The 120092-nt window shown below is 39.1% G+C and overlaps 3 protein-coding genes across 11 annotated transcripts; 1 reads left to right on the forward strand and 2 right to left on the reverse strand.

Annotated features, from left to right (window-relative positions):
- Positions 1-5726: 5726 nt before the first annotated feature.
- hsd17b8 (hydroxysteroid (17-beta) dehydrogenase 8) lies at positions 5727-10215 on the forward strand. Its single transcript, XM_084739257.1, has 9 exons — positions 5727-5874; positions 6809-7011; positions 7163-7279; positions 7596-7691; positions 7960-8045; positions 8144-8228; positions 9579-9621; positions 9841-9915; positions 10074-10215. Exons 1-9 carry the CDS (start codon positions 5787-5789, stop codon positions 10091-10093), a joined length of 813 nt encoding a protein of 270 aa, XP_084595383.1. The 5' UTR covers positions 5727-5786; the 3' UTR covers positions 10094-10215.
- A 1735-nt stretch (positions 10216-11950) lies between these two features.
- On the reverse strand, positions 11951-65942 carry col11a2 (collagen, type XI, alpha 2). Of its 2 annotated transcripts, none has more exons than XM_084739261.1 (65): positions 65223-65942; positions 51339-51500; positions 49225-49435; positions 48895-49057; positions 47819-47941; positions 45534-45647; positions 40117-40236; positions 38305-38520; positions 37130-37183; positions 36418-36459; positions 36049-36111; positions 35797-35871; positions 35511-35597; positions 35240-35296; positions 34945-34998; positions 34707-34760; positions 34499-34552; positions 34005-34058; positions 33750-33803; positions 33572-33616; positions 33102-33155; positions 31974-32018; positions 31725-31778; positions 31478-31522; positions 30250-30303; positions 30072-30116; positions 29844-29897; positions 29641-29685; positions 28699-28752; positions 28427-28534; positions 27933-27986; positions 27751-27804; positions 27614-27658; positions 27277-27330; positions 26170-26214; positions 25966-26019; positions 25721-25774; positions 24158-24211; positions 23763-23960; positions 23521-23574; positions 23140-23247; positions 22930-23037; positions 22785-22838; positions 22597-22650; positions 22347-22454; positions 21233-21286; positions 21077-21130; positions 20760-20813; positions 20572-20625; positions 20354-20461; positions 20179-20232; positions 19958-20011; positions 19808-19861; positions 18324-18377; positions 17908-18015; positions 17703-17756; positions 17267-17428; positions 17093-17146; positions 16917-16952; positions 16766-16819; positions 16387-16672; positions 16040-16152; positions 15552-15620; positions 15160-15396; positions 11951-14711 (listed from the first exon to the last, which is right to left on the reverse strand). In XM_084739261.1, exons 1-65 carry the CDS (start codon positions 65338-65340, stop codon positions 14565-14567), a joined length of 5436 nt encoding a protein of 1811 aa, XP_084595387.1. In that variant the 5' UTR covers positions 65341-65942; the 3' UTR covers positions 11951-14564. The 2 variants fall into 2 exon arrangements, with proteins under 2 accessions (XP_084595387.1, XP_084595386.1); XM_084739260.1 differs by lacking the exon at positions 45534-45647 and adding an exon at positions 41618-42844 and having other exon boundaries at positions 65223-65482.
- A 20102-nt stretch (positions 65943-86044) lies between these two features.
- On the reverse strand, positions 86045-114491 carry rxrba (retinoid x receptor, beta a). Of its 8 annotated transcripts, XM_084739230.1 has the most exons (14): positions 114353-114491; positions 113399-113547; positions 111150-111385; positions 109575-109728; positions 109252-109431; positions 105431-105451; positions 102098-102258; positions 101734-101863; positions 100759-100891; positions 97535-97570; positions 95941-96032; positions 95655-95760; positions 93887-93943; positions 86045-92555 (listed from the first exon to the last, which is right to left on the reverse strand). In XM_084739230.1, the coding sequence occupies exons 2-14, from the start codon at positions 113412-113414 to the stop codon at positions 92408-92410; spliced, it is 1470 nt and encodes a 489-aa protein (XP_084595356.1). In that variant the 5' UTR covers positions 113415-113547; positions 114353-114491; the 3' UTR covers positions 86045-92407. The 8 variants fall into 8 exon arrangements, with proteins under 8 accessions (XP_084595356.1, XP_084595357.1, XP_084595358.1 ...); XM_084739231.1 differs by lacking the exon at positions 105431-105451; XM_084739232.1 differs by lacking the exon at positions 97535-97570.
- Between the last annotated feature and the right edge of the window lie 5601 nt (positions 114492-120092).

Here is a 120092-nt window from a genome sequence, read left to right on the forward strand (position 1 = left end):
TGGCATCATAATGTGTACCATAGAGGGATATGACCATGCATACATACATACATACATACATACATACATATGAGCATAAATACATACATACATACATACATATGAGCATACATACATACATACATACGTACATACATATGAGCATACATTCATACATATGACCATACATACAAACATACATACATATGACCATACATACATACATACATACATACTTATGACCATACATACATACATACATACATACATACATACATACATACATACATACATATGACCATACATACATATGACCATGCATACATTCATATGACCATACATACATATACACATACATACATACATACATACATACATATGAGCATACATGCATACATACATACATACATACATACATACATATGAGCATACATGCATACATACATACATACATACATACATATGACCATGCATACATACATACATGTGACCATACATACATACATATGAGCATACATACATATGAGCATATATACATACATACATATGACCATACATACATACATACATACATACATACATACATACATACATATGAGAATACATACATACATATGACCATGCATACATACATATGAGCATACATACATACATATGACCATACATACATACATACATACATACATACATATATATGACCATACATACATACATATGTATATAAATTCTTTTTATAATTCTTTTTAATTTAAAATTTAAAATGAATTGTGACTTCTTGATGTTACTGAATATTTTTGCATATGTTTATGAAATAAACAATGTTCAAATTGGAAAAGGAACATTCTTTTTCACTTATGCACCATTATGGTACAATGTTGCCTACAGGCAACGAACCCCAAAAACTTCCAAAAATAAAAACAGATTATGTTTATTTAGTCTATTTTGAGACATAAAAACACATTTCCCTCACTGGCATCATAATGTGTACCATAGAGGGATATGACCATACATACATACATACATACATACATACATACATACATACATATGACCATACATACATACACATACATACATACATACATACATACATACATATGACCGTACATACATACATACACATACATACATACATACATACATACATACATACATATGACCATACATACATACATACATACATACATACATATGACCATACATACATATGACCATGCATACATACATACATATGACCATACATACATACATACATACATATGACCATACATGCATACATATGACCATACATACATACATACATACATACATACATACATACATATGGTCATACATATGACCATGCATACATACATGCATACATACATACATATGAGCATACATGCATACATACATACATACATATGACCATGCATACGTAGATACATGTGACCATACATACATACATACATACATATGAGCATACATACATACATACATATGAGCATACATACATACATACATATGAGCATACATACATACATACATATGAGCATACATACATATGAGCATACATACATACATACGTACATACATATGAGCATACATACATATGAGCATACATTCATACATATGGCCAAACATATGACCATGCATACAAACATACATACATATGACCATACATACATACATACATACATATGACCATATATACATATGACCATGCATACATACATACATATGACAATACATACATACATACATACATACATACATACATACATACTTATGACCATACATGCATACATATGACCATACATACATACATACATACATACATACATACATATGACCATACATACATATGACCATGCATACATTCATATGACCATACATACATACACACATACATACATATATACATACATACATACATACATACATACATACATACATACATACATACATATGACCATACATACATACACATACATACATACATACATACATACATATGAGCATACATACATACATACATACATACATACTTATGACCATACATACATACATACACACATACATACTTACATATATACATATGGTCATACATATGACCATACATACATACATACATACATACATACATACATATGACCATGCATACATACATACATGTGACCATACATACATACATACATACATACATACATACATACATACATATGAGCATACATACATGTGAGCATATATACATACATACATATGACCATACATACATACATACATACATACATACATACATATGAGAATACATACATACATATGACCATGCATACATACATATGAGCATACATACATACATATGACCATGCATACATACATATGACCATACATACATACATACATACATATGACCATACATACATACATACATACATACATATATACATATATATGACCATACATACATACATACATACATATATATATAAATTTTTTATAATTCTTTTTAATTTAAAATTTAAAATGAATTGTGACTTCCTGATGTTATTGAATATTTTTGCATATGTTTATGAAATAAACATTGTTCAAATTGGAAAAGGAACATTCTTTTTCACTTATGCACCATTATGGTACAATGTTGCCTACAGGCAACGAACCCTAAAAATTTCCAAAAATAAAAATAAAAATAAAATTTCTTCAGATTATGTTTATTTAGTCTATTTTGAGACATAAAAACACTCCAAACATTTTTTCCCTCACTGGCATCATAATGTGTACCATAGAGGGTTAAGGATACTTGTATCTCACTCTTATGTTTGTAATTTTTCTCTGAAAGAGAGGGAGGTTTGACTTTACTTTTCATACTGTTAATTTCTGTAGAGAGAAGAGAAAATATTTCCTCTGTTGTTTGTAATTTAGAATGAAAAACACACCTGATCCTTCCTGTAATCCTACACCGCTCGTCCTAACCTTCCCCCTCCTCATTTGCTACCTGTCTGCCGTCACATACCTGCATGACAGGTGGGAGATCACACAAGATGAGGCAGATGACTACTGGAACAACAGAAGAAAAAAAACAACAACCTGCCAGCAGCTTATTTTTAGTCTGTTGCCACATTAAATGTTGACATCATGTATTATTTTAAACCTGAAGGTATGATACTGGTATTTTTAATTTGGACAAAATCTCTCTTACTCATTTAAACTTTTTTAAAATTGATTTAGTAATATTCCTGACATATGAATATATGACTGGATGCTGTATTGCACTTGTTAATATAAATTAAGAGCTCTGAGTGCATGTACATGTAAATATACTGTATTTACATACTTATTTTATATGCATTATACTATTAAAGTTTTCGTGGAAGGTGAAAGCATGTTCATCATATTTTCACTTCAAGTCAGAAGTCTATCTGTCATTAATGCAAGTGCTCACTTTCCATAAAATCATCTTGCATGATAAAACTGTGACAATCAGATGAGGCAAATTCAGAAGTTACTAAGCAACAGGATCAGTTCTTGGCAATGACAATAGAGCTCAGTTGAAACACTGAGTTCTCTCCTGTGCTGCAGAAAAACACAGCACAATCCAGCCACTGGGGTTTTAGTGACAGCTACACTGCTGACAAATTTCTGCTCCATTTATGTTGTAAATAAATGGACTGAGTTTTTTTTCCCACTCTTTTGCTTTTAAATTGTAGACTTACATATGAGAGGTACAAATGACAAACCTTTAAGTTAATTATGGTCATGAAGGAGTAGAAAAGGAATAAATCTCCAAACCTGTGAGCAAGAATTAACATTAGATTTGCATTTGCAAGATTAGATTTGCAATTGATTTGTTGTTGTTGTTGTTGTTTTAATTATAACAACCTAAGGAAACAACAAGAAAAACTCGCATTACTAAGATATTTAATAATTTAATGAACAACATATATAATACATGCATTTAGATGTAGATAGATCATGTATATATTAGAGGTAATACAAAATCTGTTAATTATTGTTCTTGAAGCTTTTGTACTCAGACTGTTTTCCCATTTAGATCAACTAATTAAATCAACAACACAATAACAAACATGCAATTAACGTAGTAAAATCAGCAATTTCGGTAAAGTACTTTTAATTGCTCGAAATGAATTACTGATCTCATTTACTCCGTGTCCAGCACAGATACATCTACCATTCTCAGGATGTAGGAGGAGAACCGAAACTGAACAGTCACCCTCTGGCTGGACAGATAAGCGTCAGTATATAACTTTAAATTTGTTCTATAAGAAGGTTTATAAGTTCACTACACATCCGTCCTTTAAAATAACACACTATAACATTATTAGCAGATAAAACAAAACGTTTGTTGATGATTTTGATAATTATTTATACTGTAATCGCAGCTTTAATGCCCTCTAGTGGTCAGAAACTGTAACTACTACTCTGCTCCACTAGCGTCAATGCGAACACAATTACATAGCATTATTTCCGGTGTGCACTTTCACAATAAAACGTTTACATCCGAGTGTGGCTGTGTTGTGCACTTACAAGTAGGTGCACATTATGTCATATTGAAATTTGTTCATGTTATCATTACATTTTACTCGTGAGAGAGCAAACCTACAAGTCAGCTAATTAGTCTCGAAGATGAAGACAGAGTTTTTCAGCTTTTCTGTATTTATCTACTTGGCTATACTGTGGTATGTTACTTGATAAAACATTAACATAACAGCTGTGGAAATATTAAATCGCGGCCACGAAGAGCAAACTCGTTAGTCTCCTGTCAGTTTTATTTTGAAAATGCTCACTGGAAGTACTACCGTGTAATGTGTCCGTCTCCTTTCCTGTGGCGGACTCACAGTTTGTTACCTCCAATGCTATCATAAGAGTCTCGAAAGAGTAGAAAAAATACTCTCAACATGAGGAAGAAATCAATATTAAGTTTTTATATGTTACTTAGCTAAAGTGACCGACTGCAAAAGTAAAATAGTGTATTGAGTAAAAAAGAAAGAACAAAAAGGAAAAAAACACAATGAAAACAAAATATATATCTATTTGTATACTAAATCATTACTTAAGGGCACAAAGCGTAATCTAATGTCTGTTTACAGTAAAAGTTTTATTTTGAAAATGTTAAAAAGTACTAATACTGTGTAATTCTTTCTACCTTGACAAACGCAGTTGTAGTTACTACATGTGACCACTAGAGGGCAGCGAAGTCGTGACTGTATTGCAAACAATGTTGACTTTGTCAAAACTGTGAACATGGTAGGTTATTTAACAAACACTATAGTGTTTTCTCTTTCCTGTGGAGACTTTTTATAGCTTCTAACTTACAGCAGCGGCTTTGCTGTGCGTTTTTTGTTGTCATATGCTTATTGTTTGGTTTTGATTTACTCTCTTGTACCTCTCATGCGAGTTAAGTTTGACATTGAGAGGCAATAAACTGACGCTAAATTTCCGCAGCCTAAACCCAGAATTTACGGATATTGACACAATCTAGATTAATAGAGTTACAAAGTTAATCATTTTCCAGCTTCTGTCGTTTTGCTTGGATGCATCTATATAAAAGAAAATGACAAAATTCAGGGTGAAATTAATTAATCGAACAACTGCTAAGTCCAGCAACTGCTACTTCCGGTGAATACTTCAAAATAAAAGTTAACAGCCATAGTCAGACATGAGATAACATTCTTTACGTTTACTAACACCCATAAATTAACGACTAAGTCTTCATTAAACCACTAGAATTGTAAAATTAGTCTTCTGCTTTTTTTTTCCTCGGGTGCATCCATGGAAACACACCGTCTGTGGTCTCTTGGCGCCATCTAATGGACAAACCCAAAACTACATCAACACGGGAGAGAAAAAACATGGCGGCTGCCACAAGGCTCATATCAAGGTTGACACTGGTCACTGGTAATTTATGTTTTACCATGTATCATTTATTGTGTTTAGGTAGATAAACACGTTTAAAGCGTCATGCAGTTCTTTGCATGTTGTTATTAACGCTGTAAGGTTTGTCGTCAATTTCTGTCAGTTTTCCTATTTAAAGTAACTGATGTTAGCAAAGTGCAACTGATTTGTAAATGTTAACTAACTCTTCAGAAACTTTGTGGAAGTTTGGTAAAATAAGTTACGTTAGGTGGGTTATGTTTTTTTCTCTTTGGCTCTGAATCATACATAATATTAATTTGAGCTGCAATGATGAATTCTGTTACGATGTAGCTGTCAGTTCTGAATATTGTGTGGATTAATCGTTGTGTCTATTTCTACTAAAAATTGTGATAAATGTGTATATACATAGTTGGTGATTAATATTCTTTCAACTGACTAATACATTGTCTATAATCAAATCAGCTCTAATAGATAAAGTTGAATTTTCCTCTGAAGTTATCATCACCAGCCAGAGAAAGCTAACGAGCTTTAGAAGATAGAAAAGGTTCATTCACTTGAATTGTTGTTACAGGAAGTTCAGTTTGCAGTGAATGTTTACACATTAACAATGCAGATATATTATACTGAACTATAGGTAAGTAAATGGTGGATAATCAGTGGATATGCAAGACTGTAACAAAGAAATGTGATTTGAGTGCATATTATTTTTTAGTGGAAAATGATGTTAATGGTACATGGAGGTCTGAAAGTGTCAAACTCAAATGGGAAAAAATATTTCAGGTTCATCACCTGTCCTGATTATTAGCTTGTCTGACCTTCTTCCTGTCAGATATATCTAAAGAGGAACTCTTCCCTCTGAAACCATGAACACATCATAAATTCATGAGACAAGCTGCAGTGTTTTGTTTTGCTCCGGTGTCAGTCTGACTTCATGCTGCTGCTTCATGTCACCCAGGAGGAGGCAGTGGGATTGGACGGGCGGTGTGTCAGCGCTTCGCCTCTGAGGGCGCCTCCGTGGTGGTCGCTGACATAAGCGAGGAGTCGGCCAACGAGACTCTGGGGAGCCTTTCGAGTGACCTCAAAGGACAGGGTCACATGGCGGCTGTGGTGGACGTGTCGTCAAAAGAGAGCGTGAAGAAACTGGTCACAAGTGTACAGGTGTGTGTGCAGGCAGAGAAACACCTCAGCACACTCTGTCTGTACATTTTGCTCCCATGACTGTGTGTTAGAACGCTGCAGGGAGCTGGTGTGTTTTCTTTTTCCCTCTTTCCTCTACTAACAGGTGATATCCTCCTCTCTTTCACTGCAGACTCGATACTTTCAGCCTCCCTCAGTGTGTGTGAACGCAGCAGGCATCACCCAGGACGACTTTTTGCTCAACATGGAGGAGGATCACTTTGACAGAGTCATCCAGGTCAACCTGAAGGTACGCTGCCGTGATACGAGGTTATGTTTAGGCTCAGCTCTGGTTTTCCAATATCACAAAGCAGGTTTTCTTTTAACTGGGGTAGATCGCTATGGTAACTGATGCTGCAGCAGTCTGCAGCAGTCAGCAACTGTCTGACATTACTTTAACTTAAAAAAAAGTTTGTTCATCATTAGACAAAAACATCTCACTCACTCTAAACTAAAGACACGTATAAAGTGCCACATACAGCATGAGCCTTACTTTTTTTAATATTTGGAACTTATTTTATCATCATATTAGCATGTAGTCATCTTTCTCTCTGCGTCTCTTCCAGGGTTCGTTCTTGATCACTCAGGCTGTCGCTCAGGCTCTGGTGGCCTGCGGAGCTCCCAAAGGATCCATCGTCACTGTGGGCAGTATCGTGGGAAAGGTGAGATACCAGCAGACGCGGCAGGCATTGTGTAGTTTTTATATTTAGCTGAAGCTTTAAATATAAGATACCAGAATAAACTTGCAGAAATCCATCAAGAACTTAATTTTATTCTAAAACACAATATAAATGCCATGAAAGCCAAAAATTTCAGGACCTGTTAAATGACTTGTTCAGTCCTCTGTGAAAGTATTTGCTGGGTTTGAACATACAGTGACACAGCACCTAATGCACCGCATCCGTGTGTCTCCGTGGTTAATGTTTGCAGGTGGGAAACATCGGACAGGCAAATTACGCCTCCTCTAAAGCTGGAGTGGAGGGTTTGACCAGGACCGCAGCCAAAGAGCTCAGCAGGTGAGAGGAGCCTGATGCACCAGTAACACACCGTGACACACAGAGCGGATTCAACTTTAGGTGTTTTGGAAAAAAGAATTCCTTTCCGTCTCCTCCAGGTTTGGGATCCGGTGTAATTGTGTGCTGCCAGGTTTCATATCGACTCCGATGACGGATAAAGTTCCAGAGAAGGTTATTAGCAAGGTACAGCACACACACACAAGTACAGACAGATTTATACATACAGGCTGGATATGATTTGTGGTTTTATATTCAACATGTTATTAATGATGCATCATGTTTCAGACATTGTAGATGTCCATCCTGTCTGTCCTCACAATCACAATCAGCACCTGTCGATTATCTCTGCACAGTGTGTTTGTTTTAGTCCAAATGCACCCTGCCCAGTGCGTCTGGAACGTGCCAAATGCACTTTGGGTCATTTTGTGGCTACGTTCCCTTTGCACACCTGTGGTGCACTTTGGCACAAGGTCGGATTAGAAAGAATAGATTACAAGAAATTATATGAAGGTGTGTTAGAGGCTGTGACACATATTGACAGTCACATGCATGACTTTCACCCTCTATAAACCCATCGCTCTCTGTCATGACGCTCTGAGAGCTTGAATCTTTTTCAAAGAAAACATATTGTCTGTTACTTGCAGATGTTCAGATATGAAAACAGCAGCTCAACTGCCAAGAGCAGATGATGTCTCGTTTTAGTTTTATTAATTTTTCTGGACATGTTGAAGACCCTGTGGTTTATAAGCACAATAGTGTGTGTTTTTATTTGTCATCACAGAGATCTATATAATAACCATCATGAAAGTAAAATATAAACATGATCTTGTTTTATTTCATGTTGGATTTTTTTCTTAATTTATTTTTTAATGTTTAATTAATTTTGCCAAAGTTATTACTCATAATGTGGGAATGAAACTGTTGCCTTTGAAATTTTCATATTGCGACATAAATATGATCCTGGTAATGATCCAGAAATTAAAAATAACAACACTGTTTTGTTCCTGGGAAGAACGCTAAACATTTAACCTGAACTATCACATCATTGGTAGGACGGGTAAAAATCCACAGTACAGTAAAGGCAGAAAGTCATGTCAAGATACTTAAGCAGAAAAAAAACATATGTTGATGCTTCAAACTTAACATATTTTTCATGCCACAATAAAATAATTCATCCAAAAACACTTGAATAGAAATTGTTGTTATAAAATCAAAACATGTTGATCTACATTTCACTGACATTTCTGGAAACACAAGATGCTCACGAATTTTTAAAATCTTCGTGTTTTAAGGAAACTCTGAGAAGCACAGATGAAACTACGTTGTTTTGGAGCAGCTGCAGATTTATGCACAGAAAAAAAACTAAATATTACCAGATGTTAGTGGATAAATGTTTTTTTGGGGGGTGGGTGGGTTGAACTGACCCTTTTAATATAAACTCCAACTGACTCTCTGCTCTCCTCCAAGGAAACAGCATGATACCAGCGCAGTCTTCATTCATTCTGGTCTGTGTTGTGTTTTTTTGTATTTCAGATGAAGTCCTTGGTGCCTTTGGGAAGAATGGGAGAACCTGCAGGTCAGAGAAGTTAAAAGTTATAAAAAATATTCCTTCCTCTCTTCATTACTTCTCCACACATTTGATCCTTGTCATCTCCCTTCACTTTTTGTCCTGTACAGTAAAATTAAAGGGGATGGATGTGTATCGTACCCAGTCCACATGTATGTTTTGAACCCTCAGGTTCCAAGACTTCCTCACACTTGTCCTTCTTTTTGTCCTCTCGCTCTCGTCCTCCAGAGGTTGCTGATGTCTGTGCCTTTCTAGCCTCAGATGACTCTCGATACATCACAGGAGCCAGCATCGAAGTGACAGGTATTCAGTTCTCTTACAGCTTCTCTTATAAAACAGTTTTCATTTTATGTATTTTCTTCTGTTGCTTTTAAAAGTAACAGGTTCCCCAGCTAAACTTTTATTAACCAATATACAAATATTCTATAAGGGTCAAACTTCAGTGTCTCTGTTTTTGTCAGGGGGACTTTTCATTGGTTAAATCGACCGTCCATCACACTGAAGACCAATGGGAGGCCAGTTCCTTCATAGTTCATTTAATTGTTAAAATGATTCTGCTTTTATCAGCTCTGCAGTCATGATCATGTTTCATAAATCTGATTGTTAACAATGTAAAGCCAATTTTTGTCAATAAACAACTGTTTATATTTCTGTACAGAATGTTGTATTTTATAAAATGAAAACTATTTAACTTGTCCATAAAGCTCCACATGATAAGACCACTTTCTTTCCCATCTCATCCTGATCTTGTTAGGAGGACAGGTGGTATTTGAACCAGGTTCTCCAGCTTTGTAGACAGTTTAGAGGTTCATGTTGACAACGCTGTCACGCCACCCGAGCCTCTTTACATCAGCTGCACTCCCTGAGAGCCTTTATGCAACTCCTCTAAAAGTTGTCTTTTAAAACTCTTGTGGAAGTTAAAGGGTTGAACCGGGTTTGAACCACTGACCTCCTGCTCTGTACTACAGGAGCTTAACCCACTGAACCACTGAGCTCATCTGACTGCTGATATGTTTGAAAAACCTTTCACATTTTAAACTTAATTTGTTGGCTTTTAAAATCAGCAAGTCACCAACAACTCTTTCTGTCTTCATGCAGACTCTGCTGAAGTTTCCTGCTCTCACTGCTGCTCAGTGCTTTTTCAAAAAAACGAATCAGATTTCAAAGTCATAACCACAGACATTTCTGTTTTCACAATGAGCTGTAGGTTTGTGGATGCTGGTTCTTACAACACAGCTTAACATGCAAATCAGGTTTTGGAAAATGGAGCCCACAATCCCAAAGATTATACAACAGTACATGAGCCATGAAGTGAAACAACAGTTTAGTTTGTTGTAATATTTATATATAGGTTTAGTTTAAAAAGACCCTGCAGAGATGAAGGAGAGCAGATCCATCACTCCCACAATCTGTATTTTTTTTTTTTTCTTTGAATAATGAATGAAAATAGATTTGGAGGTATTTTGATAAGATAATTACCTGCAGTGCACAAAGTTTAAAACTGCAAATTTTAAGTCACAGTCTGAATGATTTACCAAACTTTATGTCCACGCTGGTTGTACATCTTAATGATTTACAGCCTGGTGTTTTAAATATATTCTATATTTCTCATTATATACATGAATTAATGATGAATTACTCATTTCAACATCACCATCAATGAGAACTCCACAAAGGAGGTGACATACTGTACTTAATCTATGAGAAGGAGCTTCAAATGGCCACAAGATGTCGCTGTTTTGCCGTGTGGTAACAACAATAACAGGGTTTATGAGCCAATTAAAAAATATAATTTTATAATCTTATCTTTTATAATATAATCACGTTTAATTGCAAAACGGTAATACTACTACTACTACTACTACTACTACTAATAATAATAATAATAATAATAAGAAGAAGAATGGTAAGTCCTTTTAAATAAATTAGCCTGTCACGCGCACAAATTGGAGTAAACAGCAGAAACGGACAAAACCCGAGTTACACCTCCGTGTTTCAGTCCAAAATCGATGCACAACTGCATTAAAACCCTTATCAAAATATCAAACTGAAATGCCTGTAGGGCTCCGTAGATTTAAAACGGGCTTTAAATCTGGTAAAAGCTGTATTTTCAAATAAAACAGAAGCATGATTCACAAAGGAAACCACATAGTTTACATATATAATAAAATTGAAAGAAAAATACAAAACACCTAAAAAAAGGTCACAACTGTTTGTCTGTCTCTTACCAAGGTGACACAAAACTCTGCCTACAAAACAGCGATGTCCTGTGGCCATTAGCAGGCAAGAAGAACTACTGATGACAAGAGGTTTGGAAGAAAAACAAGAGTCAAGCAGCTCTTTTTAAAAAGATTATATATTACAGAAACAAGAATTTAAAAAAATTACTTACACACATTATAAAATAATACTTTTTTCTCTTTTCAGCACCATATTTTTTTTAAAAGTTGAAATGTTTTTCTTCAACACAATAAAAACAAACAAATATTTGAGGTCATTCTCTCTTATGGAGAATTTTACGGTCAGATTTTTAAAGTTTTTAAAGTTTTGGCCATCCCCATTTTCCTGCTATATTTAAAAAAATGCAAATAAAAAAAAACAAACAAAACAAGAACCCTAGTATGATATCACCCCACAGCCACCCATGGCAGATGACTGAGCTGTCCCCTCCCTCTCACAACCTTTCTCCTGCCCGCTGCAGACTCAGACAGAAATTTAAAAGATCAGCAGATTGTGTGTCAATCTTTGACTCAGTAAACTGAATTTCTGTGATGCATTTCAAAGCCCAGTGAAGCCTGAAACCAATATGATGCGCCAACTCAAACAGTAGCAACGACAAGGAAATGTGACAGAACTGGAGAGTCACCATTTAATCATTACAGTGGAAGCAAAATTTAACAGCACAGTACAGTTGATGAAAACACTAAAAAGGGATATTACAATAAAATATGGCCACAGATTCTTTGGTTCTACAAAAGGAGTTTGGACAGGGCGTGAACAGAAGCACCATAACTCAGGCTGGCAGTGAGTTTAACATGTAAGTCACTCGCTTCACTTGACCTTCAAGTGTCAGCTACAGGAAATAAATACAAATGAAATATACCACATTTGACTGGAATATTTGGTGGTCCTTGTTTTTTTTAAATCTTAAAGCACCCTGTTTGTTTTAAATAAATACAATAGAATATCACTATTTCTGTACAAATGGAATGTAATGCACATTTTCCCCAGTAAAAGCCTTACGAAATTGTAAAAAGAGACTAAAGAAAATGAAGGACTCAAAGTGAATACTAAAACTTTTATGCTTTGGTATAATTAGCACCTTGCCACACAGTTTCTTTAAGTAAAGCATGCATTTTATTCACTGCTGTAGGAAAAAAGAAGAAGGGAACTTTGAATCTCATATACATATTTAAACCCTGATGATGTCCTGTGCTCAGATGCAAAATCAGAAAATGCGTTCTGGATGGAAAATAATAATCAAAGTACCCAGAAGGTGACTCAGCAAATACTGGACTGGTGTGTGGTAGTGACCCTGGTAGCCTGATCCATGATTTTAAGAAGCAGAATCAGCCCTTAACATGCAAATATAATAGCATCAAGTTTAGTTTATAAAAACAATGGCTTTTAAATTCACTGTCACTGTTGTCCAACGTGAACAAATGAACAATTCAAAGAGAGTTTGTGCTGCTCTCAGGGCTGAGGAAAGATCGTCAGGTTTAAAAAAAGAATCAATCTTACGTCACACTGGCCTCCGTGAACCTCACTGCATAACACCAGAAAGATTTTTCAATCATCACTTTGAGCTGTGAATCACATTTTAAGATTGTTTTAATAAAACTACAGGGTGTCATGAAGAGAATATTACAAAGAGTAGAAAATTCACTTGGTGGCAGCTTAAACACAACAACAACAAAAAAAGATCGATCTAACAGACAAGACCCAGCTGGTATCATTTTGGTCAGTTCCCTCTTTTTTATTCTGGGTGGAAACTGGTGGCTTTAATTCTTTGGTTCCTTTTGATAAAATAACATAAGAGCTGAGAGTTTTCAATGTGAGCAACATGACTGACGAGTCTCTTGGACGTTCATTCATTTTTTTTGCAAAACTAGACAAACATTTGCAAACACTGGCCGTCATTTTCTGGTGTCTGCCGTTTCGATTTTGGCTCATGAGGAGTTCTGGCTGGCAAGTGCAAAACAGATAAAAAGTTGACTTTAATTCTCTGTTTTATCTGAATCACTAAATGAATAAATGCCCAACAAATACCAAAGCTGTGATTCTTGCACCTGTTGTCAGTCATAAGAGTGACCGTCAACCACGTTGCTCACAGTGTAAACGCTGGATTAAAAAAATGGAAATAATGTCCGAGTGTGACCCTTTTTTTTAGGAGTAGGAGGTGGAGGAGGGGGGAGGTAGAGCAGGTGAGATAAGTGGAAAAAAAAAAAAGAGAGACAGCGGGGAGGAGAGAAGAGTTAGAGGGGGATCGGAGACGGGGGGCTCCAGGCCTCAAGTCGCTGGCTTGCTCTCTTTCTCAGGCCGGCCCCTTTCGCTGCTGGTAAAGAAAACACTGTTTTATCCCGAAGAACACTCTCTCCTGGTTTTTTCTTCTTTTCTCGCGGTCGTGCGCCCAAACGATGGTCTCCTCTCCGCGAGTTTTTTTATTTTAAATTTCTCTCCTCTTTACTTGTTTAGACGTCCATTAATAGTTGGGAGGATGTTGCTTTCCCGAGGCACGTACTTGAGTGTGAGTGCGTGTTCGTCTCACAACAGCATCAGCATGTGTGTGTGTGTCTGTGGGTATGCGTGTGTGTTTCATATCATTTACAAGTTAATTTACAAATTACTGGGCATGTATGTTTGTTATATTTAAGTGTGTCTCTAAGTGCATGTGTGTGTGTGTGAGTATTTGCATGTGTTGTTCTCTGCATGATGCGTGTGAGTGTGTGTTTTTAGCCTTGGAAACAGACAGGTCCCACTTCAAAGCCAAACTGCTGGTTGCTCTCCCCAAAGTCTGACACCTTGATATCCAGCAGAGGAAGATGCTCCACCTGTGGCGTGTTGATCTCCAGGACTGTCCTGTCAAAGCCCTTACGATACTGCAGGGACAAACAGAGAGACGCCCGTCAGAAAGTGGCATGATTGTGAACAAAGATTGTTTGTCTATGGTTGTGTGACAATAAGCCTGAATAACTTTAATCATGTTCATATTTCTAAACTCTATATCATAACTTGATAAATTATAAACACAATGGAAAGAGAGTTATAATTCTTCAGATAAAGAGTTATTCTTTAGATAAAGATACACGGTGCTTGAAGATCACAACTAATTATCATAAATAATTCCCATTAAATTTAAATTATTTATCTCCTTTTGAAAAACCATTATATCATTGCAGCACAACAAGATGATAAAGCAAAGCACTTTGAATTTCCCTGTATCTGAACAGTACTATATAAATAAACTTGCCTTGCCTTCACTGGTTAGATGTTTGATGGGTTTATTATTTTATTATTATTTCTATAAGGGTCAATATTCAAACTCACAGAGCAGCCATCGACCAAGGCTTTGATGTAAGGGTTGGTCTCGTAGCTCAGCTCCTCGTCGTTGGCACCCTTGAATTGCAGTGCCCTGTTGTAGCTGTTCTTGGCGCTTCGGTCGGCCCAGGCCACCGAGCGGTGGCAGTGGTAGGTGAGGTTCTGGCGGGCCTGGACGCTCAGGAGACGCAGGAAGCCCAGCTGGACCACGCCGACGGGCTCGCCGTTAGAGTCCACATAGGAGAACTGGGAGGACGAGGAGTGTGAAGAGGAGATAACAGAGAGAGAGGATGCATACAAAGAGGAAGGGATGACAACAGAATGGAGGGTAATTAAGTTAAGAACTAAACTATTAACTAAAGACAAAACAACCAGCCTTCATGTCACAGAGGGTTACTAACCTTACTACCAGTGGCGAACCGACTGTACCAGGATCCTGGAGTCTCTTTGTCCCAGGAGCTCATCTCCACCTGCCACCAGAATTGTCCACATCATTATATTAGAGTCAGAACCGTTTAATTTGATTTAGTTCGACGTTAAGTTTTGCACAAATAAATAAATACAGCTTGTGTAAGAAAGTTAGACCATTTTACACCAATCTGAACTAAGTATTTCTGAACCATTACCACACTGAGATCTTACTAGTATTATTTATTATTAAATGTGAGAAAACAGCCTCTTAATTATTGCATAGACAAAATTGGGGTATTAGTTTCTCAAAAGTAGGCAATCAAAGACTGCAATCCTTCACCAATATGGATTAGTCCTCCCACCTTTTCTTCACACCTAAATGCATCATTCGTATCTCTTACAAGGAGTTAGTGTGGAGAGATTTTATTTCACCGAACTCTAAAGAGGTTTTACAGTATTGCTGATTTGGTGGACTGACCGTGTTGATGCTCTTGCTGGGGTACAGGCACGTCTCTGCTCCGTTAGTGAAGTTACAGAAGACCTTGAAGGAGTCTCTGGAGCAGCCCTGGTTGGGGTCAATCCAGTACTCTCCTGCAGACGGCAACAGAAAGACAAAGAAAAGTGGAAAAAACATCTTTAGTTCTTAGTTGTTATATTTAAATGTGATGTGTGCAGTTTGTCATACATTAATTATTCAATGAAAAAAATATTGTTCATCATCCTCACATTGAAATGTCAATGATCACTCCATCAAGACCAAATCCTGATGGATGGTTATTTACTCTGATCGGGTGGCAGGTTATTTTTTTTGGTTAATTTTCTTACCGTCTTTGAGGTCTGGCTGGCTGAGGTGAAGGTCTTGGCAGGTGCGGGCGGGGCTGTCCTGGGTGCCCAGAGGGAAACGCATGGTCTCGATCTCCTGTCGGAGTGAGTTGAGAGAGCCGAAGATCTCCTCCATGCCTTCACTGCCCATCAGGAACTCAGTGCCAGTGGCGTCAGATGCAGGCATGTCGGCGTCGGTCTCGGGGAGCAGCTGGCTGGCGTCGATGGAACGCTTGGACTTGGGACTCCTCTGGATGGGTAGGGGCTGAATAACCTCGCCTGGTGGGCCCTGGGAAGAAAGATTACATTTTCATCAACTAACTGACAAACAGTGAGATGCAACAAGCGAGCAGAGAATAATGACGAAAGATGAAGTACTTACAGGAGGTCCAGGAGGTCCTTGAACACCCTTTTCTCCCTTTGGACCAGCTCCTCCCTACACACAACAGAGATTTAAGAAGAATTACTACATCAGATTCAGGTCAATGTACTTTAAGATGAACAATTTTTTGTGGTACGAACAGTATACTCACAGCAGAACCCTTAGCTCCTTTGATACCTTGAGGACCCTGTAAAAGATATGAGGCTTGAGTTTAATGATGGTGATCATCCTTCAGATTTACTGCTGTCACTAATTTCTATGGTACTTAATAACATGTGGGGAACTGATGCAAGAGGAAGAAGATATAAATGACAAAGCAGCACTCACAGGCAGCCCAGGAGGACCAGCAGGGCCGATGGGTCCGGTGCCTCCAGGCATTCCCTGTAATAAAACACGAGATATGTCTAACATGAGACTAGTTTTCATACATTATTATCATGACTGTGAATAATGGCGGCTGAGCTGCTCCTCTCTGACGCATGTGAAAGATTTCAGACTTACATTCTCTCCTTTTGGTCCAGAGGATCCCTGAGGTCCGGGCAGACCTCTGTCTCCTTTCTCTCCCTGCTCTCCTGGGGGTCCAATGAGACCAATAAGACCTGGGTGTCCCTTCTCTCCCTTGGCACCGGGGTCTCCACGCAGACCAGGCAAACCAGGAGGTCCCTGCAGGGGGAGAAGAAGTGATAAAAGAGCAGAGGAGAAAGACCATGAGGAGACGATGGAGGAGATAACAAACAAGAAAAACAGTTGATAAAGAGAGAAAATGTGAGAGATAGAGGACAGGGAGAGGAATGTTGGAGAAATGAATGACAAGAGTTGGAGTAGTAGGAGAAAAAGATTTCTGTTTGATCAAAACTAACAAAGTATTTGACTGAATGTACTGCGTGTCAATGTGCAGAGCAGGTGTATACAGGAAAATAAAAAGATATTATCTTACAAGAGGTCCGGGTGGTCCTTTCTGTCCAGCAGGTCCTGGAGATCCTTGCTCACCCTGAAACACAGTTAGAAACAGATTCAGCAGGTGATGGTAATCCAACACACCTTACATCAAACAACATACACACAACTTGTTACACATGAAATAATGTATTGTCCAGTGGTCGCATTAACAAATACAAAAATAAATCAAAATCTTTACTAACCACTGATCCTGGGAGTCCCCTGAGACCTTCTGTTCCTGGTTTTCCGGGTGTGCCCTGGGGGCCCACGGGGCCAGTTTTTCCTGGGGGGCCGACGGCACCTGGGTCTCCCTGTAAATGATGATGACAAGAATCACGATTAACAATGTTAAAGTCATGTAACAGCATAAACTATGTATTAAATTGGTCTAACAAAAGAAAGTGACATGAGAGGAGATTTGCAAATATTTTTCAGAATAAAAGCAGCACTAGTGATTTAACCTGGGATCACTGATGGACATTATCACCACCAGGAAGTGAGAGAGAGCAGCCTGAGGTCAACTTTGGTATTATCATAAATTTTTGTATTGTTGAGTTACAGCTAAACATTATCTATGCAGAACCAAAAGTCGTTAATAAAATCTACCAAAAAGACTCACCTTAGTTCCCTTTTCTCCCTGACGTCCCTCCGGTCCTCTTGTTCCAGCAGGACCCTGGCAAATAAAACATATAACAGTGTTTTAACAAATAAAAAACAAAATATATTCTGTAATTTCAAAGTCCATAATTTCATCAAATCTATAGTAAGAAACAGGGGTGATGTGATACACTGGTGCTGACAAAAATGAAATACTGACATCATGTTAATAATACACATATGATAATGTATAAATAATTCAGTGCCTCTTAAATATATTGTATGCTCTTAAGTCATTTTCATTTCCTTTTGTTCTTTCTTCATCTTTCCACCCTCATATTTTGAGTCCAATTAAATTTCCAACAAAGAGACAAACCAAACAATAAACAACATTAAAGCTTAGGTCAAGAAAAGTAGAACTTTGATTAGTAGCATTATTATTATTTTTTTTTTTTTTCACATTTTCTGTAGATATGATAAAGTTTGATATCGTGGCAGCCCTGGTAATAAATATAATCACTAGATTATGTCTTTGACCTCTATATCAAACAAAGGCCATTTACTCTGATGCACAACCAAGTACTTGTTAGTAAACTCTTTCTTCTCCTTTAACCTCTCAAAGAACACAACAAAGGTTGACTTGGTGACACCGGAAGAAAGACACAGAATGGATGCATGATGGAGGAATGTGTTCATGTTTATCGATGTACTCTTCTCATGCAAACACTGTCTGGAAGGACCAGTGCCCAGTTGCATAAAACCATTTAGGCCAGAGAGTCCTTAGCAACCATTTTCCTCAGATCCATAACAGTCCTTAAAAACTGAAATCATTTTTGTAACATAAGACTTGACTTGGTACATGTGGCACATGCTCTACCAACAGCAGTGTCGCTTGTGTGTATTTGTCATGTTTGGGATAAATTTACTTTGGATTATGTGCTTGTACATCTTTGATTCTATGAGGAGAACAACATTCTGATCTTCTGCCCAGTTTGGCTTTCATTTTCCTCTTTGTATTATCTTTGTTGTCCATTTTGGAAAAGCTAACTAACACTTGATGCAGTCTTGTAACATTAAAGAACATTATGAGTGGGGCGCCCCTGTAACTCAGCTGGTAGAGTATATACTGAGGCTGTTAGTCCTCTGCAGCTGGTTAAGCTCCCGCCTGCGGACCATTTACTGCATGCCATCCCTTCTCCCTCTACCCCTTTCATGTCATATCTTCAGCCGGCCCTATCAAATAATAAAGGCAAAAAGCACCCCCCAAAAATAACAATAATAATGACAATAATAAAAAAGAATGATATGAGTAAGTGTAACCATGGTAACTGAGGTGCACATGTACTGTATCACAACAGTAACTGCCTTCGTCTAAACACTTACGAGCATTACATAAAAATGGAAATAGGGAAATATTTACTTAAGGGACAAACTTAAGTTAGACACTTTGAACTTCAAGGTGGTTTATGCAACTGGGCGGAGCCTGTCCGATGACCATGACCTTACCCTCTTTCCTGGGGGGCCGGGAGGTCCATTCTCACCAGGGGGTCCAGGGGAACCCTGCAACAGGATGCCGAGAGAGCAGATTGAGAACACTAAGATACTTTTTTATAACATTTCACTCACATATCTGCATCATGGCGTCTTTTGACTTACAGATTCTCCTGCTTCGCCATCTTCTCCTCTCTCTCCCTTGGCACCATCTTGACCCTGAAGTAAAGCAGATCAGGGTTAGGGATTTTCTCCTTGACAACATCAGTGAACTGAACTGTTGGCAGCTGTGTGGCCACATACAATATAGCTTTGAAATCTGACAGAATATTGATATGGTGTTTAAATAAGATGCTGACATGTATTTTTCAGAAAAGGATACTCACTCTGGGTCCAACCTCACCAGGGGGACCAGGATCACCAGGGAAACCAACAGGACCCTGAAGTTAGAGACAACAAGAGAATGGCATCTGAATTTATGCCAATATATCTTGGTGAAAGAAGAATTTTGAGTCATTGTGTGAGCGTTTGTTTGGGTGCATTGCACTGAGGGTGGCATACAGGGTTTCCTTTGGGTCCATCGTCTCCAGGTCGTCCCCGTCCTCCAGGAGGTCCACCAGTTCCAGGTTGTCCAGCCTCTCCCTTCTCTCCACGTTCTCCACGAGGACCCTGCCAGCAGCAGGAGCACATAACTCTTTGTTAACTCCTGGATACGATTAACCAGTCAGTTAATAGTAGTGACAGTTTCCTGATAAGGTCTTCAGAACTCATCGACTCACCTTCTTTCCTGGCTCGCCTCCGATTCCAGGTGGTCCAGCCTCACCAGGCTCTCCCTGAGGAGCAAAACAGTATTACATATAGTTTTCTGGACACGTTGAAATTAATTTGTTTTTTTTCATTTCTTTGGACACCATTAAGTCATGCAGAATTATTGCTTCAATGTTAGCAACAGTTCTTTTCTCTGCACCTTCTCTCCAAGAGGTCCAGGGTTACCCAAACCACCAGGAGGACCTTGAGGACCCTGAAAAAACACACAAAAACAATTCAGACAGACGGATTGAATAATTCACATGAAATCATCAGCAAAAAAGTAAGATCTAACAACCTAACAATAACTTGTTAAATCAACCTTTACCTTATTAAAAGGTAAAGGCTCATTTAACATGTTGCACCTGGCTGTCAATGTTGTGACAGCACAGTAACAACTCTACAGCAGCTCTTTGGAGTGTAACTCACATGAGTTATAACTTGTTGTCATTTTCTAAATAAGAGCTGTAAACTCACGTCAGCACCGTTGGGTCCAGCAGGGCCACGAGGTCCTGGAGGGCCTGGAGGACCCTAGAAACACAAAGAAGCTCATATTGTTATCATCATTTATGATTGTATTACAATAAAATGATGCAGTCAGGACAATTGATGTTGTGTATTTCCTAAACTCACCAGAGGTCCAACATCTCCTGTCTCTCCCTTCTCACCTGGTGGTCCAGGCAATCCCTGCAGGACAGAGGTGAAAGTTATACACAAATTCAGGAAAGTACCAGAAGAAAACAAGCTGCCATTGCTGTGATGGTGTCTTTCTCCTGTAAACGCTCGCTTGAATGTGAGCTATCATAAGAAATGTGCAATTTTCTACTTTTACTTGTACTTTTTATGTAATGTTACTTTTGACAATAATGTGTAGGAAGTTGGGAAGAACCAGTGCAGTTTTTGGCTTTTCCAGTAGTAATGTCAAATGTCAACTTTGGGAAAAAACATCAGGAAATCTGTCTGAGATATACATGTATATATACATACATGATGAACATTAATATTTCCATCCAAAAAGATACCTTCAACAGTTACCGAGGGCCACTGTCTAATGTTGTCAAGTCAATTATCCATGCTGTCACTGTCAGCAGACACAGTGTCTAGAAGTGAACACCAGACCCACAGAAGATCTCTCAAGAGTGATCATTTTAACCGAAACTAAGAGAAAATCTTGCAAGTTGCAAATGTTAAGTTCCTTTCTAGACATGACCAGAAGACACAGACAGTGACAGACACTAAGACATGCCACCACAGTAATGGCAGTGCCACTAGATGGTAGAACACACAAAGTGGTCGCTGGATTCGTCAATACAATTCATTCAGCTTAACAACTTAGCACTGTACCTCAAAACTTAATTTAAGTATTTACATAAAAGTCTAAAATAAAGATATAAAGGTCCAGTGTGTGAGATTTGTGGGGATCTTTTGGCAGAAATGTAATATAATTTCCATACATATGTGTTCATCAGTGTATAATCATCTGAAAATAAGAATCTTTGTTTTCGTTACCTTAGTATGAGCCATTTATATCTACAGTAGCCCAGATCAGAAAAACCTAACACTGGCTCTAGATATGGCCTTTTGATTTTTTTTGTGAGCCTTGTGGCCACCGTACTTGAAAAGGGAATGTGAGGCAAGGTGTCTGCAATTTGCAAGCTCACCACTAGATGTTATCAAACCTCCACACTGGTCCTTTAATAACTAAGTCAATCTACTTCTGAACTGAATATCACAGGTTTTATTTTACCTGCAGTCCGATGGGTCCTGGGGCTCCTGGGAATCCTCTGGATCCTTCGTCACCTTTAGCTCCAAAAGGCCCCTGCTGGCCCCTTGGTCCAAGCTCTCCATCAGCACCCTGCACCACAGAAGAAGAGAAACAGAAATAACATAAGAGATAAGAATGTCATCATCTACTCATGGCAGTAACTAAATGTTAATTGTAACTTCACTTCAAACTGTTTGATTTGATCTTAAAAGAGTTTTAGGTTTGTACTTACAGCAGGACCAGGCTGACCGACAGGACCCATTGGCCCAGGTGGACCAGGAGGACCCTACCAACAAACAAACAAAAAAAGCACACAAACAATGAGAAAAACAACAAATCAACAGTGATATGATGAACAGAGAAACAGCATCGTTACACAGTTCTGTTTCGCAAAGTTTCATACAGGTCAGTTCCACTCACATGCTCTCCTTTGGCTCCCTTGGCGCCTTTCTGTCCATGTTCTCCAACCTCACCCTGCAGTGACAAACATCATGATTAGTAAGGGAACTAAGATGGTTTTTAAAATGTTGTGTTGGTGTGAAGACCGTTATCTAAAGTTACTGGCCTTGTCTCCGTCCTCTCCAGGTACTCCAGGTGGTCCAGCAGGGCCAGGCAGACCCACTGGTCCCTGCACTCCATCACGACCTGCCGGGCCAATAGGGCCTTTCTCGCCCTAAAAGGAACAAAGAGGAGAATCAATAGTCTTTCTTTTGGCTGCACGGATAATGTTTTTGGGCTTGTTTGTACTTTGGATGAAATTCTGCAGAATACTCACAGGAACTCCCTTCTCTCCAGCAGGTCCAGGAGGCCCCTGAGGGCCTGGTCTGCCAGGAGGTCCAACAGGTCCAGCAGTACCAGATTGTCCCCTCTCACCAGGAGAACCCTAGGAAGGTACAATATTATAAAGATGGTATTGATTACAGCAGGTATTCATTAAGAGAATACTAAATTCTTGAGTTAGATGGACTGAAATATACGACTGATACCAAATGAAACAATTTCATGACCACATCCAGTCATCAAATATTCAAATATGTGAAACATTAACACCGCAAAAATGAATTATAGTCAGAAACAAATACAAATTATCTACTGATCCAACTAAAATCAGTTAGGATGTTACAGAAATGAACTCTTCATATGGTTTAAAACATACAGCAGGTCCAGGAGGTCCAGCAGGTCCTTCACTTCCCTTCAGTCCTCCACCTCCCTGGAAGAAAAGACAAGAATGTACTAATCAGTAATATTTCACTTCACCTCTGCTAGACCACTGTCATCCCAACGTTAACTCCTACTATCTAAGTGATCAATATAAGTTTTAAAACAGCAGGCAGCTAACAGTTTAGCTAAAAGTATCTGCCCAGCAATCTTCACAAAACTTCTCTAGACCATACTCACAGGGGTTCCAGGCAGTCCTCTCTCTCCAGGGAAGCCTCTCAGTCCAGGGGGTCCATCTTTACCAGGGCCTCCGGGGGGTCCAGGGTCTCCCTTGGTGCCCTCCTTCCCTGAGGGACCAGAAAGTCCCTGCTCTCCAGGTGGACCTGGGGGTCCAGGGTGGCCACGCTCGCCCATGGGGCCGGTCTCTCCTGATGGACCCTAGGAGGATGGAGATGAAGAAGGTGGAGAGGGATGGTGGTGGGATAGAAAAGAGGAAATAAAGTGCAGGTGCAAAGAAGGTGAGATTGGACAGAAGAAGGAGAAGGACAACAGATGAAAGGCAAAGGACAATCTGAGTGTGATTCACATGTGTATCAGTGACTACAAAACTCTGCACCAAGATCCTGAAAACTCACCTGAGGTCCAACGACTCCAGGAGGCCCAGGTGGACCCATTTTACCTTGGAAACCCTGGAGAAGAGAAATTAATTAACAGAAAATCTAGAAAACGTTGAACCTTGTTCTCACTGTTGAGACACACCATAACATGTGTAATCCATATCTGAATAACCAGAACAGCTCAGCTCTTCTCAAACCATTCATCACAATCTGAGCTCCATGATTAAAGTGGAGGTGAATGAAAATGAAACAACTGTTGTGTAAAGAGTGTTTTGCTGCCAGTGATTCATCCACTCAGCAGAAAACAGAAAATAAACATCTACATGCATCAACTTTGCAAACTACTTTATTGTTTACTTCAATACCATTTAATTTATTTAGTCATAAACAGTAAGTGATTTAATCATTTTTAATAGGTTGGGTGGCCCAAGGAGAACTTTAGTAATAAGATGACCAGTTTGTTTAAGTAACCTGGTTTGTTTTGTTCACCTGTCACTAGTGAACTGACTCATGAATGACTCATACCCATAGCTCTGCAATTTAGAGAATATTATAGATTGAAGAAACTAACAGAAGGGGGAACTGAGAGAATCTCTCTGCCACTTCAGCACCATGGACAGCACCATGGACTTACCAATACACAGCACAGTTTGGATACTGATATTTCAGAGTCCTGATTGGGGGCATAGACTGTAACTTGCAGAAACCTCAGTCAGACAAACAATTGATAAGTCAGGCAGAGGAGACCAAATATTCAACTAAACAACCCCTCTGCCCCTGCGCTCTCTCTGCTACCAGGGGATGGACAAGGGGGGTGGCAGGTTAACAAGGGAGATGCATTTCACCTTCTGATCATAAATAAATGAAAACTTTTCAGAGACAATGTGTATAGTGGCTCCTTCATGTGCACTGATAACATGACCAGTAATAGGCACACATTTTTATTCATCTTTGTAGATGCCTGGATTACATATCTAAAGAAAGCTTGATGCCTCTTTGAATGCAACTCAGCTCCACTGGGTGTCACCAAAAATGTCTGATTTCTTTTTCTGATGTAAAACACATGAACATAAATATATATAATATATATTTATCCACAGGCTGTAACAGTTGGCAGAGTTTATGTATTTAATAAGGATGGAAAGAACTGCAGCCACATTAAGGCACCTTGATTGGGTTCTAGGCAGACTTTCCACTGGCAGAAGTGTTGTCATTATTTTAAGTTTATTCGGCTCCTTAAGAGAGAATATGTGGTGATGGAATCTAACTCTCGGAGAGTATTACTTTTTAAATGAGTAACCAGTAAAAAGTAACTTATTAAACTTTGTGAGTAACTTGCCCAGCACTGCTTATCACTGAAAATTAACAAATAAGCAAGCTGTATGTTTATGCATGGATGCAATTACACACAAATTTTATGTCATAGATTTGATCTGTTCAATCTTTGTTAGGTATATTTTTTTTTGACATTTTCATAAAAGAAAGCCATAAATGGAATCAGGCTAAAAGTATTAAAATCATCAGTTCAAACAATCTGAACACTGAACCAACTTTAAGAGTAATTAAAAATATATAACTTACAACTTCTCCTCTCTGCCCAGGGTGTCCAGGCAGTCCGTCCTTTCCTGGTGGTCCCTGTAAGGAAACATTACCTTAAGAGAGCTTTCCTTACAAGCAGGAGGGGACACCAAACTCAAACCCAAACCCTAGACCATGCTGGAACAATGTACTACAATTCTCTTATGAACAGCCAGGTGATATCACCTTGAATATATACAGCATCAATAATCAAAGTTTAAGAAACTGGTAAGAAGAAATTTTCTTACAGGAGGTCCCTTTGGTCCGGGGAAACCATTGGCTCCCTGAGGCCCGGGCAATCCCTGATGAGACAACAACATGAGATATAATAAGAACATAGAAGGATACACAAAACAGCCATCTAGTGAATTGAGGCCCAGATCTGAATGTAAGCTCTGACAAAGAGCAACCCAGCAAGATATGCTTTTCTGATATGAAAATTAAGCACTCACCCTCTCTCCAGGAGGACCAGGAGGGCCATCACTTCCTGAAGTTCCCTAAAAAAAACAAAACAAAACAATAACATAATAAATACACAATGAAGTTTTCAATCACAAGTTGTTGTTCTTTAATATCTTTTGCTCCTTGAGAGGCTTCTCTCCAATTTTGAGCAAAGTTATTTTGAGGCAAAGAACTAAAAAAAATAAGTGTATCAAAGAAAACAGATGGTACCAAGTGTTGTAAGAACAGGGATTGATCACTGACGATAAGCATTTTGCCTGAAATATTAAAATTCTGTGTTGTGTCTGTATTTAAAGTGCATGGTGTTAAATTAAAATAGATTGAGACTGTTAGAGTTATTAAATAAAAAAAAAATCTAATATCCAGCCTTGAAGTTTCGGTTCCACCAATATGAATTTAAAATGATATTGTTGTAGACCCGTGGTTTCCAACCTTTTTCCTTAAGGGACCCCTTTTATATCACTGAGTACAATGACAACTCCTGACTAAATGACATGTTTGATGGATATTTAATATTATATTCAGGGTGTAACAATAACAACACAGAACAATTGATTAACTGTATAATCGACCAAAAGAGAGAATGCAATAACTGCAGGAAGTTTGGCTGAATTCTGAGCAGATTATTTCCTGGGAATGTTGCATCAGAGATGAGCTTTCCTGATATTTATAGAAGTTTTTTTGTACAATTCACTGACTGTATTATGTTTTTTTTTTCCTAATTTTTAACAATCATACATACTAAATAGGCTTCATTTTTCAAAAATTTAGCATCAAATAAGAAGAAAATTCAGTGGTTTCTTCTCCCTGATGCTTGACTATTGTTCTGTCAGCTCTTTGGTTGTTTATCTGCATACTTCTGTAATGACGCTGTTTAACAGAGTGAAGGTTCTGTGAATATAGCGTGTGTTCAGGGCTTCACTGTGCCCTTATCTCGTGATATTTTTTTAACTTCACAACTTTCATAATAATCTAAACTTTAAAAATACAATGACAAAACATGATTATCAACAATCACCATCAAAATCCTCATAATGGGACTCATAAACACTTATGTGGAAACAGTTTCGTAGTTCATTGTGGATAAATTCACGAACCTTTGCTCCTGGTTTTCCAGTTGCGCCCCTTGGTCCTCTCTGCCCTCTGGGTCCCTGATGACACAAACAGTAATCATAATTAGTGAAAAGTCTTCATCAGTCAAAAACAGTGAAGCTACATTTGATTGCCTTGATGGTGATCGGTATGTAACAATAACTTAACACCCCATGAATCTATTTTTAAATACCATAAGAATACAAAAAGTAAGCTAGTAAAAATGTTGTCTATCTGTGCTCAACAGCTTGACATGAAAAAGGGACAAAGATCCTCATTTTCTGAGCAAATTAGCTTTTATAAACTGACTTAATGAATGAATGAATAAATGTGAAATGTTACCGTTGGTCCTCTTTGTCCTCTTGGTCCTGATTTTCCACTAAGACCCTGAAAAGACAAACACACACTCAATCTCACTTGATCATTGCTTTGAGCTTTAATCATTTTAAGTTAAATCTTCCACAGAGCCACTGACTTACCCTTGTTCCCTTCTCGCCGTTTGAGCCAGGGAATCCTGGGAATCCAAGAGATCCCTAAAAAACAAATCAACATCGAAACTGTTTCACAAAATACAAAGGCCTGGTGACCACTAGTGTGAAAGTTATCCTGGATGAATAAATGCGTCAGTGAGGATAATATATGTTGTATGTGTTTCTCTTACCTTTGGTCCTTGTCTTCCAGGATATCCAGGAAGTCCAGGTACACCAAGTTTACCCTGAAATCACATAATGTCATCATTAATCATTATTCTTAACTTGAATAGGTCACAGCATCTGTAATTATGTTGAAATATTACCAACCTGTTACACAACAAATCGTATTACAAAACCTTAAATTCAGAAATATATGCCAAAATATGAAGGGTAAATGAAATTTTGTGCACAGGTGTGCTAAAGTCATATACATGTTCAGCCACAAGAGGGCAGCACATATATTTCCCTGCTTGGTGTATAAGAGGAGACCTAATCCTAAATATCTCAATAAATTTGGGTGCTATATCTGCATTTGCAAAGCAAAAACCTGAGATCCAGTTTCAAAAGACTATCATGTCAAAGAAATAATACAAAAAACAGGAAGTGATGCTAAGAATATCAGTAACCTAGCTCTCATTACTAAGCCAATCATGTAATTTCATCCTGATTGAACAGGCTGTACCTTCTCTCCAACGAGTCCAAGTGGTCCAATCTCACCAGGTGGTCCAACACGACCCTTTGGCCCCTCTGGACCATCCTCTCCTCTGGGCCCTGGTACTCCAATCTCACCCTATGAGCAGGACACAAAGCAAAGTCATCAGAATAAATTAGCACAATATAAACGGAGTAACATTAGAAAATGTGGCAAAGATATAACATAACAATAAATCAATTAATAAATCATTCCACCCCTTCATTCACTCATTAATGATTCTTCCAGTGAACTGATCTTACCCTCTCTCCCTTGGAACCAAAATCTCCCTTAATTCCAGGGAAACCATCTTCTCCCTGGAAACACAAGCAAACAAAAACATAAAGCACATACTCATAACTCACAATCCCTTAAGATGAAGACCTGTCCTGTTTTTCTAACATTTTGCTTCTCTGAGTCAACCAAAAAATTACATATTAGCATTCTCTCATTATGCAATTGTAATTCAGGATGAGGTATTTCTTGAGGGAGCAGAGCTTTTCTGAATAGTTCAATGCTTTGAAGCTTCATAATATTGACATTTAATTCTAAATCAACATTCGAATGCTGTGCAGCTTTTGCATGTTTATTCATTCTGTTTTAACACAGTTACAGATAAAGATTAGGCTTCGATATTAGCATTATACTATTTGCAGAATTAAGATTGCTTCCAACTTGTGTGATCCAAACATTTCCAAAAACTCAAGAGCATTGTAAAGTCCACAAATTAAAATTACTGAAAAAAGATAGATTTAACAATTTCCAAAATTCACAACATGTTCTTAATCTAAGACAATATACTGAATACATTTTAACTGTGGGTAAAAAAAATTGCTTGCTCTCTTGCCTGCCACAGACAAACAGAATCATGTTCCTGTATTAACAGGGCGATCTCGCAGCAATCTGACAGCGCCAAGAATTGCAGTTATATAACCACAATAACAAAAAATCTATTAAGGCTCTAATAGAAAAAAATAACTAATTTAATCCAATGCTTCACGTTATTGACACTGTGGCTTCAGATCGACAATTTTAAGATGGATTTTAGGGTTATGATGTCATAAAATATGAAAACAAACATTCAAAGCTTAATTGGAAAATATCAGGACAAGTTTCAAATGTAAAAAAGAAAAAAAGACATTTGGTACAGTCTTCTGAGTGGGTGAAGAATATGTGGAAGAATTAAGTTGTAATGATTCACTTACCTTCTCTCCCTTGTGGCCCTTCAATCCACGGATTCCTTGACTACCCTGAAATTAAAGCATTACATATTTATTGATATGCTAAGGAATATTTAAAGTTTGTATTGGTTCATTTTATATGCACGAGTGCTAAATCCCCCCAAAAGTAAAATGACCTCATAATTAAAAAAAACAAAAAACATGTTGATTTCATTAATCGTACTAACCTTGATGCCACGAGGGCCAGGATAGCCGATAGCTCCCTGGGGACCATTGGGACCCTGGAGAAGGTCAAAGAAAGAAGGATGAGTTTAACACAATACATACACGTCACGTCATCAATCACTTTCACATGCAATATGTTTCTCCTGTTAAGAGTCATATTAAATTGGTGACTTGAATTTATTAGACAGAAAAGATGTGGTGTGATGAAGTTATTTAAGATTGACACCCACCTGGTTTCCTTTGGTGCCAGGAGGTCCCTCCTTTCCTGGGTGACCCTGAGAAGGGAAGACAGAGAGTTCAAGCCTCAGGAAGGACAGCCAGTGTTGGTTGGTTAATGGTTAATTCAGCTTTAAATGATATAAACAAAGAAAAAAAAAAACCCAAAAAACCCCAAAAAGACAAACGTACAGGAGGGCCATCAGCTCCAGGCATTCCTGGCAGACCTGGTTTTCCTGTGGGACCCTAGTGGAGAAGACAAGTTATGAGTGAGAGTCCAGAAGCAGGTGGTATTGCACCTAAAATATGATAAGAATAGAATAACTATTTCTAAAAACTGTGCAGCTACCAAGCTGACAAGTATTCATCCACTAACACCAACACATGGATGAATAGCTAGAATTGAATGAATTCAAATTAAATTAAAGTTTTGAGTAAAACTGCATTTATTCACGTTCCAGATAGCTAAAATAAAATAATCACCATATAATACACCTATTTGTCAATTATTGCCAAAAATACTTGAAAATACTGTTACTTTTACTTTCTGGATTATTGTCCACACATTATGTGGCTCTCTCCGGTACCAGGAACTGTAGATAAATATCACAACCAATAAAACTAAATATGGCCCCTTTGTGTCTCCAATCACATTAAAATTAAAGTCTCTCCTAAAATGATATCTTACTTTTGTAACATCCTATATTGCATTAAGTGCCACTCCAATATCTGTTTTCATACAAATACAATTTATACAATTTGAGGAGAATGCTCCCCAAGCACCGTTTCTTTGTGATGATGGATTTTCAAAACACCTGAAAGGACTAAATCTACCCTAAAAGATTTACTGGACATCCTGCCTTTCCTCATTTGCATCCCTCCTTCATGAATGATGAGGGTTTAAAGGACCAGCATGTAGGATTTAGTGACATCTAGCGGTGTACTTGCAGAATGCAAACACCTTGTCTTGCTCTCCCATTCCAAGAATGTTTGAAACCCGATGGTGGCCAAGAAACTTGTGCAAAACATGAAAGGCCGTATCTAGAGCCTTCACTTCTGAGCTACTGTAGAAACATGGTGGTGCAACTTGGCAGCTTCCATGGAAGAGGACTTGCATCCTCTGTAGATATAAAGGGCTCATTCTAAGGTAACGAAAACATTATGATTCTTACTTTCAGGTGATTATACACCAATGAACACATACTTAATGTTATATTATATTCCATTTCTGCCATATTTAACAAATAAATCCCTGTAAGTCTTACACTCTGGACGTTTCATGAGTAAAATCAATAGGTTCATTTAGGTCAGTCTATTGTATAACTGTTGCCTGTGTGATATATTTCCCTGAACAAGTTAACTTCTTGTATGTTGCATTACTTTTAATTCAGAGTAACTTTCTATATATTTGATGTCTTACTTTCTCTCCTGGGGGTCCGAGAGGTCCCTGAGGTCCTGGCATTCCCTGTAAAAAAACAAAAACAGAAAAGCAACAACAAGCACATGAGACATATGTTCAGTGTATGGAAGGAATAGATGCTCTCAACATTACTGTTTCATTTTATTTTTGTGTGCATGTGTTTGCATGCCCATCCTCTTCAGAACACAATTACTTAGTGAAAGAAGACGTTAATATCACGTGATACTGGTGATCTGTCCTGTCTCACCTGAGTTCCTGGGGTTCCCTGCTGACCTGGAGGTCCTGGCTCTCCTTGGGGACCCTGAGAGACAGAAACAGAAGAAGATAAAATGAGGACAAATGCAACGCAAACAGCAGGACAGATGAATGAAGGACAGATGAGGAAAAGCTCATATCTAGTTTTGTGTTACCTAAAGGGTAGCCTACTGATACTAATTATCTGCCAACACTGAAAGATTACATGATAACATGATAGAGAAGTTATAATGACACTGACCAAGTTTCCCTTGGGACCATGGGGCCCATCATTTCCTCGTACACCCTGAAAAGAAGAGAGGATGAACAGAGAAAAATCAGAATTGAATTCTGAACAACATTGATGTCAAACATTCACAGAATAGATACCATCTCAAAACAATTCAAACATAGTTGTACAAACTAATAACAAACTCCCTAGGGTGAAGGCTTGTGTTTTTAACTGCAGTGAGAATTGAAACCATTCTTGTTTGTGCCTTGCTTAATGCCACTATGGCAAAGTGTAGATTTATTAGATAAATAATAAAAAATAGATATAGATAAATTTGTGGGAATCAGCAGGTATTTAAACACTGCCGATTACAAGACAACTTCACAGATAAAAATGTCTGGTGTAACACCTGCATGTCTTGGGGAAAAAGTTTCATAAAGCCTTTTGTAGCACCAAACGGGGCTGCATGAAGTCTCATAAATTGCTGTAAGTGAGGCGGCATTAGATGGAGCTGTGGATTAAAAATCTGAAAATGAAATAAATACGTGGGTGTGGCGTTAGAAAGATGTGAGCTGACCAGATATCTGAAGACCACTCTTCATTTCTGCTTGAGGCTAGCAGCTCCAGGCTAAACTGACTGCTACAAGTGTAACTCAGCAGAATCTCTAAACAAACTCTTAGCTGTCAAATTGAATTATGGGTAATGTAGGTGCCAGGTTTTGGCAAGAAAGAAGAATGTCTGGAGTGAAAAGGATGGTATCTCTGGTGTATTGTGCAGGATTGATTTTAAACTTTTCAAAGAAAAAAAAAAATCCTGTCCATTGTGAGTTGCACAATATTATAAGAAAGCAAAGCTAAATCAGTGGAGCTCAACCACTTTAGCCAAACAACTCTATTACATCTAAATATATGAGTGTCAAATGGATACATGGGACTTGGCAGCCTGAATCCTGGGTGATACTGGGTGTCTTGGTATTGTTTTGAGGTGACTGTGGGAACATTTCATGCTCATATTTAGATTACTGGATATCCCCGACTTTATATCAGATCACAGGGTGTTGTTTCAAGCTGCTCTGTGGGTGTTCAGTGGTCAGAGAGATAAAACAATGCAGCTAAAACAAAAGCAGCACTATGTGGTTTGACATTGTTTTTACTCACAGGAGGTCCAGGGATTCCAGGAGGACCTTTAGGTCCGAGCAAACCGCGAGGTCCCTAAACACACACACACACACACACACACACACACACACACACACACACAAGCCAAGATCAGTCAGTAAGCAAAATCTAAATAACATAACAATTGATTTATTATGGAGATGTTATTAATAAAGCTGACAAGTGTGTACATCTAGACATCCATTTCTCATAAGCTATTACTTTTCAGGGTTGGTATTTTTTTTGTACACCTGTGACCCTGATAGCACTTGGCTGCATCTTTTATCTCTCCATCACTTGCCCATTATGTAATTGCAGTAAAGAAACCTCAACTATTTCATATTTAAGTACCATGGAGAGAAACAACAGGTGTATCATTTGTGCTACACAGAGATTAATTCTGGGATACTGTTTATAACAGATATAAGGGAAGCATTTAAAATCAGCTCTGCTGTTATGGAAACACTCACTGGTTCACCTGGGAGACCCCTGGGTCCAACGTCTCCGTCATCTCCCTGTAAACACACACAGAAACAACATGCCAAGGACACAAAGACGCAGATTATTAAGAGTTATGGAGTGACACAATGACAGATGTTTTGAGTAGCGCCTGGAATCAAATCAAATTATTTTCTCATATCATCATACCCTCTCTCCGTCCTCTCCTGAAGGTCCTGGGGGTCCCATTACTCCTGTGTCACCCTGGGGGAGATGAAAAAGTCGAGGAGTGAGGAATCAGAAATTTTTTTTTTTTCTACAAACTGATATTCAAGTATCAAAGGTCTTACACATATTCAAGAAAAAATGTTATTTTTTATAACTGCCACAACTCAGACGATACCAACAGTAAAAATACTGTATGAAATGTATGTGACATTTGATTGTGGCTTGCTTTTGACTCACCCTGTGTCCTTTGTCACCGGGCAAACCAGGAAGGCCATCAAAACCACGGTCACCCTAAAAAAGACACACAGATATGTAAGGTATTATTACTGTTTTGCAGAAGAGCAAGATCAAGTAAAAGCTCGTTTACAGTATCGTTTCACAAGTTTCCTAATAACAAAAAATGCAATTACTGGTACAAGCATCTAAAGACTCAGGGGGGATATACGTTTAAAGGAGCAATATGTAGCAATCACGCATCCAAAAATAAGTACTGCAGTCCAAAGCAAGTTGGAGCCATGGACGGTAGTTTAAATATGTTTCAATCTTATTTAATACACAGTCTATGAGTGAAGCGAGTTGTCCATTGTTTATTCACATTGGGGGATCTGTTCCAGGACTTTTAGAATGACAGCCATGTGACAAGGTCAGCTACAAACAAATAACAAAAATCACAAGCCGGTGGAGTTAATTTTGACAATGTCCATAAATAAATGAAACCAGAGAAAGGTTACCTTAGTTCCAGGCTCTCCTGGCATTCCCCTGGCGCCATCGGCTCCAGCACGGCCCTGTTAAGAGACAAGCAACAAAAGAACATATTTTAAAGGACTACTATATATGAGACAACAGCTAAGTCCTGCTTGTGTAATTTGGATATAACAAACAATAAACAGCTTAATGAAAAAGCAGTCAGGAGGTAAGCCGGCCATTTTTTACACTCACTCTTCTGCCTGCTTTGCCTGGAGGTCCCATCATACCCTGGGGTCCCCTGGTGCCCTGAAATATTAATTAGATGTCTGTGATGAGTTTTTGTCATAGATCTGAGTTAGTTCAATAATAGCATACAAAGAACTGTACAGCAAAAGGAAGGGTAATTATATCATTTCACATAGAAATTATTTAAATGGTCTTATTTTAGTGTGAGGTCAGAGTTCAGGATTGGCTCAGTAAGTGTTTTTACCTGAGGACCGGGGTCTCCACTCTCTCCCTTCAGACCAGGACTTCCTGGATTTCCCTGAAACAGACACAAAGATTATCAACGTCATTATCAAAACTATTTATCCTTTAACATACATACATACATACAATGCTGTTTTTGCAATTATTAAAACAAAAACAAACTATTAGTCTTATTATGACATCAAAATTCTTGTACAGGTCAACATTTTTGAAATGCGTAGAATCAGCTAGATTCAGGTAGCAAAAACAAACAACTTGATATGAAGGGGTAAAGGTCCAAATGACAGATAACATACCAATGGTCCAGGGCGTCCAGTGTATCCCATTGGTCCAGGAGGTCCTTTCAGAGCCATCTAGACACAACAACATCTCAAAATCAATGATGATGGACGCACATGGCTGCTTGCAAAATTGGTGATATAATAGGAAAAAGAAAATCATCTTCTTTTATGAAAACAGTCATTGTCTTCTTTGTGCATTATATTTTGCTGTGCGCTCTTGTACTAACTTCAGTAAGAGAAGGGACTTTTTTAAAACTTTTTTAGAGAAGTAAAAGTGATGACTGACCCTGGCCTGAGACAAGATGGCTGCTGCCTGAGCTTCCTGTGCAGAAACGACTGGGCCTTTATCTCCTCCACTCTGACCAAATCGGAACTGCAAAAAGAGAAGAAAGAAGCATTTAGATCGTGTAACTTGGATACCTACAGCATATTAGTCCTTGAGTGGCCATATTAAATATTTAAAGTACGGTTAGCATCAGTCCATTACAAATCTCAAAGTTAAATCTCAAATGGCATTTATGGCCATTCAGTATTCTTTTCAGTTAAAGCATCAAAAGTTAATGGTGACTCACAGGCAGCATGACTGAGGTTCCAGGAGGTCCAGGGACGCCATCAGCTCCAGGCAGACCAGCCTTTCCAGGAGGGCCCTGCAGGATGGAGAGAAGAAGAGTGAGCAGGCAGGTTCAAGGCAAGTGGAAGTGAAATAAGCTTCTTAGGCAAAACGCTTCTGAAACGACCAATAATGTCCTAAAACTGTCTGCACACAGACTTAGCACTACTGTCTCTATAAGTCTGCATTTCTTCAGATAAAGTCAAAAACTCACCCTCTCGCCAGGGTCACCAACAGAGCCAGGAGGTCCAGAAGGGCCGGCGGGGCCAGTAGGTCCCTGAAAGACGTGAGTGAAGAGTATTTAAGTGTTCTGATTACAGACTCAATGGTCAATGGTCAAGAGAAAATTAATTAGTAATTAATTAATTGTTACAACCTTGCAATAGAGAAGTATGCTGGCTAAAGCTCTAATTAATATTTGCAAATGGCAAACTACACTAACAAAAATAATTCCCAGCTCAGATAATAAAAGTACTACTCCAGAGGGACAAGCTACAGCATGCAAGGGTTATCAATGTAATATTTAGACATAAGTAAAATGTTGGTTGAACAGAAAACAAGGGGATAACCATCATTTACTTACAGCAGGTCCCTCAGGGCCTGGAGGTCCTTCAATCAGCATACCCTGAAAAAGTCAAAAAAAATTTATGCAAGAGAACAAAAACCTAACAAAAATTTAAATCAGTGGTGTACACTGCGAAAATACAAGTCACTATACATTTTGTTTGTCTGTAATGTACCTTAACTAGCACATTTTCTGAACCAAAACACATTTGAATCATACCAGAGAGATCTGTCCCTTTTCAATGGTTGCATTTAGGGTCAAATAACTTATTTTAGCATTTTGGGAACTGAAATATGAATATGAATATTTCTAACTGGAAATTTACAAATAGTGAACAGGCCACAGAAATGTATAATGACTTATTGGCGTCAGTTTAAACAAATATGGAACAACATAGGTAACTAACTGTCCTGTGATTTTGCAAGATATATATAAGATATGGTTCTAACACCAAAGCACTATTCTAAAAAGTGAATGTGTCTTACATTTTCAACACACCTTTATCACACCTTGTGTCAAATCTGTGTTGGATTACTTTGGATACACTATTTAAATGATGAGCAATTTCCCTAAAACTAGAAAAGTCAGATTGTGACTGAAGGTTGTTCGCGTAAATCCCTGAAGCTTCTGGGAAATGTGACTGGAGGAAGTTGTCCCTTTCTGCCACAGGGTGAGCCAGTTGAAATACACCTGCTCAAGTAAAGCTGCCTAGACACAATTATTAACTCACAGGCTCCAAGACAGCAGGCTCTCCTTTCTCTCCTTTTTGGCCTCTGACGGCAGCCTGAGGAAAACACACATGTAGCCAACAACACAGCGTAGTCAGTATAGAAGTACATTGAAAATTAGAAACACAAACACATTCATAAAATGCATACGACAGAAAATAGTGACACTCACATAAAGACACCCACATTACTTTTTTACAAACACTATTACGGCAGTGTAGAAAATAGAATGATAAAATGAAAACCTGTTTTGCTTGTGATAAAGGCATAAGCTTTCGTCCAAGTACCAATGATTTACAGGTTCTCCAAACTACTGGTCCATTACTTGTAGAATTTTTTGCATAGATACAGAGAACCATCTGGGCTTAGCAGCTCTAAATGAAGCCATACACTGAGATAAATGGCATTCAAGACAAAAGATGCAGCAATCAGTGACTGCTGCACTTCAGATGCCTCTTTATGCAGTGTATGTGATTGTTTAAATCATTGTTTACATTCATGAGGATCCCCAATAGCTTCTACCATGGTAATAGCTATTCTTCTTGGGGTCCTGAGTTGCTCACTATACACTATAGAATAAAACCCATTTCAACCACTGATGTGACGACTAGGTCTTGGTCCTTCAAGTATTTGAAATGAATTCAAATACAGGTTTCTCTATGATTGATTGAGTTTGCTTGGCATAAAACTGAATCTGTGAATTAGACCTTACTTGCGTGGCGGCCTTTTTGAATTGACTTGCATCACACTTAGGTTTAGATACTAAAACATGTGTTAACATCCAACACATAAAATCTTAGGGTAAGTTTCATTTTTAAGGTCAAGTCTAAATAGGTACGTATAGTCAAAGTTGTAGCTGGCCCTCCTGAGATTCCTAAGCTGATAATATAACTTATAGGTCTGTCTGAAGTTCACATGTTAAAGTGAAGGTAATTATGGCTACGGTCTCATTGCAGTCCTCCAGGTAGAGTTCTACAGGACCATGTGTGTTCAAACTAGCCACCATGTGTAAGAAGGTCACACAGAAATAAACTGTCCCCAGATAATGAGCAACAGCAAACTCAAACAAGTCATTTGAGAGGACACTGAATACAATTTGACAAAGACTAGAATTCAGAGTTGGTTGAAACTGATTTTGTTTTTTTGTTTTTTTTGCCTGTGAAGCAAAACGACTTACGCCTCCCTCGTCCGTCACAGCGGACAGGGCGGGGCCCATGTTGGCATCACCCCCTCCGGTCTCCGGTAATGGCTCATTGTAGTCCCTGTAGGTATAGTCGTATTCCTTAAGGCCCACGTCCCCAGTCACATACTCCTCAGTGAAGGCCTCCTCGCCCACACCGCCTGCCTTGGTGGCATCTACCTCCTCTCCCCCCAACACTGGCTCCACCTGGGGCTGCGTTGGGTTTATCAGAGCCACAACAGGATAGATAGAGGGGCACGAGAGGGTGAATCAAGCAAAGGAAAATAAAGGTGCAAGAAGAAGGAACAGTGAGAGGAGGATGGAGAGGTGTGATGAGGAAATGTTAGTAAAGGAAAGAGATGAATGAAATGAAACAACAGGGAGCAGAAGAGGGGGGCATATATAGAAACAAATGAGTCTTACCTCTTGCAAGTAAACAGTGACATAGGGGTAGAAAACAAAAAGACATCTGGCAGACTGTGGGGACTCTATTAGTCCTTCATGCTGCAACTTCAGTCTGATTTTTTTCAGGTGAATTATGGATTAGCAGGTTTATCCTGCAACCTTATATCTTCTGTTAATCATCTATTGTTGATGTTTATGTTTCCACCAAAGCATATCCTCATCAGCTTGTGTGTGATGACCTGTAACCAAATGATTTCTCCAAATTTGCCTAAATATAATATCTGACATTGTATGTTTGGTTTAACACAGGGGAAAAACAGAGAAAAAGACACTTATAATGTTAAGGTCATGTATACATAGTCCCTAAACACACAGAACTGATATGAATCACTTTGTGAAAACAAATATGCAAAGCAAAAACTATGTTATTTTCTATTTTACTTACCATGGTTGTTTCAAAAAAACAAGTCCAGTGGAATTATGCTGAACTGTGATCGCATATAAAAAGACAATAATTGAAAAAAATGACTATATCTTTAGCACTATCACAACACATTTGTCTATATTTGCTCCACACACATTTCTCATCAAAACAGTTGCAACCATATCCTAAGCATCAAAATCTGAATACAAAACAAAGTCATCAAAGGTAGCTAATAGAGATAAAATGGCAGTGATGACAATATGGATTATTGCCACAAAAGTGAACTGTGAGAATCAGATCAGAACTGTGAGAAACTCAAATTCTGATTAGTTTTGGGCTGTAAAGTAAGCCACAGCAACTACTGTATTCTTTAGTTCAGTTAGATTTTTGTCAAACAAGAATGCCTGATATTCATCTCCCTTTGGTTAAAAGTGCATATCAAATATTCCTATGTGGATCCTTTTTTTCACAAGATTTTTGTTCTTATGTCAAGATGAAAACCTGAACAACAAAGGATCTTGAGATGAGAACAAAACAGGAATCTTGTTGTTAGGAAAAAGGGGAGCCACATAAAAATGTTTGATGATACAAGCAGATGAATGTGGTGCATTCTCCTTTGAAAAACTTTTTTTTTTATGTCTTGTCACATGGCATCGGTGCCAACAAAACATTGATGTGTGGTTAGAAAAGTGCGAAGATAGACAACTATTTGGTTAAACTACAAAGACTGGGCTCACCACCATACAGGTATTACACTGTCTTCTTCCTTTGGTGATGGAGGTTTCTTGTGTTAAGGTGATCGTTTATTATTTTTTGTGTTCTGACTTCGGAGTTTTATATCTTCCAGTACAAATTAAGCAAATCTATCTGAGTTTAATTTACCTCTATGTTCTTTATAAAGTTTCTTATTCTGTCGGTCTTCTTGGACTATTTCATCTTCTTGATCTGTGTCATCGATCAGTGTGTAATTTTCTTTTTACCTGTACGGGGACCTCTTCTTGTCCAATCACCTCACCGTCTGGCAGTGGGACCGTCTCTTCATAGTAATAATCAGTCTCTGTAGGGGTGTGGCCAGCCTCGGAATATTCAGTGTCTACATCCTGATTGGTCAAGTTGACAGGAATTGGGGAGCAGGGAGGAGGTAAGCAGATTTGATTGGAAGAGCGTGGTTAGTTCAAAGTCTGCTTGTAAGTGACGATGAGTTAAGAGAAGAAAATGGAACACATCATAAAACTGTGGTTGCCAGAGGCAAAGAATTTTTACAGGCAACTCACATTTTTAAAGTTGTAAAGATCCATTTTAAAAAAGAAATTTCAGATGGTGACAGAATCTCAATAACTATAAATGTTGCCATACGCAAGATTTAGGGAGTCATTGAGACTACTTTGCTGAGATTTCTTTTTATTGTATTCTCAATTTGTTTAAAATATTAATATTATTATTATTTTTGCTTTTTAAAGCTCACAAAGCCAAGATTGATGGACAGGTGAAGTCTGCTCTTGTTGGAAATAGGACTGAGAGCCTCTATCCATCCCTTAAGATGAAAACATCATACCTTGATGCTTTGGGATGTCTAGTTTCACCCAGGACCAGAAAACAGAGAGACAACCCCAATCAACAGCCTCACAGAACACAATTCTGTTACTTCAATGTAATGGTCAATGCTATGGTCAGCATGCTATGAATTTTCTAGAACTTATTAATGACAATAAACACCACAATTTACCTTGAAGCATGTTAGCATCTTATTAGCCTGTACACTCAATTCAATTTGTGTAATGAAAGTTTGAGTTTCTGTGAAGCTGCTTTATTCATATTTAATACAAAATATATCCAGAGACAGAGAAACAGGTGAGAGAAAACACAGGTACTTGAAAAACAAAACAAAACAAAACAAAGAGAGAGAAAGACAGGGTGAGGGGAGGGTTGTTGTGTTGCTCGTGTATAGAATGTGATAGTATTTGTGTTTTCTCAGGTTTAGTTTTTGTGCCATAGCAATCCATGCTCATTCATTTGACCGATACGTTAATGGATTCCCCCGAAAAGTTTCTGATATCCAGTTTCAGCAGCTTGAAGGTAGGAATATGAAGTGAAGTAAAGAACAATGAAACTGTACAGTTAGCCATGCTTCAATGTGCACCGCTGTATCATATCATATGGAGAAGTTGAGGTGACCATGAAGATCATATGATATATAAACAGAGGAGAAGGCACCCAGATTGGTATGAACCAGCTTCCATTCTGAAGACCAGACTGTCCACCATCAAGGATGTACTTCAAAACTTGCACTGCCAGTCATCTATTGAAAGGTTAAACTATTCATAGGAGATTCCAAAAGATGGTAAAAAAAAATTCAAAACATTAAGTTTCAAAATATTTTGTTGCAGACCCTAGATATTGGAAAAGCCTGGCAACCAGGTGGGATAGGTGGGACATACCACTCTGACCATTACGACCCAAACATGGGCCCTCCTGTTGTACCTGTTGATAACCGTTGGTAATTTTCTTCGCTGGGACAGAGGTTCCACTCAGCGCAGTCTTGCCAAAGGGTGGGAAAGGTTTGTGCTGGGATTTGACATTATTGTCCACCACAATCTTGGATTTCGTGGGTCTGGGTGGAGTGGGCTGGACAGGGGCAGGCGTTGGAGCTACTTTCTTCGTGATGGAAACCTTTTCGACCACATTCTTCACTACTTTGCTGACCGTTGATTTGACCACTGGGACTTTGGTGACCACAGTTTTAGTTTGGACGACCTCTTTGACTTCTGCTTTCACTTGAGTTTTTGCTGCTGGAGCTTTGGTGGCCACAACCTTTGCCGTTTTTGTAGGTTCAACCTTTGCCACTTTTGTAGGTTCAGGTTTTGTTACTTTTGAGGGTTTAGGTGCCGTAGTAGCTTCTACTTTGGCAGCTGTTTTAGCTGCACTGACCACAGTCTTTTCTACTTTAACAACTTTCTCAGTCTTTGCTTTTGTAGTGGTTTCAATTTTTGCCTGATTTGCAGCACCATTACTAACAACTTTTTTTTCTACCACAGTAATCACTTTGCTATTGCCATTAGCCTTAGCCTCACCATTGACTTTATTCTCAGCTTTGCCATTAACTTTGACTTTGACCTCTTTAACCTCAATGGTAGTTTTGCCATTTCCATTGGCTTTCTTCTCTGCCGTAGCTTTGCCATTGCCGTTTCCATTAGTCTTAGAGACAACAGTGACTTTTCCATTCCCATTGGCTTTCTTTTCTGCTGAGGTTTTTCCATTTCCATTACCATTACCATTGACTTTCTTCTCAGCTACCACCTTGCCATTGCCATTTCCATTCACTTTGGCCTGAACTGTAGGCTTGGCATCAACTGTAGCTTTTCCATTGCCGTTCGTTTTTGCTACGGCTGCTTTTCCATTGCCATTGCCGTTGGCTTTAGCATCATTTGCTTTCTTCTCTGCAGCTGGTTTACCATTGCCATTCTTGGCTGGGGCAGCTGTGGGTTTAGATTTAGCTGCTGCTGTTGGTTTGATCTTAGACAAGAGGATCTCTACTGCAGTGGGCTTGGCTTTGGATGGCTTAGCTGCAGAGGACTTGGGAGCTTTGGTGGGCATAGGCGGCTTGACAACAAGTTTGGATGGTCCAGTTTTGGCTGGCTTAGGTGGAGCAGGTTTCACTTTGACAAGGGTGGATTTAGTGGGGGCTGCTTTTCCATTGACTGCCTTCTTCTAATAGCCGTGATTATTGTTTGGTTGAGATGTTGTTAAGTATGTAAAAGTGCATATTGACAGGGAGAGAAGAAAACGATACATGGACGGGTTGGGAGGGGGATGAAAAGCACAAACAAGGGATGGACAGAAGGAGAGAGAAAGACAAGAGTGGATGTTTTGAGAAACAATGACATAAAGATGGCCAAGGCTTGGATGTTTTACTGAGACTGTACAGGCATTACTGGATACAGCAGAGGATGAATACAAGTTCTATAACATTTCAAGCAAAAATATAGCTGAATAAACTACCAGTACTTAGACAAATTAAAGTTAAAATCCAGATTTCAAATAATGTCAAGTTATTTTAAGTTTTTGTTTTGCTGATCTCTCCAGTAATGCCATTCCCAATACTAAATGTAAAAGCAGCATCTTTGTGCTAATCTGGAGCCTGTGGTTTGGCAGAGGCACTGAGGGTGTGACTGGTCAGGTAAAGCTGGTGCTGATCACACACACTGTACAGACACATTCAAACACACATGTGCACACTCACTTAGACACACACCACATACACATCACTAATGCAATGACCTGCAAGAAAGAGAGGGTTACTGCTGTATAACCATGCAAAAGAAGGAGCATGGATGCCAGGCTTGCGTGCAGATGCATGTTAGTCACATAGATCCACAAATGAAAGCAACAGTATATGATTAATTCTTACTACTCATGCTGCTATGATGAAAATGCATGCAAATTAACACTGTGAACAAAAAAATCACCCCAATAATAAAGTGTGAAGGAAAAACAGGCCATCAACAGGAATATAAACTCCTCAAATATGCAAAACACAACACAAACAGACTTAAAGGAGACAGAATATGGCATACATGTATTTCATGTATGCCAGACAAAGGTCTGATGTACAACCATGAATGCATATACCAAGACAAAAACATGTGCATTGATATTCTCATGTTAACTGGAAAATTGGTATGAAAACTGGTGACACAGAAGTACAGTAGGTGCATGCGGTGACATCCTTAAAAACAATTAAGAAATCATGCAAGTAAAAAGACAATACAGACACATGCCCTGGTCAAATGGTGTTGTAAATCTGTGTGTGTGTGTGTGTGTTTTTCTTTTAATCAACTGTGAAGTTGAATGGGTGGGATTTATCATAAAAGACTGCGCAATGGGTGCTAAGAAAATGAAAACAATAACTGCAAAGACTTTAAGTCAATTAAATAAAGTTATTCTGTGATTATCAACTAGACTCATCATGTGACACACTCCATCTTTTGCACCACTGGTTCCCAACCTGCAGGGTCCTAAACACTAGGGGTCGCCAAAACATCATGCAGGGTTGTGAGGCCTTCTTGATTTTAAGGGGTCCCTGACCACAAGAGGTAGTAATTCCTCTGCCGTAACCACAAAATATAACTTCAAAAGTAAAAATGATCTCAAGAAACGATTTTTCATAAATGTAAAATGTAAAAATGATCTCAAGAAAAGATTTTTCTTGAGATCATTTTTATTTTTGAAGTTCTATTCTGTGTTTACGGCAGAGGAATTACTACCTCTTGTGGTCAGGGACCCCTTAAAATCAAGAAGGCCTCACAACCCTGCATGATGTTTTGGCGACCCCTAGTGTTTGGGACCCTGCAGGTTGGGAACCAGTGTTGTACAAAACATAAATTAAAAAAAAAAATATTTACAAATACTATTTGACCAAGATCAGTTTAAGAAAAGGCTACTCTGACACATTCTTAAGTGTTTCCTACACTAACTTGTGTTTGCATATACTCAGTTCAGTTCCATCAAAGACAAAAGACCCAGTGATCATGTAATGCATTAGGCTGATATGATAACATTAGCAGGCCCACAAACTAAAATCTTAATCTTAATGCTATTAATCAGTCTACCTTAACAGTCTCAAAAAATTCAAATTATATGCTTAACAAATTTACCATATCAGGCTATTTTCTTTCTCTGGCATGACTTCATCACTTCAGAGAGACAGTGTCAGAGGTTGTTTGCTTTGGTTGTTTGTTTTAAAGCTTTCATCTTTTTTCTCGAACATGTGCTGAGAACATTTTGTGACACCCATTTCTAAACATGATTTTGCTCCTTTTCAATTCTCAAAAGGTTTGCACTCTATTTGGGAGAAGTTATTTTGGTTTGGTGTAGGGTGGTACAGGATGTGTGCAGAGGGGTGAAGATTGGAGAACTGAGTGAAGAAGAATGTGAGAAAAAGTGTGTATGTGTATAACAACACAGCTGCACCTACACCAACCCAGTGCCCCCACTTGGCCACATCTGACACATATATACACACATACATATATGACAACATGTAAATGACATGAGGACAAAAAAAAACATAAGGAACAATAGTAATCCTGCGCGACGTAGACGGTGGAAACGGATGTGTAAGGGGTCAATGTGGATTAAAGAAAAGGTGAGAAGTGAATAAAACAAAGGAGGTATGGAGCGATGAGGGATGAGAGAGGTATATGGAAAGCTAAAAGTGAACATTTTCAATCAATTATTTTAGGAAATGTAAACTTAGTTGACACTCAAATATTTATATTTAGCAAGCTAAACCTATAATTAGAATTAAACCATTATTGCTTGAATACCTCTCTCTCTCATTCTCCTTCCCTTCCTCAAACCCTGCTTGTGTTTTCCCTTTCTCTTGCTCCCTCTTTACCTGTTGACTGGGGGCCCCAGGTTGGGGAGAGGGGGACGCAGAGGAGGAGGGAACGCCTGTTGTTTCCTCATAATAATAGGGGTATTCATGGTCATCCTGCTCCTCATCAAAGTACTGAGAGAGATGGGGGATGGACAGATTGAAAGATGGAGAGGACAGAGGGAGGGATGGGTTGGCAGAGGGGAGGAAGGTACATGAAAGCAAGGGGAATGGAAGGAGAGGAATGCATGAAGAGGGGGAGTTGATTTCCAAGAGGAGGTGAAGAGAGGTTGCAGAGGACACAGGTAAAGAAGAAAATCAGTGAATGTGGGGTGAAGCAGCAAGAGAGAAAAAAATAAAACATGTTGACAGGCAGCGACAGACAGCAGAGGATATAATAACAGTGTGCAAAGCTTTTATTTTTCTGTTCATCAGACAGAGTCTGTGCTGCTAGTTAAAAGGTGTTGATATTAAAAACGTCCAAACACAGACAACCTTGATGAATCAAAAAAAATAAAGCAGTAGGTGAAGCCAATGAATAAAACCACACTGATTTATATTCATTCAGAAAGCAGTCATTTCAACAGCATCAACATAACAGGGTTTGGGACGCAAAGTGTTGGCGCTCTGTACAGTGACTGATAGAATTTGTGTTGACTGATCCAGCATGCAGGCTTATAAAACAAAAATCATGTACTTTGGATGGATGAGTGCAGATGAAAATCACTTTTTGACGCAGCTGGTGCCAGAGAGCTGTCAGCTCCCAAATATCAGTTTGTTTTTAAGAGAAAAAGAATGAGGAGAGCTTGCAAAGCTTATAATGTAGATAATGTGCACAACCAGTCTCAGTAAGCAAAGAGGCTCCACCTTAAGCCACCTTCATGCCAAATCCTTATATGTCTCAATTTAAACAGACAACCAATCAGAATTTAACTTTGCATTTAACTTTAAACATTTGCATGTTAATGTTTTGAACAAGTTCTCTTTCTTTCAATCCATGGGAAAAATGGGGAAAGACACTGATGTTGGCTTGTATCATCCTCTTTCCCCGACCATTCTGTGTTCCATTGCAGTAGAGCAGAAAAAGTGACAACTAATTCACTGCTGTAACAGTTCAAGCTTATAATTCTCAATGCACAGCACATGAAATGATGAAAATTTGCTCATTCTTAGAGGTGTAGTGATGGAAAAGTATGATATGATAATGCACACAGACTGAAGAGGTGAGGAGGGAAGTGGATGGATACAAACTGTTGCTGATGACGGGGATGCGTGAGGAAGACAGAAAGGGAGAGCAGCACTTTGATGACATTATAAGATGACCCAAACTGAACCTGAGGACTTTCCTTTCATTTTCAGAGGACTTATGAATGTAGTACAGTCTTTATTTTACTATTAGACAATTTTCTGTAGCTTTCCAAACACAGATAAGACTGTTTTCTTTAGTCTTTGGAAAGTCTGTTGATTTTATAACCTCCCTGTAAGAGAAACCCATGTACATTGGGAGGAACCTGAAGCAAACATGGGAAGAACATGCAAGAATTAACGTGAAGGACATTTTTCCTGAAAGGCAACGGTGCTAACCACCGTTCCACAAGATGAGGGAGTATTTTTCAATCAAGAAGATTCCTAACTGAGTTAACTGACCCAGAGGTATCTATTAAGTAACAGCCACAATCTGGGTGCAATCTTACATATGAAAATTGGTCCTTCATTCAATTTTCAATCTCCTTTACAGTAGTATACATATCATTAAAAACAGGAATAATCTGGTCCAGGAATGTGGCATTTTCATTTTCTTTAGCACTCTGATTGCCTTTTTCTTAATTTTCCTTTATATCTTTCCTCGATTTAGTCCAACAAAAAACAACTGCCAGAAAAGAAAAATAAACATTTTAACAGATTCTTAGAAAAATCCAGTGACTGTTTTAATAGATTTCTTTCTTAAAATAAATCATCTTTTTAAAAATGCTACAAAAAAGGAAGACTAAGTCCACAGATTCTCTTTGGGCCTCCTTTATCGGAGATACAGATGAGCCTAAACTTTTATGAATGAACTGTGTTTAGCATGCTAACAGTCTGAGGTTATGCCACCCAGTAGTCTCATAAGAGCTATGGGATTTGTGAGTGTGCTCACTTTGTGTGAACAACTGAGACCTCATACCGCAGTAACCTTGAGAAGAGCTGTGAGTGAAATCTAAAGACTGGTTACTGTACCCTTATTAATAGTCTGATAAAACGTTTTTTTGTGTGGTGGAGACTTCATATGTCTCTGTATGAACTTGTGTTAAAGTGCTGTTACTCACGTATGTGTTGGGGTCCTGAGCCTGGGTCTTGGGCAGTGGGGAGTCACAGTCAGGGCTGTAGTGTTCACAGAAGTCATAAGCAGCCTGGGGGTTGGAGGCGATCAGCAGTTGCTGGATGTCTCCCTGTGTAGAGGAGAAAAAACAGGTCAACAAAACCCAGTACACTGGCTCATCTTTAATGGGGCTCAATAGAAACGTCTTAAGTATTTAAAATATTAATGTTTTTTTATTATTTCAGTTGATTTTACCTTGTCTGACTAATTTGATATGGTGTTAAAAGCCATACCAAGTATAAGTAGTAGTAGCAAAAAAATAGGCAACTTCAAATTATTCTACTCAGCCCTGAGTATTGTTTAAAAAACAATACCCAGTATTGGTACAATACCAGTACCAATACCAATAACCTGTGGTGGAAAATCTGAAAATATAGTAGTAATAGTAGGCTGATAATGAGTCAAGAATGCACATTCATTTTATTGGCAAAGAGAAAAAGGGGGCTGAGTCAGGATGTGTGTAGGTGTACTGAGTGCAACCAAAAGTTGTCCACCTGTTGAGGGAGGCCAGAACTCATCAGTCCCACACAGGAAAAGCTGCTCTGTGGTTATTCCTTATCAAATAATCCTCGGATAAGAAACAATCCTGTACAAATACCTCTCTCACCCAGGCTATGCTAGGTCAGTTCATACTAAACACAAAGTTCAACGTATAATTTTCCCGCTACAACCCTTAAAGTCATACCAGGTTCTTTTTTTATCAAGAATACTTGCAGTGATCGGCTGCAAGCAAAACCATATAAATAGTCATTATTTCTAGATGTGGCACCATTCAATAATTGAATGCAGGTATTGTTTAAATGGAGAAGTTTCAATGCTACTTGGTACAGGGTTATTTTAATCGATACCTTAAAGGTATTGAGTACCAATACCCAGCCACAAGTCCCTGGTATATATTCTATCTTGTAAGGGGTGCTTGGCCGAGGAAAAAAAAAGAGAACCTTTGACTTAGACAGTAATCAGCTATACAACCAATAACAGCATAGTGTGTCCCTTCTCAGTTATGCTTATTAAGGTCCTCACCTGGAAAACCTCCTCATCAAGCAGACGGGCTCCAAACACCGTGATGCCATTGGTGTCAACCTCTGCATTGTTGCCACGTGGCAGGGGACGGGTCATCTTCTTCTTGCAGTCCAGCAGCAGTGTCACGTTTTTCTTTGAAACAGAGATAGCAATGCGATGCCACCTAGAGACAAGGAGGAGGAACCAAAGGCGAATAAATGTTTAATGCGACTACAGGCCTGATCAAACTAACCCTCTTATCATATATACACTCCCAACAACACTCACACCCACACAACCCCAATCATATCATCTCAACCAGTCACAAACTGGTTGTTGCTGGTTACTGACTTGCCATCAGCCAGGTTGACGCCTCTGAACAGTGGATAGTCCTCAGGGGCTGGCTTGCCGTTCTGGTCCTCGTACAGGAACACAGGTGAGCGTCCCATTTCAATGCCAAGCTGTTGGATGCCCTGCTCACTGTAGATGGAGAGGAGGAAGGCCTGGAGACCAGCCTGGGCCTTAACCAGAGCCATGATGGAGAAGTTCTCTGGGAATCGACCTATTGATGAGGGAGGGGAGGAGAGAGACAATGACAGAGGGGTTAGACCATGAGCACAAGTCAATGCTCGACTGATTTCTAGGTATTTTAGGAGAAGAAAAATGAGGAGAAAGAGACAGTAAAAGGAGAAAGGAGACAAAAAGCTCCAGCTGACTGACCTGGACTTTGTACCAGAGCATTTATTTATCATGGAAACAGGAGAGGACAGTGAAGGTGAAGAAAGAGAAGGAAACAGGAACAGGGTAGAGAACAAGTGGTGGCTGGGGTAAAATAGACAAGAATAGAGAGGTAGGGCAGGATGAGAGCTGGAGAAGAAATTGTGAAACACTAGTTATGAACTTTAAGTGATTACAGTAAGAGATCAGTGTCAGGATTAAAAGATCATGGAATATCATAATGCAGTCCCATGTGAAACTGGCATAGATGATGAGGACACATAATAACAGGTGGGCAGAGCTGAAGAGGGAAGGCTGAACCTCAGAAAATGACTTGAAAATCAACTCTGACTTTTGAAGATTTCTTTACAACCACATAAGTGCTACTTTCTCTTTTCTCTCCTTACTCGAGGGTGTCTGACAGTATACTAAAGTTAATTTGTTATGGCTCTCCCACACAGTTTAACTGAGCTTCTGTACTGCAACACATAATTATACCTTATGTCCATGAGCAATCTAGCATACGACAGAATAGCTTCATTTAACTCCAGAAAGCTCAGTTTAAAATACATGCAAACATATAGCAACCTGTAACTCTGATTACAGGTTTCTGTACTTTGGAATTTATAGTATATATGTTAAGTGTTACACCCATCCATCGAGTGTACTGTGGCACTGGTATATAACACATGAACACAAGGTAATTTCTTCAGATTTGTTTCCTCTCTCCTGAGCAAGCTGTCTTTTTAAAATAAAGTAGATACAAAAACTTGAGATGATGTATGCACTTTGTAGTATATTGTATCAATGCATTTGGGTAAATTATTCCTAAGAGTTATGCTACCTGGCGATTCTCAGTAAGTTAGCCCATAGTATTATGCTAAATATGTTAACTAGCTAAATAGCGACGGTTTGCTAAGTTAGTTATTAACATTAGCGTACACAGAACAAATAATATTCACTATTTCGCTGTATCAGGACATACTTGAGTGTACTGCTGGGTTTACAGCCACTTACCACAGGGGTGCAAGCTGTGTTTAATTCCTCAATTACTTTTAAAAGTTTGTTTTAAGTTTAACCCATGGCTCAGTCCGTTTTATTATCAGTTTTACTAACAGTTAGCGTAGCAATTAGCCAGTAACCAGTGCTGTTGCTATGGATACCACTGCGCAACGATTTACAGGCAGTTAAAACTGTCAACAGGAACTGTATGCTGGTTTTGACCAACAAACACACGCAAGATTATTTGAGTATTTTCCATTGGTTAATTCTAAAAAAAACCAAAACAAATTAGACGATTTAGTACATATCAAAATTTGACTTGAAATATTAGAGAGTAAACAAAAATATGAAACAACCAATTAAAACAGCTAGCTATTCAAACATTTGCTTCAATCTATAATAATTTTGTGAACCAAATTTATTATGACACTGATTAAATTTAAGTAAAATGAATTAATTAAGGATAGATCAGTTTACTCATCTTGAGGAGTGCTACTCAGCCTGTGAATAGTTGTATAATGTTGTCTGTGTCTGCTTAGAGTTTCTGCAAGTGTCTGAGAAAATAACCCTGATTATCTTTAAAAATCTGTCTCTTGCAAGTCATCTAGCATTATGAAAGTGCAATAACAAATCATTAAATGGTGATACCTCTTTCAGTAAAACAAACATGAAACTTAAATTTAAATTTTGGGTGTCTATAGTAACAGTGATCAAACAATGTGACGTCCAGTCCAGTTGAGGCCTACCTGAGAAGAGCTGCTTGGTGGGGGCAGAGATCTGGGCCTTCTTGGTGATGCGGTAAGCATGGTCGGGACTACCGGAGCGACGGGATGTGCAGAAGCCGGGGACTTTCTTCACGCCCTCGGGGAGAGAGGGAACCTGCAGAGCCCGCAACACATCCACTGGGTCTGAGGAGGAGAAGCGAAAAAAGAAATGTTTCATTACGTCTTTTAATAACAAACAACTCATTGGAATAGTTGCCCTGTGTGTTACATGGCAGCTTAATTTAATAAGTAAGGAAGGAAAATGTTAAAGCTGAAACTTTAATCCCCAGAAACCAGTAAATTCCACTCATTCATTACTAATCCAGCTGATCTGTGATGCTTACAAACAATGAAAACAAAAGATACAATATCTAACTCTGAGTCCTGCTTTCTGTGGACAGAGCACTTCACTCTGGTTTTCTTGTGTCACTTTCTGTGGATGTGGACGTGTACAGACAGAAAATCTGTGATGCCTGCATTGATGCAAATAAATTCCTGTTGCAGCTCTACTTTGAGTTATACAGATACTGGTGTTTTTTGCATATACATAGAACAGACACAGAAGACTATCTAGCTAACAATTTTTCATAGGGCCTATCAAACTGTTACTGCTGAACAAGAATTCACTGTAAAGGTCAAGATATTTTAAAGCTTACTGCTATACTTCTGCAATGTTGCTAAATCCAAAATTACAAGAAATTTTCATCTTTCACTGCAGCAATTTTTTGCAGCTGCAAAAGCCTGTCTTTTCAAAGAGGATCAAAGAAGTTAATCTTGAAAGTAATCTTAAATGTGCTTGCAGCACTAATGGGACAGGAGCAGGTAAGAGCACATCCACAATGGTTACCACTGTACGTTTAGGGATAATGTAAGAAAGGAAGCACTGTGTCGGAGTGAATGGGCCACAGTCCAAGCCACATATATGAACCACTGCAGGTACAGTAAAGCTCAGTTTAGATCAGAGTGCCGTCTATTCTGCTCACATTTATCAAGCAGCTGAAACAAGTGGCTGTTGATGTTACAGTGCTGAGTCAAATTAATATTTCTTTGAGGACACACAGGCATTTCAGTTTCAGCTGACACGCACTAACACAAAAAAATCCAGGTACACACACACACTCAAGATATACAGAATGCACCCTAACAACACACAAACACCGTACTGACCAATCTCGCATCATGTCTCCACTTTAACACACTGAGGTCAACCAGTCTGTTTCTCCACCTTCAGTCTGCACTGTGGTTTACCTTCCTGGTGTCAGGCTGTGCATTTCAGTTTGAAAAGAAAGGCTCTAACTTCTGGAATTCTGAGTTTGATTTCCTTTATGGCCTCCCATGCTACAATAAATATCATACTATAACACAGTAAAGTAACCACGTTTCTCATGTTATAATTAATTTTCCTACATGAGCGGCTAAACAGCAGATGTAAATCAAAAGTAGCAATCTTACAGGCAGAAGGAAAATCTAAGTCAGTCACGTTATATGCATATATCTATTTAACTGCCACCTGAAGTTCATTGCTCAGTGTCTCTCTGTTTTTGAAACAAACTTCTTGAAAGAATGGATAATTTGAAACATAATTTACAGTTAGTTTGACATTCATGCCAGCACTTATTTCACCACCGTAAGCACTAAATCTTAAAAAAGGGCAGATGCCTGATTACTACTAATTAGTTGACTTGTACTGTCTTGTAAAAGTATTCTGGTAAATGCAGTGGTTAAGGTAATAGATGCCTGTTAAAACTGCAGCATGCCATTGATTCCTATAACAGCATTATAGGCTCAGTCTTACTGTATGTTGTTTCACACATGTCCAAATCATGCTTGTTGTGAAAATTTGCTATTCAAAAATGTGTTGTTCAATGTGTTTCTAGTGAATGCTAACTTCTGTTTGTTCAGGCACATCAGCATGCTACAAATTTGAACTTTTTTTAATGCAACTCGTCCCAAGATGCCGAGCTGCTCTGTGCCCTGCTGTCTAATTCAAGATGGAATGACAAACATGCTCAACACTAATTCTGCCAAGGTCTCAAAACAGAAAGCTTGCATGCACTTTTGCAGGCTGAGAACCCAAATCAAATGTAATTATAAAGTCTACTATGGACAATTACAAGATCTTGATGAGTCCCCGTGAGAGAGGCAGATTCAAAGTTAAAGTTTTCAACATTTCCTTGAACATATTTATCCTCCCCCTTCCTGTGTTTGGGGTGCACCAGAGAGCTAACTTTGCTCTTACCAGCCAGTTAAATTCATTTATAGCCAGTACTGCTGTGGCATTTCTAATAAGTTTTAACTTTTCATTTAACAGCCACGTCAATAATCTGTCATTTCCAGGTTTAAAAGCATCATACTTAAGCAGAATCATGCACACCTCAGTATACTTGAAAAGTACAGCAGAGCTTATAACAGCATGGTGCTAATTCTAACAAAACAAGGAGCTCATCACCATATGGGCCACTATTCCTAAATATGTGGCCTGCTGTTGCAGTAAAGAGCTGGAAAGAGCAAAGCTATCAAAGGATGCAGTTTATGCACCTCTTTCATGCAGCACCAGTTTGTCAGCCACACACCAGTCAACACTTTGAGTATTGTTGATGTTAAAGAATCTCTTTCAAAATGTTTTCTTGCAATTTTTTGAAAAATCAAAAATGATATTCACTCCTGTCCTGAGGCACAGCTGCCCATCAGACATGAATGAAAAGAGGCACACATACACACATATAGAGCCACACTCAAAGACTCATATCACCTGATAATAGAAAGAGAAACTGACATGCATGAATTACTGACTGCATGAATGTATTATGAATCTGACAACACTGTAACATTGCATCATAAAGCCATCTTAATGTGCAGCCACTTGTGATGCTTTATATTGACCTCTAATGTGAAGTTTCCGTGTGTTCATCCTAAAATCACACTGATCCCATCAGTGGTGCTCGTGTTTAGGTAACACCCAGTGTCTCAGAGTTAACAGTTAGTCAAACAGACCCACAGATGGTAATATTTATTCAGACAGAGCAAATGGTGCGTTAATATTGCCTCAGGGTGTCTAGACCACAGGCCATAAACGTCACTCTACACCAGGGAGAGAAAGAGGAAGAGGAGGGGGAGCAAGAGGAAGAGATGGATTGAGGAAGGAGGGGAGAAACAAAAGGATGTATAAGCAACATGTTAGACTGAGAGCTATTTGATGCTACATTAACCATCTAAAACAGAAACTTCCCTAAAAACAGCTGCTTGAAGGCGGAAATGAGCAGAATGGAGATTCGTTAGTCAAAGAGGAAAAGACAGGTCAAAGCAGAAATGGACACACAAATGGAGTGATGAACATTGAGAGAGAAAAAGAAATGTATGATTCATTGTTTAAAGTTCTGTACACCTGACTGTTTTGTTTTTTTTCATAACAAACTTGGTCCATAAAATAGAGTGTTACAAATTAAATGGGGCCTTCTGACCTTGTGTACAATTTCCAAACTTTTCAAACTTTCTAAGACCTGAGAGGCATTGATTTTTTTCCCCAAGACTTTTTCAGATCTGCAAAGGAATGCTGGGAATGAGAAAGCGGTAGAGGGAGGAAAGGAAGGAGGGAAATGAAAGGATGAAGGAGGGAAAGAGGTTCAGGCAAAGGTGGAGTGAGTGTGTGTGTGTGTGTGTGTGTGTGTGTGTGTGTGTGTGTGTGTGTGTGTGTTTTGGGGGGGGTCAGTCAGTGACAGTAGACAGCGTGGTTCTGTGATGGCAGGATACTGGATCAGATTGCAGCCCGAGCTCCCCCAGTACACCCAGTACAATGTGCCGCTCTGTTCCCCGCTGCCTGCCTACCTCACATCTGCAGCCGGGGCCCTTCCTGGCCCTTCCTGCCTGGAGGACCACAATCACGACAAAAACACACCCACAAAAATAACACACAGAGTCACAGAGGTACACACTCTCAAAGCCCAGGCAGGGAAAACTGCACCAATACACCTCATGAGACAAGGAGTGGCAAATATGAAACTAGACAAGGTAGAAAAACAGAGAGCCAGGGGGCACAAACTCTCTCTCTTTACTTTCTTTCTTTACCCTCTTCACGCTCCATCAGTCTTCCTTACCATAAGCGCTCACAGATGGCTGCAGCCCTTTGATGAAAACGCAGGCCAATTACACTGGTGTCATTAAGACAGGAAACAGGGCTCCCAGGCACGTGAGGGCAGTTACAACTGACGCTGTAGGTAAAAATTACAGTAGCCTGTACAGTTATCCCTACTGACAGCTGGCTAGTTCAAATGAAAAGGCCAGTTTTAGTACAACTGACACTGATCATAGCATTAATACAGTGCCTTTATGACTAAAACTCATTTCCCTGATGTTGCTGATTAGACTTAATTTAAATTGTTCGAATATTGGAGAGATTTTTGTATAATCCCCCTTGTCTTGTCTTTTCTGACCTGTCTTTTAATTTTTATTTTATCAGCTTAACTGGACTTGTTACCATTGTGAGGTTAAATTTGCAGACATTGCAGTGATTAAGAGTGATCAGTGAGGTTGAATGATGTTACAATATATTTCTGACGCTAAAAATGTTTTTATTGTGATTCTAATTTCTTCCATCAAGGTAACATGCAAAACCATGAAACTAGTGTAAAAATAATCTGAAAAAATGACATGCTGTTGGTTTATAATGGAGCACTGTATGATAGGGTGGAAGTGTTTTTTTTCAACAGGTGCCCCAGGACTGAAACAATCCTATCACTGTTATATTCCGACACACTCAGCCCCATAGACCCACAACTGACCAAACATGCAGACCACCAGCTTATTACACCCTGATAGAAAACATATGTGATACTCAGGTTTGCAGTCACACTGTAAAACGAGGTGTGCTGCTAAAACTGAAGTGTTTTCCAGTAGTATTTGTATTACTGTAGTTCCCCAAAGCTGCCACAAGATGGAGCTACAACAGACTTAATGAACTTTCTGACAGGCACCTCAGTTAACAGAGCACAGTCAAAGTCTGTTGAAGGGCTGGAACCACTTGATGTTGGACACACACTGTAGGTGTTTACATGTACACACACTATGCAAACAGACACGTTCACAGCAGTGAGAGATAAACAATACTAATGCTCACTTAATGAGTAACTATTAAGCAGAGTGTCTGTACATTGTGTCAGCTAACAGGGTAAACAGCTTGACTAACAGAACACACACACACACACACACACACACACACACACACACACACACACACACACACACACACACACCTCTTCTGTCTGAACACAAACCAGCTGGACTCACAGATTCAACGTACAACACATCGGAATTGCTGGTCAACACAGTTTGCCCAGTAAAGGAATCAAGCTTGTTGGAAAGCCAACATGAGACTTTTTAAATTAAATAATACGAATAAGGGACTCCTATGAGGAGCAGCATGAAATGATAATTTTCCATATTATATTCCATCCATTTTCTAAACCTGCTTGTTCAGTCAAACACAATCCTGGATGATGTTTTTAAATATCATGCATACACTCCTGTGTTGAAACAAGAGTGTATGCACACACACACAAAGACACACAGCCATCCAGCCACCCCTCTGAGTCCTGGGTCATACTATCACTGCAGACTTGTGTGAGGTGACAACTGTGTGATCCTCAGTTCACTTCAGAGGAAGAGAAGCTCCTGCTTTCTGTCTTAGATGCTCTGTGTAACAATTTCTGTGTGTGTGCATATGTATGTGTATTTGTGTGTGTGTGCACTTGTGCCCTTTCCTCTTTTGATACAGCTCTGCCAAATACCAGACACACACTCCAGCTGACACGTTGACCCCTCACCTCTCACCTTTACACAACGACCACATTGTTAGACACACAGAGCAAGAGGGGCGTGCAATATTCACCACAAATTAACACACACTCAAATTCATCTATGCACAAACTTTGTCTCAATATTTTTAGTCTTCTGGCATTTCAGGAATGAATAAAGATGACAAGGCATTGTGAGCCTGACATGAAAAAAAAATGAGCACAAAATACAAAAAGCTAAATATAAAACTAATTTTAAAACTGAAACACTTCATAAACTAAATTCCAGTTGTTCCTTAATCACCAGCTGTGTCCCCATACACCCAGCTGACCACGATGGCGAGGCGTACGAGCTGCTGTAGGTTATAATTTTCAACATGGTGCTCTATAGTTACGATTTATTTATAATGCCTTGTGTACACAGACAGAAAATCCATTATGAGTACCCATGCTGTAAAAAGGGGGTTATTAGACTTTACATTGTTTATATGGTATAAAATGAGGGTTTGGTTTGTCAGTGGGGTGTTTATTATCATGTCGATGTTGTACCTTGTGACAGAGTCTGGCTAGCTGCTTCAAAAGGGAAAAAAAAGACCAACACAGAACTGTCCTTTGTGCTGTATGTATGTCAGTAAATCCTGACCTAGGTGTGATAATAACAGCAGAGGACTCATAAGCAAGACAGAAAATAGATTAAGACAAAACTTGAAGGAGTTAAAGAACAAGAATAATGTTGGAAGTATGAAAATAAATCTGAACTTTGATGACGGCAGCAGGTCAGTGACACCACAGAGTTTGTGTAACTTATTTCTTACTGAACAAAAGAAATGGTGAGGGATTTTAATATGGATAAGAAATGATTTCTCAATTTTATTAAGTCCTCAGAGCCTTTGGGTACTCTTATCATCTCTTTGCCTGTGATGTTTGTAAATGTGTCAAGATGGATGCTGTATTCTGCAAACCAAATCTACCTACAGGTGCAAAAAAGTAACTTGAACCCGAACCTGAAAAAAATGTTTTGAGTAAATATTAAGAGGAGCAAAATATGCAGAGAACAGGATTACTTTTTCAGTTTATGAGCAGTCTTCAGGCCTTTTCTTTAAACATGATTCTAAGTTATCACGATAAAAGAATTTCAAACTTTGATATAATTCTAGTATTAAAGAAACAGTCTTGACACCTCTTGCGATACCATGGTAAAAATGAAAAAAGTCCTAGGCACATTTTTTGAACTAAACCTTCATGCAATGCTGATATAGAAAAAGTACCTGAATACTGTCTGGTTTTGCCGCAAGCCACATTTCAGGCCGGTCAATAAAGACTGAACTGAGGTTTTGAATGAGCGCTTAAATCATTTTTTATAGCTTTGGTCATTTCAGTACTATAATTAATGGATACTGTGTCATTTTAGACATGTAGGATTGAAAAAGTTTGGAAACTTCTGACAAACTTATAATCCACTGAGGAGAAAAAAGATGTAGAATCTAATGCTTCTATCATGCACATCAAACACCAAAAAGTGTCCGAAAGTCAAATGGGTACAAATATTTCAGTACAATTGCTAATATCTTAATGGATAACCAGAATTCATCTTTATTCCAGGTTATTATTCTTAATCATGTAGTCAAAGAACTTTACAAGAAAATTCTTTTTTCTTCATAACAAATTCACAACTTGAGTTGTTTTTATCCAGTGCTTTTATGTTTCTACACCTGCCTCTTTCAGCACTAATTATAGAGTATCAGTACTAATGAATCCCACAGTCCATGTGTTTTCTCCGTCACTACAAGGTAGTGCCAACATTTACTGTATTGCAGCCTTATGTGGTTTCTTCATTCCCTCCATTGAGGAGCTGCTGCCAGCATGTGACCAAGTCCTCTACTGTCCCCTGTGTACCATTATGTGGTCTGTACCCGTCTGTGTGTGCTGCACCGATGCTGCCAACGTGTATCGTGCTGGAGTCTCGTGTGGTTTCAGGGCTGGTGGCCACAGTCTTAGTTTGGATCTGAGGGTGGATACTGACACCACAAGGCCTACATGGGACCACAGGGCCCTGACAAGGAGACAGTCAGTGGTTCCCTATAATGTGCTATCACATGGGACAGACAGTCAGCAACGGCACAAATTAGAAACCTGTCTTATAGGGCCATTGATGTGCATGTGCTGAATGACTTCAAAGCCCGGCTCGGATGGTACTTACTTTACAAAACCCTACCATCCAAAAACACTGTCTGCACACACCACATTTAATGCAAAAGCACCTATCACACTGAACTTCATTTATCTTAAACTGATTTATAATCTGCCTTCTGAAGACTGCTCGGTGCTAATGCAGATTATACAAAATCTGTAGATAATATTCTAAAACTTGCAAAAAACAAAATTTCTACAGCATGTCTTATAATCCTCACAGACAATACAAAATCATACTCTTATTCACCATTTCACCAATCGATTGGTTTGATCCTAACTGTTAAACAAACTTACATTTAGAACCGTGTAAGGTACCAAGAATATATTTAAACAAAATCAAAGTAACAGTGACTAGTAGAATCTGAATACCTACACTTATCTGAGAGTCTAGCCAGAGGTGAGAAGTCAGACTTATAATAGAGAGAAGTGTAACAGCAGTGAGCCAGTATTACATAATAATTATCATCACTTTTCTAGCGACACCTTTTCAGTGTGGAAATCCCCACATCAGATATCACATGTCCCAGATTCTGAGGATCTTTATACTGTAAGTGCAAATTAGTTGGAAAAACAACTGTAAGGAGACGGTGGATAAATAGTTTCTTACTACAACACTCTACACTAAGTATGTTTTGTTCCTGCACTGATGCAGCCATCAGTAATTCATGAATAGTTATTGCATTTGGTCGTTAAAATGATCCAGTGTTTCAATGCCTTCCTCCCAATGCATGCTGGGATAGATTCCAGTCTGCTTGTGACCTTAATAAGAAAGAAATATTTATGGAGAAAGAATAAAGTAATGTTGTATGTTAATAGTATTCTTAGATAATTGGGAATTTCAGCATTAGGCCACTTCACATAGTCTGATAAAAGTTATGAAGAGGTAAGAGGTAAGTGCTTCCTGTGATGAATTACTTTTCGGCATGTGTTCTATATCTTAAAGCTTACTCTCTGTTTAATATATGATGGACTGAAGTCATCCCAGTCTAAGCAAACAACTAGCTTACACCAACATTTAAAACCATTTCCAAATAGACAGACCGTACTGACGTCTGGAAAAGAGATGTACATTAACATTACATGTAAAAACACACAGCTGGTCTCCACAACCTCCTACACCGACTTCCTAGAAGCAGCAAAATAACAGTGACTAGGAATAGCATCCTATACAGACAGTCTGTCATTATAAAGTTGGCACACTCTCCTGCCGTCCTTGTACATCTTCTGCTAAAGCAGAATGCCTTGGAGGAATGACGCCTAACTATCCACACACACACAAACCACGAAATCATCACCTATGAAACCAGCGAAGAAGAAAGAACTATCTGCTACTCACTGTGTCCCCTTAAGTCTGCAGTGCTGGTGTGGTTTAGTCTGAGAAAGGCTTTTACAAGTTCACAGTTTGAGGGGATGTTATGGGTTAGAACTGAGGCCTCAGAAACGATTATGTGTATTTCACACTGATGTCTTTGACTTCTGCATGTTTTCATTTTACAACCACACTCTGTGCCTTATATGTCCATGCAAATGATGCAATTTTGCATCGGTAGCTGAGCCAAGGGATGAACAATCAATCAAAACTTTATTGAAATTGCAATATGGGCTATTGCAATTTTGAAATTGCAGCAGTTCAGTTCAATATTTGTTTGTAAGGCATAATGTGTCAAAATACCATTTTATATTAAATATTGTTCTGCTGCAAAAATGCACTGACCTACACACTATATTCTACAGACTTCAGAAAACATCTTTATTTGGTACAAATCCCCACAAAAATCACACCATAAACTTTTTTATGTTTTTCAATGAATATGGGAATCATGATTTAATAATGATGTGATATTTTCCCTCTACTGTTGCAAATCATATTGCAAATGCAATATCAGTCACAATAATTGCTCCTAGATATGTTTTAAAAATTCCAAAAAGGTATCCAAGCCTCTGAACAGTCCTGATTAGTGGTTCCTAGAAAGAGGAGTTCTTTTTATCAACTGTAAACTTGTCTCTGTAAGAGACAAAGTAACACAGAGAAACGTCAAACAACAAAAAGAGAATCTCACACTTAATATAATTCATATTCCCAGTTCCCTTTCAGACTAATCTATTTTAAAATCACCAGCTGCCCCAGTGTTTAGATATTAAGTTGTCCTGTTCATTAATAGTCTGCAGGTTGGTGGACATTAACTTTGAGAAGAGGAACAGTTTTGTCCTAAACTCAGTGTCCCAGGCAGCCTGTCCTACCACCACCAACACAGCAATCTTACATTAGACATGGTTAAGTTTAGGGTTGGATATGGATGAGGTTTTTGTCATTCTTATATGCCGAATGAGAGTAAGGTCTGCCTGGAAGGCTCAGCTCAGTGCAAAAAAAGTGTTGCCCACCAGCTGAAAGCACTTGACACACTTGCATGTGTCAGTTTGGTGATATAAATGGTGTTTATGTATTTACAAAATCTAATCTTGCAGAGGAAAGGCAGTGAGTTGATGAGTTAAAAAGTCAACTGCCGATTCCTACTGTACCCACCAAATGATTTGATAACTGTGGCTGAAAAGTAAACTCTTACTGGTTTTGGCTCATAGGTTTTTATGATGGCTGTTAAGAAATGTGTGCAATGCTCACATCTGATAGGGGTAAGGCATCAGACTTGGCAACACTGGACGCATTACTCTGGCAAACAAAGTATGGGTAAAAAGAAGAGAAGAGAGAATGGATATGAATCACCAGAGCTACAAGGGCCCATGGGAAAATGATGACAAAGCAGAGGAAAATCAAAGTGACAAAGTTAAAGCTGCCAGACTGAGTCACGTGTGATCAGTAGAAGACCGAAAATCCCAACACTTCCATATAATCACAGCAATGAACTGTCAAAACCCTGCTCTGCCTCCACACATAGGAGCTCTATTCACCAGCAGAGAGGGAGACAGAGAGCAGGGTTAAGTTATGTTTAGCCAAGCCAGGGACAGACTGCCCTTTGAGGAGAGTTCTGCTTTGAAATGAGGTTGAGGAACATCCATGTCAAGAAAATATTGCCCTCTGATTTTCTCCTCCTTTGAACAAAACTCGGCTTTCATGCCTTTCTAGCCCCACTGCTTTCTGGGTAATGGCTGTGCCTCATCCGTCCCTCCTCCTTTTTTTCGACTCTTCATTCTCTCGGGGAAGAGAGAATAAACATGAAAGATTCTGACCACTTTCTTCTCTAAATCTGTCTTTCACTGCTTGGGTGGGGCGCTGCTATAGTTTACACTAACATCTGCGCTGCTGCACCACATTGCGCGCACAGGAACGCGCCGTGCGCCGTGCGTCTCACCAACCGTGCGCACAAAGGCCACTGTGAGCGCGCAGGAACGCTACGCACGTAGGTGACTGGGCACGCGCTTACAGGTAAAATGAGTGTTTAATTTGCGTCACTCTGACATGATCATAGGGTCAGAAGATAAAGATCGTTTTCTACAAGCAAACGAGCACCTCTACAAGCATCCTTTAAGATGAGAAACACAGCCGGGCCGAGGTGTTGCACACAGAGGCACATTCACACTGATGGCATACATTTCCACACCCTGAACTGGGCAAAACATCCATAGCTTACAGACGCATATACACAAACAGAACTGTACAAAGCGCACATAGACACGGAGACACTGAACGCTTTCACTTCCAAGCCCCTGCGACCGAGGTGCTCTGCCGCATAATAACCTATTCATAAAAAGCAAAAATGTCTCAGGCTTCCGCCTCCAAAATACACACGGGAGACGACGGGAAGGTGCAATCGCCTCTCGCAATCTGAAATTGGAAACGGGGCCAAAGAATACACTGGAGGGGGGCAATTTATGTTACAAAAGCCCCCTTGGTCCGCAAGCTGTCCCCACAAGTTGTCCAAACTAAGAATAAAGAGCCATTGATCCATCTGTCAACTGAAACTTATACGCCAAATCTATTTCTGCAAAAAACGTTTGTGGAAACTAAACCTGCTCTGGTAGTTCATGTTTAAAATCTGCGTCTCTGCCAAAGCAGTGAAACCTCGTTTCTGTTTTAAAAACAATAAATCTAACCACAGTCAAAAGATAAAAATAATTTTCCAATCGGCTTCAGAACTGTTTACTGTAGTCGAAGGAAAAGTTCATAATTTAAAAGGTTAATTAAAAGGTCAGAAAATACAGTATAATATCCAAACATCACGATTTTAACTCGCATTACCGCACTTTATAAAAAAAAATATTACTTTAAATATATATGTGTTTATATGTCTTTCCATGGCTTGCCGCATTCCATTCCGCATCAAAAGTCTTCAATCAGATCTGAACTGATCTGGACTCAGGTGAGTCAATGAACTGTCTGTGTTAAAAATAACTCAAGACGACCAGCGGTCCTTCCAGGAACTGCAGCGCACACAGATCGTTCATTTTTAAAGCGAACTCATCTATAACTGTGGGGAGAAAGGAGAGGAGGGGGCATAAAGTTTTAAAAGAACAGAAAAAGTAAATAATATTGATGACTGGGAAAAATGTCCAAGATCTTTTAAACTAATTGATTCTTAAAATTATATACGTCTAGTTATCGTTGTTATCATCATTAAAACTAATCCAAAAACAGTTTGTTGTACACTGAGGGAAAAAAACGCAAACTTTCCACAGGCGTACAGTGACATCCTACAAACTTGATGCAGAAATCCCTCCTCCCTGGACAACCAGAGGCAGTGATGGACGGACTGGTGCACAGGCTGAACTGGTAAACACTCATCCAACCTCACAGTCCCTGCTGGCAGCCTGTATCAACACCCCAGTTTACTCACAGGCCAATATTCAGATACAATACAGAAAAAAATACCAGTACTGACACATAAACGGAACGTTTAGCCGATAAACATCCTAAAAAAAAGCGACTGCAGCAGCTCATTGCACCGTCCTACCCCATGCCCCCCTGCGGATGGGGGGCCGCACAAGTGCGTAAAATGAGCACCTGTCAAAACTGAATGGGCTTCTCAGCAGTGAAATTACGTTCATAGGAAGACAAAATAAATAAAATAAAAGTCAACATTAGTTCAAAATGACTAAAATGAGTGCCTGAAATATTCAAGTGGCTAAACGTGACACTGAGATGACACCTGTCAGAAGACATGCGCGCAGGGAGAGGGAGGAAAGGATCGAAGAAATGATGTCCAGATAAGCGACAAAAAACTTTAATCCGAAACATAAAACGGTTATTTATTTTCCTGCAGAAAATAAATTTATAAATAAAAATTGATGGATAGGAAAATCCATTATAGGACAGGGAATGTTAAGACTGATGAGATTCCACCTAAAAGCACCTTTTCAATATAAAGTCACAAATAAACAGAAAAAAGGTCACATTTTTCTCAATAGACATTACTGTCTAGGAGATGGACATTAAAAGATGCAGCGCTTAAAATCTCCAAAACTCTCTGAAGTTCGGACACTCAGATTCTCCCCGCATCTCTTATTCTTGTTTTCGAACTAACTTATGTGAATTTCAAAGCCTTCAGGGAGAAACGCAAGTAGCCCTGTGATGTTTAAGGAATGCCAGTCAGAAGGTAGAGCAGAGATAAACCTCTACATACGCAGGTATCGACGCCAAAATACATTTACATAACCGGGTACTGTGAAGTTATTCTTGTTGGGGCAGTGTTGACCACTTTTCTCGGGAAAATGTAAAGAAAAATGTCAGGTGCGCAAGTGTCCGATAATGGATGAGGTGTACGTTTATTACGCACGGTCAATCCATTGGGACAGCGCGAAGAATGAATACGTTTGAAACAGAGAAAAAACACCAAAAGTGACCAAACAATCTGACTACATCTTTAAAAAAAACAACAAAAAAAACACACACATTAAACACCACAATAATTAATAAGAGAATCACTCTTACCTGCACGAACCACGGTCGTTTGGCACACGGCGAGCACCACTGTTACCAAGGCGAAGGATGTGAAGTTCATGCGCCATGGTCTCCGTTTCTTCCGAAAGGGACAATCTCCAGTATCCATAGTGTTGCAGTAGTTTGCCGGCCTGGTTGAGCTGTAAATGTAGGATATGGTGGAAGTTATCCTCTCACAGAAAGCCAGCCGACGAGAGGGACCCGACTGACCCTTCTGCGAGGCGACAGACAAAAAGGCACGCCTCTGGAGACGTCTCTACCTCTCTCCCGGAGACTTTCCTTAATGGGTTGCCTATGTCTGTCTATGTTAATGCACAAAACCTAAACACTAAAGGGGGTTTGGGGTGAATAAATATCTTTTATTTTAACGTTTAACCCCTTCGTGCTAGAGCCCCATTGAGTCAGAGTGGGTACAAGTACCCAAAGTGGAGAGAGCAGCAGAGAGAGACCTGGAATCACGCTCTCTCTCCCTTCTCTCTCTTTCCCTCTCCCCTTCTTTACTTACACACTAACTCCCACGAAGAGTGAGAGTGTATGTGTGTGTGTGTGGAGAGAGAGAGTGAATGGAAAAGGGGGAGAGTGAGAGAGAGAGAGAGAGAGAGAACGAGAGAGGGCGTGCGTAATTGCGCACTCGGCGCACGTAGATTTACGTTTACGGAGGAGCGTCTGAAAGTGTGAGCTGAACGTTTTAATGACAGGCCTATACAAATATTTCACCGCACACACACACACACACAACAATGGCGTCTTTCTTTTCAACAGTGAGCAAGTGGTTTAATGTTGCGCGCTGGACTAAAGGCAGTCAGTGAAAACCTTCCTGTCTGTCCCTGATTCTCTATAAAAATCAAAATTTCGTGAGTGGGGCGGGAAGAGTATGTCTCTTTACCTTTTCTACTTCCTATTTTCTTGTATTTGTTTCTATGGCATGGAAATCTGGCTTTATAACTCGTGAAGAACCGTTCAGGTAGATCAGAACCACTCACCGCGCTGAGCCAGCAGAGAAGAGTGAGTGTCCGACCAGCCAATCAGACTTTTGTCCGCTCTACTCACCACGCCCCTTTCATCCAAACCCTTGGAGCTCTCCTCTCGTTCTGATTGGTCAGTCCCACGTGGCCTTGTTTTGCAGCATCAGCTCAGGTGCGCGGAGAGAGACGAGGGAGAGAGAAGGAGAGGGGGTGGGATGTGTGTGCAAGACTCAAAAAAAAAAAAAAAAGCATTTGGAAGCATTTTTACCAGAAAAAAAATTATTGCATGTTCAAAGAGTCGAGTCTTCAGTCATCTGATGATCAAACACTTTAGGGCACGGGTCTTGTTTTTCAGGCCATGGACCCCTGTGCTGCTAGAGAGATTGAACAGGAGTGTTTTCCTAATAAGAGGAAATACAAACAATATGATGGCCTGTTAACTCAGGCTAAATTAATTTATTTCCCATTTCTAAAGTTTTGACATGTTTATGTTTTCATTAAAACATCAAGATGATAGAAGGTAATGCAGAAATGGCAGTGAAAATGGTCAGGAATGTTAATTTATGCGTGAATGAACTCTTTCCTGAATATATTGATGAGGCTTATTGTGAACTGGTTCGTCATTTTTAAAAAGTGGGTTCCCAGGAAATAAGTTTGGGAAGCACTACTCTATATGACCTACATAAGTTAACAAGACGATCCATGAGCAGAATGGCCATTTCTGCATAGTTGTTCTTATTGTTCCCCACCCGGTCAAATTCTGAGTAAAATAATATGAAACAAGCATGTAATCAAATTTTTCCAGGCCGAGTTACAGTGCGCAGCACATTAGCAAGTTAAAAAGAAACATGGGGAGATTTTGATTGAACTAAATTTATTTTTGATAGTATATTTTGTGGTGGAAACACCACTTTTACATACAGGGGCCTTCAATATAAACAAAATTCTTTTAGTTCCTTGTAAATCCTTGTTCCTATAACAAGCTGCTCTGGTGACTTGTGGTGTAACACTTACTAAGAGACTTTCCAGTCTATTAAATATCCAATAACGAAGCACCACTGCAGTTTATTTCAGTCTGGCCAAGCTCTCACCTTCACCTGCTGCCCGGCTGACAATCCACCAACACACGGTGTAGGGGACGTTGCAGATGACTGACCCACATGGCCTTCTGACACGCCTTCATGCTCAGTCCAACCAGGGTACAGTCCCAGGCACCATGCACTCTCCTGCAAACTCCTCTCCCAGGTCTGACTTCGGGACTATTGGCTTGCTTTTCCTGGTCCAGATGAGGTTGATAGAAATTATGATACATTTAATATTTATGAAATGAAACTACATCAGATAAACCAATATACTCTATGTCTAATTAAAGTAGAACATCAGCAGACATACTCTATGGTGAAGAAATGCTAATGAACTCAACTCCAGCATCCTAAATTGCATCTCAAAATGACCAGAGTCAACACTAACTACGCACCATAAGCTTATCATATTGGATTGTACAAAACAGAATCAACATTTTTTTTTTTCAATATTCTATTATTTCACTGTATGTGCTGTGTTTATGTCACATCTATAGGAGAATACCTTTAAGTCCAAAACAATATAAACACAACATTCTTCACCAAGTAAAACTTAATTTTCTATTTGCTACAGAGAACATATCAAACCACTGGGACATTAACCTTAAATCAATTTTAGTAGTAATGCCAAAGAGACATTCCCTGTATAATTTCAAAGTTGCTTTTATATCTCTACCTGTCATAAACACCCAATAGTATCTTCTATATTTCAAAGCTATCCCCTGTGCCCAGCCGTCTGCCTCGTAAATGTTTCTGCAGTCACACAGCCCACGGTTAGTCACTTTCTTTGAGTGCAGACTCCACATCCAGAAAGTAGTAATTAACTATAATTATCCCTTGATGCTCTATACCACTCACTCTTTCTCACTGCGCTTCATTTCTTCATCCCCCCATCAAGTCTGATTCTCTGTGGAGAAGAGGGGGGGGGGGGCATGTTTGCATTCTGCGGTATTTCCATGATAACACCCTTTACTATCATTCCCCAGGAGCAACAGTTAAAAAAAGACCCTAAAGGCATAAAAACAGTAACTTTGCATTTTGAGAATAAAGATGAAATGTTGAGAATAAAGTCAGATATTGGTATTTGTGCCAGGCATGAGAAAAAATTAATGAGAAGAGGAAGATTTTCTTTCCATTTTTGTAATGACGTCGAAATTTCAACCTTATTTTTAACATTTCGACTTTATTCTCAAAATCCAAAATTGAAAAAAAAACCTTTCTTCTTTCCTTTTTCCCTTATATCAGGTCCTAATACTTTTCTGTACTCTGATGGCAGACAGATGATTATATCTGTGACACACATTTAAGCAGGAAGCAACAAACTCAGAAATTTGTGTCAACACTGCAATGCTGCCATTTTCTTTTTTTGTTCTGCCAATATTAATCATACAATATAAAAATATATCCTTCAGCATTTAGCAGTAATGAAAATGTATTTGCTAGTTTGGTTTGCATGAAATAATTACTTGAATTACTTGTGTAATATTGGTGGAACAGACTTGGAGGATGATTAGTGTCATAAGGTTATTAGCTTATTTTGTAGAAATGTAATAAAATGCTGGTAACACCTTTTGTAACTGGTAGAGTGTGTAAATATGGCTAGTTTTAGCATAATATCTTGCCCACTGACAGCTTCAATCATCTACACTGGTTGAACTATAGTACTGTATATACCATAATCTTCAGCGTGGATATGCTCCAGGTTTCTGCCAGTGCCAGATACTTTCCTTTTCATATGCTGTATGATTTTTGTTGTAATTACGGACTCATAAGATGCCCAATTTAACTATATATTCTGCCAGAATACATGTCTACTGGATACTAAATTCCAGACAAAGAGAAAATCGACACGCTTAAAGTACAAGGACCCAATTTTAGCCTCAGTTCAGCGGTAACGTAGTGTGTATGAGTCTGCATACAAAGCTGCCAAGGGAGAAAGAAAATTGTACTGCCTTCTCATAAGAAACTACAGGGGTGCACTTTGATGTATGTAGAATGAGAAGGGACGGCCGCTGTGTGATCATTCTCTGAAACCATCAACTAGGCTGCTGCATCCAGCAATTATCCATCAGGAATCATAAGGAAAAAAGGGCTGGGGCAGTTTTTATACCTATATATTTAAAATATGGAAAATATAGCATTTCATGTTCTTGGATGTAGAAGAAAAAACATTAAAGATTTCTTTGATGGAATGGAAAAAAGGAGGACAGATGAGGTGAACAAAACAGCAAAGCTGAAAGTAACAAAGCAACTACTGCATTTAATGCAATAAAATAGAACAAAATGCAGTGAAAACAACATAAACCCAGCATTTGTCATTTACCTGAATTCCCAGTTGGGAGTTATTTTTCACTGAAGCTCCCCTCAGCTGTTATTTTGACTGCAGGGTTATTCATACTAAATCAGAAAGTCCAGGAAACGCTCCCTTACTGCGGCAGCTCTGGGTTTTTATTTTGGCTTCCTGAACACAGTGGATCGAGTGTTTTTGAAGAACAGACTGTTTGGTTCTGGCCTCCTTGTGCTCTGAAAGTAGATGCCACAAGTTGTAAAAAGAGACACCCCAAGAGACATCTGTGGTATGTGTTTGTGCTAGACTTTGCCCTTGTATATGTACAATATTTATTCACTTAAACTCGAGGATTCATATTCAAGGATTGGAATCACAATTTTTGTTACGTTCATGATTTTATCACCGATGCAACAGAAAGCTGTGCTTCAGTTGAATGTGTCATGTCTGTTGTCTTGATGTATCTGTGTGTATGAGTGTGTGCTCAGGTTGGGTTTATGGACTTTTAACACATCAATTTGATTCATTATTCAAGGATTAATTTATGACTTATGTCCAAAATCTTTTTAACATAAGTGTTTTTACCTAAGTTATCTTATCTTATTTATTTGAATTACTTATATAATAGTTTAAAGTATTCATAATTTGTTTTAATATTATGTGGCATGATCATTTACTTTGATTCAAAGCACTTTGTGTTTAATGTCATGCATTAAAGGTCCAGTGTGTAGACTTTAGTTAGCTTGCAGATTGCAAACCCCTTTTCCTCTCCCTTCTCCTTCAAGCCAGTGTTTGGTTTGTCCATTCTGGGCTACTGCAGAAACATGGTGGTGCAAGATGGCATAGATTTAAATGGCTCATTCTGAGGTAATGGAAAAAAACCCAACAATAATTCTTATTTTCAGGTGATTATACACTAATGAAAACATACCCATTATATTTATTTATTTATTTCTGCCATATTCTGCAAATAAACCCCTGTAACCCCTGCACCTCAATCGGGATACCAGTGTTGGACTCACTCCATAGATTTTAATGCAATAAAAAAGTTGAAGGTTATCATAGTGGTCAGATTTAAAAAGAATGATGTTATGTTATCAATCAGAGAGTGTATATTTATATATAAAATTACAGCCATATTACTTTCCATCTTTCTACATAACCTCAGCGTCAGTGTTGTTATCCACTCATCTTTCCTCTGGTATGCAGTGTAAGACTCTGTGAGCGTCTGTCTGAAAGCAGGTTCACAACAGGTGCTTAGCAGGTGCCTACTGATCCTGAGGCTTGCTTCCATTTGCTTTGTTTGGTGCGTCCCTGTAGATGATGTGAGCAAGCTGAGGCCTGCATAAAAACACAGAGCAGGAATTAATAAGTATTAAAAAAAGACATATAGTAATGCTCTTACTGACTTATCAGATTATTTTGCAGAAAACACCTAGCTGTGGTTGCTTGAGCCAAATGTTTAATATGTTTTAAAAAGTGATAAAAAGTATCAGTAAAGTTAGAACCTGGATGTGTGAAGGGGAAAAGATTTTCTGTTGGACATTTTAAACACAGAATATCACAGAACAGAACTGCATAGTGTAAAATTGCCAAGTTTTGTAGTATGATCAAATAAGCAGTTTGACAGAGCGGCACTACCAGGGGCCAAGCAAGTGGTCCATTCCAAATGGCCACTTCACTTGTGCCTTTAATGGCACAAGGTTGAATTAGATCCTGTGTATCTGTCTTGCCAAGTAAATTAAAGTAATTGTACAAACTCAAATTCCCAAAAAGTTGGGACGCTGTGTAAAAATAAAAATAGAATGAAATGATCTGAAAAGCCTTTCTGACCTCTATTCAGTTGAAAACGGTACAAAGACAAGATATTTAATGTTCAGTCTGACAAATTTAGTTCTTGTTGTTTTTTTTAAAATACTTAAAAAACAAAAGTTGGGACAGGGGCATCTTTTGAAAGTTTTGAAGTTTTGAAAAGTTCTGAAACTGAAATTCTTTGCCATTCTTGCTTAATATACAACTTCAGATGCTCATCAATCCAGGGTCTCCATTGCCTTTTTTTATGTACCATATTGTCCCACACATTTTCAATAGGAGACAGGTCTGGACTTCAGGCAGGCTTTACTACAAAGCTATGCTGTTCTAACATGTGCAGGATGTGCCTCGGCATTGTCTTGCTGAAATAAGCAGGGAAATCCCCAAACAAGATGCTGTCTGGATGGCAGCATATGTTGCGCCAAAACTTGCATGTACCTTTCAGCATTAATGCTGCCTTCAGAGAGCTGACATGTAGTACATGTAGTAATACACAGTCATATAGGTTTTTCTATGCTGTGCCACCTGAGGGGCAAAAGGTCAGTGGCATTGAAAGTTGGTTTTCAGCCTTGTCCTTTATGCGCAGAGATTTCTCTGTAATCTCTTGATGACATTATAGATTCTAGATGGTGAAATCTCAAAACCCCTTGAAATTTTGCGCTAAGAAACGTTAAACTGAACTTAAACTTGACAAAGTGAGGAACCTCACCTCATCCATGTTTGTGGACGACTGAACCTTTTGAGGGCGCCCCTTTCATACCCAGTTAAAATACTATCACCAGCTACGATAATGCTCAAAACAGATTTTTTTAAGCATTCCACAACAGCACACACAGCATCCCATTTTTGTGAAATTAGGATTTCTATATGAAATCTTTTCCCGGACAGCTTTATATGGAGGGATCCTCAAATGGCAAGATAATTTGTTACAGTATAACAGTACATACTCTGTATATATTGAGTATAGTTGAACATATAGTCACACATTTTGGTTTAATATAGTGACTCAGTGGCATCTCAATATTATTTTGCTGTTACAGCATTTAAGATGGAAATATTTGGCTCGACAATTGTGTGTAGTGCAGTTTTAGTGTCCAGTGTGTTTCATCCTGAGCGCCCACACCCTTAACCAAATGTAGCATAAAGAAACCCTGCCTTAGCAACAGTATAATCCACACAATCTGCTGAGCATCCACATTATGGAGGTACCACAAATTCCAAAGGACAGGAATTGCATGCATGCCCTCACAGGCAGCATGACTTCACCATCCTGAATCAGACTTATGGCACATCGCAGTGACCACTTTATCAAGAGGTGAGGCTCCTAAAAATGTCACAGTGTGGTAAAATATCCGGACATCAAAAGGCAGGTGCCTCCACTTGTCTAGTCCAGAAAAAAATCTGTGTAACAGGTCAATGTGAACCCTTTAATTACACAATTAAGTCCCAAAGTCAGCCATATTTGAATTAATAAAGCCTTATAATTTTCTGGGCTGTAATTTAAGGGTTTTAAGAACCCAGTGACCACAAGATTTCCCTAAAGGAAAACTCCATCAGACATGGCCACCCACCAAACTGATTTCTGACACTCCATCCAGTCAGACAGCAGTGGAATCTTAAGTAGGTGCAATGTCAAGTGGTGACTTATAATCCAGCTGACAGAGCTGCCTGGTGTGGCAACATCTGGGTCACTGCAAGCTAGAGAGACTTCAAGAATGGATGAAACCGAGACAAGGGCGTCTGCAGAGGGGTAGCAAGAGATGGCATTAGATCTTGGAGACGGACTCAGCAAGTGCCTGTGGGTAGCTCTCTCAGTGCTCTATTTCCAAAAGGAGAACCTTGTAATTACAATAAAGCGGCCATATTATATTGCTGACTTCCTTGAAAAGTCTGTATTTTACTGGGCAGGGCCGCAAACGCACACACACCCTGCTAGCCACAACACACTGAAATAGATCAGAGCAGGGGCTTGCCTGGGAGGAAACGGAGAAAGGGAGTGGACTGATACACTCGGCACTAACAGTAGGGTCAAAGAGTGTACGTATCCGTGTGTGATGAACACACACTCCGCTCGGCCTGGCGAAGCTGACGGAGGTGTGCAGAGGCAGGTAAAAGAGAATTTATACAGAGAATGGGTCAGTGATTTTAAATCTGGCCACCGAGCACACCCAGCTAACCACATACCTCGAAATAGGCAGCAGAGGAGGAGGAGGCGGAGGGAGGACAAGGGGTGACGAAGGGGCAGAGTGAGGGAGGGGGGAGGTACAGCTAAGGGTACACCTAAGTGGGTGTGTTTTTCTATGTGGGGTGAGTGTTCACGAGCTCTGAAGTTTGCGTGCCGACTGATGTAAAACAGTGAGTGGTTATGAGAGAGACAGGGTTTATATATGAGCACACAGTATATTTTGCCAAAGTGCACTCGTCTTTTGATATTTGATGAACTGAGCAAAGTTTAAAAATACAATGTGTGTGTTCCCTTCCCTCTCATTCTCAGGATTTCTCTTGCGTACATATCTAATTGTGGCTTTCGATGCTTAGTAATTCTTTTTTTGGGAGTTTGAAGGCAGTTTCTTACCCTTTGACGTTAAATATAGCAATAGGTGAACTGCTGCTCAATTTAGCACAATTACTCACTGTTAGAAGGTAATTTGCCCAGATGGTGCATAACAGCTGTACTAATAAAAGGTAATTAGAAGGACTGGTGATATAACATGAACCAGAGAGAGGAAAATGTCCTATATTTAGCCACAAAGTAAAGATTTCAGCATATATATGACAAGCAGGTTTCATGTACAGTATATTAATTTGTCAAAAACATAAAGTCACCACACTAAAAGTCACACAGAGGCAGCAGCAGTAAAGATCCATATCGAACCAACACTGAAATACCTGGAATTTTAATAAGTGTGCCCACAAGTATGGGCAATTAGGGTTTTTTTTTTCTTATAAATACTAATGAATATTGCCTAAGCCTTAAATAACCACATCTAGATCTGCATCTAAATACCAAAAATCCCTGAAATGAAACATAGAGGAGAGAGATAGGATTCGGATGGAGGTTTGAGGAAACTGCTGCCAGGGAGGGGACGTTACGGCCGTGGAAAGGTACAGGCAGGAAAAATCACAGGAATGAATAGAGAGAGAGAGGGAGGGGGGTGGATTGGTGGGCAGAAAGCTGGTGGTGGGGGGGCACAGAGGCATGCAGAGGGTGAGAGGGAATGAATGAGGGCCATTGATAAAGAAGGAGAGAGAGGACAGAGGTGAGGGTGGGGAGAGAGCGAGAGAGAGCAAAAGGGAGGGAGGAGGGATCAAACAGTATTTACACATGGAGATTCCAGAAAAAAAAAAAAAAAACTGAGGTGGGGAGGGAAAAGGTGGATGGATGGAGGGATGGACAGAAACGTCGCTAACTGACCTACTGACTAAAACACAGGGTGGAACCTTTGGCGTCTTTGACACAGCAACATATTTGTATCCTCAAAGTCACAGGTTTTTCCACAAATGAAGTCACCTAAACATCTGTCAGTACACAGTAGGCTACAGTGGAGTTTAGGGCAGGTTCCCTTTGAATGACCGTGCAAAGGTTACCTCAGTTTAAAGGTGGCACTGAAATTCCCATGAAAAGAAAAAACTCTGTGTTGTTAGCCAGAATCTCTGGTTATATTGTTACAATATGTAAGAAACTGAACTGATTTTTGTGCCGTTTCCTCTTTCTTTTATGCATATAGAATAAAAATTCTGATGACACATCTTGTGATGTGGTCTGCAGTATCGCCAACATCAGCTGACTCTACTGATCAATGGCTCAAAGACAACTTGATGTCTGTAAAAACAAACTTCATCTTTCTCTCCTTACACCTGCACCATGGGGATGACAGGATGACAGGCTCAAGCTAGTTCCCAGGTTCCAGTCTTTATTCAAATTTCTTTTTTACTCTTTTCCAATTGCGATCTCAACGCCATGTCATGGACCGGTGTGTAGGATTTAGCGGCATCTAGTGGTGACCGCAGACACTACATCTCACTCTCCTCTTCCAAGTGTGTACAGTGGGTGTGAAACTTGTGCAAAATGTGAAAGGCTGTATCCAGGGCCAGAGTGTGGTTTGTCCGTTTTGACCTGCTGTAGGAACACACTGGTGCAAAAAGGCAAAATGCATGAAGAGGACCCGCGCGCTCTGAAGATATAAATGGCTCATTCTAAGGTAACCAAGACATAAAATTCTTATTTTCAAGTGATTATTCTCTAATAAAAACATACTTACGAATATTTCATTTTATTTCTCCCATATTCATACAATAAATTTGATTAAATCTTACACACTGGACATTTACTAATACTAAGGTTGATCTCCCATTTGAAGATGACTTCTCTAAATCTTTGAAACACCTTAACAGGTGAAACTCTTGTCTCATCACAGTACATATATGTTTATGTGCATTATCTATCTACATCCTGTTCTTTCCTTTACATTGACTACATTACTGCACAACCTGTCAACATTAGTTTATTCATTTTATCACTACTATACACCACACTACCACAGTATTAAATGTTGTATATTTTAGTCTTATTTATTAATATGTAGATTATATTAATTTTTAGTCCCATATTAACTTCTGCACAACTCTACGTCTATATTAATTTTTGCTTGCTTGGTTTTCTTTTTATATGAGCATATTTGGAAGGAGCCTGAGAACAAGAATTTCATTGCCATTTGATTGCTTTACCGTAATTGTTGAACATATGACAAATAAAAAACTTTAACTTAAAGAAAACTTCACACACTATCTGTGCTCACTCTGAAAAGGCAATTAAAACAGGGGGTCTCCCATCACACGATCTGTGGGTTCACACCTCTGCATTCACATCTTGCCAGCGCCAGTTGTGTTTCCTGCTAGTGCGTCTGAGACAGGAGCCGCTTTTATAATCATGATGCACAATAATGCAACTTTTACAATAATAACACACATCTGGCTGACTAGAGATCTGACAGAAAGAAGGTAATGATGTATAACACTATGCTAAAAATAAAATAAAATATAACTGGTCTGTCTAATACATTGTTGAGTTAATTACCACATACTTCCACTCAGAGTCACTGGGTTTGTATCAGCATACATCAGGCATCACTCCATCACAGGGCCAATCCTAACCGACAGACAGACTCTTCAATCCACCTGACTTGCTCATCTTTGGACTGTGGACACAGAAAGAACATGAAAAACTCCACACAAAGGAAAGAGCGCTAAGAATACTATCCCTGTTTTGGTTACTTCCGATGTTCCAATTTAATTCCTACAGACAGTCCTTTGTGATGTTCAACTCTTCCCCCATTACAAGTTGTCTGTAAAAATAACATGCATTGTTTTGGTTGAGAAAGAGCTCCTCATTGAATCTGCCAAGACAGAAGAGCATTTTGAGAGAGAGAGGACAAGGCTGTCTTGTGGGTTTCCTTCTTAAGGGATGAAAGAGGAGAAGCAGCAAGTATGTGAAGCATTAAAAGTATTCAGTTGGTTGAATGGTGAAGGGACAGAGGGCAGCGAAGCCCGGCTGTAACCCAGACTAGTCAGCTGGACGCTGTGAGGTCGAGGCGAAGGTCAGGTGGGTCTTTTTGCCGTTCGAGTGACACCTTGCTATACCTGGCCCAGCTGACCACTACAAAGAACTGTGGAGGAGCCAGAGCAGTAGCCAGGAGCTTGGAGGTCTTTTTCACACCAGCTGTTCAACTGGGCTCTTCCAGGCTGAGATGACCCGAGGTATTAGTAATGCATCTGTCTGTCAATCGTGAGGGAAGGGTTATATAACAACATTACAGAGAAGGAAAGGCATTTCATTCTAAAATGAGATATCCAGCAACAGAAAAAAATGTGAACTTGAATAACAAATTAAGAAGACTGCCTGATTTTTTTAAAAGTTTAAAAAAAATTAAAAAAACAAATAAAAACATCTATTTTGAAAACTAATAGCCCAGATTAAAAGTACATGAACATTAGATCTTAGCAAATTTAACAATACATAAGCATAATGCATGATGAGGAGGAGGTTACGGTGGTGGGAGCTGCAGCAGTAAACAGCATGTGGCATGAGCGTAGGTATGAACTGCCAGATTATAATGGTCGCCTTGTATATGTCTATGGTTTAATGTTAGTGGTAGATTACCTGATGCAAGTGTGATTTCAGTGCTCTGGCTGAAGTACCAAAATGCTCCATTTAAAATGACTCTAATGCCAGTAGACACAGGAAAGCAATTTTGAGACCAACAATCTATATAATACACGTTTAAAAACGCTTAAGAACTAACATTTTAAAGGTACAATTTGAGCTGAACTAACACTGTTACTTCTACATCCGTGGGATGGGTAAACAAAACTATGGGCTGGAAATAAACAATATACCTAGGTGTGTTTTAATACACTGAACTTTCTCATACACATTTGTCTGCAGTGACTAAGAACAACAGTTTGCATCTCAAAACCTCTCTGTCAAAATAGAATTCATACCACAGCTATGGAAAACACTTGATGTTGATTGGCTTGCGGGTTGAAACCTCATCTCGTAACAGATGTCTGCTCAGGAGCTTAAAGGGACAATTCACCACAAAATCAAAAATAAATACAGTCCTCTTATTTGTAGAGCTATTGTTCTGATGTGAGTTTTTGAGTTTTTGAGAAAAATATGCAGCCTGTGCACAGAATGAAAAAATAAAATAAAATAATAGTGTGTCACAAACAACATCTACAGCTGCTAAGCGCCTTTTCCTCTAAATTTTGCCAGTAGCTAATCTTATATCTAACTAGCTCTGGATGCCAAATAAAAAAAAAAAAAAAAGTCTCAGAGGAAAACAGAGAATGTAACAGTTGCAGCTCAAGACAGACTTTTTTGTAGCTCTTCTGATTGTAAAGGTTGCTGACCCCTGATTTAGATGGATATATAACACCACAGGTAAGAGGAAAAATATGTATTATTTGATTTTGAGGTGAACTGTCCCTTTATTTTCTTTTGGTATATTACACTGCAGGTAGTCTTGCATAGCAAGACCTCTTCACAATGATCAGCGCTGATCAAAAACAACCTTCCCTTTTAATTTGGTAAGTGGTCATGGTATAGATGTGAGAATGTGGTCAGAGGGGTCAAAGTGAGGAAAATAATGAATTTAGGACATAATAGGTTCTTCACTTACTCCTGATCTGTTTTATCATATTTTGGCTCCTCAGTACAGATAAGAAGGTCTACTTCTGTGCTGTTTCTTAATGGGAATTTGACTGAATTTGTGCTGGTGTGTTAGCTAGCTGACGTTGGTGGAGCAACTAGTCTGAGTTCTTTCTCTGACACCTGAGTACAGGAGTTAAAACATTTGCAAAGCTGCAGTAAGTGGCTGCAAGAAGTTGCATATTAACACTTATTATTCTGTCAAAATAAAACCAACAACAGTTTGTTCGAATTACTGACTTGCTGCTACAACTCAAGTGTGTGCTGGAATCAAGACGTGCGTGTTATAAATTGATTTAACTTCCACAAACTGTATTTGTTAGATATAGTGTACCTTTTTTTCTTCATGCCAGTTCTCAAACAGACCTCTGGGTGATTTTTGATGCAAAACTTTAGACAATTTTGCCATGCTGTTATGAGCTTGATAAAAATTACTTATGATTCATTTCATATTTTACAATGCTATCTATATGATGGTTTTATTATTAATATGCTCTGTTAAATGTTGGCCTGTCTGCCTTGATGCACTTGCAGCTCACCAAAGCAACAACAACATATTACGTTGTAATAATAAAGTTAACTCGAGTCATATTTAAAGGCCATACATTCAAGACTGACTTGTTTCTGAACAAAAACCCTAAAACTCCTTCCACGGATCAGTTGAGACTCAGTTCAACTCTCACGGAGACCGCTGACAGAGGGACTCCTCAGCCGGCCGAGGTCAATAAGGAATGCACCAGGGGAGAGGGAAGGAATGTACCACAGGGGTGTTGAGGAAGGGGGTGGGGTGGCAGTGGAGGAAACACGGAGGGGGGAAACAGAGGGGTCTTTTGTGAGACAGGAAGCTGCTGAGACCAGGGCCCTCTCTCTGGGTACAGTAGTGGAGCAGAGAGAACCCTGGGATATGAGAAAGATGTGACTGAGGAGATGAAGACACCTGGGATGTGGTAGAAAGAGGGCTGAGTGACGGAACAAGGTGCAAGATGGAGGATATAAATGAATATGGTGCTGAGTGCCCAGAAGTTAAAATGGTATTTATTTTTTCCTTAAGTAGTGTAAGATGATTTCCAACACTTGGAAAACATTCTCATTGGAAATACTAGAAAAGCAACCATGTTCTAAAATTGTGGTTCACCGAATAAAAGTCAAACTGTACTTTACTACTTGAGAAATGCAGTTAACTACAGGTTTAGTTTTTTAGTCCACTCCGTCACACCACACACACTCAGTTCAGACAGTGTACGTCTGCATGTCAATGTGGCTCCAAGGTAAGGACCTACAGTGAATATTCAGGCTAAAAAACATGATGTAGATTACGTCTTTCAAGTCACTTTGACATGTTGGGACTTAAGGAGACTTGGATTACAGCCGACAAGCATTATGGAGGCATTATATGTTTGTTTGGGTTTTTTTGTGTTTGAAAGCTGGTCGCCATTTACTTCCATTGTTTAGGAGATTCTGCAGTGCTGTTTTCCTGTGAAACTCCAGCAGTGTTTTGCGAACCAAAAAACTAAACCCAACCTTCAATTTGCATGAGGGTGAGTAGGTAATGACTGAATTTTCATTTTTGGGTGAACTATCCCTTTAAACATTTTCTGCCCTGCACTATTAATGGTGATCATTAATGATCAATTCCTTAACTATGCTATAGTGTCTTTGGAATCGTCAAAATATGGGCATATTACAGTCACCATTAGTAGGACAAAAACTCACAGGACAGAAGGTAATTATTATCTCTGCCAGGTATAAGTCTACAGGAGATCATGCAATGAGTTGTGTGTATGTGAGTGAGACCAACATGTTCGCATACTACTGAACCCATGAGAAAAAATATGTGATTACACCACCTCCAGGGCCTGCTAGATGGCGCTCTGAGGCCCACGGCCCAGTGGTTGAGAGCGGCTGCTCTACTAAGTGCACTATTCTAGTTGAAGACTGGATTGACAAATGGTATCAAGGTATTACAAGCGAGCTGAAAATGAGATACAAATGTTCAAAAGTTCTCCATGGAGCACTTTAGAGGGATAGTTCTCTTAGAATGTCAGTTAAAATAATCGCAATCAGATATTTTTTCAAAATCGGTCCATCCTACCAGCAGGTCCTGTGATCTGCAAGGTAAGATTGTTAAGGTATATTTTGCTGCTGATCCTGTCCACAGCAGTACACAGCTTAGCTTCTGTACTGATACTCCTGTCTGCTTCTCCAAACTGGGGATATGATCTCAAAAACTAAACTATCCCTTTAAACCAGGCAGGTCTACTAAAGTCTTCTGTCTAAATTTGAGCAATGGTGGCCTACAGGTTATAAAAGATGGCGTGTGACTGGAGAGCTGCCAGTTCACTCACAGGGGCAGGATAATTCTGGGTAAGAAAGTGCGAGATCAGCGCCTGCCATTACTGACACAACTGAGGTGCCCTTGAGCAAGGTCCTCCACCGCCAGCTGCTGCAGCTGGAGCCAACCAAAAAATCTGACTGTGGTTGTACTGGGCAGCCTCCATGTGTGAATGTGTCAAATTGTGTGTGAACAGGGCGTTCCTGAAACTTCCCTGAACAGATAAAATTAGAGAGAAACATAAAAAAAAAACATAAGAGGGGAAGACTGAATCAAGCAGGATGGAGGAGATGAGAAGAAGGTGATACAAAGAGATGAAAGTGAGGATGGAGGAGGATGGGAACTGAATTGGGACCATGCATGGTTTTGAGGCTTGGCTGTCCCGGGGACGGAAACACAAAAGATCAAAAAAAAGAAAAACAAATGATTGATTTCCAAAACAAGAGGGTGAACATGCAGGCCTACAGTATTTGTACACAGACGTAGCAGCCGGTTAATGAGGTCAGGGAAAACCAGCAATAAAAACAATTCGAGCTGTTATGACCATGAGCTCATTCCTGTCCGTCTGTCCTCTGACAAGCCATCAAAGAGCTTTTCATCTCAGCCTTCAGTTCAGTCCCATCCGGGCCATTACTGTACCAACAAAACATGCATATGCCAAGGCAGCAGGATAAATAACTGTGATGCTGCAGAATGAAAATATTACCCTCCCTCTTCCTTTTTCTGTCTTCTTCTGCCCCCTCTTCCTCTACTGGTTTCCCCTCACGGACACATTTCAGCCCTCTCACGTTCTCTACTGGCACACAGACCAGAGCTCGTTAATCCTCCCACACACAGACAGCCCGGTCTTTCCTGTAACGACACTGAAATTAAGAGGTGACGCTCTGCAATCTTTCCAGTTAAAATATTTCATCCTTCCTATGTACACGGCTCGTGCACAAAAGACGTCATTAACGGAGTCCCTGTGTATTTTTATATGATTAAATTCAATACTCATTGCCCCACAGACTTATTCTTGAGAAGAAGATTGCAGACTGCTAACACATCGCCTCACTCCTCCGTTTCAAGTGTGTAGAAGAACCTACAGTGGCCGTGATATCAATATGTCATCATATAATACTACTGTTATATTGCCCAGCCCTACGCAAGACGAATATAGTAAAATGCTGTTTTCCTATACAACGAATCACTTTATAATTGAAGCTCTTTTCACTATCAGTTTAATGGATGAATCACAAAAAAATGATGCAGCATACACATCATAATATAGGTGATAAAAATCACCTTAAGGTCTTTTGAATCCAGACTTTAATCTAATCTGCTTGTCTTTAACTCTTGCAGACTTGTGTAACAACAATTTGTCCACATGGTTCATGGTCTTCCTCACTGCGTCAGTGTAATATTACAAAGATTCTTTGGTGTTTGGGTGCATTAACGGGTACGTGCAAAGTGTCACGGCAGGATTTCTGACCGTACAAAGAGGTAGCAACTACAATCAGCTACATGATCTAGAACAAACAAGGCAAACATTTGACACACTTATGCCACTAGGGCTGAAGTTGGCTCCTAATTCAACTTTACATTAAATGCAGAATTCACCACAAAACGCAAGAAAATTATAGCTTTTTTTCCAGTTTTAGAACACATTTTTGATTCCATCCACAATTGCGAGTGGCACCATGATGCCTGTCTCAAACATTACTTTCAGCACATCTCTCAGTCTGACATATTTTTATCTGCCATGTTCCCTTGATTAGAATCCACGGCCAACCACCCTCAAATGTAGAATTATATACTTTATGTAGGACCGATTGTCATTTTCACCCAGATTTAGCTCTGCTCAGGAGGCGCTCTCAGTCATATAAGTGTACCCTGGCACAGATTTGGTCTGTGTATACCCAAAACCTAGCATATCATTACAGCTAAAAGAACATGGAGACCGTGGCTGACCAGTAATTTGGCTTTGCTAAATGTTTTCACTAGTCATTCCAAAGTTTCTTCCCAACACAACAGTCTGGACCTTACAGAGGGAACAAGCTGTACAATGCAGTCGGCAGTTTGCCTATTTATGGCATAGAAAATATATATCACAGAGACAGGACTGCAGATGAAACTGCTAAAATTTTGGCCCAGATTCCACACTAAAAGCTTTCTCCACCATTTACTGTCACCTAGCAGACACGACGCTGTCATCTGACATGCAAGTAAACATGGAAATGTTGTCTTTAATTTATCGCAATAAACACTTAAGGCTGCAAACAGTGGATGGTTTTAATCAGCAAGCTAAATGTTGTTTTAACTTAAAATAGTTGACTGGGAATTTTAAGGTACCTGCAGCTTTCATTTAGTTTTTTACTTTTTTTTGTTCAAGTTTCAGCAAAATACGCTCCTCCCAAGAGTCAATATTATCCTAATAACACATTAATGACTTGATAAAAGATAATAAAAATGTGTTGAATGAAATGAAGCCTAAAAGGCAATTCAAGTTTGTTTGCTTTTTTCTTTCAAATTTATCAGCATTTATTTCTTAAGCAGACAGCAGATAGTGTGCAAAAGACTGCAACTTTAAAGTTGTGTGCTTGAGGCCAAGTTTAACTGTTAGAATCAATGATAGCTCGCTCAAGGAAAATTATGCAACCCTCAAGTTCAGAGCAGGGATTAAAGGATTTATTTTACTGTGTAGGTCTACCTTAGAGAACACAAAATAACAGTGAGCAGCAAACACACCTGACATCATGCCCTGCTGTTTGTTATTTGCCCTGTCTAGAGAGAACACATGCTCAATAAAGCTCTGTCTTCCTCAGGTGTGTGTGTGTGTGTGTGTGTTTGGTGTATGAACACGATGTGTGGGGTATTTCTACCACACATGATCCACCAAAGCGCTGCTGGCAAATGACTTCAAACACGACTTGTTCATTCGGCGCACAGCAATAACATTCACCTGGTGAAAATTGACATTTGCAAAGCAGAAATTAGGAGGAATTTGACCCTTGGTATAAAGGTGTCTTTCTGCAGCGGTCAGGGAGGAGGGAGTGGGGTGAGAAACAGGAGAGAAGGAGGGAGGGAGAGGAAGAGTTAGAGCCAGAAGGAGACTGGGGAGTGAGGAGGGCAGGAAAGACACCTAGAAAAAGATTGAGATAGAAGATGGAGGGAGTCAGAAAGAGAGAGGATAGAAAGGGAAGGAGAAGAGGGACAAAAAAGAAGTGACAGTGGCAGTGATGAGGGAAAAGTGAGGCAGGAAAAGAAAGATGAAGAGGCAGAAACATGGTAAAAGGAGACAGGACAGCCTGAGAAAGGTAAAGAAGCAATGGATAATATAGCTCAAAGAGGGACCTCAAGTTGGCTCAAATGAAAAATGTGTAAAATATAATAAACAGTGGTGTGTTATCTGTGTTCAGTATTAATACAGAAAACACTTTCATCTGGTGATTTCATCTTTCAGCTAGACGAACATCTTTTGAAATCCAGCACTCACTACAGTCATCCTAATTTAACATTTAACTCATCGTGTTGGCAGCTACTTTCCTGAATCAAAATGGCAACTTACTGTTTCTACTACTTCAAGCTGGGAGGTTACAGGGTCTTCTCTAAATATGATGCTGCTGACATGGGCTGCGCTTCATGGTCCTGAACAGAAAACTCATTGTGCCTGCTCCCTCTGCTGGCAGCTGCTGGTACTACAGGAGCAGCTTCCACAGTGGCACACTTGGCTCAGACATCTGCAACATGGAAAGTGATGCTTAACCTCCATCTCATTTATCGTAGTCTACTTATTCAAGTCAGGGTAACCAAACTCATGTTTTATAGCCTATTAACAACTACTCTGCATGAGTGTAATGGAGAGTTTAGCCAAACATTTCTCAAGTGTGACAGTCAGATTTGGTCATCTCACATAAACACAAAAATATAAGATGTGAGAGGACTGAAGGGGATCTATAACTAGGCCAACCACACATAAACCAGAGGAAAAACCTAATAATAGTGTGACTGCTACCATGTCTGTGTGATTTTCTGACTTTACAACCCTGGCTTGTAGCAAAACTGGATCTAGGAAAATGATACGGGGGTATTTTAAAAGGTAAAATGTGGCCAAAGTTTAATAAATGCTACTGTACAATCAAAACTGTTCCATGGGTGTGCATACACCACTACTGTCTATGAAACAATATGCATGAACATAACAAGGATCTGCTTAGTTCTACTGAACTGCTGTTAAATACTTTAAATATTCTGAGTTAGCAGAATTTTATCGCCCCGACAGGCTTTAAATATTACATTAATAAATACATTTGAATGTAAAGAACTTAGAGTGATTTGTTGTTGTTAAGTTCTGTGCCTTATTTCAGGCCTTGAATGGTGAGCGACACTTTGTAAGGGCTTTACAGCGTAACTACTGTGGGCCAGGACGAAGGAGAGCTACTCTCTGGTCAGTCCGTCAGAGATAAGGGAGGAGACAGGCTGAAGGAGGCGGAGGAAAGATGCAGATAGAGAGAACAGCCACTGACTACATGGCCACACAGATACAAACCCATACCCACATTCCTATCTTTCTTAACATTTAAACATGTGGCAGGGGGAACAGAGCCACCAGTGCAGAGTGAAATGTACCTATTAAAATGATGTTTCCTTATTGGCCAAGGTGCGTAAAGTAGGCGGGGAAGCAATACAGGACTATTTCACCACCGGGCAGCCTTAATCAGAGGAGGAGGAGGGGTTGGGTGGAGCGTCAGGAGACCACAGCTGTGTGCCTTGGACAGGACAAGAGGTCAGTGCTCCCTCTAGAGGTTGAAAGATGGGAGTGCGGTGCCAGCGGTCACCCGAGGCCCTGGGGTCCTGCTGGACTGAGGAGCGTACCATCATTCCTCCAGGACACAGTGGGAGCCGAGTTGGGACGTTCCATTTCATGGACAGTGAGTGGGTGTTTTATGTGAAACCTAAAGGAAATGAGTGCACTCTGGTAATTTTCAACCCACAGAATATGTTAAACTACTGTAATAAAAAGTCATTTTCATTTGCAGTTTGCAGTATTTGAAACAACTTAACAACTTTGTTTCATAACAAAAAAACTTTGCAGAGTTTCAAATGTGATTTTTTTTTAAAATAATGAATGAAAAAACACTTCATGTACAGTATTAAAACCTTTACTCGGACATGATACAACAAACAGAAACAAGATTCAGAATTAATGACTGAAAAAAATTATTCATATTTTTTTTCTTCTTTCAATCCCCGAAGCACACAATGGTCAATCAGCTCCACATGTACGATGGAATAGGATACAAACAGGACAAAGAACAGACACAAGAGAAAGAGAGAAAAATAAAAAATAAGAGTGACAGATTCCATTTCTGATTTTACAGTTCTTGTATTTGTTTAATACTTTGTAATAAACAAAAGATGAAGAGCATAGTCGGAGAAGAGGGAGACAGGAAACCAGACAAAGAAACAGTGTGTGAATTTTTTTTTATGGTGAAGAGTAAACAATTAAGGAAGATTCTAGATCTACTGGAAAATAGTTCGTTTTCTTCTCAATCGACTAATGAACACCTGATCAGAGTTCTTCAGGTCCCTGCCCTTCTTTTCTTCCCTCCTTCACACTCTGCGCTACGCTTCACAATCCATCCAATCTGAAACACCAACAACAACCTCTTCCTTACAGAGAGCAATCGTATTCAGTTCATCTCTACAATCAAGTTCATTCAGTGTAACCAGATCCTGCTCAGAGGTGTCTCCTGTGAGGTCCAGTGGCCTTTGCACTGTGTGTCTATGATTAGAGCCACAGATTCTCCCTCATAATCTAAATCAGATTCTGAAGGCTTTGTTTTTATTGCTGGTAGTATCCAGCTACAGCCACATATGACTCTAGCACAGTAAACACACTGCAGGTTGCAGTGGACCTGGTTGCAGAAAAAACTCAACCAAATGCAACTGAAGAAGAGCAGGTCTAGGACAAGGCTAAGCTAGGCTAGCCCTGTTATATCATTCCTTATTTGCATTTCACTCATATATGCATTTCCCTGTGTCTTAGAAACCGAAGCGACGTTTTCAGGCCGGGGGACCCTGTAAAAAGCACCAATGCACAGCTTGAGCACCCAGAGGGGACCACACACTGGTCTACTTCTCTCTCCAGTGACCAGTCCTCCCCTCTCCACACGAGCTGTCATTCCATTCCTATTAGGGCCCCTCTTTAGTATGCACTACACAGGCCAAGGTTAGCACACACTCTTTAGTGCGCTGCACAATAATCACAACATACATGAAAAACAAGCACTGGGGACTGAGTGGCCCTGCATTTAAAACGGCCACATCCGCAAACAGCTTGGCAGTGATAAATAAACCAGTGAGGGTGGTGGTTTCAAGGCTGCATAGCACACACTGCCTCATTGATCATAACGGGATGGGCCTTAGCTCCAGGGGACCTGTGTCAATAGGTAAAGATGCCACCCTGATAGCTTATCTATTAATGATGATCAATTCTTTAGTCACAGCCTGCGATCCATTTCAAAAAAGCATACTTAATCAATGTCTTTATTTTCAAAAAAGCGAGTAATTATTTCAAAATGTAACAAAGATGGCGACAACAATACTGCTACACAGTCAAAAGGTCACAGCATGCGTCTGCCTTGAGTGCACACGGTTGCGAACGACAAACATTTGTGGGCAGTGCGGTGCGATCCAGCAGTCTCCCATGGCGACCGCAGATCGTCGCTGCTCTGCCGTCAAGTAAAGTAAGCAAAGAGGGACACACGGCACTGAATCCCTCCCTTACTGCTCTCCAATGCTTGTCCCACAAAAAGCTTCACATCCTTTTCAAACAGTCCAAGAATCATAGGTTTATTTTACAAGTCCATTCCAATGCAAAACCCAGTAATTTTCAGCCCACATGGGTGAGTGTATAAGCATTTGTTAAGTTTAAAGTAAAGCAGTGGAGACAGGGTGAAGTGAAGGAAGGGAGGAGGCTGGGCTGTGTTGATAAAGCATCAGGTCAACAAGCCAGTTAATCAGCCCTCCAGCTTGGTTCCTTTTCCTCTGTACATCCTTTCATTATTTTGCTCAACAAATCAATTTAACAGCTCTCAGCACATCACCGCCAAAGCTATAGTATCTGCCAGTCAAAGGCGTAGCTGCAGACAGATTCCATACACATGTGCATAAAAGCATACACATGTGGCCACATATACCCTATAACAAATGCTAAAAAAACTGAAATACCCAACCACCAGCTCATGCTAAAACAGTCTGCCTGGTCAGCAAAGCTTAAAGTGGCTCAGCATACAGAACCTGCACTGACTGTATAGCTTTAAAAAAAGAAGTGTTTACTGTATTTGTTTATCATCCTCTAAATGACCTAAGCTCATAGCAAAATGTAAAGAAATATAGAAGTGGCATAGCAAAATGTAAATGCATTGCTGTTAGCCTATATGGAGGGATGGGAATTCTAAATAATTTCACTGCCAATTAATATCAACTTATGTAACAGACTAAGCTAATATGTATCAATGCCAGAAACACAATACACATATTGCATGACAATTGTTTAACAATGTTACCACAATATGAATATACAAGTTGCATATTTTGACTTTTTTGATGAATCATCAACAAAGATTGACCTTTGCTCAGTCGGCTGTGTATGCGACTAGAATTTTTAATGTCAACTAGTGAATCCCCCAGCACTTGACTGATTGTGTAATCATTCCCATCCCAAGCAATAAACATAACGCAGTAGTAGCAGGCTTAATCATCCAACAGAGGAAGCTCCAAAAATAAAATCCTGCAGAGAAAGTTGCTGAGATGTCAACCAAACAGAAGATGAGATTATTCACAAACACTCACATCCTAAAGTCAGACTATTCTCTGATGCACAAGGGGAAAAAATAATTTTGAGTTGCACTCAGAAACTTCATCCCACAGCCCAAATGTTATAGAATAGCTGAGCTCTAATCCAGATCAAAGATCTCAAAGCCCAGTGGCCACAAAATCCTTTTCAATCAAGTCTCAAAACACAGACTGCCAGTATTAGCTCATCTGAACCAACTCAAGCACTAAAGCACTGAGACCATACTGCAGCATATACAGTACAAAAATGATAGCAGGTGTCGGTGCCTTGTCACCTGAATCGCAAGTGTACCACCATCTTGCTTTTCTTTGCAAAGAAAAATCAAAATGACGAAGTGGTGGTGCACAAGGGGCTGACTATTCTCTGCATGTAGGAAATTTACAGACATCTGGAGATTACTTCGTTGACTTGGCTGTACGTATGCATGGATGGAGAGAAACTGAAACGACACCAAAGTCTAAGGTTAGACCAACTTACTGACATGTTAAACAAAACCACCTGTCTTACAGGTCATCTAACTGCCAGCCTCCAAGTCCACATCTAATGGGGGAGGCCAAGAATCCTCTCTGAGAAGAAGTATTTGGACTATCTGCAGGGCAGGAAGCTCATTGCTCATTCTGGTCAAAGTAGCTGGTGGACCCCAAAATTCAACCGCTACTTTCATTGCTTCCACCAGCCTAACTGCTTTCTAAAATACAAAAGACACTGGCTGTGTCTGGTGGAGTACAAAGACCGATCAGCCACAGCCAAAATGTATAAGCACTTAGCTGGTGTTCATATTCCATAGTTGGGAGTCTGCAGTAAAGTTATGGGGTCATAAAATAACTAAAGGAAAAAAAAGAAGAAAATCTACATTTTAAGCAGACCTGTTCAAAGAGTGGAGAATGGCTTTCTGATTTGTCTGTGTACTTGCATACTGTGTTTGCATTGATGAAAATGTGCAAGTCTTAAACTAAAAGACCATGTTAGTTATTTAGCACCTGGTAGAGGACAGCTGTACCTCTTCCCTGTAGAACGATACTGCAAAATGTACGTTTCTAATTTCTAATAAATGTGGCGACTAATAAGAAGCCTAAATATACCTCAGAACGCCAACACTCTTTTAAATACTTTACTAACAAAAATGGTAATAAATCTTTATGTGTACCCCAGTATTGCTCACCTTTGAGCGTGTGTAGACGGTTTAATTCATAGTTTACTGTATATCTCCTGACCATGTGGTAGCTGCATTTGACTCTTCACTGCAATGCTCAGATTCAGTTGCCCACAAAATTTCAATCACAGTAAATGTCAAGTGCCATTGTCAATGAAATCCAGCCAATCATTTACCAAGAATAACAGGAAACATTGGCAGAAGTTGGTGCAAAAGCAGCGGTGAGGTGTGGTTTGGCCCTGGGCTCAATAACAATTTCATGGTGATGTTGTTACAAGTCTAATGTTGATTCAACAGCGAAAAATAGAGCTTTTGAATGTGTTTGTTGGAGCCGCATATTTCACATTCACAAGTGTGAACAGGCCTTTGTTTCTGCATGACTCCTGTGTTGTTGTTGTTTTTTTTAATTATTTACATCTACTGTACAAAAGTGGCAAGCATTGAGCCAATACACACTGAATAAAGTTTCCAAAGCAGCAGGTAGTAAGTGTAGGATTTCCATTATATAGCACTCACTTATTTCATTATTGCATTACAGAAACATTACACACAAGAGGTCCTCCGCAATTAAAACACTGGTGCCTTGTTTACTAATCTTTATCCAAAGCCAGTGACCCATCCATGAGCAGTGGGCTGCAAAAATGTTGCAGATAAGCCAAATTTCATAATGATTGACTATCAGGTGAAATCAAATGTTGCATTATTGCCATCAGATAATTTCAGCTGGTCTTTGTGGTTCCCCATCTCTGCTGCTGTTTTTTGTTTTGCACAAAAAATCAGCTTTTAGCACCTTGTTTTACAGAGGGGAGAGAGTGCACCATCTTGAATACAAAGCAATGCATCTCAAACCAATTAAGTATTTTGCACAAGGACACTTCAATAGCTGCTGAGTAGAGGGGTCAAACGTCACACTTATTTATTGTACTCAATTGTCTCACTGAACAGTAGGACACACAACTCAGATAGAAGCTGTCTAATTGTATGCAGAATTGGAGGACAGCATTTTTTTCTGTTCCATGGCCAATGGACAGTTGATACAAAGAAGGGCAACCTCTCTAGAATACTATTTTCAGTTGAACCGTGTGTTAGAACAGACTAACATACAAGACACACCAGCCAACATTTTCAACCGTCTAACTGGTGATTAGTGCCAGTTCCCAAGCCTTGTTATCATCTGTACAGGAAGTGGCCAATTATTCAGTAACTTCTTTAACAAATCATCACATCTGATTTGACAATTATGCAATAATGAGAAAACCCTACACATAGTACCTTCAAGTTCATCTTAGGTGTCTGAGAACAGATGGTCATTTCTAGGAAACAGGAACATTTACACAGTTACAACTCACAAAAGTGCATAAATGACCACCAGCAAAGGGAGGATTTGGGGGAACGGGAGATAAAAGACTAACAAATACGATTTTGTCTTGCATGAAGCTGTACTTCTTCTGAGCCTCAAGCTGTTTAAAATGCCAACCAACTGCCAAAGTAGAGAAAAGGATCAAATCAAAACTAGGAAACAAAAAAAAAATTCAAGTCATTCTTCTTGTCTTACAAAGCCCGCTGTGCGCATCAGGGTGGGAGGGACAAAGTTTGTCTGTTCAACAAAGTGCTCCCACCCCCCTTTTCCTGGATTTCAATGCCTTGGAAAAAGCTCTCATTTCATGAGTACAGTACTTCAAATAGAAACTCAAACAAGTTTCAGCATGAATATTCAAAAAAGCATAAAATATTTCAATGTTTACGAGATTGGATGAACTCACTGGGAGGGTGTGTCTGCCTGTCCACTGAAGGACACCTCCTGACCAATAAGAAATGAATTTGTTTGATGATGGACAGTTGACTGAAATGCTACACACCTGATTTTAAGCTAAAACCATACATGAATAACTAACCGGCTAGTGATGGATATAATATACAGAGGTGCAGCTAGCAGTGTAACTAAGTAACCCAAGTTAAACAGGGGACGTACACCAGTTACACAGAAGCAAAAACCCACTGTGAGATGACGATGTGAAAACTGAAGGCTAACTTAAAATTAAGACATTTATTGTATATGTGTGATAAAAAGGGGCTATATTCCTTGAGTCGTAACCCCTGTGGTGGAAAACTGAATATGGGAAAAGATGGTGAAAATGTGAGTGTGTGTGTGTATGTGTATGTGTGTGTGTGTAAGTGTGTTCGTGCGTGTGTGTGTATGTGAATGTATTAGCATATTGTTCATTCAGAGCCATGATTATCTGTGTATTAGTTATGTTGTTTGTCAAGTCATGTATGCAAGTTAAGATCTGTACGTGCGTGTGTGAAGATAATTAGCCGGTGACAGGGAATATGTGTGTGTTTTTGTGTGTGTAGAAGTGTACAGCCGGTACATTTAAACCAGCAGGTGCTGCAGTTAAGTGAGGCCCAACAAGAAGAGTCAGCGACCCAACAGGGGGTGACATGTTGGTAATCCTGGTGTACATCGGATCCTGACCGGACCGAACCTGGCTCCTCTAGGTGAGCTGGTGAGGTGCCTCTAGCATTTCCATCAGGAAGGTGTCGATGGGCGTGTCACCAATCAGTTTAAAGAAGAACAGGTGCTCCAGGCACTTCAGACCAATGGAGCGCAGTGCTGGGAGCCGGAGGAGGAGCTTCGCAAACCTGGATGATTGAGGGAAAGATGAGAAGGACAGTAGAGTGAGAAATGGCCACAGATCTATACATCATGAAAAACTTAAAATAAGAATTCAGAAGATACATGAAGCAAGAAAAATGTGAAAATATACTTCCTCAAATTTTTGTCAGAGGGCATTTTGGGAAATGCAGAAATTTAAAGGTCCAGTGTGTAAGATTTACGGGGATCTATTGGCAAATATGGCAAAAATGGAATTTAATATTCATATGTATGTTTTCATTAGTGTATAATCACCTGAAAATAGTGTTTTTGTTACCTTAGAATGAGTCGTTTCTATCTACAGAGGGCGCGGGTCCTCTTCCATGGAGGCCGCCATGTTGCACCGCCGTGTTTCTACAGTAGCCCAGAACGAACAAACCAAACACTGGCTCTAGATAAGGCCTTTTGTGGTTTTTGCGGCCAGCGTTTTTCCCACATGCTTGAAAGGGGAGGGTGAGGGGAGATGTTTTCAATCTGTAAGCTCACTGCTAGATGCCCCTGAGGATGCTTTCACACCCAACCTGTTAGGTTCAGTTAAGACAGACCCTGGAGCGTTTGCCCAGTTAGTGCAGCGCATTTGGGCTGTTGTGAAAGCTGTCAATCAAACTCTGGTGCAGACCAAACAAACTGGACTGAGACCACCTGAAAAGCCACTCTGGTGTGGTTTGTTTGTGGTGTGAAAGCAAACAAACTATCTACAAGATTATATGATAGCAGAAATGTGATTTTAGCATGATTTCAAAAGCTAAATTGCTTACATGAATAAAACCATATACTGATGCAGGAAGTCATAATAGATCTATCTAAGACATGTACAGTGTTGAATATGCTAAAGGAGCACGTTCATTAAACACTGTGTTTTTGGATAACTCCTGAGAGTTAACAACTCAACCGATAAAAAAGATCAAATGTAAGTAAGATGCAAATTTGCAGTAGGGAGAGAGAGGGAGAGGTAAGATGCGACGGACAGATCTGCGTTATGTAGGCTTATGTCCTCTATGAAACGTCTGTGTCCTCACATCATTACAATATTTTAATCTATGATGAACTTTGGCTCGTGTCCAGGTGTTGTCTCTCCCTCCTCATCTCCTTGCAGTTCTCATGCATTAGTTCTGTGTTGTTGTATGTGTAGTTGCTGTGGCTGCTTTGACATACAGTATGCTGGTGTTTGCCTTGCTGCTGTAGTGTAAAATGTTCTCAAATTGTTGTAAATTGTTATTAATAGATATTAGATATAAGTTATCCTGACCATTCAAATAAATACAAAAAAACATGAATATTGGGCACCATTTAGTATGACGTCATTATATAGACTGACCTTCTCTCAGCACCCCAAACTGTGACTGACTTCCAGGGTCCCTGGCAGGAGGAGGTTCTATTTAAAATTAAATTAAAAACAAAACAAAACGAAGAAATGAACGTGAACTAGTTCATTTTTTGGTACTGTGAACTTAGTTCTTATAATCTGTTATTTCTTTGTGAGCTCTTTGTGACAGGAAAGAACATAAATAAACACATCAGAAGCATTAAAGTGCTGCATAAACTTCTGTCAGTCACCGAAATTTGATTTCCCCACGTGGGTCCTCATGATGCACTGAAGATGCAAGATGACAATTGGCAAAACTGTTACCTGTCAGTCTGTGCATCTTCATGTTTACTCCTCATGTTTGTAAAAAGTCAGTGTAAACACGAACCGGACCAGAAAATGCAATAAAGTATAATTTTTCCTTCAATCTGGACCAAATGAACCGAACTACAGGTGTGAAAGCACCCTGAACCCTACACACTGGTCCTTTTAACTTGCTAGAGTAGAACTAATTGCAGCAGGTTGTGGAGTCAAGTGGGATGGCTGAAATCACTCTTAAACATCACAATATCGAATACACTCTACCAGTGTAAAGCTTAATTTATGCTTGGTAAGTCGACAAAGTCTCAAAAGTAGTCTAGTGGCAAATGTTATGAGACACACTGCCCTGCATTTACTCATTTCTATAAAAAAAACAAGAAGGCAAAATGAAATGTACAATTTTAAATTTGTGTGGGTATGTCTAGCCAGTGAGTTGACAGTGTTTTTTTTTACTTCTTCTGTCAGATTTGTTTAAGAAAGCATTAGCAATACTAATACGAAGTACTAACATGGCAACAAGCAATCTTCCTGTTGTCGGTGACATTACCAAATTCTGCAGGTTTACATCAGCAGTAGTTGTGCCCAGTTAGTCTCTCAGATATATGTGATTTTTATTAAAAGACAACTGTCCAGTGTGCCAGGTGACCAACCATTGGATGGCAGATTTAGTCAGATTTGTACTTTAACATAACTATGTTGATATGTCTAAGTAGGGTTGGGTATCGTTGGTGTTTTTTGATAAAATCATACTCCTAAAATGGTACAGGCGCCTGAACTGATACTTAAAAAAAAAAAAAATGAAGCACAAAATGAATGTATTTTTTCATTGCCAAGAAAAATTTGAACTGAAAAATACATTAACTGTTAACACTTTAAATTATACTTAAATAAATCAAAACACTTAACAAATTTATATAACAATTTTACATAACAAATAAAACAACTCCAGCTTTGAGCTTCAGGAATTCATTGGCAGAAATATGATCACATTTGCTAAACTGATGAAAGGCTGCTCTCATCACCATCAGTGATTTCCCCATCATAAATAAAAATGGTGAATAATTGTGACACGTCTCATCTAGTGTTTTATACCTGTGCTCCCCATCGCCAGGGCCAGGAACGCCCACAATGCTGGCTGATGATCTCGGCGTGCGGTAACAGGCAGTTGAGCACGAGGTATCCCCCTGCTTTCAATTGTGCTCCACAGCCATGTAGAGAGTGTGCTGCTGTAATGTTAGCTGGCGGTTTGGTGATTGATCTGTAACCTCTGAGGTAAACTATTTTAATCAACAGCTCAGGCATGTGACACCAAAATGAGGCACCGTAATCTGCATTCAGTTGTATAGGAATCAGTGCTATGCTGGCACCACGCTTCGGTACCCAACCCTACTAAACACCACCCGTCACAACCATCAACCTCACCTCTTACATTTCAGTATGTCTGTGTGTTACAGCCTACCTGCCCTGCTGATCGGGGTATTTCTGTTTGCAGTAAGCCTCAAGAGATGCGTACACCCTCTCTCTCAGGAGCTCCACTTCACTGGGGTTGGACAAACCCTTGGCATCTTCAGGTGAAAACAGACAATATTTATATTACCTCCATACACAACTGACACATGACACACATTTTTCACTTTACATTTCAATATTCCTTTAATCTTGTGGACATGAATTTGTCAAGTTTTGTTTTGGTGTCCCTAATGATATTTTCCACATGATTTTCAACCTTCCACCTGTCTGGGTACCTGGGTTGAAGAGGATGATGGCTCGAAGGCAGCCCAGCTCTGTCTTGTCCATTTGCATGTCTCTCATTTTGCTTACAAGCTCTGTCAAAACCCTGCAGAGAAGAGAGGAGAGGAGAGGAGAGGAGAGGAGAGGAGAGGAGAGGAGAGGAGAGGAGAGGAGAGGAGATTTGCAGGAGGAAATTCCAGTTGAAAACAGGGGGGCAATGCCAGATTAGCAAAGAGAGAGGAAGTAAGTAAAAGGACAAGTGAAGAAGAAAAGAAAAAATGGGAAAGCAAAAAAAAAAAAACAAGAGGAAGAAAGGGAGGGAAAATAAGAGTAAGAACAACACAGGGGGAGCAGACTGGATAATCTCACTATTATTTATGGTTTGCTCTCAATGTAATGACTTTATGTCCAAATTACTTAGTGCATGGCTGAACTGCTGGTTCTGCAGAATAAAAAAAAGAACACCATTTAAAACTGTTGGTGGCAAACTGCTGCCACTGAATGATATTAAATTCTGGCTGTGGCTGATTCTTTCTTTTTTCTTTTTTTAAGTGGAGCTGTGCTAGCAAATGTGTGAAAGTTGTTGTGACAGTGACTGCCAAACACTGAAATCTACCATGGCTGGAGAATAAAAACTCAGACACAAAAACTTAACACAGCTAAAATAGAATAAATGCCAAATTATTATCAGTGTATCCAACCAACTTACCAACACATCATGTTCAACAGTAGAGTTATCAATGCTTCATTAGATGTGTAGCATAATCATGTATATAGAATGTCAGCTTGGATTTAAAAAGCTTGGTGTGGGCAGTAAGTGCATCCTAAAACTTTTAAGACTACTTCTGTTCTCCTGTCAGGAATATGACTTGGATGAAATTGGAGAGGACTTTGCAAACCAGGGGGTGAGAGGAAAGACATGATGGCCATTAGTTTATTTGCTATTCCATCATCTTATATGGACATCTGTTTTTAATGAGACACCGCCCGAGCCAGTAATATAGTGCTTTGCCGAGTCAAGGCTTTTATACACACCCGGCACAATGATTACATATTTTATTCATATTTAGCTGACAAGGCAGAAGAAAGTAAGATTGATTTTCGGTATGCATCCAGAAGGTATGTTACTGACGTTGTAAAATGGACCCTTTCCATCACAAAGGGAGTACCACCAACGAGGGGCAACAACACCTTCAAAAGGTAACTAAAACAAACTGACCTCACTGCGTAAAGAAGCATCCTAAACTGGAGTCATACAGTATTTTGTCATACAACCACATGCCACCATTAATGCCCTGGGAAACCTAGCTTCACAAAGCCAGCCCACACATTCTGATTAGCTCATTATGGTGGAAGTGGGCAAAAGACGCAATACTTCTTTATCATCATCATCCAAACCAGACCCCAACAGTTCTGCTGAGTGACAGGGTCAGACGATTCTCAGTGTATGCTGTTAAGAACAATATCTTGTGGCGAAAATCAGCTGGCTTCTGCAAAGCTGCGGAAAAGCCTAAAAGCGTGAACCTTTCAGCTTTGGGTCTGTGTTTTTTCCAATGTTGACTCAAGAGGAGGGGTTTAAGAAAAGTGTTTGTGTAGTGGCGTAATTACCTGTCAAATATGGCCCCAACCTCGGCATTGTGCGCCCTGTGTATTCAATCACAATGTGTTATTACAATGTCATTACACAGTTACATTGTTATTACAGAATACGGTCTTTTTTTCTGAGCCCTTCAGCTCTACAGATGGTCAGTACTTACATATGATTTCACATGGTGAAAATCTGTAGTGTTACAAACTACTTTCTGATACGTTTAAAATTATAAAACTGTATGCATGGAGATTGTTTACATTTTTCATGTCTGGACTAAAAGTTTGCTTTTTCTTGCACCTGCACCTAGACATAAGGCACCACTGTATTCACATGTAAAATAAGCACAAAGGAGGTTATGATAAATCTTAGGAGCCAAATGCATAACTGCAGAAAATCATTAGTAAACATGAAACGGTTTGTATGTGGAAAAATTATTGAGCCTCTCAACATTTAATAATGTTCCTAACTAAAAGTAACTTGAAGTCCAACTGACATTTAATTGCATTTTTGTCTGCTACTCTACACATATCTAATAATATCTAATATGTAATGTTCATGTGTCATGTATTTATGTGTTTAAGTCTGTTTCATTTATGGCAATCCAAATTATTTGTTGTGTATTTATATTGTCATGTTAAGGAGAGAAATATCCTTAGTATTAGGATAACTATGTAATCATAGAGGGGAGGTTTTACTATAAGACCCCTCAGGTTTCTCATCTCTCTTGCACAATCCTGCTATGTTTGTCTTTCCATACTTGTCTTTATCACTTTTTGTGTATTTTTTAAATTTGAATTTATTTGCTCACAAAAAGTGATAAAGACAAGTATGGAAAGACAAACATAGCAGAATTCAAATTTAAAAAATATCATCCTACTACACAACACAAGAACCACAGACTTTGAACATTAGCTGTTTTAAAATTTCCTCCTTCTAATGTAACTTACAAACATGAACACACATCTTGTTCTACACCTTAGCTTGGTGAAGGAGCAACCAAAACATTAACTAGGGAAAAATGTGCCGCTACCATTAACTTGTAGTCTAGATAAATAGCTTTTTCCTTCCTTTTTCCTTTCCTTCAGTTGGACTTGAAGTTTCAGGTTTCACTGAACTGTGACAAATAGAGGTTCCAAGTACAAAATACAACATTTAAGACAATAAAAAAAGACCACAACAACAAAACAGAAAAACAGAAGTCAACAACGCACAACTCAACAAAACAGAAAACACAACATTTCAGAAAACACAACAGATCTGAAAAGAGAGGTGCCTACTATCTTTGTCATTCTCTTCATTGATTGAATGGCTAGCATGTAAACAAAAGGACAATATCTGGTTTTTTTTTTTGTGTGCACCTGTTACAGGTTGTCACACGTCCTTCACTCATGGATTTGGGGGTACCTGGGCTAACAAGACACCCCCGTTTCAAAAGACAAAATAGTAGGTACCCACCCTTTCCAGTTTGCAATATGTTGATGTTTCTGAGATTTTATGTTTTCTCTTTTGTCAGTTCGGGTTGTGAAATGTTTTCCTGCTGTGTAGTTGTTTTAATAGCAAAAGCCGTTGTATTTTTTGCTTTGCTCAATTGTTGTGTTTTCTCTTCAGGGCTATTTACTTCCTCCTGTATAAAATATGCTTCAGTAGCTTCAGACAGATGCTAATGCGAAGCTCGGACAAAAGCCTACTGCTAAAAGAGAGCAGTGCTATGAGAAAATTAATCAGTATCAGAAGAAAGTCATTGAGCCATTTGCCATGAGCCTGGTTAGCTTGCTTTAACCCTGACTGATTTTTCAGCAAAATAACCTTAATAACAATGTAATTACTGTGTAATTAACAGTGAATTGACACGTTGTGATGTAGTTGGGGGTTTGCATAAAGGTCAATGATTTTTTTTTTCCAGGTGATAATGTAACAAATAACATTTCATATCAAAAATTAGTATAATTTGAATTATCTAATTATTGTTTTCTAGTGACAATACAACTTCTCTTTTGATTTAACCATTGTTGAGGCAGAAATTCACAGGGCAATAGAGGCCATGGATGTAATTATATTTACATAGAGGCCTACAGAAAACACATGAGGCACATTGATATTTCTAAAACTTTACTTACTGTGTGCCTGTGAAAGTTAACTAATTTTACAACATTGTGGCCTTTGATTAGACACAAAGACTGGCAGTGATTGCCTAAATCCTGCTTATTACAGATAAATATAAGAATGTTGCGCATTTGGATCTAATGATTGTGATTCTGGTTTATGTGAAGATTGTTTTTATTTTATGTTCACAACACAATAAAGATCATAAAGTCTAAATAAAATCACAAACAATTACTCTGTGGTTAGCAGACAAATTTCCCTAAGGGGACAATACAGTCATATTGTATCATATCAGAAAAGAAAATGTAACATTAAAATATACATACCCATGGCCTCTACATTATGCAGAATAACAGGATGTAAACTATTGCATTAAAGTATTTTAAGGGACATTTCTATTTTATATTCACATGTTAGTATTGTACATTATTAGCCAGCCATTATTACAGGATCAAATGCTGCAATATGTGCTATGCCACTGAGTGTGTGTGTGTGTGTGTGTCTGCGCACACGCGCATGCATATCTATTGGTAAGCATTAGTCACCAGCCTCCCTGCCATGCGCTGTCACCCTACAGGCAGTACTAAAGAAGCAAAGTCTCTCAGCCAATCACAGCCAATGCAGAACACAGCAGCTGCAGCCAACCAAAGATGAAGACACATTTTCCGAAACCCTAACCCCAGTCGCTAATCCAACTAAACCTGATTAATATGTGTGTTTAGAAAAAGTGAGTGTGAAATCATCAGAGCTACAGGAATCCATGTGGATAAATAAAGGCAAGTGTTCTCTCTCTTGTCATTTAGCTTTCAGGACTGATGTGGATTTACCAGGTGAATTCAAGAGGGGATTGTGGATTTTACCTGGCTTATCAGGGTCTGTCTATTTTAGGCTAAGAGTAGGCGGTCCTAATACTGTGTACAAGCAGATCTCCTCTAAGCAGGGATCCTACGAGGTTTGGATTTCAAAGTGTAGTACAAAGACCTCTGAAAGAACACTTAAATCACATAATTCTAGGACATAATATTTTTTATGGTGACATATCCTCTCCAGCTGGGTCAGCCTCCAAAACTTCTGAATGCTGGGGAACTCACTAATATGACATATCTGTCAGGAGTGATACTGTGCATCTGTGTATTACCTGTCGAAGATGGCTCCAACACCTGCACTGTGAGCACTGTTCCTGTGGACATGCAAGCCAGTGGCCAGTAAAATCCCGTCCTTCACCGAGATGGAGCGATGGGAGAACGATGCAATCAGGAGTTCATTCCAACCTGTTGTTGTTGGAGTTGATGTCTTAATATTTAAAGTGAATCAAAATGTCTGAACATTCAATTTTTTATTTCTTAGTACCTGATATGACTAAATGTTCCTGGTCCTTATTTATCAAATTGAAGAGGTCTCATTAAACACCTGCTGTCAACGTACTAATATCTACCAGCTGCACCTGGACCTAACACACAAGTACATGGAACAGATTTATTGATCACAGCTTCTGAAACGTTTATCTTTTTCCAACAGCTGCATGAGGAAATGTTAACTGAATATTTTTATGGTTCTCCAGGTCTTTTGAGATTGTGAATCCTAACATTTCATTCTGAATTATGTGGGGAAAAAGGGCAAAGGTTTGCACCAGATTTCCTGACAATATCATTTTTTTTTATTCTATCACCCAGCAAAAAATTTCAAGCAGGTTTATAATGTTTTAGAGGGGTGTTGATTTAAAACTATATTTGCCCATTATATAAAACACTTGACTTCCCATTAAACAAAACAGTGTCTAACACCCAGCAAGGACTGATTAGGTAAGTGCTTTACATATTCTCATTTTGCACTGACAGACACCCCAATTAGTTTCCATTTATTTTCATGTTGAGCAAGTAAAATTTAAAAACTCTGAAGACACCTACAAGAAGGAAAACAGAAAAATATCCAGAATTTGCATCAATTTGCATCAAACACTTTTTGCATTTTTAAAAACTGTAAGGGCTGTGTTAATGTTTGACCGCATTGCCATGACACACAGAAGATAAAGGGTCAATATATGGGAGCATGGTAGTCGCTATATCAACAGTACTGATTCATTAAATCTTCTCGAGTCACATTGAGAGCTTACCTGCACGTAGCAGGATGACCTGGTCATCCAGGGGCAGCTCAGAGAAGTGAGGGATCCTCTTGGCCCACTCCACCAGGGTGAAGAGCTGCTTGTCTGCTGCCTGACAGATGTTGGTGACAGGGTCGTTGGGCTGAAGAAAGCAGATTATAGAGGATTATGGGTAATTATTTCATCAAAGAACTTGACACGCCATATTATGCACACCGATTATATTTGAATCCATGCAGTAAATATGTAAGATGGCAGTTATCTCACACGTTCCATATTTGCATCCTGAAATTAAGTTGTTTTAATTTCAAATGTTAAGCAAAGAGCTTCAAAGGAACACAGTTTGTGGCTAATTTTAACCATCCAGACTACTCACAGAGCTGCCGCCTGAACTTCCATCTGCATGTAGCTCCGTCTTCTGCTCTACAGCCATCTCCGCTTCCAAGATCTTCTCCACTGGCATCTCCTCGTTCACTGCGCTAGTCGACTCCACCTCGCCGTCTCGTTCCTTGTTCCTCTGCCGCTCCTCTTGGACAGCTGCAGGACAGGGGATTGGGGTGGACAGACGGGAGCACAGGAGAAAACAATGAAGGGGAGGAAGGGAGGAAGAGTAGGAAGAGCAGAGAGAAGAAAATGTGGGTGGGAAAGATGGATGAAATGGCATCAATATGAAAATGAATAAGCAGGAAAAGTCAAAGAACAAAGCAAAGGACAAGGACAGAGAAGCAAATGTTTGGGCAGGGAGGCAATGGTAGCAAATGTAAGACAAAATTAAAGACAACAAGAACACACCAAAAGAAAGACAATGACAGGTAGCAGAAAAAGAAATGAAAGACATATGTGCCACCAGAAAACAGAATGGATAAAGTGAGAGAAGAATCACAGATAAAAAGAAAATGGGAAGAGTTTGGCGTACAAAAAGAAAGAAGCAAAAAGAATAGGCAAAGATACAGGAGTAAGAATAAATAAACGTGAAATATGTGCCAAACAGTGTGAAGGAAAAGAGACAGACAGAGAGACAGATATGTCCAATTCATGATGAAGTCTCTCATACTGTCTTTCATACTTCTTTCAGGCCATCTACCAAACAAAAATGGACCATTTAAGACACACACAACATAAATTATTACTATTATTATAACTTATTGCATTTAATGGGACATTACGGGGGAAACTGTAATGACATGTAACAGTGGCTTTTCAGCAGGAACAAGGTGTCTCTTAATTCATTACCCAGACAAACTAGGTTTATTATTTATATGAAATTCAAGAAATCGGGTTATTGTAGAGAGGCATCAGCAACTGGGTTTATTTAAAAATAAATATAACTGTTCCACTAATATGCATTTCTCTTTTTCTTGAGGCTCTTATAGGGCTGATCCCAACTATGAATTCTTTCAGTCAAATCAGATTTAGCCATCTAATATGAATATTTGATGATTCGTTCTCTTTTTTTTCAGTTCAGAGCACCACACTAAATTACTCTATCAGCATACGTAAGTATGTTTTACCAATAAGTGTGTGATCTGTGTGCGTCCTCCTACACATTCTACAGTTAATTTAATCAGCGCACTGCATAGCTTCTGTCCCCTGGCTGCAGCATAGTGCTGCTGCACCTGCTGTCTAGCATCTCCTGCCCTGTGCACTCTGTGCTCCTCCATGCCGTGAATTACGGATTTATTTCGACCAAACCAGAGTTGGTGATTGTTGGAACATGGAAATACAACCCAAGACGGTTTTGGTGAGCTACATTTTGTTCCTGTCAAGTTTGAATGAAGAAGATGTTTGTTTGGCGAATTTGGCAAAAGAAATAAAATAGGTTAAACAAAACAAAACAAATCTTACTCAAGAAAAAAATGTCTCACACTGTAATGAGCCTTAACAATCTGAACAAACAAGCACAAGCGAACAAGTTACCCATCCTAACTGGCTGTGAAGTGGCTGCGCTCTGTTTCTATCACTTGTATCTGCTTTCATCACAGTTAGTTTAGTGGTTTGTCGAAGCCTGTCATGCTGTTGCACTGCTCTGTGTACGACACAACTAAAACAAATGAGCTGAAACTTGTTTACCAACCACTCGTTTCACCGTCTCTCATCAGTTAATCACCAGTGCATGAAAGATTTGGATCTTTGACTTTCAGAGAGCAGCCATGGGTTCCAAACAATCTGTCATGTAACAATTTATCGAAGGACACCAAGACAAAGTCTTTGTATGCTAGAACCTACTTGTTAAAAAATATTCAGAGGCTGTTGGAGCATTTTATCCACTGAACTGAAGATAAACTGTGTGCTGTATGCGTTTTTTCATATACAGCACTTTAGGAGAGCAAAGATTATTGGACAAATGGAATCAACATAATTCAAGTCACCATGTTTAATATTTTGTTGGAAATCCTTCTCAAAGACTGTCAAAATTCTACCACACAGACATCAGTAGACACAGATTGAGGTTACTGTACTGACTTGGTTGGTCAAGAACATCCCACCGTTACGCCCTACGAACTTGATTTCTTTGGTTGTATGTTTTGATCAATGACTTCCTCTGTTGTCCTAAAATTGACAGAGTACGTCACTAGGTACAAACAGGTACAAATAGCACTGTATTAACCAACAGTCCAACAAAATTTACAGGTCTTAAAATTAGTTTGTTATTTGTATTTTTCAAAAATTGTTTTGGCCATTTGTCAAATAGCAGCAAACTGAATTTGAGCAGGAGCAGCAATTAGAAGTGATAACTTTCGAATATCCACTTGTCTTGGGTTGCGCAGCAAAAATCTGTGTGTAATCAAAGTGTTTGTCGAGGAAAAACAAGCATTGAGTTTTTTTGATGATGAATTAAATATTGATCACTAATGTGTCTGACAAAGGATTGAAGAATTTCCTAAAAGTTTGAATCCTAGTATGTGCTATGGTTGTCACGATACAAGAATTTTCAATTCAAAAGAAATTTTCATTTCTTTTTTAAATTAACAACCTGCACACAGCACTGGCAGAGAAAAAGTCCCTCAATATTATTTTGCTGCTAAAGCCCAAAGTAGGGAACATAAGACCAAAATTAATTGAAGTCTTGATTGAACACTTAAGATAAACTTTTAAACAATAAATACATAAACTTCTTTTGCCACCATCAGACCAATATTACTAATAGCTATTGTACTGTTTTTAAACCTGTGGTATTGAAAAGTATTTAAGTTTTCATACTTGTGCCAACCTTAGTATGTGCACTCAAACAATGTTCAGGGTGTTTGTTTTTCTCATCTGATACAAACTTTGAAAAGCTGCGATGGAAAGCCATCACTTTGGAAGCCAAGACTGGCTTGAAAAATATGGGTGGGGGAAGTCAGTGAGCAAGGAAATTAATGTTCCTGCACAAATTTTGGAATTATTACTCTGTGGCTGACTGTGGTAACTGTGACATTACTGGGCAGCACCCAGGTGGAAATAAACAATAAGTAACTATACAGTGAAGAAAGATGACGATTAAAAGGAGTGTGCATACTGAGCAAACGTTCCCTGGATCTATCAAGGTTAAAAAAACATGGGGAAGTGATTCAAGGCTGGCACTGGTCCACCTCTGAGCACTGGCAACAAACTATGGAAAAACATTTTAAACTAGCTCCCTCTCATAGATATGCAGTGTAATATCGCTCTGCTTTTTGCTCACTCATACAGACACAGACATACACCCCTCCCTCCCTCTTCTCCTTACATCTGTCGTTCATCTTGGCCACTACAGAAGGAGGGAGGGGGGAGAGAGAGAACGAGAGGAAACAAAAAGAGGAAGAGAGGGGGAAAGGGGGTTAGTGTTTACAAGTCTTACCCACCCCCATCTCCCTCTCATCACTCTGTGCTCGTTCTTTCTATCCCATATTGTAAAAATATTACTGAAGCTATCTTAGTGAAAACTCACAGGAAAATATCAACACTAATATCATTTACTGATGCATTTACCCTGATTATAGATTAGGTATGAAATCTCATTTAAATTAGGCTAAGGATTTACAGGTAGGGGCAGATTATATAGAAAGTACCTGCCAAAGAAGGCAGCTGCCTTCGAAGTTCCTTTTATCTGTATTAACTTAATACTTCATGAGTACAGTGATCAATATAGTAACAACAGTTACCCAACATCTCAGCAACTTCACAAACATAAACTAAGTTATGATCGAACTAAGATAAAAGTAGCATCATAATGTGCTGGGGAATTCAGTCCTAATCTAATAATTTATGAGAAAGCACAGTGCGCAATGCAGTTAGCTCTAAACTACACTGCTCAACTCTAAGAGACTTAGCAGCAGATAATCTCAGACTGACTGGCTTAAAAAGGATCGAATGTGATTTTCAGTGTTAAGACACTTGTACGACACAGCATACAGATCAGTAGCAGTTTGTAAATGAGTCTGTTTCCTTTTTAATAGAAAGCACTTTGAGCATTTAACAACTGAAAGGAGCTATATCAGTTCATCAGCATTATCACTGTCAATTTAACGCAGGCATAATTGACTTGCTTTACCTGGGAGCCACTTTGCAAAATGACTGGAGGTCAGGGGACTGTTAATAACAAACATTAATAATAATAATGTAATTTATTAGATAATGTTTTCAAATAAACTGACTTTTTATCTAACTTATCTGCGTGCATGGGTTGACAAATATTTTACTGCATTTAATTACTGAAACTGAATTTTAGTTATAACTTTAGTAACATTTAGAAGAGTTTATACAACAGTAAACACAGCTGAAACTTCTTCCACCATGCAATCACTGAAATGTTGTAATGATTTACAAACATAAACTGTTCCTACCAGGACCAGAATGAATAGCATATTTAAGCTCTTTCAGTATGAAATAAACATTTATGCGATCAGAATTATCATCCTTTCTGCATAACTTTTGTTCCTCTTCAGCTAACATAGCTCACTGTTTAATCCTACTGCACTTTGCACAATCTGAGAGGCCTTCAAGCAAAGATCAGTCCTCTCTCGGTTATAAACAGCCTCAATTATTCCCTCAAACAAAACTACCAATCTGTCCCTATTTCCGGGGTAAACACTGAAACAATTTATTTTCATTGTGAATTAGGAAATGGGCAGTGGGCTACCCAGAACCCTATCAGCGGCCAGATTTGGCTCATGGGCCACAAGTTGAGTATCACTGGTTTAAAGTTTGATGTTTAATTTTAAACAGACTGGAAATCTGGTAAAAATTGATACAGTTTAATAGCCACTAACTACTCGCTATCAGCCAACTAGCCACTAAAATTACCAAATAGTGGAGTAGGGATGGGTACTGAAATTCAGTATTAAACGGGCCCCAGGGGTGAATTATTAAGAAGCTGAGTATTGATAAGCTCTGACGGTAACGGTCCTTTTATCGGTACTTTTTAAAGTTTGGTGTAATTTATTATCACATGGCTGCAGCGCAATGTCTCTCTGTCTCTGTTGGTGCAGCTCGCACGCACTCACACACGCACGCAAGCACACACACACGCACGGAGGTCAGCAAGGAGGGAAGAAAAGCCACCGGTAGAGACAGTGAAATGAAATAGGTGAAGTAACTCAAATTGAGAACAACTATGCTTGTAACTGTAAGTACGTGCAATAAAACCATTGCAAGTGCAAAACCAATACTTTATCAATACGCCTAATCAGCAAGCACAAATATGTAAACATGAAGCCAGCGATATTTTAATTTGTTCTGGCCAAAGTCCCTCATCCACCACCACTGTTTTACACAAGCGCAGCACATTCACTCGGCTAACAGTGAATTAAAACAAGCTAAAGGCAAAGCTGTCTGTTTGTTATCTAACTGTTTTACTAAGTTTGCCACGTTTGTTAAAATTTCCCTAACTGTTGTAAAGTTACTGCTGGATGGGACAAGGAGTCCCTCCTCTCTCTGCAGGCAATGAATCTCTGCCCTCAGTGAGCATCAGGGCGAAGGACACAGGATGAACGATAGTGACTGATGTCAGTGTTCATTATATCTAAATGTCACTCAGTATTTTGATGTCAGGAATATGATTTACTTTAATGACATTTTAGATTTAATTCCAGTGAGATATCAATGAGTTTATATAGTGACCTTGCTGTTGTTAACATTACTGTTGCTCCTCTAGTTATTTTTAGTCATAAAAATATTCAATTCTTCTTCTTCCTTTTTGAATTTATTCACGTTTAAAATATATAAAAATTTTAAAAAGTAATTATTTAGTAATGAAAAAGTACCGATAAGAGTACCGCTAAATTACCGGATCAATAAGCAGCATCAGTAAAAGGGTACCTATCAAATCTTAACAACATCCATCCCTACAGTGGAGTTTGTGCTTTGGTACAAACAATGGAATGAATAGTTACCTGATACTTCAGAGTATGAGTTCGTAACGATTGCCTTACCGCACCATTAGACAGCACCTATAGAAAGTATTTAACCCTCTTCAACTTTTTCTTGGTTTAATGTACAGCTGTGCAATATGGACAAAACTGACTATCACAAAATTTTAGACGTAATACCTCAATAACAATGTTTATCAGTGTATGAGATTTTTGATAAATAATCATCATTAATGTAGATATAATGACTAAGTTGGTAAAGACAAACAACAGAACAGTCTATTCAGAAGATTACCTCATTTTGCTGTAATGCAAACTTTGCATTTAATTTGTACATGCACATTTCATTCTATTACGGTCTATATTTTAAATTATTATTGTTCTGTCTTTTATTATTTTCTTTTAGTTTTGTTACTGAATATATAATATTGATATACTGCCCAGCCCTGGTTTGTTTTACATCATTGATACTAGTTAAAAGCAAACAGACTCTTAATTGTCACAAAAAAAGAAGCACTGGAATACCTTTTAGGTTCTACACAATTGACTTTCATTCGGTGGATCACAGGACACACTGAGTGTTGCAAAGCATATTCAATAGTTGTGTCCTCAAGTTTTGGCCAAAAGAGGGCTGCCATTTATCAAAGGCATCTGGAGTGGCCTTTGGAAAGGGGAACTCCCTGATAATGTGTCCAGCATTGAAGTGTTGAGTCTGAATGAGGCAAATGTTGATCTGAGAAACGGCTGGTGTGTTTGTGGGAGACTGTCAGCCAAAATTGAAGTTGGCAAAACTTTAGATTTTCTTCTGATACGTATGTGTATTGGGCTTGTTATTAGTGTCATGCCAACACACCAACAGAGAAGGAGCCTAACATATTATATTTGGAGTGGACACCTCATAATATGTGTTGTTCCAAGGATTAATCAAAAGTTTATAAATCTATCCTTTACAAACACACCTACCTACTTTATGACATCAAGTCAAGAAAACTAAACAAGCATTTTCAAATAGACATTTATCAACTAAAATGACCTTTAAAACCAAAGTTAAATAATCATGTGTGTGTAAATACATTTTGTGCATTGAAACCAATAACTGTACGTGTGAAAAGGTGAAATGGTCTCATTTTAGGGATCATGAACAGAGGAGGCTGAGAACTAGCCATGCACAGGGTGTGCCGAGGTGCCCCTGCTTGCTCACCTTCTCTCTTCATGCCCATGGCCAGGCACTTCTGGTAGCGGCAGTACTGGCAGCGGTTTCTCTGTCTCTTATCCACCATACAGTCTTTATTGTCCCGACAGGTGTAGGTCAGGTCTTTGCGCACTGTCCGCTTAAAGAAGCCTTTACAGCCCTCACAGCTGTAGACACCATAGTGCTTACCTGGAGTTTGTGAAGAGGAAAGAAAAGAGCCAAGACAAGAGGAATGACAATTTGTTTCAAGGTTGACATTTCAAAGGATCCCAGGGCCCTAACTCAAAGCCAAGGCAAAGAAAATAAGAGCTGTATTGAAGGAGTTTTGTCACCAGAGGATCTGTCTCCGCAGATGGAACAAAGGCGTTTTTGGGAAAGCATCGGCCCTGGGCTGTGGGACGACAGCTGCTTCAAGCCCAATGGAGGTTTCACATCATCAGAGCTGCTCACTGCATGGAGGCCTGACATGGACACTGTTGAGTTGATCTGAAAGAACAACACAGGAGAAAGTGAACACAACAGATTTATTACATGAATCTTGAGATTCTACTTATACTTCTCTAAGAATGTAACTGACATTATTAACATTGTCACCAAGACCGCACAAAAAACATATAAGGTCAAGGTAGGCAAGCATGAAGACCTTGTCTCTACTCTGTCTTTCTAAACTTTGCCTCATCTCTGATAACACTCACTGAAAACCTGGGAAAAACCAAAAAGATATGAAGAATAAAACTCATGTTATCTGGCATGTAAACTCCAGGGCAAACACAGAGAAAGTTTTAATCAACAGGTTTTTGTCAATAAATAAGGAGACAAAAATGTTACAGAGGGACGAACAGAATCTGATGACTGTTGGTGAGTGTCCCTCTTGCTCTGCCTGGTCCTGCCCCTCCCCACACACTCTGCAAAGCAGCGCAGTAGATGTGACTTTTTCACTGAGTATTTTCAACTTGTGCTTAATAAAATGTCGCCAGCAACATTATATTAAGCCATAGTTACTTCGTCTTGTTTTGGTGCTTTTTAAAAAAATAAATAGCTGATGAGCAAAGGGCTAGTAGCGCTGAGCTACATGTCACTTCTAAACTACGGTGGCTCTGTTGTGTCAGAAAGAACAGCTAGTAAAAAGGGCACACTGCTCCAGTAAATTTAGGGATCAAACATGCCCAAACTGAACATAATGCCTCAGGCTGAAAAAGTGACTGTTGCTGGAGTAATGTTTTAGTGGAAATAGCCTGTTGGTAAAATCATGGTTTGCAGCTTTGGAACTATTCATAGACTAATTACATGGGCACTGGCCAATATAAATAATATATCAACATTTGACTCGATAAATTTCACCAAGGATTAACAATTTTCCATCATATATATGAAGCAAATATGGATTGAAAAGAGGAATGCAAATTTTAAAAAATATAGTATACTAATGTTAGACATACAATAAGAGACAGGAGAAGAAATGTAAACTTAATGTTACTGCAGGAGTATGAGTAAATTCTAGAAGCATTCTAAACTTTTTAGTCAACTAAATCTACTGTGAATTAAGTGGACTATGTATAAAACTAGACTAAAACTAGGCATTATATCAACAACTATACGATGATATTTAATATATTTAATTTGATATATATTTAATTTTAATAAGTTTGAATTAATTTTATTTGTATTTTCAGAATTATAGCCTGATAACTTTCAAGGGTTTCTTTTCTACTTTCTGGCCTAAAAATATTTAAAATTAAGAAAACTCTTGTTCACACTGTAAATCCCTCCCACAGTACCTGAATCTTTAACCTGTAATACCTAAACCCTGAAAATAACGGGAATTTGTGATAAACCAGGGAAAACAACTGCAATGACAGGAATATATGTTCAAACAATATCCCTGAAGTACAACAGTCCTTTCTTACCTGCGGGCTGCTAATGGGGCCATAGCCCACTGATGGCGTGCCAGGTAGGCATGGCGAGCCCAGCGAAGAGCTGATGACGGAAAATGGGGAGCCAATGCTACTGATGGGACTGTTGACCCCGGTGGTGGTGATGGGAGGGAGGGAGGTCATGGAAGCTGCAGCTGAGGGAACCAGTGGAGGCGAGCGTTGGCCCGATGGAGGGGAGGACACAGACGAACTGTCTGGGCTGCGGGAATCTGGTAAGAGAGAGCAAGAGGGAGAGTATGCAAATAGCTTAAGTAATCATAAGTTAAAAAATAATAATAATGTGTTGTTCTGAGGCAAAATTTAAAAGCTTATCTGTCTATAACTTAACAAATACACCACAGCTTCTCTGCTACCAATGATTTGATCCCTTTTATGAAATCAAGTTCAGTATTATTTGTGAGAACTTTCCGTCAGCTTCATAGCCATCTCCAAATAGAGTAATTTATCAACTAAAATGGTCTTTAAAACCCAAATTAAATCATCATTTTTGTGTGAATACATGGTGTGCATTTAAACCTATAACTTAACATATTTGGGGGTCATGACTGAGAACCAGCCATATACATGGTATGCCGAGGTGCCCCTGCTTGCTCACCTTCCCTCTTCATGCCCTTGGCCAGGCACTTCTGACAGTGGTAGTACTGGCAGCTGCTACCCATCTGGGGTCATGGGGTCTATTTTTTGTGATGTCAATCAAATGTTTCATGTTTGCACTAATATTAATGCATTACACATCTTTTGCTAAACACTGAAATCATCATTTACACCTCCTCACCGCACAATATAATGCACACAGCTTCATTTTAATCCCAGACGTTGGTACCTAATAAAACTGCAGGGCAAGCTCTTGTGTGTAGCAACAGACCAGAGATGTGTACGTGTGTGGGGAAATAGAACAGTTTGTGTTAGTATGTGAGTAAATGCTACGGTCGAGAATTAAGTAGAATCAAAAGGCTGGAATAAAAATAACCGACTAGAAATAGGCTAAAGTACTGTTTTCAATAGACAAATATACCCCCCACCCTTGTTTCAGGTACACTGTCATTCTGTGGGAAATACTGTCATGGTAAACTTCGCAAGGGAAAATAGCGCTGATTTTACTAACGTTCCATCATTCCATTGCTTGAGATTTGTATGCCAGTTGTGTGATTTATTTATTTTTGTTAACGCAGTGGTTTGTATTTAGTTGGCACTTTCTTCTGCAGCTGGCTGTGTGCTGCATTTTCACTGCTTCAGGCACTGTGCTTGCTTGTCGTCTGATCTAATCTATTTTTCTTGCCCAAAACACACTGGAATAAAATCAACCAATCGTATTTGCACACAAATCACTTACTGTGTCCCATGGTTGCTGGTGCTCACACCACAATGTGAATATCTAACTCAACAAGTGCAAGAAATCATGTTTTTATATTGAGGACATTGCTTTCCTCCTCATGTCTAATTTAAGGTACTTTATCTCACAAGTCTCAACCTATTTCTGACACTGGTACATATCCACCTCTGTCATTTATATCCCAAGCACTCTGAATAAGCACTTGTAAGGAATACTGACTTTAAGATGTTAAGGCATGTGTGGAGAATCCTGTGTAGCTGAATAAGTTGACTATGAGACCAGTTTTCCTAGGGTAGGAAAAGCGTTCAAAGTCTACTGCTGCAGTGTTGATTCATTGTTCTCAAGTTACTGTAATGTGTTTTGAGTAAAGGTAAATAAACCCAGATCCAACAATAAACTCACTTTAGCAACAAAATAAAGTGAAGACAGTAAGAGACAGTAACATTAAGATGTTACTGTGCTGTAAACAAAATACAGAATCGGGGTGCTTCTCATTTTCAAGGAGTTTGTTTTTTTCTATGTCCCATTTTAATCTAGTGCAGCATATGTTGCATATTGCAATACACTTAACATGCTGAAAAGAGACAAAAAGATATTATATTAACCCACGCTTTGCTTTAGAGAAATGGTAGGGTGGTAATGGACTGTCCCTAATTAAGTTTAACTGACTGTATGCCCTATAAGACAGGTGTTTATAGGTCAGCTGCAGCCTAACATGTTTTAACTTTAGCTTTAATATTCAATCATTTCCAAAAGCCGTGATGCAAATTGTGTAAATATAATTTGTTGAACTGTAGCTAATATCAACATTAGCTTCCAGATGCAACATCTGTTAGACATGAATGTTGTCGCATTGCTTACAACAAAATCAGTGCAGCTATTTTCTTACCTCGACTGTCTCCCATGATGGTGGTTGGGACACAGGGGCTGTCTGGCAGCTACACACCGACGTGCTTCCGTCTCAAACAGCCCGCTATCAAACTCTAGACCGCGGACTGAGGCCCGGGCCGGAGTTGTTTTGGGAAACCAAAAACGGGTCTGAAATTCCAACACAAGAAAGAGCTCCGCATAAGATAACAGTGTGACACAGAGAATTTACATTTGGTCATTAAATTGTACAGAAAAACGAATATCACTCAGCCCGTTGCATAGTTCAGAGCAGCGTGTATGCTTGTTATTAGAAATATGTATGCATTTCATGCATTTTTGGTATTTGATGTTGCGTTACAGCAGGACTATGCAAAGCAGCCAGTTGCTCAGCTGATGCCAGGACTGTCTCGTCCTGACACAATACAAAGCAAAGACACTAAGTTGATTAATAAATAAGACACGGTATATTGATACCAAACACCGACTATGTCATCTCGGTTCAATGGAGTGAAGAAAACGTCCCATTTCAGCATATACACAGACCCCAGACAGACGGCAACAAACCAACGTTCTTGCATGCTAACGTTAGCTCGTAAACTAGCTAACACTGAAATATCTGTGCCTACCGTGAAGCTAAGCGACTTAATAGCTATCCTCCTTGGGTATAAATTAAATCGTTATTACATATATCAGCATGACGTTTAAGGCAAACATGTCGTTGGCGTTACATTTTGCTGAAATTCCTCTATGTCTGGCGTTAAGTTGGCAAAACAAGCTAAGCGCTATAGCTAGCTACGTTTAGCCACCTCGCCTAGCTAGCAAGCTAGTTAGCCCCGAATGCATCGCAGGACAGCTAGAGAACAAGAACAAACCAGTTTAGGGCTGTTTTTCCACCCCTATCTCATTCCCTTAGTTATAAACTAGCTAAATGTTGGAAATATATATTTAGTGCAAATAAATAGGGATTACTGACGGTTTAGCGGCACAGCTTCTTCGCATGAAAGATGTGGCGACTAGGCCCCGTGTGTGTCTGTTTCTCCCCCCACTTTGCCTCGTAGTCAACCCTCCCTCCCCCTGCAAGGATGAAAACATGATGATGGTGGAGGATTTGGCTTAGTGCTCCCTTACAGTTGAACATTGGCTCAGAATGACTGTAAAACACAACAGCCTGACTTCTTACGACAGGAGACGGGTTGTGTGGTCATGTTGCGCCTCACATGTCACTGAGTGAGGGAGACACATCCAGTGCATGAGGTCAAGAGGTCAAGACAAGTTCAGCTCAGTATGTCGGTTGGTGAAAAGGTTATTGTCGGGCACTGGTGCATGGGTGGACCTGTTGCGTTGGAAAACAAACCAGAGTTACAAACCTGTAAATATGATCCCTTCATCTTCTACTTTATAATCAATTATGAAAATAAATCGCAGGAGCTGCAGACCTGTAACCCAGAGGAGATGGGATCCTTTGCAAAGGTAAGAGCTTAATTTATTTGTTGTGGCAATATAACGCAAAAGCCACATATGGGTATCAGAGTCAGCTTTTTTTTAAAAAGGGTTTTTGCTACCAGTGTTTCACACAGTTCCAAGAGCAATTTTCAGGAAGACGGAGATAAGATAAGATAAGATAAGATAAGATAAGATAAGATAAGATATTCCTTTATTAGTCCCCCAACCAGGACATTTATGGTGTTACAGCAACAAAGTGGATAGCAAAAATATAAATAAGTAACAAAAAAAAAAAAGAAATATATATATATGTATATATATAAGTATATACAATATAAGGAGATTGCTGAGTTGAATTTACACTACTGCACGGAGGGAATATTCATATTGTACATAGAATGATGATAATACGCCTGATTATTGCACATTGGAATGGGACATGGGTAAAATATTGATATTGCACACTGAATGATAATACACCTGACTGAAGTATTGAATATTGGACATTGAAATTCAAAACACCAACAGGCATACAGCTTAAAAAATAAGAACAACAAAGCTGCAATAGGTAACAAATAAACATAGACCTGGTATGTGCAAAATATAGATGCGTATATTATCATATATATATAAAAGCAAAAAGGGCTTGGCACTATATCGATATTATAACAATATCGTGATATAAGACTAGAGAATGTCTTAGGTGTTGAATATCATTATTATTGTGTCAGGGTCCTGCAGCATCCTGTCTTGGTTTATTTCACAATAATGGTGTAAGTGTTTTCTTTTCCTGGTTTTAAAGGCTCCATTATAGTAAAGTGATGTAATTTTCTGAACTTACCAGACAGTTCTAGTTGTTCTATGATTTGTCTTTACTCACTCAGTCATTATATTCACAGTACTGATGATTATTTATCAAAACTCACATTGTGTTAATATTTTGTGAAAGCATCAGTAGTCATCCCTACAATATTGCTGCTATATTATTATTGAGGTATTTGGTCAAAAATGTTGTGATCATCCAGACCTACAATAAAATCATCATAGGTTTGAACTGTGAGAATTTTCAGTATGTTATTTTGAGAGACAATTTGTATTTTTATTATGAATTTTATTCACATAAAAATACCATATCAGCAGAGCTGTGTTGATGTATGACACTGGCAATGTAGAGCAAAATATTCAGCTGTGGACAGTTTTCTGTGACCAGAAATGGTATGATGTAAATAATTTTTTGCCACCATAGTACACTGAGAATGACAGATAATGCACCAGTTGCTGTTAGACGAATTTGTAAAATAAAAGTTTCTCCATATTGAAGATGGCAAAAGAAAAAGTATTCTTGACATATTTTTATCAAAAAATAGGGGAAATATTCTCACCCTCTTGTCATGAAGTGTCCTGTGAGGGTGTTTTATAACATTGTTGTCATTATTATGCTATGTCATATAAACTGTGATTTTATTGCTCTCTATTATGTGACAAGCAAACCGCAAAGACTGTGTAGGTATTATAAATGTTTTTTTGTTTTTTTTGTTTTTATCACTAATGAGGATTACAATAAATATCAAAAACATCAGAATATTATCAAGTCTGTCTTGCATCGCCAGGTGATATGAACACTAATAATTCATGTTAGGAATTAATAAAAGTCTGTCTTATTAACTGTTAAAAGGCAGCCAAGAGGAAAAGATGTTGTATCCGTCATGAGCCAGTAGTTTATTCTCTCTGGGGGTGGTGCAAGTGAGTGAGGTGAGGGAGGATTGTCTTTTTCAGATCTGTATTTTCATGAAATGTTTTAATGGTTTAAACTGTTCAGATTTTGTATGACTCACTATAAGTTAGCCGTCTGCTAATGATCCAGCCATTAGTAAATATCCATATAAATATAAACATTTTCAGAGAAAAAGGGTGATGATGATACTCCACATTTACTTTTCTCAATTAATTTCAGCAGCCACTACAAGAACATTTACTTTTGTCTGCAGATATGTTGAGGCGTCATAACATTTTTTCGTGTTCACAGTTTTAACACCTGCATTGTTTAAAAAAATGGCTGGTAGGAAAAAAGTATTTTCACCATAAAATCATTCATGATTTAGCAGCTGTCCCTTCTACCCCCTATGGTCGAATGCTCCTGCAGGTTTTTTGATGCTTTATCACCCTCAAGGGGGCTGAAATGGCATTACACAAAGCTCATGGACCCTCAGTTTTCTGGAATTCCTATATAGTTTTCTTAGTATAAATGCACAATTTTGCCTAAGAGAGCGTACATGTGTTTATATTTATCAATATATTTCTGCCTTTTTTATTTATTTTTTGCCTTATTATTCCCTTTCCCTTTGAAAATTTTGATTTCACTTAAATGAAGTTATCATATTTAAAATTGCCTTTGCAGTCAGTTTATTGTCTGAAGTCTGCAACCTAAAGACCCTAAAAATTCCGTTTACTGTTTGGGATGATTTATGCTGTGTAAAATTTGGGGTCTGTTTATAAAAGAGGATATGAATCCTTCTCTGATAAACCGAAGTGGCCATAAGCACCTGCAAGTTAAAGCTGAAAGTCAGGAATGTATATCAAATCCAGTGTCCAGGAATACAAAGACAAAACAACACACATAGAATCAGAATCATCATGATGCATAACAATAAACATGGTATCTGAAAATATGAAGAAGATGGATGTGAGTCAAGATGTGCAAATAAAAAAAAAAATTACAATAGCATATGAAATATTCAAAATATTAAATAAACTGTATAGAATTAAATGAAAGAGCTGCACAGTTTTATGCAAGAATGTGCAAAAGTTTGGATTTCAGGTTGAAAGAATATTTGTAATATGTCACTGTCCAAATATTTTAGCCTGCACTGTATGTGCATGTGTGTCTGCGTGTGTGTGAGTGCTGCGTGAGGGATTAGCCTCAGTGTGTGTCCACCAGTGATTAGCCTGGTCAGTGGGCCTGTTGTGCATTCACTCAGGCCATTAGCATATTAATGCAGCCTCGCTCTTGATCTGCCTCCCACCTTCTCTGTCCCTCGCTCTTTCTCTTTCTCTGTACGTATTTCCCAGACTGAGTTGTAGCTTCCTGCAGCTTCAATCTATAAATATCACTAATTTACGCCACTCGTGCTGTGAAGCAGCGGACTATTTCGCCACACAAATTTCAAGGAGCCCGGTCTTCTTTTCCCTCCAAAAATGTCCCCCTGTCCTCCTCTCCGTCCTGTCTCTCCCTGTCAGATCTTTGCCTTCTTTTTCATCCCGCTCACCGTCTCACTCCCTCTCACACCAACTCATTCAAATCCTTTACTTTCCCTCATTTTCCCTTTTCTTTCTCCAAGTCTGGCCCCCTGAACTTTGTCAAACACAGGAAAAAACACACAGAGGCAAATTCACAGGGGCAAACACAGGGAGGGTAAGTACACACACAGACACACACACACACACACACCTCCCTCCCCACATTCACTCTCCCTTTCTGTCACTCTCACCCCTTCCACTGCAAGTTTAGCAAGACCCTCTCCTCTAGACACCGGTGCTGAAGTGCGAACCGGACACATTCAACTGTACTTAACATGGTGAGAGCTATTCAGCCTTTTCTGCTTTACAGACAGACTCTAACCTCCTTTCCAAAATGGGACACCCCTGATCTGCAGTGCCAGGCTTGTATGAGCGTTGGGCTTTGCACCTGAGCAGGAGAAATGTACACAAAAGTTCAAATTAAATGGCACTGGCACTTGGGTTATTTGTTCCTTTCTCCTCTTAACGTGGATATTTACCATAAAGTCAGTTTCAAAAGCTCACATTTTCACATCAGTGTGAAAGAGAAAATTTAGAATGTCTTTTGCATTTTGGAAAAAAAAAATTGCCATGAAATGTGAAGATTTCTGTTTCAGAATTTGACATAAAGCAGTTTGTGTTGTATGAGTGGCCAAATAAATTAATTGACTTCCTCTTCACTTCCCATTTGGCTGCTGTCCACCTGCTGTCTCTGTTTGGTGCCATTACTCTTCAAACCAGTGCTGATATTAATTATTCACCAGCCTGTCTTCTAAACCTTGACTGGCCTGGAAAAGGAAAAAAAAATCCCAAAGCTTCTCACTGCCCAACTGAGTTGACCAGAAGACCAGAAATGTTCGTTTTACATCTGTTACAAGTAAAGAGACAACTCCCGCACACTGTCCTTTTAGTTGAAATAAGTTTTATTAGAGATACAACATGTCTTCATCAGGTAAAACTGAGGGACAAAGAACATTTCAGACAGATACAGCCAACACCTCCTCAGGTGAGGCCAACCACAGATCAAGAGCTGTCAGGCAATAAGTACCAGAGTCAGAGTCAGAGTCTGAATATACTTCTGAATATGTTGTACTTCTACCATAATACAACATTAAAATAGCCATAATTAATCATATAATAGTAAACATAGAAAATAGGAAAAAAAAAAAAAAAAAGAACAAATCTGACCATAGACAAGTTCATAGAATCTCACAATTGAAATACACAAACATAGGGATGATCAAGATGTGCAAAGATCATCCAAACAGGGCTTCAGTACCTGGGCAATCAAAGAAAATTCATCATCAGTGGATAAACCTGCAAATCTATGAAAGATCAGATAAGAATATATCCTGGCTGATCCCTAAAACAGAAATTCACAACAACACATTACGTAGCAACTCATCATTAAGACTAGGGATGTTAATGAATGAATTAAATAGTAATCAATTAATTGCTATTAAGAGTTTAACAAATTAAAAATGTATAGAAATTGCAGTAATTGTGGCACATTTTACAATGTTTTGTCTGGCAGAGCCATTTTGTTTAACAAGGGAAATTTAACTTCTAATTAAAATGAGCAAAAATAGGAAATAAATTTGTATCATATAAGTTATTATTGATTAATGGATTAATCGATTGTTACTGTTTTCAACTGTTGGCTAAGGAAAATGTTGCACAAAATTCGCAACCCTCATTAGGACCTTCAGAAACATTGTCTGCAATGTGAAGATCCAAAACTTTTCATGCCTCCACTTTTATTTCAAGGAAAAGGACAAGTTCTTTCTTATCTTGCCTATAGATATATCCTCCCACATGCCTGTCTATGAGAAACTGAAGGTGTATGGGAGCCTTTACAGTCAGGATTTGTTCTGTTACAAGTAATAGCTTTGAACAGAAACCTCCTGCAGGCCCAACTTGAAACTATTCTGGATTTGTTGGGAAAAAAAAAAGTTGAGCTGACCTCCAAAAATGTCAAGAGAGGTTCTTACAGG

Source organism: Lutjanus erythropterus, chromosome 16, assembly GCF_056507025.1.
Source record: "Lutjanus erythropterus isolate fLutEry1 chromosome 16, fLutEry1.hap2, whole genome shotgun sequence".
Lineage (NCBI taxonomy): Eukaryota > Metazoa > Chordata > Actinopteri > Lutjaniformes > Lutjanidae > Lutjanus > Lutjanus erythropterus.

Excerpts from the sequence above, each read along its gene's own strand:
- rxrba (XM_084739230.1), bottom strand. Across the intron at positions 109,729-111,149 it reads GCCCCATTAGCAGCCCGCAG|ATCAACTCAACAGTGTCCAT; the intron begins GTAAGAAAGGAC and ends TTGTTCTTTCAG. Across the intron at positions 97,571-100,758 it reads GTTGGAGCCATCTTCGACAG|GGCGCACAATGCCGAGGTTG; the intron begins GTAATACACAGA and ends TTGAATACACAG.
- hsd17b8 (XM_084739257.1), top strand. The coding sequence starts at position 5,787 with ATGGACAAACCCAAAACTACATCAACACGGGAGAGAAAAAACATGGCG. Across the intron at positions 7,280-7,595 it reads TCATCCAGGTCAACCTGAAG|GGTTCGTTCTTGATCACTCA; the intron begins GTACGCTGCCGT and ends CGTCTCTTCCAG. Across the intron at positions 7,692-7,959 it reads TGGGCAGTATCGTGGGAAAG|GTGGGAAACATCGGACAGGC; the intron begins GTGAGATACCAG and ends TAATGTTTGCAG.
- col11a2 (XM_084739260.1), bottom strand. The coding sequence starts at position 65,340 with ATGGATACTGGAGATTGTCCCTTTCGGAAGAAACGGAGACCATGGCGC. Across the intron at positions 47,942-48,894 it reads TTGATGAGGAGGTTTTCCAG|GGAGACATCCAGCAACTGCT; the intron begins GTGAGGACCTTA and ends TCCTCTACACAG. Across the intron at positions 16,820-16,916 it reads AAGGAGCTAAGGGTTCTGCT|GGAGGAGCTGGTCCAAAGGG; the intron begins GTGAGTATACTG and ends TGTTGTGTGTAG.